Here is a 144,179-nt window from a genome sequence, read left to right as displayed (position 1 = left end):
CTAAGCAGTGAAAATTGTTTGTCATATTTGTTTTAGATTAATTTTGCTTAGTTGGCACCACTGGTACTCTCAACGCCAGACCAGTGAGTAGAAGAGTGGTGGGGAGGATGACGTAATAGGAAGTGCTCCGCAGCGATCTGCGCATATCGGGACTTAACTTGTCAGGCTATACGAGTAGTGATGAGGAAAATAGAGCAACGAGGAGAAGAGAGGAGGGAAAGAGATGAGAGGAGAGGAGGAGACGAGAAGAGGGGAGTTGAGAGTAGAGTAAAAGAGAGAACATGAGAAGAACGAAAAGAAGAGGAGAAAAGTGCAGTGGAGTCGGAAATCTAAGACAGGAGAGGAGATAAGAGGAGTGGAGAAGAATCGGATGGGGACAAGAGGCGAGAACAGGAAGGAAGGCGATATGACATATAAGCAGAGGAGAAGAGGGGGAGAGAAGAAGGACAGAAGAGAAAGGAGACGAGAGGAGAGATGAGGTACTTGTAGAATATATCGTCTCAGCGCCAAGAATTGATGCATTGATCAAATTATCGACATGAAACATTCAATAATATTTTAAAATGAATTGGAGAATGTATTAGATCGGTGCTAAATGCATTTTGGCTGAGTTCAGAGCGAGATAGAATCTGCCACGTAAGATTTTTTATTTTAACTGCGATTATACCACTAAAAACATGAATGTAATTTTCATATTTAAAGAATTATCCAATTTTTCTCCACTTCTCAGTTCGTTAAAATGGAGATTTTGTTATTTAAAATATCTCCCCACATCGTTAATTCCAAACAGAATCATTCCGTTTCACACTGCGTAGACAATGAACACAATGCGATACGCCTAAAACTTACGAAAATTTTCTGCCACCGGAAGGGTTTGAACCTACGACCATCAGGTTGACAATCTATAACGGTAACCACTATCCTGCAAACTTTCGTTCTTGAGAAGGGCTAGGATTAGCTGACCAGTGTGAAATGTAGATGCAACTCTCTTCCTACATGTAATGTGCAAAGAATACTTGTTTGAACCGTGAACTAAATGTGAAAAATCTCACAGCTATAACAAAATACAGTGGGGAGGTCGCAGGCCCGTAGCCAGGCAGGGGCCAGGGGGGCTCAGCCCGCCTGGAATTAGTGTTGCCCACGAGACGAGACATGTCTCGTCTCGTCTCGTGTCCCGTCTCGAAAACGAGACGAGACACGAGACGGGACAAGCGTTTTAAAATTCGAGACGAGACGAGACTGACCACCTGTCTCGTCTCGTTTTCAAGACGAGACGGCTCGTGAAAAGTCTCGTCTCGTCTCGAAAAAAATAAAAACAAAATAATTAATCAGTTGCGAATATTTATTTACTCGGAATAAAGGATATTCTTTGGAAACCCAAATCAGCGTCTATTACATTAAAAAGGCTATCATATTTAGTTTTTATACTCTTCCGAAATCCAGTATTACTTCAATTTTTCAATGTATTCAAGCTTAGTAATTTTAAGCTGTAATAGTACTCCAGGTAGAAGTACTTTCCTAAAATACCGATTCAGATATCTATCTGCATAAAAATATTGTGAGAGAGAAGTATTCTCGATAATTTCTTTGAATGGAAAATTTATGAAAAATATTGTAAACCTTACGAAAATTAACAAAATTACGGGCTTTGTTTGCTTTTCTATAGTAACGAAATTTATTATTTGTTTATCCTTAAAACAGCTTAAATATATTTAACGCCTTTAAAGTAAAAACTACTGCTATAACGCGCAGGGTGGTATTTGCAGGGGGGATGGGGATTTCCCTCCTCGGGGTACTTGTATCCCCCCTCTGCTTGATAAATTTTATCCATGTGGGGGAAATATTATATGGCATAAAGTCATTATCTCATGCTGTCCCTAAACAGTCAGTAGAATTTCCCCCCACTGGAAACTATGTGGAACTAGTGTGGAACTATGGATTCCACACTAATATCGGTTGTTTTACATTTCACCCCATTCCCACCCCCACCCCTAAGGGGTGCCAGAGGTGTCTTGGAGTTGAATGGCATTGGGAGTGTCCCTATTCATCTTATCGACCCCGAAAACTATGGATTCCACACTAATATCGGTCGTTTTCGATTATTTTTACATGTCACCCCCTTACCATCCCACCCCTAGGGGTGCCAGGGGTCTCTTGGAGTTGAATGGCATTGGGAGTGTCCCTATTCATCTTATCGACCCCGGAAACCATGGATTCCACAATAATATCGGTCGTTTTCGATTATTTTTACATGTCACCCCCTTACCATCCCACCCCTAGGGGTGCCAGGGGTCTCTTGGAGTTGAACGGCATTGGGAGTGTCCCTATTCATCTTATCGACCCCGGAAACCATGGATTCCACAATAATATCGGTCGTTTTCGATTATTTTTACATGTCACCCCCTTCATCCCACCCCTAGGGGTGCCAGGGGTCTCTTGGAGTTGAACGGCATTGGGAGTGTCACTATTCATCTTAGCGACCCCGAGAACTATGGATTCCACACTAATATCGGTCATTTTACATTTCACACCCTTCCCACCCCCACCCCTAGTGGTGCCAGAGGTGTCTTGGAGTTGAACGGCATTGGGACCCCGAAAACTGGACTCCACACTAATATCGGTCGTTTTACATTTCACCCCATTCCCACCCCCACCCCTAGGGGTGCCAGGGGTCTCTTGGAGTTGAACGGCATTGGGAGTGTCCCTATTCATCTTATCGACCCCGAAAACTATGGATTCCACACTAATATCGGTCGTTTTCGAATATTTTTACATGTCACCCCCTCCCCACCCCCTCCATGCTGTATTACCCCAACAGTATTTCTTTCGAGATTTCAAGTGATACGCGTACCAAGTTTGGTTGAAATCGCTCCAGGCGTTCGAGAGATATGCCGGAACAAACACACACACACAGTGACGTGCACTGAGGAGTAGCTAGTCTAGCAGAGATAGATCAATTAATCTCACGTCTCGAATTATATTCAAATCCCAATATTTATTGTCTTGTTAAAGCCACCACAGCTCATATGCAACACTTTCTTTTCCACGCGCTTCTCGTCCATCGGTGTTCTCCGCGGGCAAAGCTGGCTGGATACCCTAGCTCGCTCTTCTTCCGCCTGACCAGTTTCCAGGTAGAAACGACCGGCCGAAGGAAAAATGAAGATTTCTACCTCTACCTCCCTTGACCCCTCTCCCCGCTGCAATGATTGTAAGCCCGTGCTTTCAGGTCCCCCAGTCTATCTCTTATAGGACAGATAGGGGATTGGTTTCTCATAGATTTTTTTGTAAATCCTCTAAAGAACTCAGGGTAAAATTTTCTGCAGTTCTCCGTATTTACACAACATTTTACACGTTGTACAATATGTATGTATAATATGGGACGTAGTTTTATTATTTATGAAATGGGAACGTTATATGCAGACAATAATGTTATGCTTTCTTTCTTTTTTTTCGAGTATGGAATATATAATGATTAAATTACAAATATGTGCTCGGGCTCTCTCTCTCTCTCGTTTTAGTAGTGTTTTATTTAAATATACTACTCTTGTCCTCTAACAGTCATAAATACGTATGTATTTATTTGGTAAGAGAACGCGCGTTCATATTGTTGTTGGATTGGTTTATTTTACTTCGCTTTTCTGCCACATTTGGTTATTGCGAAAATGAGGATAAGTGATGATATGATGAAATTGATGAAGGGACCTCATATGAACAATCCAGGCCAGGATTCGAATACGTGATCAGTGCGCATTCTTATCCTATGTGTTGTACTCTGCAGTGAATAATGAAATAATTTGGAATGAAAAATGTATCTCAGAACTCAAAAAGCCAAATGAATATTATTGAAGAAACTACAAAAAAGTGTATTTTGTTTCCTGTTTTGTTTCTGTGCATAAAGTGGACTTAAAACACCAAATCAACCAACTGTGCGGGAGTGGTTATCACAGCGCGCTATGACGCCAGGAGTTCCGGGTTCGAACCCCGTCCTGGCATGGGTGTTCTTTGTGTTTGTACCTTCATTAATTTTATCGTATCATCTTCGCAATTAACCAAATGTGACAAAAAAGCGACGCTAAGTAACAAAAATGAAATCAAATCATTCATTGATTGCTCGATTTGGTTTATTTTACTTCGTTTTTCCGCTACTTTTGGCTAATCGCGAAGATGATACGATAAAATTGATGAAGGGACACATACAAAAAATACCCATGGCCAAGCTGAGATTCTAACCCAGGATCTCTGGCTTAGTAGTCAAATCAAATCGTTTTTTATTTTCGAATGTGGGTGGGGTTTACGTGTAATTTTTTAGTACTCATTCATCATTTTGTAATCTTTTCCTGTTATTGACATTCTTTTTTTTAGGGATACTGGGCCCTAAAGGGGGGAGGGGTGTGACCCACACCAACCCCAACCCCTCCCTTGAGCACGCCACTGCCTGCTACCCCAAGTGTCGACGTCACCGCACGTCACTGCACACACACACACACACACACACACACACACACACACACACACGTCCATTTTTATACATATATTAGATTAATGTCCCTATGGTTAACGAACCTTATTTATTCTCACTATACAGTGAACAAAATATTTTAAGGTTTTACCCACTTTCGGGATAAATATTTTGTGATGTCTTCCAGTTCTAACTTTTTTTGGCATAATATCCGGCATATCCGGAGTTCAATTGCTTCGGCCGGGGGTGGAATATACTGTAGGCACTGTAATTAACCTCCCTCCCAAATGTCAATATGAGAACAAATTTAAGTGTGCATTTGACTTATGTGTCCCCCTCCGATTTCCATGAAACTTGGCAGGTGTATAGTGGGGCCCAAAGGAAGAAATACGTGTTTTTTTTTTTGTTTCAGCTAAAAAACTGTTTTACAGGGCGAAATCCACTCAATTGTCAAGATGAGGACAAATTGAAGTGAGGATCTGACCCCTGTGTCCCTCCGATTTTCATAAAACTTGGCAGGTGTATAGTGGGACCCAATGGAGGAAATACGTGTTTTATTTTTTCAGCTAAAAAACGGTTTTAGGGAGCAAAACCCCTTCAATTGTCAAGATGAGGACAAATTGAAGTAAGAATCGGACCCCTGTGTCCCCCTCCGATTTCCATGATACATGGCAGGTGTGTGTATAAACGGGCCCAAATGAAGATACACGTGTTTTTTTTTATTTCAGCTAAAAAACTGTTTTAGGGAGCAACCCCCCCCCAAATGTCAATATGAGGACAAATGTAAGTGTGAGTAGTAGAGGAACGCGATAGTGGATGTTTGTGCCCTCGGGCGTTTAATATTCGCAATTAATTTGTATGTACTTATAACTAATTTGCACGGGTTTTAATTAATTTGCGCGTACTTAGAATTCATTTGCATGTACTTAGAATACTTTACATTTATGTATTTGCATGTTTATAACTTTTTATGAATATATATTTATTTATTTTATGAAAAATATGTATATAAAAGGTAATTAGAGGTACTAAACGCTATGCATATGGTTTTATATTCATTACTGCAAAGTATGTAATGTATAAAATGTTAATATTAATGTTTATAATATTGAAAATAAGTTTTCTATGGTTTATGAACCGCTATGATCGGTGGTAATGGGTGTAGGTACAGGTCCAATTACGATTGGGGACGGTTCTGGTACTCGAACCCGCGATATGTAATATTATTAATTAGTACTATGTAATAATTGCATTATATTATGAAACACGGTGGTGCAACACGCTAGACAGAATACTGTCTCAGAATCTGAACTCCGCGCAGGTAGAGGAGAAAGGAATTTTGGGGGAAGTGCGTTCAAGGTCAAATGACGTCGCAACGTCAGAACAAAGGAAGAACCTGATTGTCCAATCAGAGAACGCGTCGGTAGATTTTCAGAACCGGTTTTTTCAAGGTTAACCAGTACGCAATAACAGGGGAAAGCTATGCAATACTGTAGGGCAGGGGAGGGATTGAGCCAGACAACAAAGGATGTCTAGAATGCGCAGCAAGGGTCAAATCTCTGAAGCTATGCGGTTTCCGCCGCCAATTAATATTCCGCTCAGGTTTGCCTTCAAGGCACAGGACGCTCTAGCGCAGGGTTTTTTTATCTGTACTATGAAGAAGGGAGACCTATTAGGGACGGGGCCTACAGTTTTCACCATTTGCTTTTATCACGGGGTAACGAACCTAGGACCCTTTGATTATTGATTTAGGTAGTAAATGTATGTTACTGTGTGCTATTTAACTTAATTTTGAGTTTATTTTTTACCAAACTTTGACTTTATGTCAAATCTTTTACAAGTTTTTATGTATTTTTACCAAAATAACACTATTTATACTATTCAGGCAACATTTTTTATTAAATTCTGGACTCGCAAAGATATTTTTACAACTTTTTAACTTATTATTTTACAATTTTATGTTAATTTTTTACCAAAATAACACTATTTGTACTATTCAGGCAACATTTTTTATTAAATTTTGGACTCACAAAGACATTTTTTCAACTTTTAACTTATTATTTTACAACTTTATGTTAATTTTTTACCAAAATAACACTATTTGTACTATTCAGGCAACATTTTTTATTAAATTTTGTATTTACAAAGAGATTTTTTCAACTTTTAATTTATTATTTACAAGTTTATGCCTATTTTTTTACTCAAATAACACAATTCAATCTGTTCAGGAAAGACTTTTAGTTACATTTTCGACACACAAAGTGTGTGTTCTCAACTTCTATCTGTTTATTTCACAAGTTTAGGCTTATTATTACCAAAATAACACAATTCAATCTGTTCAGGAAAGACTTTTAGTCGCATTTTCGACACACAGAGTGTGTGTTCTCAACTTCTATCTGTTTATTTCACAAGTTTATACCTATTTTTAACCTAAATAACACTATTTACACTATTCAGGAAAGACTTTTAGTTACATTTTCGACACACAGAGTGTGTGATCTCAACTTCTATCTGTTTATTTCACAAGTTTAGGCTTATTTTTACCAAAATAACACTATTTATACTATTCAGGAAAGACTTTTAGTTATATTTTCGACACACAAAGTGTGTGATCTCAACTTCTATCTGTTTATTTCACAAGTTTAGGCTTATTATTACCAAAATAATACAATTCAATCTGTTCAGGAAAGACTTTTAGTTCTCAACTGCTATCTGTTTATTTCACAAGTCTAGGCTTATTATTACCAAAATAACACAATTCAGTCTGTTCAGGAAAGACTTGTAGTTACATTTTCGACACACTAAGTGTGTGTTCTCAACTTCTATTTGTTTATTTCACAAGTTTAGCCTAATATTACTCAAATAACACAATTTAATCCAGTCAGGAAGGATTGGTTATTATATTTTGGATGCACAAAGAGATGTTTTCAACTTTTTTGCTGATTTTTTGCAGGGTATGTATTAATTTTTATTTATTTTGTTTTGTATTATATATACATTTACAAATTTTTAACTTAGAGTTTATTATTTATTTAAATTTTTTCGAAAACACTAAAGAAAAAGTACTTTTAGCTAAAATGTAAGCCACAGAATATATATTATTATTATTAGTATTATTATTATTAGGGTTTACTGATTTTTACTATGCTATTTTTGGATCTGTATTTCTATATGTATTTATTTAGGTCAGGTTACGCCTGCTACGTAGGAAAGTTTGTTTATTTTAGAGTTTGCTGAGTATTTTGTTACTGTTGTACTAGGTAAAAGTTTTCTAAATATATCAGGTAGGGCTCCATTCATATACTTTTGTTTTTGCTATTTTGGAGATGAGGCGATCAGCATCACTCTCCATCTGCTTTTTATTTTATGTACCCAATATTATTTTGAGGCTTAGTGAATTCTAGAGCCTATTTATGCAGGAGAGAGGGCTTGAAAATTCTGATCTCAGATAACCCACAACTTTTTGTCAGAGTATTTTAAAGGATATTTTATATTTATTATGTGCCACTAGAATATCAAAGCTTGCTTAATTTTTATGTCTGTAACGCTGTTATTGTATTTCTAGCTAAGATTTACTGGATAAAGTACACGAAATGTTTAACATTTCGACTATTTGCCAAATTTTTAGTGTAACAAAAATTATTGTGTGTCTATGAGGTCTGAAACCCCTTTACCGAGGGGTCCACAACTGGACGCTTACCAACATTGTTTATTTTCTTTTTAAATATAACCATTTATAAATATATTGACAATTCACAGGACAAGACGAAGTTCACAGACGACTGACTATATGAACCATAGGTCCACTTGCTAAACTTTTTTTCTATGCTAGAAGAATAATTTAGCCTTATAGCCTTTTTCAAGGTATTTTTGAAGTATTTCTGGTTTTTTGGGTGCATCAACACTTGGGTTATTTCCATTTGGTTTATTATACGAGGCTACAATCACTATCTGAACACTGAAATCCTCTGATTGAAACTAAAAGCTTAGGCTGTAACTAGAGACTTAGTATGTATATCGACAATTTATAGGACAACACGAACCTTACAAAGGATTATAGGTGATGTAGGCCCACACGCCAGAGCCTTATTAACCTGCAAGAAGCATTTACAGCTAATGCTACGAGGAAATGAGGTTGATTTTTTACTGTTTCACAAAAGTGCTATCTGTTATACACCCAATATTTGCTTTTTCAAGTAACTACATGTACCAGAAGCACTTACAGGCCAACTCTAACTAGACTTCGACTTATTCTATATCAGGTGCTAAATTTATAGAGAACTATGATTGTGTATATTTCTGAGGAAGTACGCAAAAGCAGATTACCAGATTAAAGTATCTGAAAAACAGATTTTTCTATGCAAGTATATTTTTATTGACTGGATTATTTAACAGATCAAACAGGAAGACTGCAAAATTCATTAAATGTAGTTCTATAGTATAGGTGGTTTCAGAGATATAAAAAGAACAAATATAAGATTTCGCTTTTTTTTTTTTTGCTTCTGAGGCTAATCGCGACGCTAAGGGTAAATGGCCAGGAAATGTAACGGAGGAAAAACAATCCCAAAAGTTATGGGCTGCATGTAAGTTAATACCACAGAGATATTACAGCAGGTGTAGGTTCTTCCACCAGAACATTTCTATCATAATAATACTGGTTATGCTGTACTGTTAGCTAAAGATGCTGATATTTGAGAAACTTAAAAGCTTATTTGCAAAATTTTAGATAAATAATAATCTGTTAGACTGTAAACATATTTTATATCCATTCTGCAAAAGATCCGATGACAAAATTTAAAAATTGTTATCGCCCAGACAGGGACTCGAACCCTGGACAGATAGGTTAAAAGCCTAACGCTATACCAACTAAGCTATCTGGGCACAAGGTATTTTTTTTTTAAAAGTTAGTTATGTTAAGAAATATATTGAAACACTTGAGAACACTTTTGGTCTGGTTCGACAGACAAGGAGACAACATTTCTAAATTTTTACAGACTGGGTGAATTTTTCCACTATAGAGGTCTTCACTATATGTAATTCGAAACGCTAAAGTTCACCTAGCTTCCAAAATTGAGGTAAAGATTGTGTTTGGCGAGATTAACAAGTTACAATTATATCCAGTTACGGACAAATAAAGCTAAAACTCTTAGATTTACTGTACTAGCCAAGTTTTAGTAACATTTTCTTCACTTTAGTACAAATACCAAAGAAATAGGTATATTTTATTTATAATTTGACAAAATGTACTAGTATTTAATTTACAAAGTTAGGTAAAAAGCAGTATTTTTAAAAAATATTGTTACTGCCTTCAAATTTTATGTTATTTAGCCACTAACAACTGATTTACACTGTTTGGCATCCTTTAAATAGGAAAAGAAGGAATTATTTGTTTATTATTTTTACTTTATATTTATATTTATTTAAGAAAACAATTCTACAGTTTAACTTAATTTTAACAAATTGTTACTAATTTATATATCAAAGTTATGTTATTTAGAGTGTATCAAGTCGTATAAAGTTAATATTTGTACTTATCAGTTCAACTAACAATTATATTTTACACACAAAAGATGATGTTTACAGTTAAATTACTTGAATCAGAGAATAATATTTTACAGTAATTGATTCATTCAGCACTAGTCAGTACTTTTATGCTTCAGAAAGTTTTCTTAATTTTCTATTACGCATGCTATTTTGGGCTATTTTTAAAATGTATTTCTAAGGCAAACTGGTTTAATTTTCTGCTTATAATGCAAAGTTGACATAGTTTTCGCACAATGCATTGTACATTTGTTATATTCTCTACTTACAATTCAAATATTATGCTTATTTAATGTATAACTAACTAACTCTCTAGCCTTCTTAAACCCGAAGGTTCATGGCTGCATCAACACATGCCTTTCATCTGTTCCTGTCCTGACCAAGATCTATATACTCCTTTTCTTCCCTACCAATTTCCTTTAGGTCCATCTCTACATTATACCTCCATTTTGTTTTGGTCTGTCTATTGGTTTTTTTACCATCAGGTTTCTCAACAAGAATCCTGTATACTCTTCTTTCCTCTCCCATTTGTACCACAGGATCTACACACCTAAGTCTTTTTGATTTAATCATTCTAATAATATCTGGACATGAATACAAATTATGTACTTCCAAATTATGTATTCTTCTCCACTCATCTGCCTCGTCATCTGTTTTAGGTCCAAATATTTTCCTAAGGATTTTATTTCAAATACTCTCAATTTATGTTTCTAGCTTATACTGTAGTTATTATATCTTTTTCTATCAGCTTATTTTGAAATTAATATTATTAGGTATAGTCTTTGATTTATAACTATATTGCTTTTTTATCAATTTATCTAAGAGTACACGCAGACAAACACATGTGTTCACACTTTTATGTAAATAGATATGCCTTTTTTCAATATTTTAGTATGAAGATTGCACTTTAGCTATTTAAGCAAGGGTAGGAAAGGTAGGATTTCTGAGAATTTGTTGCAGGATTTTGTTGTCCAAGTATAGATGAGAACTGAGCTGGGAGACTGTTTTGAACCTTTTCATGAGAGTTTGCATGTGAACTGTATGCAAATTGAGCACTATTGACTGTGCATGCTTCTAAGTTTTGCTGTTATTTTACATCAAGTCTGTGAGACTGTAGTCAGTTTTCCCATTTCAAGTAGTTTTTATTGATTGTATTTGTATATGTTGTGGGGACTTAGCAGTTTTATGTTATGAGGCAGTTTGTTGTAGAATATTTTTACATGATTGTTTTGAGATATTGAGTGTCTGCTGTTTTACTTGTAATTATTTTCCTTCTTGTGTTGTGTATTTGACTATATTTTGTCCAAGTTCGTAGTATTTAGAATAATTGTTATTGACTTGTAGATGTAGGGAGTAATAATCCTTTGCAAGATACCCTATACTTTAGTCTGAATATTATTCTTAGTGTTCACTTTGAAGCCTTAGTATTCCGGTAGTATTATTAATGTAGAGGTAAATTAGGCTGAAACGTAGGCATTTTTTCTGATAAATTATACTCACTTAGTTGTTTCAGCACATAGAAGTTGCATGATGGTTTACTGCTGATGATGTTAATTTGTTCTTCTTATGTAGTACGTATGATGTAGCTTACTTGAGTAACTGGAATTTTCTACTGAAAAAAGGATTGCTTGTCTATTTTATTCCTATGTTGTTGAGTTTGTCCATAAGCAAGCCATGTTTTTTACTCTATCCTATGCCTTGGAAGAATCTAGATATATTGCGTTTGCAGTTTTATGTTTCTCTAAGGTTTCAGCTATGTAGTTTTTAAACTGTGCTATGGGTGTGACTATTGACTTCTCTTTCTGGATGCCATGTTGGTTTCTGTGTATTCCTCTTGCTGCTTGAATTTGACTTAGGTTGTTTGCTTGTTTTCTTAGATCTTTATTTGTTTATTTGTTCAGTATTTTTTATTTTTTTGAATTTTAATTATTTTAATTTTACATTAACTAACATATTTTACTTTAACAAAATAATTTACTCTAGTATAAAAACTTCTACTAACAAAAATGTACTATTATAACTTTTAATTTTAGAAAATTGTATTTTTAAAACTTTAACTTTGAAAAAATGATTTTTAATTACTTTAATTTTACATTAACTAACAAATTTTACATTAACAACAAAATAATTTGCCCTAGTATAAAAATTTCTACTAACAAAAATATACTATTATAACTTTTAATTTTAGAAAATTGTATTTTTAAAATTTTAACTTTGAAAAATTGAATTTTAACACACTTTGACTTTAACAATGTACTTTGAATTTTTTTATGTAAAAGAATATAAAAAAATAAAAAATACTGAACAAATAAACAAATAAAGATCTAAGAAAACAAGCAAACAACCTAAGTCAAATTCAAGCAGCAAGAGGAATACACAGAAACCAACATGGCATCCAGAAAGAGAAGTCAATAGTCACACCCATAGCACAGTTTAAAAACTACATAGCTGAAACCTTAGAGAAACATAAAACTGCAAACGCAATATATCTAGATTCTTCCAAGGCATAGGATAGAGTAAAAAACATGGCTTGCTTATGGACAAACTCAACAACATAGGAATAAAATAGACAAGCAATCCTTTTTTCAGTAGAAAATTCCAGTTACTCAAGTAAGCTACATCATACGTACTACATAAGAAGAACAAATTAACATCATCAGCAGTAAACCATCATGCAACTTCTATGTGCTGAAACAACTAAGTGAGTATAATTTATCAGAAAAAATGCCTACGTTTCAGCCTAATTTACCTCTACATTAATAATACTACCGGAATACTAAGGCTTCAAAGTGAACACTAAGAATAATATTCAGACTAAAGTATAGGGTATCTTGCAAAGGATTATTACTCCCTACATCTACAAGTCAATAACAATTATTCTAAATACTACGAACTTGGACAAAATATAGTCAAATACACAACACAAGAAGGAAAATAATTACAAGTAAAACAGCAGACACTCAATATCTCAAAACAATCATGTAAAAATATTCTACAACAAACTGCCTCATAACATAAAACTGCTAAGTCCCCACAACATATACAAATACAATCAATAAAAACTACTTGAAATGGGAAAACTGACTACAGTCTCACAGACTTGATGTAAAATAACAGCAAAACTTAGAAGCATGCACAGTCAATAGTGCTCAATTTGCATACAGTTCACATGCAAACTCTCATGAAAAGGTTCAAAACAGTCTCCCAGCTCAGTTCTCATCTATACTTGGACAACAAAATCCTGCAACAAATTCTCAGAAATCCTACCTTTCCTACCCTTGCTTAAATAGCTAAAGTGCAATCTTCATACTAAAATATTGAAAAAAGGCATATCTATTTACATAAAAGTGTGAACACATGTGTTTGTCTGCGTGTACTCTTAGATAAATTGATAAAAAAGCAATATAGTTATAAATCAAAGACTATACCTAATAATATTAATTTCAAAATAAGCTGATAGAAAAAGATATAATAACTACAGTATAAGCTAGAAACATAAATTGAGAGTATTTGAAATAAAATCCTTAGGAAAATATTTGGACCTAAAACAGATGACGAGGCAGATGAGTGGAGAAGAATACATAATTTGGAAGTACATAATTTGTATTCATGTCCAGATATTATTAGAATGATTAAATCAAAAAGACTTAGGTGTGTAGATCCTGTGGTACAAATGGGAGAGGAAAGAAGAGTATACAGGATTCTTGTTGAGAAACCTGATGGTAAAAAAACCAATAGACAGACCAAAACAAAATGGAGGTATAATGTAGAGATGGACCTAAAGGAAATTGGTAGGGAAGAAAAGGAGTATATAGATCTTGGTCAGGACAGGAACAGATGAAAGGCATGTGTTGATGCAGCCATGAACCTTCGGGTTTAAGAAGGCTAGAGAGTTAGTTAGTTATACATTAAATAAGCATAATATTTGAATTGTAAGTAGAGAATATAACAAATGTACAATGCATTGTGCGAAAACTATGTCAACTTTGCATTATAAGCAGAAAATTAAACCAGTTTGCCTTAGAAATACATTTTAAAAATAGCCCAAAATAGCATGCGTAATAGAAAATTAAGAAAACTTTCTGAAGCATAAAAGTACTGACTAGTGCTGAATGAATCAATTACTGTAAAATATTATTCTCTGATTCAAGTAATTTAACTGTAAACATCATCTTTTGTGTGTAAAATATAATTGTTAGTTGAACTGATAAGTACAAATATTAACTTTATACGACTTGATACACTCTAAATAACATAACTTTGATATATAAATTAGTAACAATTTGTTAAAATTAAGTTAAACTGTAGAATTGTTTTCTTAAATAAATATAAATATAAAGTAAAAATAATAAACAAATAATTCCTTCTTTTCCTATTTAAAGGATGCCAAACAGTGTAAATCAGTTGTTAGTGGCTAAATAACATAAAATTTGAAGGCAGTAACAATATTTTTTAAAAATACTGCTTTTTACCTAACTTTGTAAATTAAATACTAGTACATTTTGTCAAATTATAAATAAAATATACCTATTTCTTTGGTATTTGTACTAAAGTGAAGAAAATGTTACTAAAACTTGGCTAGTACAGTAAATCTAAGAGTTTTAGCTTTATTTGTCCGTAACTGGATATAATTGTAACTTGTTAATCTCGCCAAACACAATCTTTACCTCAATTTTGGAAGCTAGGTGAACTTTAGCGTTTCGAATTACATATAGTGAAGACCTCTATAGTGGAAAAATTCACCCAGTCTGTAAAAATTTAGAAATGTTGTCTCCTTGTCTGTCGAACCAGACCAAAAGTGTTCTCAAGTGTTTCAATATATTTCTTAACATAACTAACTTTTTAAAAAAAAATACCTTGTGCCCAGATAGCTTAGTTGGTATAGCGTTAGGCTTTTAACCTATCTGTCCAGGGTTCGAGTCCCTGTCTGGGCGATAACAATTTTTAAATTTTGTCATCGGATCTTTTGCAGAATGGATATAAAATATGTTTACAGTCTAACAGATTATTATTTATCTAAAATTTTGCAAATAAGCTTTTAAGTTTCTCAAATATCAGCATCTTTAGCTAACAGTACAGCATAACCAGTATTATTATGATAGAAATGTTCTGGTGGAAGAACCTACACCTGCTGTAATATCTCTGTGGTATTAACTTACATGCAGCCCATAACTTTTGGGATTGTTTTTCCTCCGTTACATTTCCTGGCCATTTACCCTTAGCGTCGCGATTAGCCTCAGAAGCAAAAAAAAAAAAAAGCGAAATCTTATATTTGTTCTTTTTATATCTCTGAAACCACCTATACTATAGAACTACATTTAATGAATTTTGCAGTCTTCCTGTTTGATCTGTTAAATAATCCAGTCAATAAAAATATACTTGCATAGAAAAATCTGTTTTTCAGATACTTTAATCTGGTAATCTGCTTTTGCGTACTTCCTCAGAAATATACACAATCATAGTTCTCTATAAATTTAGCACCTGATATAGAATAAGTCGAAGTCTAGTTAGAGTTGGCCTGTAAGTGCTTCTGGTACATGTAGTTACTTGAAAAAGCAAATATTGGGTGTATAACAGATAGCACTTTTGTGAAACAGTAAAAAATCAACCTCATTTCCTCGTAGCATTAGCTGTAAATGCTTCTTGCAGGTTAATAAGGCTCTGGCGTGTGGGCCTACATCACCTATAATCCTTTGTAAGGTTCGTGTTGTCCTATAAATTGTCGATATACATACTAAGTCTCTAGTTACAGCCTAAGCTTTTAGTTTCAATCAGAGGATTTCAGTGTTCAGATAGTGATTGTAGCCTCGTATAATAAACCAAATGGAAATAACCCAAGTGTTGATGCACCCAAAAAACCAGAAATACTTCAAAAATACCTTGAAAAAGGCTATAAGGCTAAATTATTCTTCTAGCATAGAAAAAAAGTTTAGCAAGTGGACCTATGGTTCATATAGTCAGTCGTCTGTGAACTTCGTCTTGTCCTGTGAATTGTCAATATATTTATAAATGGTTATATTTAAAAAGAAAATAAACAATGTTGGTAAGCGTCCAGTTGTGGACCCCTCGGTAAAGGGGTTTCAGACCTCATAGACACACAATAATTTTTGTTACACTAAAAATTTGGCAAATAGTCGAAATGTTAAACATTTCGTGTACTTTATCCAGTAAATCTTAGCTAGAAATACAATAACAGCGTTACAGACATAAAAATTAAGCAAGCTTTGATATTCTAGTGGCACATAATAAATATAAAATATCCTTTAAAATACTCTGACAAAAAGTTGTGGGTTATCTGAGATCAGAATTTTCAAGCCCTCTCTCCTGCATAAATAGGCTCTAGAATTCACTAAGCCTCAAAATAATATTGGGTACATAAAATAAAAAGCAGATGGAGAGTGATGCTGATCGCCTCATCTCCAAAATAGCAAAAACAAAAGTATATGAATGGAGCCCTACCTGATATATTTAGAAAACTTTTACCTAGTACAACAGTAACAAAATACTCAGCAAACTCTAAAATAAACAAACTTTCCTACGTAGCAGGCGTAACCTGACCTAAATAAATACATATAGAAATACAGATCCAAAAATAGCATAGTAAAAATCAGTAAACCCTAATAATAATAATACTAATAATAATAATATATATTCTGTGGCTTACATTTTAGCTAAAAGTACTTTTTCTTTAGTGTTTTCGAAAAAATTTAAATAAATAATAAACTCTAAGTTAAAAATTTGTAAATGTATATATAATACAAAACAAAATAAATAAAAATTAATACATACCCTGCAAAAAATCAGCAAAAAAGTTGAAAACATCTCTTTGTGCATCCAAAATATAATAACCAATCCTTCCTGACTGGATTAAATTGTGTTATTTGAGTAATATTAGGCTAAACTTGTGAAATAAACAAATAGAAGTTGAGAACACACACTTAGTGTGTCGAAAATGTAACTACAAGTCTTTCCTGAACAGACTGAATTGTGTTATTTTGGTAATAATAAGCCTAGACTTGTGAAATAAACAGATAGCAGTTGAGAACTAAAAGTCTTTCCTGAACAGATTGAATTGTATTATTTTGGTAATAATAAGCCTAAACTTGTGAAATAAACAGATAGAAGTTGAGATCACACACTTTGTGTGTCGAAAATATAACTAAAAGTCTTTCCTGAATAGTATAAATAGTGTTATTTTGGTAAAAATAAGCCTAAACTTGTGAAATAAACAGATAGAAGTTGAGATCACACACTCTGTGTGTCGAAAATGTAACTAAAAGTCTTTCCTGAATAGTGTAAATAGTGTTATTTAGGTTAAAAATAGGTATAAACTTGTGAAATAAACAGATAGAAGTTGAGAACACACACTCTGTGTGTCGAAAATGCGACTAAAAGTCTTTCCTGAACAGATTGAATTGTGTTATTTTGGTAATAATAAGCCTAAACTTGTGAAATAAACAGATAGAAGTTGAGAACACACACTTTGTGTGTCGAAAATGTAACTAAAAGTCTTTCCTGAACAGATTGAATTGTGTTATTTGAGTAAAAAAATAGGCATAAACTTGTAAATAATAAATTAAAAGTTGAAAAAATCTCTGTAAATACAAAATTTAATAAAAAATGTTGCCTGAATAGTACAAATAGTGTTATTTTGGTAAAAAATTAACATAAAGTTGTAAAATAATAAGTTAAAAGTTGAAAAAATGTCTTTGTGAGTCCAAAATTTAATAAAAAATGTTGCCTGAATAGTACAAATAGTGTTATTTTGGTAAAAAATTAACATAAAATTGTAAAATAATAAGTTAAAAAGTTGTAAAAATATCTTTGCGAGTCCAGAATTTAATAAAAAATGTTGCCTGAATAGTATAAATAGTGTTATTTTGGTAAAAATACATAAAAACTTGTAAAAGATTTGACATAAAGTCAAAGTTTGGTAAAAAATAAACTCAAAATTAAGTTAAATAGCACACAGTAACATACATTTACTACCTAAATCAATAATCAAAGGGTCCTAGGTTCGTTACCCCGTGATAAAAGCAAATGGTGAAAACTGTAGGCCCCGTCCCTAATAGGTCTCCCTTCTTCATAGTACAGATAAAAAAACCCTGCGCTAGAGCGTCCTGTGCCTTGAAGGCAAACCTGAGCGGAATATTAATTGGCGGCGGAAACCGCATAGCTTCAGAGATTTGACCCTTGCTGCGCATTCTAGACATCCTTTGTTGTCTGGCTCAATCCCTCCCCTGCCCTACAGTATTGCATAGCTTTCCCCTGTTATTGCGTACTGGTTAACCTTGAAAAAACCGGTTCTGAAAATCTACCGACGCGTTCTCTGATTGGACAATCAGGTTCTTCCTTTGTTCTGACGTTGTGACGTCATTTGACCTTGAACGCACTTCCCCCAAAATTCCTTTCTCCTCTACCTGCGCGGAGTTCAGATTCTGAGACAGTATTCTGTCTAGCGTGTTGCACCACCGTGTTTCATAATATAATGCAATTATTACATAGTACTAATTAATAATATTACATATCGCGGGTTCGAGTACCAGAACCGTCCCCAATCGTAATTGGACCTGTACCTACACCCATTACCACCGATCATAGCGGTTCATAAACCATAGAAAACTTATTTTCAATATTATAAACATTAATATTAACATTTTATACATTACATACTTTGCAGTAATGAATATAAAACCATATGCATAGCGTTTAGTACCTCTAATTACCTTTTATATACATATTTTTCATAAAATAAATAAATATATATTCATAAAAAGTTATAAACATGCAAATACATAAATGTAAAGTATTCTAAGTACATGCAAATGAATTCTAAGTACGCGCAAATTAATTAAAACCCGTGCAAATTAGTTATAAGTACATACAAATTAATTGCGAATATTAAACGCCCGAGGGCACAAACATCCACTATCGCGTTCCTCTACTACTAGTGTGCATTTGACTTATGTGTCTCCCTCCGATTTCCATGAAACTTGGCAGGTGTATAGTGGGGCACAAAGGAAGAAATACGTGTTTTTTTTTGTTTGTTTCAGCTAAGAAACGGTTTTACAGGGCGAAACCCACTCAATTGTCAAGATGAGGACAAATTGAAGTGGGGATCTGACCCCTGTGTTCCCCTCCGATTTCCATGAAACGTGGCAGGTGTATAGAGGGGCCCAAAGGAAGAAATACGTGTTTTTTTTTGTTTCAGCTAAAAAACGGTTTTACAGGGCGAAACCCACTCAATTGTCAAGATGAGGACAAATTGAAGTGGGGATCTGACCCCTGTGTTCCCCTCCGATTTCCATGAAACGTGGCAGGTGTATAGAGGGGCCCAAAGGAAGAAATACGTGTTTTTTTGTTTCAGCTAAAAACGGTTTTACAGGGCGAAACCCACTCAATTGTCAAGATGAGGACAAATTGAAGTGGGGATCTGACCCCTGTGTTCCCCTCCGATTTCCATGAAACGTGGCAGGTGTATAGAGGGGCCCAAAGGAAGAAATACGTGTTTTTTGTTTCAGCTAAAAACTGTTTTAGGGGGCAAAATTCCCTCAAATGTCAAGATGAGGACAAATTGAAGTAAGGATCTGACCCCTGTGTCCCCCTGCGATTTTCATGAAACTTGGCAGGTGTATAGAGGGGCCCAAAGGAAGAAATATGTGTTTTTTAGTTTCGGCTAAAAAACTGTTTTAGGGAGCAAAACCCGCCTCAAATGTCAAGATGATAAATTCCCGTGGGAATCATCTGACCCCTGTGTCCCCCTCCGATTTCCATGATATTTGGCAGGTGTATAGAGATGCCCTCTGCCCCCTGTTTCTTCCTATGCCATATTTACGTGGTTTCGGGGTCAGATCCCCACTTCAATTTCTCCTCATCTTGACATTTGAGGGGTGGGGCCTCTATACACCTGCCAAGTTTCATGGAAATCGGAGGGGGAGACTTAGACCTCCCTTGTAAATGTATTAATTAATTACAAATCGCGCACGCGCGCACACACACTATATATATGTGTCTGTATATTATATATATATATATATATATATATATATATATATATATATATATATATATATATATATATATATATATATATATATATATATATTAGCAGGTAACAATAGGCCTATGTTATAAGCACATTCTTACTTTCCAAGGAAGCGCATGTGGGATGGCAAAACGGATCTGGATCCGAAAATTCTGGATCCGGATCTGAAAATTCCGGATCCGAAAAATTTTAGGATCCGGAACCAACCGGATCCGGATTTCGGATCCGCCAGGATCCGGATCTGGCCATCCCTAGTATATACCGCTGAACTAACATTTTATTTACCGCTCTCCTCAGTTTTTATTTAACCATAAATTTGTCTCCCTAGCTATCCCCAATCACCAACGCTCCCCTCTAATAACCTCCCCTAAGACTGAAAGCCTAACCAATCACATCGTCGCTTATCCCAACACAACACTAACGAACACCCCCATCGGATGAACGAGTCCCTCGATCAAAATTTATCACTGGCAACAACTATTGCTCCCCCAAACACCGACAACTTGTACCAGCCCCCCCCCCCTCCCCCAGACGAACCACCCCAGACAAGGAGAAATGCAAAGGAGCCCAAACTACAGGACGACCATACGCCCCTGGACGAGAAAGAAAAACCCACTCCTGCCAACCAACGAGATTACACGAAGATCTAGGGACACTACGATATCAAGCTGCTGTCCCGGCAGATACTCCGAGGTTACCTCTTGGCTGTAAAGCTGAGGCAAGCACGATTCCCACGGTGGAGAAGGCTGCATCAGCAACGACCTTCGCCGGAGTGTGGAGTTTCAACCGTCAGATATCAACACCTTCAGAACTTCGCCGGTTAGGGAGAGACTTCCAAGTACAGTGTGTTTTGTAAATCTCATTCACTTTTAAAACTTGTAAACATTTTTTTTTTTTAAAAAAAAATAAAGACAAACGCGCTTATTACACATGCCATAGGACGCAACCATCATACAGCGACAATATTTTGCTTTTATTTCCGCTCCTGAAACCGTTAAAGTCATAATTTTGGTGTCTAAATATGTTTTGAAGGGTGAGGAATCGAATAAAATGGTTCCTGAAGTTGTCTGATTGTTATTTATTTCAGAAAATCTGTTAAAATGAACAAAAACTGACTACAATTATTTGAAAACTTATATATACACAACATAAAGGATTTGAAGAAAAATATAATAAAATAAAGCACACATTAAAAAAATTATATCTCAATAAAGCACACATGATAATTACGAAAACTCTGAACTTAAATGTTTTTTTTACAAGTTATTTCAACAATCTGCATAATAATATGATAATTTCTTATTTTTCTCCCACACTATCTATTACATTCTTCGTCGCATTTCCAATATTCATTGCATGGTAAATATTTCATACGACATTTACATCTCCTAGTAGCACATGCTTTACAAGTACACTTTATTAGTAGGCTACCTCATTAGGCATTTCATGAAGGCAGATATCAGGCTTTAGTACGCCATTTGCATCTTTGCACCATCCATAATCGGTTGGTTGCAGGGTTCTATCAGGAAAGTAGCTTCGTGAAAGTTTTAAGCATTCCTGTAGAACAGAAAAACTTCTTCTCAAATGTCCATTTCTTATTCAGAAAGATGAGGGTGGTAGCTCAGATATGTGCTTCTGTTTGTGTAATGAATAACGAAGCTCATCAAATGTCTTATACTTTGAGGATGGATGTAAAACTTGAACAAGATATTCCTCTGCTTTATCAGGTGCTTCTTCAGACAGAGTATTTTCTTCTGCAAATCCAATTAGTAATGTTTCTGGTGATACTTTCAGTGAAGATGGCTTTGTTCCTATCTTGCTTGTAACATCACTACCTGTAATGATGAGTGCCTTAATTAAAGTTCTGCAAAGCGTAACTCCCACTTTTCTCCCCAGCGTGTGTAGAGGCACATAACGCACTTTGTCACCCACTCCACTCCCACTTCCAATCCTTTCGTGAATAGTTCAAATAGATATCGAAGGACGAGAACAACTACATCAGTGTCATTAGATAATACTATGAGGTATGTTATGCCTGACTGAACAGCATGGAATATATGGAGTATCATTCTGGAATCTACTTCTTCAACAAAGGTCTGAAGCAGTAGCATAGCAAAGATTCCTGGGGACCCCCTGCAACTAAAATATTTGGGACCCCTGCAGAAAATTGAAGTATCTTGTCACACTATAGTTAAAAATATCTAAATTAATCTGAAACACGTAACAGGTGTGAACTATGTGGGAAATTTGTCTCAGTTCTTATTTGAATATGAAAAGGCATTGAAAATTTGGTGAGATGGGAAGTTACATTTTAAATACAACACATAAAACTAATATTAGTGGTATAAGTTTATAAATTACCAAGTTTTATTAGTTATTGTGTCGCAGTGGCGGCGATTGGGTTCCAAAACTTGGGGGGAAGGGCAGTTTATTCTTCCTTGGTAGATAAGTTTTAGCACAGTGCGGAGGCAAAAGTGGCAAAAAATGGGGGGCAACTGCCCCCCTAATCGCCGATACTCATTGTGCGGCAATAAGAAACAAACTGGTCGAGCAACTGATTCTTCCCACTGAATTCAAAACTGTAGATAATGTATACTCTAAAGATTACGACAAGCGGTATATCTATAAAGGTGGGAAATGAGGGATTTCTTTCCTATTTGAGGTGATCAGCAAGCATTTCTGAGGGCCCACAGGTTAAGTTGCCAGGGCTCCTCTGATTGAGCCAGTACGCGCCTGCTTTTTATCGCAGACATCGTCTTATGATATGTTACTGGGAACCCACTCGACCACATCCCCCATAAAAAAATAAAACAGCCTAAGTTTCTTGTCATGCCCATTGACTCGTACAATACAATAACTCTGTTGATACGTATTCTAAGTTCACCGACAAGAAAAAATAGATCGGGTGTTTATATTTAGTGCCCATATCAGTGAATTTTGAGTTCTAATTTTGTCATTGTTGATGTGCATTTTGTCTATTTCGTATTTCTTTTTTTTAAATAACCGACACTATCTGTTGGATTTGTGAAATTATATAAAACTTCAGGAGCTTAGAGAGACTAATGCGCCCCCCCCCCCCGCATCGCATCGGGGGGCCACTGGTCTGAAGGTCAGAGCAAGTTTGAAGTTCCTTGTTCATAACTATGAAGACATCTCTGGTATCATTGTCTCCTGTGATGGTTCCACTTATCACTGTAGTGAAGTTAGTCGTTTTTGCATGTTCAATAAAACCGGTAGCAGCGGACAATTGAAGCAACTGTTTGTTTTTACTTGAAGACCAGAATCTATCTGTCCATCTGTATAGGAATTAGTGAGTCCCATTCGATTGTCAAAATTTCAATTGGATCAGCAGGTCTCCGTCTTTCTCTTTCACCTTCGTTTAGTGACTGCTCGATGTAGCTGTCAAATACAAAATCCACTCGTTAGTTCCGTGGTATTGAGTTACATTAGTTCAGACTTTATCAAATATACTTGTAAAAGTTTCCATACATTTAGTTCTGAGTTGGCGAACTTGTGACATAAAATTAACTACGACAGCAGTATTCATGATTTCACATTCTTGAAAACAGTAATCGGTTGGATCTAGTTTTTTCTCCAGTTCAGACAACAGTAGATACTTTACAGGTTTGGTTGTGTAACCATTATCATCTAATAACATATTAGTTGGCAGCAGATCATATTTCAAAATATCTTTCATTGTTTCTCCTCGTGCTTTAGCTATGTGTATACTTCTATCAGATGCAGTAATATTATTCTTTTGGAAAGCAAGTGTTGTCTTCGATTTCGGAGTAGGCACTACTGTTTCACCCATCATTGTTGGGACTTTTACCTTCGTGATGACACCAGAAAGTTTTGTAGTTTTCTTAACGAAACGTTCACTTCTGAATAGTTCATAACTCTCTTCTCCATGCTCTCTCACTTTCATCAGGCAGATAGCATCCTCTGTAGGTACACATTGTTTACTGATAAAATTATGAAGTTGGGTCTGGCTGGATGTTTGATATGGATTGCCTCTACTGTTCATAAATTCAAATACTGCATTCACAAACATTAACATCTTGGAACTAAAGTTTCCTGATAATTCATGATGAAGAGTTACCTCACTGTAACTGGTATCATCAGCACCAAGTATTTCTCGGAAACAGTTGCTTATCCCTAGTACCTCGTGATATTTTCCAATAATGTGCCGGACGACCTTTGCGCAATGGAAGTTTTCAATCATTGGAATGATGTCAGGAAACTCAGAAGGGCTACTCACCATAATATCAGCAATGGAATACACCCTCACCTGAAAATACTGGTAAGACTGATTGTTTTAACTGTGAGCAAACATCTGCAAACTTTTCAACGATAAGAAAACTGTAGCATGTTCTGTAACTGGCCTGGGGATGAATGGAAGAAATTCCACATGCATGAGAGGTGGTGTAGCTGTTGATACCAAAGCACGACATCCAGCCCATGTTGGAACAATTAGATCATCAGTTGTATCTTCAGGAATCCCGTGTTTAATTAAAGTGATTGCAAATAGTTTCAGCATGTATCTTTTCAGTGCTCTCATTACAGAGCAGGTTTTCCTTAACTTTGAAACTTTCATGAAAACATGGTTTGCTGTCTGGTCTCTTGTAATATAGAACCCTTTGACATGGTAAATCCTTTCGTATGTAGTGACTTCGTTCATGCAGATTACTCTGAGATATCCTTGATTTGACTGGCAGTTTTGTTGGATCTGGACAAACAAATCGAAAAAAAAAAGATTTTCTGAAATAAATAACAATCAGACAACTTCAGGAACCATTTTATTCGATTCCTCACCCTTCAAAGCATATATTTAGACACCAAAATTATGACTTTAACGGTTTCAGGAGCGGAAATAAAAGCAAAATATTGTCGCTACCGGCCATTTTGGAAAATGGCATCTAAAACACCCAGTCCAGAATATGGTGATGTCTACCCAAGTTTTTCTGACTCTCCTACATGTATTCTACTACGTTCCATTGGTTAGACAAATCATAACTAAAATTTTTACGGGACTCTATTACAGGGACCGGATTATCAACCACTGCGCCATCGGGGCATCATGCATGCTGTACAGAGCTAGTAATGTATTTCATGATTTTTGAAGTTCACTCATTTCCCTCATCAATATATTGATGCGTTCAATGGTTTCAATTACTTAACTACGGGGATCGTGACTGTGAACGCTTTAGGGGTCAGATGGTAGAGTTAGGTTACGTTTATGGTCCCCATACAATCTCGCTGACAGGCTTCTGGCAGAGAGTGGAATGATTTCAAGGGATGATGCCGATGTACATCTTACCTCTCGGCCAAGCGGTTGAGTGTGGACGTCAGGCGACAGAGCACGGAGTCCTGAGTTCGACGGCCAACGGTCTTCTTGCCCGTGGCTGGCGACGAAGCACAAGCTGGTCTTGGAGAGGTAGCCCTCGAGAAGGCTATTCAAACGATGGTCTGACCTACGGCTGCGACTTACAAGCCGTGGTACCGAAGTTGGCCAACTCGCATCTGTGTTAGCGGTTGCCTTGGCGAAAGCTGCGGTTCGGTTTCCCGAGCCAGGTTTGAGATATCTGATAGACTGAATAGGTCTTCGCCTGGTAGCTGTTATCTTCTTTGAGCTTCTACTGAATTCTGAGGTGCGACTAACTCACGAATTCTAGTACTTCCTACTTCCTAGCTGCATGGTCAGCACTTCCGTATTTGCCAGCCGATGACGGGTTTGAACCCTCTCACCCGGCATTTCCCGTGAAGATCTGTTCGTGGGCGCCAAATCTCACTGGGAAACTTTACCTTCGTCGGGAGACCGAAATCCCCTTTCGAGGTGCCAAGCTAAACGGTTCGATTCCAGGGTACGTGTGGCCGGATCGGTTTTCACCCCCGGCGGATAGCCAGCTCGTGCATAAAGTGATGTTGAATAATTAATATTAATAATAACGACATAGATAATAATAATAATAATTGATGTTAGCCCTAAAGTCCACAGGAGATGCTTTGCTGACTTAACGTTGAACAAAATATTAATACCAACATTTATGAGGATATATTATGTATATAAACACAAATCATAGTCATTAGTAGGATAAGAAAAATGTATATTGTATAACACACAAAAATAGACACATTACACAGCCCCTCACTATCATCATAGAATAGTTCTATGCTATCACTCAAGCATTCACACTCTCACTCATACTGTAGGGGTAAAAAATACATTATATTCAATACATTGGCCTTTTTTAGATACCAAGCAATATTTAGGTTTTCTTATGAGCAGGGATGAATCTTCATATGTGCCTACAGACGTTAATTTATTTAGAATCCAAGATACTTAGCTTTCATCTGCGCACCATCATTAAATTCGGTAAGAATTTACAATATAGAGAAAGTCTCCAATTTCGTTAATTTTCGGTATACTAACTAATTTTGGCCTCCTAATCACGAATCTGTTGTAAAAAACCGGGGGTCACGTCTGGAAATTGTATATTTTGATGAAAAATTGTTTGTTAGCGCCAAAAACCATCCACGGATAGCCCCACAAACCATTGACGTTAGCCCCAAAAACCATCCATGGGTAGCCCCACAAACCATTGACGTTAGCCCCAAAAACCATCCACGGGTAGCCCCACGAACCATTCACACGAGGTTAGGTTAGGCCTGTTAAGTTAGGTTCCATTAGCACTCATTTCACCCCTAAATTCATCGAAAAAATAGGGATCATACTAGAATTGAACATCATAAATCATTTTCTTGTAAAACAACGGCGTGGTTAGACACAATGACAGGAGATTATATTTTTGTTCGTAAAACTACGCATATAAACATATATATATATATATATATATATATATATATATATATATATAAATCAATCGGCTTTTTTTTTTTCAAATTTTCAGACGTGGCCCCCGGTTTTTTTCAACAGATTCGTGATTAGGAGGTCAAAATTAGTTAGTATACCGAAAATTAACAAAATTGGAGACTTTCTCTATATTGTAAATTCGCTCCTTAAATTCTGCCAACGAGCATAACAACACGTGCCCGGTTCGCTCAACCATCTTTAAAACGTTCTTAACGAGTTGATAGTTAACGCATCACTAAAATCTTAGCAGCCTGTTAAACTTTTAATGTTCGCTCAAGCGATTTTACAGGCCCGTTAACTAACGACATGTTAGAGACGTTTTGCTTTGATGCCTTGCTAATACTTCGATAAGAGAAATGCAACGTTTTCATTGGTTGCACCGTGGACAGTAGACTGTGCGTAAGCGGATTTGGGCTTTTTTTTTTTGTATGAAATTCCAGGAACAAAAATAAATAAAGTAATGTGTAACACATAAATATATGTTTAAGAAATGAATGTTACTTAGGTTTTTACGTCCGCACACCGAAAATGTTATGTATTAGGATTAACAGTTACATTGTAATTTCGTAAGTTATATTTAAATGAGGGCCTACCGACTTCAAATACAAGATCATAAATACAGGGTGCTCGGAAATTCCCCTTACAAACTCCTAGGGCTAGTAGAGGGGACTGAGTAGACAATATTTGGAATAGGAACCCATGTCCGGAAATGTACCGTTTCCATGATACAACCATGCCAATGTGTCGGATGTGTCTGTGTTGGTATGCAACCGGGTAGGCAGTACTTGACGTCAGACGATCACCTGATGACCTAAAGTGTAATCATTTATTACAACCATGTCAAATGAGGTGTTACGTAAGGTACAGAAGTGAATGACGTATGACTCAGTCCATAATACAAACAAATTTATTTGGTAACAATGCCAAGGGAACAAAAAAGAAACTTACTATTCATTAATCAACACCTGTGTCGACAGTGGAACGCAATAATTTGTAGACGTCACGTGCCATCAGGTGATCTTCAGACGTCATGTACTGCCTACCAGGTTACATACCAACACAGGCACATCCGACATATTGTCATGGTTGTAGCACGGAAACAGTACGTTTCCGGACATGGGTTCCTATTCCTAATATTGTCTACTCAGTCCCCTCTACTAGCCCTAGGAGTTTGTAAGGGGAATTTCCGAGCACCCTGTATATAAATTAAAACTACTGTTCTAGGTTAGGGAAATCTGTTTGAAGTTTTATAAATTTAATTATATTAAAATGGCATTGCAAAAGAGGCCTAAAGGTGGAAATGAACGTGTGTTTGTTTAATAATTTTCCTCAACAAAAGAGAACATTTCACGAAATGTACACCATGCATAACTTAACTTACTGTCCATGGCAATTAAATAATATGTAAATATTGCAAGTCACTTCTATTGGCATTGATGTGAATGTGGCATTGCAAACAAGAAATCTACTGTTTCCAAATAATCACTGACAAAAAAAGAAGGCACGTAAAATGTTTACCAGTATGATTACCGTTCATGCATATGTACAAGGGACGTTTCTGAATGGTTGTGTTTTTGTTTCGTACAAATATTTTTCGAAGAAAATATATATATAATACAATACGATATTTTATATTTGATTTATCATAAATGGTAAAAAGGAAAAGTACACTGTTAGACAGTATCCTCACCACTTGTACGAACGTACCGTGCAAAAATAATTCCCGAATGCGTGGTAGTGTGTTTTACAAACAAATATGCATACTTTTACAATGTCCATGCACGAAACTACATTACCAGAAACAGCTTAGGATTAAGCTTTTTTCTTAATGAAACATACATGTGTAGTACGGTACTTTACATTATGTTTGGTTATTCATTATGTGATAAAATTGTAGTCATTCAGAAAATGTACCTTGTACATGGAACGGTTGATTAATGTGATATTTAAATTTGATTTATCATAACTGGTTAAAAAAAAACAAAAAAAAACAAGTGCACTGTTAGACAGTACCATTACCACTTGTACGTATGTACAAGGAAAAATTTCCGAATGGATGGTAGTGTGTTTTTCAAACAAATATGTATACTCTTACAATTTCCATGCACGAAACGACAACACCTTTAAACTGCTTAGGACCTGAAGCTTAACATACAGGTGTAGTACCACTATGGTAGTACGGTTCTTTACAATATGTTTGGTTTTTCATTATGTGATGAAATTGTAGTCATTCAGAAAATGTAGCTTGTACTTGGAACGGTTGATTAATATGATATTTTAAATTTGATTTATCATAACTGGTTTAAAAAAAAGTGCACTGTTAGACAGTACCATTACCACTTGTACGTATGTACCATGAAAAATTTCCGAATGGATGGCAGTGGGTTTTTCAAACAAATATGTATACTCTTGCAATTTCCATGCACGAAACGACAACACCTTTAAACTGCTTAGGACCTGAAGCTTAACATACATGTGTAGTACGGTTCTTTATGTTTGGTTTTTCATTATGTGATGAAATTGTAGTCATTCAGAAAATGTAGCTTGTACATGGAACGGTTGATTAATATGATATTTTACATTTAATTTATCATAACTGGTAAAAAATATAACAAGTGCACTCAGACAATATCATTACCACTTGTACGTATGTACAAGGAATATAATTTCCGAATGGATGGTAGTGTCCTTTATGTCACTGCACAATGTCCATGCACGAAACTATATACCTGAAACTGCTTAGGACCTCAATCTTTTTTTCTTAATGAAACAACATATGTAAGATATATTACGTGATGAGATGGTAGTCGTTCGTAAATGTACCTTGTGCATGTAATGGTTGATTATTTTTATCAATTTTTAAGTGCTCTTTCAGTTTGATATGAATACGATTTAATTTAAATTTGCACCGTTATATGTCAGCCCATTTTCAATATACTGCATAATAATTGTTTTGATTTTGTGATTATATTAAGACTCGTGTTATATTAAACAACATGTTTTATTCTACAGTATTTACGTACAGCTACGAGCTAAATAAGTAAATAGGTTAGGCAGGTTTTCTTTATTTCTGTACTTGGTTAGGTTAGGCAGGTCAGGTTTGGTGCTTCTCGTCGCTGCAAAATCATTTTTTTTCCATTATGTTAATTGCAGTAGGTGGATAATAATTTGAAAAGTTCGAAAGAACAATTCCCTACTACTTTGAAAGATTGCAGGCTACATTGTGTAATGTCACAGATTTATTTTACATTAAATGAGAGTACGGGACGGGTATTGCCTATTTGTAGGACAGTTGCTTCATTTTAATTTTATCTCTTACGTTTTCTGACATTTTTCAGTTGAAAAAACAACAAAAAATTGGAATGGTAGTTATAAGCAGACATAAGCATAAACACAAGAAACCACGACTGTCTCCATTTTCTATATGATACACTGGAAAACGGCGTGGACGACGACACCGAATATTTTGGTGAATAACTTTACCTTATACAAATTGAAATATGTAAAAGGAGGTTACATTATTTTAAAATGTCATGCGATATTTTGTATTTATGGTTACCAGGGTTGGCAAAATTCATGTTAGTAGTGTAAAATACAACATAACCAGGACCGGAAAGTATGAGCCCCCCTCAAGCAGATTTGGCTACACTTAAACCTAGCTCAACATGCCCATATGAGCTTTTTGCTCAAGTGTGGAACCCCGTCTAATCCAAGATTTTTGTAAAAATGCCCTCGGGAATTTCCTGAGAAAGTATGACCCCCCTCAGATTGATTTGCCTACACTTACAAAAGGCACTTCTGTGAGATTGTTGTCCATAATCCTGTCAAAAATATGCCCCTCTTGATATTTTTTTGGCTACACTTAAAACTAGGCCAAACGTATTAACACACACACACACATACACATTGACCTTGACCTTGACCTTGACCATGACCTTGACCATGACCTTGACCTTGACCGTGACCTTGACCACACCCACCCACATACACCCACACCCACCCACACACACACCCACACCCACACACATACACACCCACACACACCCACACCCACCCACACATATTTACTTCCGGTCCACTTGTGGCCTATTTCTGCTTTATTTCTGTTGCATTATGTTTTGCAACAAATTATTACCCAATATTATGCATTAGACACGTGTTGTTTTCTGATTGGTTGCTTATGACATAATGTGATGACGTGTTAAATTCTGATTGGCTTATTGTTTCAGATGTTTTCAATGCGGTCCGTGCTTAGGGTATATAAAGAGATTTTGCATTGCATATCAGCCAGTATTGAAAAAGTTGTTGAAGAGTACAGATGTGTTGTTGCAGTGCTGCTCATATTTTTTAAACACAAAAATATTGCAGATTTGTATAAATTGAATTACAAATCTATTTGATTTAATATACAGAATTTTTGACAACCTGTCATAGGTTTATTAAGTATAAAGTTTTGATTTGGACCCCAAGAAATTTTATATAAATACCAAAGCCAAAAATATTAACACACATACACACACACACACACTAAATATACAAAACACACTGCTGAACCCAACTGATATTTTTTTATTAAGCATAGAATTTTGATTTGAACCCCAGGAAATTGTATATAATAAACAACAACAAAAATGCCTAATCAAAAATATTGTAATCAATGCAATAAGAATTTATCCATCCCCAATTGGGTTAAGCACCAAATGAATTGTAATCCAGATAAAAGCAGAATTCTCACAAAAATATGCCCAAATTCCCATAAAGAATATAGCATGAAATATTTCTCTTATACTTGTTCTGAACAGTCATCAACATTTCCAAACAAAATTGATTGGAAATATTTGTGTAATTGCTCTCTATAATTTAGATTGCAAGGCCATATTTTGTAATTTTCTAGACCAGGAGCTAGACCCTATGCACCAGAAATAGGCCATAAAATGCCTCTCCACAAATTATGTGAGCATCATGGAGCACACAATACACTTTACAATTTTGAGAATCTCAATTTAAATTCAGGAACAAGAGATTTGGATTTGATGTATCTGGAAATATCAAAAATTATTTCATTCTTCACAAACAAATCTCATCTAACAATTCCATAACAGTTCCATGCTCAGCTCTGTGTCTGTGTGAGGCAAGCACAGCTCTGTTAGAGATAGGGATATTATATAAATTTAAAAATTATTTTATTCTTCACAAACAAATCTTATCTAACAATTCCATAACAGTTCCATGCTCAGCTCTGTGTCTGTGTGAAGCAAGCACAGCTCTGTTAGAGATAGGGATATTGAGTATTGAAACATCTAGAAATTATTTTATTCTTCTCAAGCTCAGCTCTGTGTCTGTGTGGGGATTTGTACCTAATAACATCAAAACAACACAGCTCTGTTAGAGACAGAATATTCAATTCCATATCTATAACATCTCTGTGTAATTCCATAACAGTTCCATGCTCAGCTCTGTGTCTATGTAGAGCAAAACAGCACAGCTCTGTTAGAGATAGGTATATTTTATAAATTTAAAAATTATTTCATTCTTCACAAACAAATCTCATCTAACAATTCCATAACAGTTCCATGCTCAGCTCTGTGTCTGTGTGAGGCAAGCACAGCTCTGTTAGAGATAGGGATATTATATAAATTTAAAAATTATTTCATTCTTCACAAACAAATCTCATCTAACAATTCCATAACAGTTCCATGCTCAGCTCTGTGTCTGTGTGGGATTTGTACAGCAACATAGCTTTGTTAGAGATTTATTTAATTTTTCACCTCCATATCCATAACAGCTCTGTGTTTATAATAGATAGGAATATTGAGTGCATCTAACAATTCCTGCCCATAACAGTTCCATGTTGTAGAAATATCAGCAAGGCTCTGTGTCTGTGAGATTTGAAACCTTGTTCCCAATCAGTTCCAAGCTGTACAGCTCTGTGTCTGTGAGATTTGAAACCTGTTCCTGTACAGCTCTGTGAGAATTTTCATAGTGCCTAATAATATCAGCACAGCTCAGTTAGGATCGCATCTAACAAATATCAAGGATTTGTACCTAATTACAGTAGCACAGGGATAGGGATAAAAAGTATAGACTATTGATATAGAAATTATTTTATTCATCAATCTTATTCATAACAGTTCTATGCTCCTATGTGTCTGAGCAACATCAGTACAGCACAGCTCTGTTAATTAATATCTATTGAAACATGTGTCTGTGCGGGGATTTGTACCTAAGTATAGCTATTATTGAGTATAGAATTATTATATCTAGATCCATTTTCTGTGTCTGTGCAGGGATTTGTACTTAATAACATCAGTACAGCATTGCTCTGTTAGAGTATAGATTTATATTATTATTGAAACATCTCTTCACAAACAATCTCATCTAACAATTCTATAACAGTTCCGCTCAGCTCTGTGTCTGTGCGGGGATAAACATCAGTACAGCACAGCTCTGTTGCTCATCTTTTCAGCTCTGTGTCTGTGCAGGGATTTGTACCTAATAACATCAGTACAGCACAGCTCTGTTAGAGTATAGATTTAATTATATTATTATTGAAACATCTAGAAATTATTCTTCAAACAAATATCATCTAACAATTCCATAACAATTCCATGCTCAGCTCTGTTGCTCATCTTTTCAGCTCTGTGTCTGTGCTGGGATTTGTACCTAATAACATCAGTACAGCACAGCTCTGTTAGAGTATAGATTTAATTATATTATTATTGAAACATCTAGAAATTATTCTTCCTAACAATTCCATAACAATTCCATGCTCAGCTCTGTGTCTGCGCTGGGATTTGTACCTAATAACATCAGTACAGCACAGCTCTGTTAGAGATAGGGATATTGAGTATAGATTTAATTATTGAAACATCTAGAAATTATTCTTCAAACAAATATCATCTAACAATTCCATAACCATTCCATGCTCAGCTCTGTGTCTGTGCGGGGATTTGTACCTAATCACATCAGTACAGCACAGCTCTGTTAGAGACATTTAATTCTTCACATTTATATCCATAACATCTCTGTGTCTGTGTGTCAGTACAGCACAGCTCTGTTAGAGATAGGGATATTGAGTATAGATTTAATTATATTATTATTGAAACATCTAGAAATTATTTAATTCTTCACAAACAAATCTCATCTAACAATTTCATGCTCAGCTCTGTGTCTGTGCGGGGATTTGTACCTAATAACATCAGTACAGCACAGCTCTGTTAGAGACATTTAATTCTTCACATTTATATCCATAACATCTCTGTGTCTGTGTGTCAGTACAGCACAGCTCTGTTAGAGATAGGGATATTGAGTATAGATTTAATTATATTATTATTGAAACATCTAGAAATTATTTAATTCTTCACAAACAAATCTCATGTAACAATTTCATGCTCAGCTCTGTGTCTGTGCGGGGATTTGTACCTAATAACATCAGTACAGCATAGCTCTGTTAGAGACATTTAATTCTTCACATTTATATCCATAACAGCTCTGTGTCTGTGTGAGGCAAGCACAGCTCTGTTAGAGATAGGGATATTGAGTATTGAAACATCTAGAAATTATTTCATTCTTCACAAACAAATCTCACCTAACAATTCCATGCTCAGCTCTGTGTCTGTGTGGGGATTTGTACCTAATAACATCAAAACAACACAGCTCTGTTAGAGACAGAATATTCAATTCTTCACAATCTCATAACAGTTCCATGCTCAGCTCTGTGTCTATGTAGAGCAAAACAGCACAGCTCTGTTAGAGATAGGGATATTAAGTATAAATTTAAAAATTATTTCATTCTTCACAAACAAATCTCATCTAACAATTCCATAACAGTTCCATGCTCAGCTCTGTGTCTGTGTGAGGCAAGCACAGCTCTGTTAAAGATCTTCACAAACAAATCTCTTCTATTAATTCCATAACAGTTTTATGCTCAGCTCTGTGTTTGTGTGGGGATTTGTACCTAATAACATCAAAACAACACAGCTCTGTTAGAGACAGAATATTCAATTCTTCACATCCATATCCATAACATCTCTGTGTAATTCCATAACAGTTCCATGCTCAGCTCTGTGTCTGTGTGAGGCAAGCACAGCTCTGTTAAAGATCTTCACAAACAAATCTCATCTAACAATTCCATAACAGTTCCATGCTCAGCTCTGTGTCTGTGTGGGGATTTGTACCTAATAACATCAAAACAACACAGCTCTGTTAGAGACAGAATATTCAATTCTTCACATCCATATCCATAACATCTCTGTGTAATTCCATAACAGTTCCATGCTCAGCTCTGTGTCTATGTAGAGCAAAACTGTTAGAGATAGGGATATTAAGTATAAATTTAAAAATTATTTCATTCTTCACAAACAAATCTCATCTAACAGTTCCATAACAGTTCCATGCTCAGCTCTGTGTCTGTGTGAGGCAAGCACAGCTCTGTTACATGATAGGAATATTAAGTATAGATTTAAATTTCATTCTTCACAAACAAATCTCATCTAACAATTCCATAACAGTTCCATGCTCAGCTCTGTGTCTGTGTGAGGCAAGCACAGCTCTGTTAAATATAGGAATATTAAGTATAGATTTAAATTTTATTCTTCACAAACAAATCTCATCTAACAATTCCATAACAGTTCCATGCTCAGCTCTGTGTCTGTGTGGGATTTGTACAGCAACATAGCTTTGTTAGAGACAGAGTAGATGTACGTTTCAATGTACGTTTAACGTACGTTGAAACGTTTATATAGAAACAATAGGCATTGATTGCCACTTTTCAGACAAGTTTTAAATTCCATACAAATACAGAGTTGAAACTGTCATGGCATAGGGATGAAATAACATCTAGACACTCAATAGATGTGAAGAATTAATTATACCCTAACTGTTAGTCCCTATCTCAGAGCTGTGCTCTGTACAAATCCCACACAGACACAGGAACTGTTATGAAGGAATAAAATATTAATATCCCTATCTACACAGACACAGAGCCTTGCTGAGCATGAAACTGTTATGGGAATTGTTAGATGTGAAGAATAAATTTCACAGAGCTGTTATGGATATGGAGGTGAATAATTGAATGAAATAATATTTATACCCATCTACTCTGTCTCTAACAAAGCTATGTTGCTGTACAAATCCCACACAGACACACAGCTGAGCATGGAACTGTTATGGAATTGTTAGATGTGAAGAATAAATTTCACAGAGCTGTTATGGATATGGAGGTGAAGAATTGAAAGAAATAATATTTATACCCATCTACTCTGTCTCTAACAAAGCTATGTTGCTGTACAAATCCCACACAGACACAGAGCTGAGCATGGAACTGTTATGGAATTGTTAGATGAGATTTGTTTGTGAAGAATAAAATTTAAATCTATACTTAATATTCCTATATTTAACAGAGCTGTGCTTGCCTCACACAGACACAGAGCTGAGCATGGAACTGTTATGGAATTGTTAGATGAGATTTGTTTGTGAAGAATGAAATTTAAATCTATACTTAATATTCCTATCATGTAACAGAGCTGTGCTTGCCTCACACAGACACAGAGCTGAGCATGGAACTGTTATGGAACTGTTAGATGAGATTTGTTTGTGAAGAATGAAATAATTTTTAAATTTATACTTAATATCCCTATCTCTAACAGAGCTGTGCTGTTTTGCTCTACATAGACACAGAGCTGAGCATGGAACTGTTATGGAATTACACAGAGATGTTATGGATATGGATGTGAAGAATTGAATATTCTGTCTCTAACAGAGCTGTGTTGTTTTGATGTTATTAGGTACAAATCCCCACACAAACACAGAGCTGAGCATAAAACTGTTATGGAATTAATAGAAGAGATTTGTTTGTGAAGATCTTTAACAGAGCTGTGCTTGCCTCACACAGACACAGAGCTGAGCATGGAACTGTTATGGAATTGTTAGATGAGATTTGTTTGTGAACAATGAAATAATTTTTAAAATTTATACTTAATATCCCTATCTCTAACAGAGCTGTGCTGTTTTGCTCTACATAGACACAGAGCTGAGCATGGAACTGTTATGGAATTGTGAAGAATTGAATATTCTGTCTCTAACAGAGCTGTGTTGTTTTGATGTTATTAGGTACAAATCCCCACACAGACACAGAGCTGAGCATGGAATTGTTAGATGAGATTTGTTTGTGAAGAATGAAATAATTTCTAGATGTTTCAATACTCAATATCCCTATCTCTAACAGAGCTGTGCTTGCCTCACACAGACACAGAGCTGTTATGGATATAAATGTGAAGAATTAAATGTCTCTAACAGAGCTATGCTGTACTGATGTTATTAGGTACAAATCCCCGCACAGACACAGAGCTGAGCATGAAATTGTTAGATGAGATTTGTTTGTGAAGAATTAAATAATTTCTAGATGTTTCAATAATAATATAATTAAATCTATACTCAATATCCCTATCTCTAACAGAGCTGTGCTGTACTGACACACAGACACAGAGATGTTATGGATATAAATGTGAAGAATTAAATGTCTCTAACAGAGCTGTGCTGTACTGATGTTATTAGGTACAAATCCCCGCACAGACACAGAGCTGAGCATGGAATTGTTATGGAATTGTTAGATGATATTTGTTTGAAGAATAATTTCTAGATGTTTCAATAATTAAATCTATACTCAATATCCCTATCTCTAACAGAGCTGTGCTGTACTGATGTTATTAGGTACAAATCCCAGCACAGACACAGAGCTGAGCATGGAATTGTTATGGAATTGTTAGGAAGAATAATTTCTAGATGTTTCAATAATAATATAATTAAATCTATACTCTAACAGAGCTGTGCTGTACTGATGTTATTAGGTACAAATCCCTGCACAGACACAGAGCTGAAAAGATGAGCAACAGAGCTGTCCTGTACTGATGTTTATCCCCGCACATACACAGAGCTGAGCGGAACTGTTATAGAATTATTAGATGAGATTGTTTGTGAAGAGATGTTTCAATAATAATATAAATCTATACTCTAACAGAGCAATGCTGTACTGATGTTATTAAGTACAAATCCCTGCACAGACACAGAAAATGGATCTAGATATAATAATTCTATACTCAATAATAGCTATACTGAGGTACAAATCCCCGCACAGACACATGTTTCAATAGATATTAATTAACAGAGCTGTGCTGTACTGATGTTGCTCAGACACATAGGAGCATAGAACTGTTATGAATAAGATTGATGAATAAAATAATTTCTATATCAATAGTCTATACTTTTTATCCCTATCCCTGTGCTACTGTAATTAGGTACAAATCCTTGATATTTGTTAGATGCGATCCTAACTGAGCTGTGCTGATATTATTAGGCACTATGAAAATTCTCACAGAGCTGTACAGGAACAGGTTTCAAATCTCACAGACACAGAGCTGTACAGCTTGGAACTGATTGGGAACAAGGTTTCAAATCTCACAGACACAGAGCCTTGCTGATATTTCTACAACATGGAACTGTTATGGGCAGGAATTGTTAGATGCACTCAATATTCCTATCTATTATAAACACAGAGCTGTTATGGATATGGAGGTGAAAAATTAAATAAATCTCTAACAAAGCTATGTTGCTGTACAAATCCCACACAGACACAGAGCTGAGCATGGAACTGTTATGGAATTGTTAGATGAGATTTGTTTGTGAAGAATGAAATAATTTTTAAATTTATATAATATCCCTATCTCTAACAGAGCTGTGCTTGCCTCACACAGACACAGAGCTGAGCATGGAACTGTTATGGAATTGTTAGATGAGATTTGTTTGTGAAGAATGAAATAATTTTTAAATTTATAAAATATACCTATCTCTAACAGAGCTGTGCTGTTTTGCTCTACATAGACACAGAGCTGAGCATGGAACTGTTATGGAATTACACAGAGATGTTATAGATATGGAATTGAATATTCTGTCTCTAACAGAGCTGTGTTGTTTTGATGTTATTAGGTACAAATCCCCACACAGACACAGAGCTGAGCTTGAGAAGAATAAAATAATTTCTAGATGTTTCAATACTCAATATCCCTATCTCTAACAGAGCTGTGCTTGCTTCACACAGACACAGAGCTGAGCATGGAACTGTTATGGAATTGTTAGATAAGATTTGTTTGTGAAGAATAAAATAATTTTTAAATTTATATAATATCCCTATCTCTAACAGAGCTGTGCTTGCCTCACACAGACACAGAGCTGAGCATGGAACTGTTATGGAATTGTTAGATGAGATTTGTTTGTGAAGAATGAAATAATTTTTGATATTTCCAGATACATCAAATCCAAATCTCTTGTTCCTGAATTTAAATTGAGATTCTCAAAATTGTAAAGTGTATTGTGTGCTCCATGATGCTCACATAATTTGTGGAGAGGCATTTTATGGCCTATTTCTGGTGCATAGGGTCTAGCTCCTGGTCTAGAAAATTACAAAATATGGCCTTGCAATCTAAATTATAGAGAGCAATTACACAAATATTTCCAATCAATTTTGTTTGGAAATGTTGATGACTGTTCAGAACAAGTATAAGAGAAATATTTCATGCTATATTCTTTATGGGAATTTGGGCATATTTTTGTGAGAATTCTGCTTTTATCTGGATTACAATTCATTTGGTGCTTAACCCAATTGGGGATGGATATATTCTTATTGCATTGATTACAATATTTTTGATTAGGCATTTTTGTTGTTGTTTATTATATACAATTTCCTGGGGTTCAAATCAAAATTCTATGCTTAATAAAAAAATATCAGTTGGGTTCAGCAGTGTGTTTTGTATATTTAGTGTGTGTGTGTGTGTATGTGTGTTAATATTTTTGGCTTTGGTATTTATATAAAATTTCTTGGGGTCCAAATCAAAACTTTATACTTAATAAACCTATGACAGGTTGTCAAAAATTCTGTATATTAAATCAAATAGATTTGTAATTCAATTTATACAAATCTGCAATATTTTTGTGTTTAAAAAATATGAGCAGCACTGCAACAACACATCTGTACTCTTCAACAACTTTTTCAATACTGGCTGATATGCAATGCAAAATCTCTTTATATACCCTAAGCACGGACCGCATTGAAAACATCTGAAACAATAAGCCAATCAGAATTTAACACGTCATCACATTATGTCATAAGCAACCAATCAGAAAACAACACGTGTCTAATGCATAATATTGGGTAATAATTTGTTGCAAAACATAATGCAACAGAAATAAAGCAGAAATAGGCCACAAGTGGACCGGAAGTAAATATGTGTGGGTGGGTGTGGGTGTGTGTGGGTGTGTGTGTGGGTGGGTGTGGGTGTATGTGGGTGGGTGTGGGTGTATGTGGGTGGGTGTGGGTGTGTATGTAGGTGGGTGTGGTCAAGGTCAAGGTCAAGGTCAAGGTCATGGTCATGGTCAAGGTCAGGGTCAAGGTCATGGTCAAGGTCAAGGTCAATGTGTATGTGTGTGTGTGTGTTAATACGTTTGGCCTAGTTTTAAGTGTAGCCAAAAAAATATCAAGAGGGGCATATTTTTGACAGGATTATGGACAACAATCTCACAGAAGTGCCTTTTGTAAGTGTAGGCAAATCAATCTGAGGGGGGTCATACTTTCTCAGGAAATTCCCGAGGGCATTTTTACAAAAATCTTGGATTAGACGGGGTTCCACACTTGAGAAAAAAGCTCATATGGGCATGTTGAGCTAGGTTTAAGTGTAGCCAAATCTGCTTGAGGGGGGCTCATACTTTCCGGTCCTGGTTATATTGTATTTTACACTACTCATGTTTTTTTTAAAAAAGAACAAAACAAACTGTTTTATTTGTTTAAAACATGTTTTTTTTTGTTTTAAACTTAGTTTTAAACATGAGTTAAAAAAACATGTTTTAAACAAGTTTTAAATATGTTTTAAACAAAAGAAAGTCAACCTTTTCCCAGTAAATTATAGTTAAAGTCGTTATAGAAAAAATACTCATTTTTATGAGTACAGTGACGGCAAGGACAGTTTATTTACCTTTGGAGATAAGCTTTACCACACTGCAGGGTAGCGGTGTGCGGGACATAATTTTTTGGGTCGAGACGGGAAATTCTTTAAATCCCGATATTCGGGACGGGGAAAATTCTCAATTTCCCGAAAAAGTCGAGAAATTTTCGGGACGGGGTATGTTCGAAATTTCCCAAAGCTCTTCAAATCTCGAATTCTACACGTAATTTCCACCTTAAGTGCTTGTTTTTGCACTTCTGGTACAAAAACTAACGATTTTTGATAAGTACCAAACATTTACAATGCAGAAAACGTCGAGAATTGACGACTTTTTAAAATGACCATTCGGTATTTCCCGACTGCTTGGGATCCCGAAAAGTCGGGAAGTCATTTTCCGAAGTCGGGATCGGGACGGGAATTCCCCCCCCCCGATCCCGGTTCCGACTTTTTGGGATCCTGCACACCTCTATTGCAGGAACAAAAGTTGGGGGTAATAGCCCCCTTTTTTCCCCCACTGCTGAAGTAGGTTAGGATTCATATTCATCTAAATTTCAATAAACTAAATATTATATAATTACTATCCTCGTTGTGGAAAAATCAGGGTGAAATATTTCCTGCTGCCTGAACAGTTTATAAAGCAGAAAACAACCTGCAGTGCCATAATAGATTCTCCAGATCAATTTATCTTTCCAAGTAAAAAATTAGGTAGTGTCTGCTGCCAATTTCTTTTTGTGCTGGAACCTCAAAAAAGATGCGCGTGGCAGCAGACTCGTGCCCGGTTCGCTCAACGCGCGTTAAATTTTAAAGAAGCGTTAAATCAAGTTAACGCTACATTAGCACATTGAGGCATTTCTCCAACCTTCGTTAAGGCTAACAGACCTCTAATGTCGTCGTTAATCTAAAGGCACTCTTTTGCTTCATTAAAGTGCTTAACAGCGCGTTGTGTTGTGTCGGAAATGAAATGGCGAAATTGCGTATGCCAGCTGTTGTGTTGAAAGGTTATCCCAAACCGATTTGCACACATTATTTGCATACCATCGCAAAACATACACTAGTTCGATTTCTTTCTACAGCAAAAATAATTCTCCCCATTTCGTATTTCATATTATAAATTCGTACTGCAAATCAGAAATCACATGTAAGTTAAATGAGAAATATTGTATCAATGTCAATGTCAATAATGGCATCGTGATCATCACACATTATTCAAATTTTATTAATTTTGCCTGTCGAGCCAAAAATATATGTTTATAGTTAATTATACGAACTTGATGTTTTTAAAATGCATATTGGGCTTCCACCCTCAATGCACTGTAACCATAAACACAAAATATCGCATGACTTTTTAAAATAATGTAACCACCTTTTACATATTTCAATTTGTATGAGGTGAAGTTATTCGCCAAAATATTCGGTGTCGTCGTCCACGCCGTTTTCCAGTGGATCACATAGAAACTGGAGAAAGTCGTGGTTTCTTGTGTTTATTCTTATGTCTGCTTATAACTACCATTCCAATTTTATGTTGCTTTTTATACTGAAAAATGTCAGAAAACGTAAGAGATAAAATTAAAATGAAGCAACTTTCCTAGAAATAGGCAATACACCTCCTATACTCTCATTTAATGTAAAATAAATTTGTGACATTACACAATGTAGCCTGCAATATTTCAAAGTAGTAGGGAATTGTTCTTTCGAACTTTTCAAATTATTATCCACCTAGTCCAATTAACATAATGGAAAAAAATGATTTTGCAGTGACGAGAATGCTCGACACAAATGTTCATCATTCTATATTCTGAATCACAAGCGGCTAGGGACAGCTGTAGCAAACTGGAGATGCTAAAAGCACGAAACCTGACCTGCCTAACCTAACCAAGTACAGAAATAAAGAAAACCTGCCTAACCTATTTACTTATTTAGCTCGTAGCTGTACGTAAGTACTGTAGAATAAAACATGTTGTTTAATATAACGTGAGTCTTAATATAATCACAAAATCAAAACAATTATTATGCAGTATATTGAAAATGGGCTGACATATAACGGTGCAAATGGAAATTAAATCGTATTCATAACAAACTGAAAGAGCACTTAAAAATTGAAAGAAATAATCATCCGTTACATGTACAAGGTACATTTACGGACGACTACCATCTCATCACGTAATATAGATTACATATGTTGTTTCATTAAGGAAAAAAACTTGAGGTCCTAAGCAGTTTCAGGTATATAGTTTCGTGCATGGACATTGTAACATTTTGACATTGTGCAGTGACATAAAACACACTACCATGCATTCGAAAATTATTCCTTGTACATACGTACAAGTGGTAATGATATTGTCTGAGTGCACATTTTTTTTTTTACCAGTTACGATAAATTTAATGTAAAATATCATGTTAATCAACCGTTCCACGTACAAGGTACATTTTCTGAATGACTACAATTTCATCACATAATGAATAACCAAACATATTGTAAAGAACCGTACTACACATGTATGTTTCATTAAGGAAAAAAGCTTCAGGTCCTAAGCAGTTTAAAGGTGTTGTCGTTTCGTGCATGGAAATTGTAAGAGTATACATATTTGTTTGAAAAACACACTAACATCCATTCTGAAATTTTTCCTTGTACATACGTACAAGTGGTAATGGTACTGTCTAACAGTGCACTTGGTTTTTTTTTTTTTACCAGTTATGATAAATCAAATGTAAAATATCATATTAATCAACCGTTCCATGTACAAGGTACATTTTCTGAATGACTACAATTTCATCACATAATGAATAACCAAGCATAATGTAAAGTATCGTACTACACATGTATGTTTCATTAAGAAAAAAGCTTAATCCTAATCTGTTTCTGGTAATGTAGTTTCGTGCATGGACATTGTAAAATTTTGCAGGTTTGTTTGTAAAATACACTTCCACGCATTCGGAAATTATTCTTTGCACGGTACGGTCGTACTAGTGGTGAGGATACTGTCTAACAACGTACTTGTCCTTTTTACCATTTATGATAAATCAAATATAAAATATCGTATTGTATTATATATATTTTTTTTCTTTGAAAAATATTTGTACGAAACAAAAACACAACCATTCAGAAACGTCCCTTGTACATATGCATGAACGGTAACATATTGGTCAACATTTTACGTGCCTTCTTTTTTTGTCAGTGATTATTTGGAAACAGTAGATTTCTTGTTTGCAATGCCACATTCACATCAATGCCAATAGAAGTGACTTGCAATATTTACATATTTAATTGCCATGGCACAGTAAGTTAAGTTATGCATGGTGTACATTTCGTGAAATGTTCTCTTTTGTTGAGGAAAATTATTATAGCAAACACACGTTCATTTCCACCTTTAGGCATCTTTTGCAATGCCATTGTAATATAATTAAATTTATCAAACTTCAAACAGATTACCCTAACCTAGGACAGTAGTTTTTATTATATATTTTATTGGCAGTCGGTAGGCACTCATTTAAATCTAACTTACGAAATTACAGTGTAACTGTTAATCCTAATACATAACATTTTCGGTGTGCGGACGTAAATACCTAACTAACATTCATTTCTTAAGCATATATTTATGTGTTACATATTACTTTATTTATTTTGTTCCTGGGATTTCATACAAAAAACAATCCGCTTACGCACAGTCTACTCTCCACGGTGCAACCAATGAAAACGTTGCATTTCTCGTATCAAAGTATGAGAATAGCAAGGCATCAAAGCAAAACGTCTCTAACATGTCGTTAGTTAACGGGCCTATAAAATCGCTTGAGCGAACATTAAAAGTTTAACAGGCTGCTAAGATTTTAGTGATGCGTTAACTATCAACTCGTTAAGAACGTTTTAAAGATGGTTGAGCGAACCGGGCATCGGTCTTTGTCTTATCGTGATTTCATCATTCTATGTATGCTATTACGTCTGTAACACATACTGTGAAGTTGTAGCGATTACTTTTACAAAAATGTTTTAATAAGATTATGTCCCTTAGCATTCTTCTAATAATAAACCTAAATGCTTTCGTAGTTAGGTTAGGTTCTGTTAGCATTAAAATAATATCGCTAAATGCTTTCTAAAGAAAAAGGTTCTAAATTACCTGTACATTAATTATCACTAATCATAAACTTGCATGTCTCTCATCTCAATCTGTTCTCAAGATTTGTAACATCCTCTTAGCAGACGAATTACGTGGCAGGAGCAAATTTGAAGCTTATTCTTACTGCTGACACGTGCGTGGCAGCAGACTCCGCCAAAAAAGTATGTTACCAAAAGTAAGCATCTGCGCTTCATTCAGTTATACAAACCAATGAATCGTATCTAAAGAGAAAAAAAAATCACTTCATGATCAAAATCACGCATTGTGTATTCAGTAGTTTCCAGCTTCCACCAGTGTCAAACTTACAGGACGGTAGGAAACGAAGAACTGAGAAGTTTCGATTTCTATAGTAAAGCACGGGTCCTTCTTGTCGCACAACAGTTTTGCTACCTTGTGCATACATAGCTAGCCTGCCTAACCTAACAACGTAGGCATTTAGCCTAAAATTAAAAAGCTTTCTCCCATGACGTCAGTACATAAAGTTGCTCAAGTGTTGTGCGATAAGCGAGACACGTAAAGCACAAATTAATTTATATTTCGCAATTTATTAAAACATTAAATAATGATTGTAGAATTTTCAAAAATGCGCCTTGGAACTTCAATAACATTAGGCAGGGCACGCAACCCGTCGCGCCGTCTCTGTATGGTAGTTTCGAGTCGGAGGTGTGTAGAGGAGTCAACCACCATGTGAGACTGGCTTTTGTCTTTGGCTAGAGATAGCAAAAATGCACGTTGTGAGCCAATCTGGAAGCGCAATTTGCTATCAAAGAGAATAATAGGATGAGAGCTGGCACTCAGCCCCTAATGTGGAAATCGTGCGTCGTCTGCTAGGAGGGGAAATGAGGGGAGGTAGGGGACTTGAGCTACACTAGCGGCTCGCACATGAAGATACATATACAGAAAGTTCGTGAATGATTGTAAGAATCGCCTTTAGATGGTGTATGCTGAAATAATTAAGTTCCCGTCCCATTTTTTACGTGTAATTTTCAGGAAAAAATCTAATTTGTTTAAATTTCTACTTAGAAAATTACAATACTCTGTAAAGAAAAAACAAACTAGCAGAAACCTGAATTCCTAAATACATTTGTTTAAATTGTAAATGTTTTTCCCTTCGAAAGTTTACTACGTTGGTAATAATTTTCAGCAGTCAGGCAGCTTAATTTAGAGAGTCCATATTTCGCCATGGAATTTTTCGAAATATAGACGTGTGTTGCGACGTAAAAATGTAATAGCGTCTACGCAAAGCGCCTTGCTCCCGGCGTTGCTATGGTAACCGCAGTAGTTCGGGGGACTTGCGTGTGGCGGCAGCATAATCTCTGCTTGTTCCTGATTGGCCGGTCTCGTTTAAATTTCTCATTCCGGATTGGCTGTCTTGTAAGTCGGCTGCTGAAAAGTTTCCATTGCGGGTATAGGAACTCTCTTCTCTCTTTACATCCCCATTCTCTTTGTTTGCTATCTTCCCTAACTGATGTACGATTAGGGGAATTCTGAAAATATGTAATGGCGGCGAAGAGAAATTGTTGTTGTATTACAGTCTTGGTGTGTGTAAAAACAATGAAGTTTCTGACATAAAGACTTCGTATACTTGTAAACTTTTGTTCAGGCACTGCACTGTGGATAATAAATGTTAATAAATCTGATATGTAATGCAGTGTAATCGTAAGTTACGTGAAAAGGAACAATGAGCTGTCCAAAGTTTGAACAACTGTGTCGTTTATGTGCTGGAGAACGAGGAAACAAATTGGGAATATTTGAACCCGTTGGAGAATCTAAGCAGTTATCCCATAAAATTCGTACATGCCTTCCAATAAAGGTAAGTTGTGAGTAGAGAATGTTCATGGTTGAAGGTAGGATTATTTTAAATAGGTCTATCGATTTTAGATAGTATTATTATAATTTAACAATACAGGGAATTTCTCCAATTTGTTTGAAATTTCGGATAATTACTAATTTGGGTCTCCTAATCACGAATCTGTACTTAAAATTTGGCGCTCACGTATAGAAATGCCTGAATTATGGCTAGCCCCACGAACCATTGGCGCGTGGTTAGGTTAAGTTAGGAAACATAGTATAAAAAATTTAGGGTCGTAGTAATATCAGGAATATATATATTTCGTTTTTTAAGTATTCGAAACGGAAAATCTTGCGATAAATAATGAGCAATTGTGCATTGTCGGTTGCGATGACTGACCCTCTTATTTTGCAAGTTTGACACGTGAGCGCCAAATTTTAACTTCAGATTCGTGATTAGGAGCCCTAATTTAGTGAGTATGCCAAATTTCAAACAAAATGGAGAAATTCCCGGTATTGTAAAATCGCTCCGCGCCAATGGTTCGTGGTGCTAGCGTCAATGATTCGTGGGTCTAGCGCCAATGGTTCGTGGGTCTAGTGCCAATGGTTCGTGGGGCTAGCATCAATGGTTCGCAATTATTTCCAATTTCTAGATCCTGATACTAACACACCACCAAATTTTAACTATGTTTACCTAACCACGCACCAATGGTTCGTGGGGCTAACAAAACACAATCACGACGCGTCATGTTGCAGTCACGATGTGTGATGGTGTACGAAGGTGTATGCGCCAAACTCTATTTTCCGTCGGAGAATTAATTTTCAACGAACAACATGAATTTCAGCTATGAAACATTCCTACATCACACAAAACATCTTCCCGATGTTCGACAATGCTACAGGAACTTATTACAGTAAGTAGTTTCGGTACTACTTTACTATACCTGAGACACCTGGGAATCATTTCTTTCGCAGTTTTTTTACATTGCTAACGTACTATTCTGCATTCCGGAACACTTATTTAGGTGAAATAATTGAATTTGTTAGGAAAGTAATGTATATTTCTTACATTTACGAGTACTTACTATTCTTGTTTATTTCCACACACAACATGGCGAGAGCTTACCGTTGATCGTTCCTTGAGCCAGAAAACCCATTGACGTTAGCCCAAAAATTCACGATAGCCCCACAAACCATCACGGGGACGAGGTATGCCTACTAGGTTAGGTTAGGCCTGTTAGGTTTGGTTCCATTAGCACTCCTTTCGTTCAATTTAGCATATACGGACAATAAGAGAGCGTATTGTGCTCTCATGCAGGAAGCAAATGGCGGCATCAGCAATAGCGCGTCGGAAATAGATTTTCGTACAAAACCACATGCATTTGCATTAAAATGAATCATAATTACATTCTGTAACCTGATAACCCTGGTAACTACCGGCCTATATCCCTTGTTCCAGTGTTTTCTAAAATTATAGAGTACTGTGTAAAAAAGCAATTGACCCCTTATTTTGAACAGAATTCACTTATTAATGTAGCCCGCTTTGGATTCAGATCGGGGCTATCTACTATTAATGCGGTAGAGACGGTCGTAAATGAGATAATTAATGGTTTCGAGTCTGGCTCATATACATGTACTACTTTGATAGATTTAAGTAAGGCCTTTGATACAGTTGCGCATGAAATCTTGCTTAAAAAACTACAGTATTATGGAATAAAGGGTATTGAACTATCCCTTCTTAAGTCTTATCTCACTAATCGGCGACAGATAGTAAAATTTAATAATAAGAAATCTGATGAGCTAGACGTTTTGTCCGGTGTCCCCCAAGGATCAGTATTAGGTCCATTTTTGTTTTCAGTTTATATGAATGACCTACCTAATTGCCTACCGTATAAAACAGCTATCTATGCTGATGACACTACCTTTATTACAAATGATCATAGTATTCTTAACCTTAGTATCAAAAATAAAGAAATGTTAAATGCTTCTTCTTTTGGTTTAAAACAAAAAGCTTGGTGTTAAATACGACAAAAACAGAAACTCACTTTTTCTACTTAAATAACCCACCATGCACCTTAAATAATCAGGATTATGTAAAATTGCTTGGCATATATTTATATACAAAATTAAACTGGTCAATTCATACCCAAGAACTATTAAGAAACTTGCCCATGTCTTATATGTATTGCGGAAATTAAAAAGGTCTGTAAGTGAGGAAATGATGATCTCTGTGTACTACACTCTTTTCCATTCACACCTACTGTATGGAAATTTACTATGGGGAAACTCTACAGCTTTAAATGTCTTTAAATGGCAAAAGAAGGCTATACGTTGTATTAAAGGAGTACAGGATATGGAGTCATGTAGGGAATTCTTTAAGGAATACCATATTATGACAGTACCCTCTATAAATATTTATCATAGTTTAATGTACATAAAGGAAAACGTCCCCAGTTTTAGGTTGCGATCTAACGTACATGACTATAATACAAGGCACAATCTGAATATAGAAATGCCATATGCTAGACTATGCAAGACTCAACAAAATTTTAAACATAATGAAATGAGATTATTCAATTTGCTACCAGCTTCTATATGTAATTTAGAAAACAAGCAGTTTGCTAAACACATTAATAGTATGTTAGTACGATATTGTATATATAGTGTCACGAAATTTGAAGAACACTTCCGTCAGGGCCTGTAAATTGTAAATGTCTACTCATAATGCATCACAGGGCTGTAAAATGGGTTTTTGTACATGACTTGTATTGTAATCAAAAGAGAGTACTATTTTCCAATTGCTTTCGCTGTAATAAAACATATAGTTGCAAACTGTATTGTTGAATGTGTAATATTTTAATATGTATTTTTAATTTTCTTTTTTATTTTGTAATTTTTTATATTAGTATTTATATACTTATTATGACGAAGTCTATTGCAATCATGTTGTCTAATGACTAATAAAGTATTCTATTCTAAAAAAAAAAAAAATAGGTCTATCAATTTTAGATCCCCGTTTCGGAGTAGTTTATCACATCGCGCTACGATGCCAGAGATCCCAGTCTGGGCATGGATGTTTGTGAATGTCCATTCATCAATTTCATCACTCATCCCCATCCTCCAAAAGCATAAATAAAACAGTGCTCATTGCTTTAAGGAAGGTTTAAATTTCGTGTGACAATTATTTCCATAATTCTACGATAATTAGTCTTTGTGCTAGGAGAAATCATAAAACATTGAGAACCGTTTCCGTTCGTAACAATTCCGATTGTTTTATGATTATTTTTTTTTTTCAAATTCTCCTGGCCGAAATACTGGTAAATATGCGATAATGCCCGGACACCTTTCACTCATTTATTTCCTTAATTTTACCACTGGTACTTACCTATTTTGCCTTGCGGAACATTCTTTAAGGTGAAGTTATGCCTTTTTCCATAAAATACTGTCAACTTTTCATATTACGATTGATTATTTGTCTTACTTGTTCCGCTTCTGTAATCAGGGTGGCGACAGACCTGGAAAACCTGGAAAACCGGGAAAAGTCAGGGAATTTGAGGTGTCAAAAAAAGTCAGGGAAATGTCAGGGAATTTCGTCTTCATTGACATTTTTATATTATTTATTTATTTAAATATATCGTTATGGAACTCTGCAGGGGAACAGAAAAGCTCGTTCGTAAATTTCGGTCCCAACTTTTAGGTCCCTATTATGCGCAACTCAACCACGGCGCCAGAAACCAGTGATGGCAGGAGAGAGAGAGAGAGAGAGAGAAATTTCTCTCGCCCGGGCTTCGCGGCGGGAATTTTAAATTCGAACACACTTTGGAGGAAAATTGTTATAACTCGGGCACTATGGGAGCAATCTACTTCGGATAACTTTTGTTTTGTAGCTAAAACATCAGCGCATGCAACCGTCTACAATTCAGAACACCGGACCGAGGAAGAGGGCTGGGGGAGGGGGCACGTCCCCCGAATTTCAATGGAAAAACTATAAAAATCTGGAGTTTGCCCCCTCTTCTCCCGATATTTTGGGAAGAAGTCGCAAACCTTAGTATTCTCTTCAAAGAATGGACGTTTCTAAAGAGAGTGAAACATGTTTAATGTTCCTGGGTGCCATAAAAGTTGAATAATGCATCGCCACTTATGGTTATTATGCACCCTTCAGTATATAAGGGGAAAATTCCATTATCTAAAATCCTTACCTTAAAATTAAAAAAGGGGTATGGAAAATAACTTTCAATATATCGAACTCTTACGAAGAGGCGTAAGCCATGTGACTTACAATTTGAAACAGTAGTTTAAAAACACCTTGAAGGTATAATTTCAGATATTTGCCAGAAAATGCGCTAAAATGAAAATGTGAATTTTTGGGAAAAATAACACCGTATAGTAAAAAATAAGAAAATACACCAATTTGAAAAAAATAAAATATTAAGGTCCCTACCGATTAGGCATAAATAAATGAAACAAGAATATTAGTTGTAATTTATTGCATTAGTAACAGTGAGTCCTAACCTAATTTTCGGCATAATCACCACCATTGTTCTGGCATTTGTCGTAGCATGGCACTAAATTTTGTATGCCCATGGTATATGTGTCTGACAGCAAAGACTGGAACTATCTCTACCGCAGTGTAGCTGTCAAATCCTTGCCCTACCAGAAACCTCTTCAGTTAAACAAAGAGATGAAAGTCTGTACATTCAAGGCCAAGGCTATACAGGGAGTGGTCCAAGATCTCTCACCTGAAGTGATGCAAAGGGCCCGTGTGAACTCAGCTGTATGGGGTTGTGAACATTCGATTGGCCTTCCGTGAATTGTCTGCACCATCGTCTGACCATACTATCACTCACGACGTCCGGTCTGCACACCTCACACGATTGCTGGTGGCTCTGTGCCAAATTCTGAGCGTGCAATGTAGGCTACATCGCAGTCGGTGGGAGACTGTATGAGAGCTGCAATCTTTAACCTAGAACTGTCCTAAAACGGCTGCATTGCAACTGAACCAGATTACAGCTACAATCAACTTCTTCCTGCCTGCATTTGTGTGTGTCGCTCTCCGACCACTATTGCTGCGTATAGGCACCATTGGAGCTTTTTTCAGGATGCCCCTCGTATATGAACTCTCAGAAGCTTTTATTATTATAGTGTTCCGGTTTTAATGTGTGGTTAGCTAATTCAGGTACCTATACAATGCACTTATATAAATTCCTTGCGTTTAATTTCTAATACCTACGTACCCTTTTCGTCAGCATTAATGTTATAACTGTACTTCACTTGGATATACTGTACTGAAGCAGAAATCCCATTGATAATGTGAGGAAACTTTATTTTGTTCGATTCAATTGTTTCACTTATATGCAAGAGTTAAGTTGTTTGATTTACAGAGAAAGAATTAGCTTTATGCATTGGAAAATGAGTCCGCACTCATGGTCCTTGCAAGCAGAGGGTTCCAAACCTCAGTGGAAATATCAACATATAATACCGAGAATGTATAAGGAGACTGATAAATTACAAATTGTATTTCTTAATCATTCACTCTTCACTCTTATCTCATTTAGTCGTAACTTTAAAAATAATCAAGTATTTTATTTTAAACTTACTGCATATGACAAAATTCCGTAATCCTTCCCTAGCTTGCGAATTGTAATAATTTTCCAAATTCACTTTTTTGCTGTTTGAATTCAAATCATAGAGAATAGAGAAATTAAGTCAATTTCATAGAAGATAATATTGGTACCTAACAAAACCATACGTGGATCTGTATAAGTTTATTATTTCTATTTGCAAAAACATCGATTTAGTTTAGTTTGTAATTGTCAGGGAAAAATGTAAATTTTGTCCTGGAAAACCTGGAAATGTCAGGGAATTTCATTTCTGCTTGTTTGTAGCCACCCTGGTAATAGACCAGGTGGCATGCACTCGTACTGGATCATTCCGCGTCATGACGCGCCAGCTTGTGTTTTGTCGATTTTCAGTGCCCAAGTAGTGTTTCAAACTTTCATGACAGAAAATTACGTACTATTTCGATTTTTTTTCCATGTTTACCTACACAAACCATGCACGTTAGCCCCAAAAACCATCCACGGGTAGCCCCACAAACCATTGACATTAGCCCCAAAATCCATCCATGGGTAGCCCCACAAACCATTCACACAAGGTTAGGTTAGGCCTGTTAGGTTAGCACTCATTTCACCCCTAAATTCATCGAAAAAAAAAAGCGTGGCAAACATAGTTAAAAATAGAAATTTTCGGAAAAAGAAGGCACGTTTGGATACACTGCAGAGATCGCGTGACTTTCAATGCTCTCGCCATCTGCACTCACACAATGGAAACAACGGCATAATGTGGCAGGCAATGCCAATTTCTTACGTAAAAAGTGATTAATTCTTGTTTGGCTCATTAAACTACGAAGTTTTCACTTTCCGTGAAAGAATATACCTTCAAGAATGTCCAGAATGCTAAAGAAACTCATTTCAGTAAGTACTTTCTCCTGTAAATTTGAAGAAATCCGTCCGGGCGATATTGCATATTTACCAAAATACTAAATAGCATAGAATTTTGGCAATTGTTGTCACACGAAATTCGAACTTTCCTTAAAGAAATGAACACTGTTTTGATTTCGAAAAAAAAAGTTATTTATGTTGGAGAAAAAATAATTAAAAATTACCTTATGCAAGCATGTGCACTTTCCATGGATCATTCTCCATTGATAGAAATTACAGTAAGTATCGTAATAGTGGGAATGAATGTAGAAGTAATTTGGAACCTTCCTGACACTTATCAGCACAGTTTTCATTTCGAAAAAGTCCAAATTATTGGTAAAATAAGATGTTAGAGGTACCTTGTGGGCCACAAATAGTGTTAAAAAGAATTCATGGATGTTATTTTATTGTTAGGAGAAGTAAACCTGACCCACCTAACCTAACTATGAAAGCATTTAGTAAAATGCTAAGGGAACTAAACATGACCTGCCTAACCTAACTACGAAAGCATATATTGAACAAAAACTTCAAACATTTTGGTAACGAACGAATGGCTGTTGGCAAGAGAGATTTATATATTGGTATATCGATGTGAAAAATCAGTGTTAAGGAAACATGCAGTAAATAATCGTTAAAACTCCGCAGTATGTGTTAACAGTCGTAAATCGAACCATGTAAAAATTTCATATGTAGCATGATGAAATTGCAATGAAACAAGTAACTTGGGCCACAGACACATTTGATCCCAAAGTATGGCCCGCGTAAGTAAAAACCTGCCATTTAGGAGTATTTTGCTGCTTTTCATTATAAATATATTAATAACTTACGTTTTGCGAGTATCTATTTTGCTCCTACGACGTTTTGCGACACAACTGCTCCCTTCTTCAGGCTGTTCACGTTTAGGTTATATATAATTCATAACCACGTCGAATTATGAATTATATATAACCTAAACGTGAACAGCCTGAGGAAGGGAGCAGTTGTGTCCCAAAACGTCGCAGGAGCAACATAGATACTCGCAAAACGTAAGTTATTAATACGAGGGTGGATTGAAAAGTTCATGGCCTGGCCTAGAAAATGTGAAGATATTTGGATATGTTATGTTTTATTTTTCCACGTAATCCCCCTCGAGGGAGATACTTTTACGCCACCTCTCCGGTAACGCTGCTATACCACTTTTAAAAAATGATTCCTCAAGGTCTGCAAAATACCCCAGTACAGCACTTTTCACCTCATCATCCGAAGAAAATCGCTGACCCCCCAAACACTTTTTCAGGTTTCCAAACAGGTGAAAGTCCGAGGGGGCCAGATCAGGCGAATAGGATGGGTGCGGCAACAGTTCGAACCCACAAGAATGAATTTCTGCCATGGATGCAAGGGACGTGTGAACGCGCGCATTATCCTGGTGAAACAACACCTTTCTTCGCAGCATTCCTGGCCTCTTAATTTTAATTTCCTCGCGTAAACGTCGCAGCAGGGTGCAGTAGTATTCAGAATTGATAGTCTTTCCTTTTTCCAAGAAATCGATTAAGATAACACCCCTAGCATCCCAGAATATTGAGGCCATAACCTTGTTTGCCGACAAAACCTGTTTGGCTTTCTTTGGGGTAGGAGATCCTTGTCGTTTCCATTGCTTTGATTGTTGTTTTGATTCCGGTGTATGATGGTGCACCCATGTCTCGTCCGTAGTCACAAATCTGCCAATAAACTTCTCCGGATCACTTTCAAACAGTTCCAAACAATCACGGGAAAGGGTGAGTCGAGTGCGTTTGTGTTCAACTGAAAGCAACTTGGGTACCCATCTCGCAGACACCTTAGAAAACCCTAAATCGTTCACGATAATGTTTTGTGCTCGCTCATAGGAAATACCCACAGTCTCAGCTATCTCATGGAATTTGATTCTGCGGTCACTCAAAATCAGGTCACAAATTTTATTGACATTTTCTGTTGTGGTCGACGTTGCAGGACTGCCACTGCGGGGGTCATCTTCAATGCTGTTTCTTCCACGCTTAAATTCAGCCACCCATTTTTTCACCATGGAATACGAGGGCGCGGAGTCTCCAAGCGTCTCTACCATGTCCGTATGAATTTGCTGTGGTGTTAAGCCCTTTTTATGCAGGTACTTAATGACAGCGCAATGCTCTATTTTCTCCATGTCACAAATTTCCGTCACTTCTGCCCACTAAAAGTCCTCACCTGAAACGATAGAGCAATGAAATGAAATGAATTTTACACAGTGACTACCAAAGGATATAGCTATGCAACTAATGTATGAAACTTAAAATTAAAAGCTTCCTTCCTACTCAGGCCACGAACTTTTCAATCCACCCTCGTATATTTATATTAAATTTGTGAGTAATTTGTACAACTTTCATCATGAATGCTTTTCATTAGTAAAAACCTGTTGTATGCAGACTAAAATAGCAAAAGAACGTGTCGAAAATAACCATCAGTCTCAAACCTTACAATCCTAATCGTAAATTTATAGCTGCTGTTGTGCAATGTCATGTTGGGTGCTGTATTCACTTGTGCAAAAGTTTCATGATAAGTTAACACGTTAAGGTAACAGATGTAATTTACTTCACAATAACACATTTCTGTGAGCTAGATATAACTGAAAACATTCATAAACCATGCAAAATATTTCACTTATTGAGTGTTTAAGGAGGGTCGAGGGTACCAATGTTTTCATGGTTAGGTGGGCCAGGTGTAGGGCTCCTAGTCTTTCATTATGTTCATGCTGGTATCAAGCACAACACCCCTTTGAGCCTTGTGTCAGCAGTTGTTTGTGGAATGCCTTGTCGATGGGAAGTGGGGATATTTGCGTAAGGTACATTTTACAAGGATGTATAGTCGTGACTAAGTTGCCATTTTCAAGAATGTATTTGAAAAATGCACCAAAATTCATACAGCTTGTACTGTATCCTAAAAACTAACCTTGCATTTCTATTTTTTACCATCATCTGGCATTTCCGTCAGAAAAGGAATACAAATAATAGGACTTTTCATATAATTAAATGATTCCATAGCAATTTTCGTGCTGCAAGTTTCGATTGTTTAATTCCGAACTAATCATGGCACACACACACATATTTTTACATGGTTTAATTTCTACAGAGCATTCCCTGACATTCGCTACGAGACTCGGCGGTAAGCGGCCCTGAATCAGTGCTTGACTTTCCCGGTGAACGGGTCCGCGACAGTCACCAGAGTCAGCTATTAAAATTACAGTTTTCATATTGTGTACTAACCTTGACTACAGAAGGTGTTGAAAATGGTGTCCCCCTGCTGCAACACATTCCTGACTTCTCCCAAGGAAATTGGCATTTACATGTGCAAGTTCGTTTGCTGTAATTCTCCCGATTTCTCGTACAATACTCTCTTTTAACTCATGGATGGTGTGCGGATTGTCTTTGTATACTTTATTTTTTAATTTCCCCATTTTTCTTTCCACTTTTATTCAGAACTGACCCTGTTACTATAACTTTTTTTACGAGCTTTAATATACCTAGTGGTTCTATGTGGTTTTTCTTGTATGTACGCATTGCTTGCATTATAGAATTATTTTCCTGTAGTTTACGGTTATTACAAGCATAAGAAAACAGTTTTTCTTTGTGACGTTTCAGGAGAACACACCCTCCTTTCATCAGACATCTATTTTCATTTTGACTAAAGATACAGCTATAACAATGGTTAGTAATTTTTTAAACAAAAAGAATCCATTATATAATGGATGTTGTCAATGTTACATTGTTGTAATATAGCAACTTAACTGTGAAAAAAGCAGTCTGTTTTATTTTTATTTCAGATTTTTTTAAAATTATGAATCCCAAATATCATCAGGTAATTCAAATTCATCATTTCTTTCACAAAGTCTCTTGATGTTTTCTGTTACATTAAATTTTATAGATGGTGGCGTACTCCATTTGTGAAAAAGAAAACTCCATATTGAAACCGCACAAATATATAATATAAGTTGTTCATGTTCAAAGGATTATGTGGGACAAACAGCAAGGAAAATGGCAGTAAGATGGCACGAACACGATTTGGACATTATAAATTTAAACCCAAGAACAGGTTTGTCAACTCATATCATCGAAGAGAAGCATTTGATTAAAAAGAGAAGGGTTTTAAAAAGATTAACGGGAAACACAGAGTTGAATGTCTGGGAAGCTTCGTTCATTGCAGAAGAACACTGGAATAAATTAAATAATGAAAATGGTAACATACATCCAGTATGGAGTTTTCTTTTTCACATCTATAAAATTTAATGTAACAGAAAACATGAAGAGACTTTGTGAAAACAATGATGAATTTGAATTACCTGATGATATTTGAGATTCATAATTTTTAAAAAATCTGAAATAAAAATAAAACAGACTGCTTTTTTCACAGTTAAGTTGCTATATTACAACAATGTAACATTGACAACATCCATTATATAACAGATTATTTTTGTTTAAAAAATTACTAACCATTGTTATAACTGTATCTTTAGTCAATATGAAAATAAATGTCTGATGAAAGGAGCGTGTGTTCTCCTGAAACGTCACAAAGAAAAACTGTTTTGTTATGCTTGTAATAACCGTAAACTACAGGAAAATAATAAATAGTTCTATGTGGAATGGGAACACCAGGAAATTTCATTGCAAAACGTCGTCGCACTTCTCCACAATTCCTCTTTCCGAAGTAACACTCTACAAGATAAATCCTTTGTTGTAATGTAAACTTTTGTGGTGCCATATTAAGCCACAATCTTCAACACACTGACACAACATAACACAACTTCCAAGGGAGGATTATACTGGTGTCAGTCTGCAACGTCAACAGAAAGGGAAAGAGATCGAAGGCAGGGAGAGTGAAAAAAACAGACTGTCGCGGACCCCGTTCACCGGGAAAGACAATCGCTGGCGCCGGCCCGCTTGCCGCAGAGTCTCGTAGCGAATGTCAGGGAATGCTCTGTATTTATGTCTGTTAACACATTCATGATAAGATAAAATACTTGTAGTAATTGTAGGCTGTTGAGTAATTAATCATGTTTAGTTGCCGCAAACACAGTTTTCGTTGTTCGTTCAAGTGTGGGTTGATAAGAGGTAATTTTTTGAACTGCAGAAGGCTGAAGATCTGTGTTGATGTAATGATTTTGGAGGACAAAGGATGATATATATATATATATATATATATATATATATATATATATATAAACATTTTGAAAACACATGTTCTATGTTTTGTAGGTTTTGACATCACATTTAAATTTTGGCTCTTATCTTAAGCACTTTAGTAATCATCACTACTAAAGCATTACTTGTTGTACTATAATATAATTTGCTGTTGCAGGTGTATTCAAACGACCTTCTCCCAAAGAAAGTGTGTACGGTGTGTGTCCAGATGTTGGATACATTTTACGAGTTCAGTGTCACCAGCCTCAATGTTGATACGATGCTGAAAAACTGTCTCCCTAATTTCGGAGCAGAGAATGCTAATGCAAAGGAGGTGAGTAGCTGTTAAAATTCCCTCTCCCCCTGCAACTTAAGTGTCTATTTTATATGTATAATTGGACCATTATTTGTGTGTGTGTGTGTGTGTGTTCCATGGAATTGTAAAATTTTACATTTAGTGTCATCATAGTTTTGATTCATATATTGTTTGAGAATTAGTAGAGTGGGAGACAAAAGTATTATCAAGCAAATTATCCATAAGAATGTTTTTTTTCTTTTTTCTGTTTGATGCAATAAGAGCTACAACAATGGAAACAAAATGCCAAATAAGCTGGTGACAACCTTTTGCACCTGTATACGTAAAAATCCATTCCTTGAAAACACTAGTTTGTAACAGAAGATTTAATTAAAATTGTGATGGGCAGTTTCCCCACCAGAGTGGCGACTCTAGGACCATAATAAAATTCATGTATAATCCCAGTTTCCAAGGCAAACTTTCCAAAAATTCAAGGGTATAAGCAGATGTTTCCTCAATTTCAAACTTACGTTTTACCACCTCTGTCTACCCACACACATACACACACACAAATATATTAACAATATAAAGGGTCTGTGCGATGATTGCAATGTATCCAATTCAATTCAATTAAACGGTATATATATTTAAAATATTTAATTTAAGGTGAGGAGTTTACATTTTGCCGTTTCACATACTAAGACTTCAAATACATCTACAAACACAAGTCACAACATAAGTTACGGGTTATAGAAATCTACGAAAAAAATGTTAAATGTATAAGAATTTTAAACTTAAATTTACCTAATGAATTTCGGGCCTCCCCGATGGCATAGTGGTAACATCATTGCCTTGTAATCAAGGGGTCCTGGGTTCGATACCCGGTGGAGGCACATGGCACAGTGGTTCGGATCCCACTTTAAACTGTAGGTCCATTCCTGATTAGCCTTCCTGTGCATAAAGTGGACTTAAAACAACAAATCAATCAATCAACCTAATGAAGTTCAAGATATCTTGCTATAATATTCCGTCTCTCGGATAGATAGTTCTGGAGAGGATACTCGCAAAGGGAATTCTGTTTTATTTTCTACGCAAGTTTCTTTATTCTGTTTTATTTTATACACAAGTTTCTTTTCCTTCCTTGAGAAAAATATAATCTAAATTGTGAAAAACTTGCTTCAGGGCATTAATAAATATGTATAAATTCAAAGGGATTTGAATTAATAAAAGTTGCAATTAGAAGTCTATGGAGAAAAAGTCTAGCAGAATTCACGCATAATTCCTGGAATTCAAGGAATTCCCGGTGAGTAGCCACCCCACCCAGCAATACTTGTGTATCTCATTGTACTTCTTTTGTCCCACCTTAAACGATAGGATTCAGTTATGTGTACATGATATGGACTTAGAGTATAACAATTTTTATGGCAACATGTGTATTTCGCTTGCTTGTCAAGAGTTGTTGAAAATGCTAACTTCATTTCTAACAGGTAGCTCCAAATAAATCGAATGGTGGAAACAAACAAGATGGCAACACTGTGGGGCTAGATGGATGCAGGGATATGACCGGAGTTGACAGGATCCAAATTCTTGAAGTGACCGGGAACAGTAACGAAACGTGGGATAACGGTAATGCTGAAAGACAACCTGATGCTGTTGTTCCAGCACCAACAAGTGTCATTGTTGAGGATGATGTTACGATTGTTGAAAGCGGGGGAGAAGTTGGTGCGAGGGCTGTACCTGATTCGAGTTCACACTGTAATGAAGAGGACATTCAGGTTGTCGAGGTGGTGACTAAACCGCAAACTAGCAGAAAGAGACGCAGCACCCAGTCCAATGCATCCCCAGATACTAGTACGATTGACCAGAACTTACAGAACGTGAACATAAGGCTTACTTCAATCATTGAGAAGGTCTTGGATACACCCGTGAATTCAAGAAGAAAGTCAACTGAATTTCCATCTTGCAATAGACAATCTGCATCAGAGATAGGGTAAGGAAACGTTTATTATTTGCTGTAAGAAAAGTAGAAAAGGTAGTTACGAGTAGTTCTTGTTCTGAAACTACAATGTTCTCACTCATTTTTCGTGGCCTTGTCTCTGGTTTCTCCAAGGGGTTTGATACTTGAAGACGTATCAGATGGGGTAAAAGGTGAAATGTGTAGAACGGTTATGACAGTGTTGTTAAAAGTTCAGGAACCCACAAATTCTAATGGGTTCCGCAACAGGATCGGAACCTTTTTTCTAGCACAAATTAAATTTCGCCCAAGTTGCATATTGTTTCATTTCAATACAGAATTTGGACCGTATTAGAATTGATCCAGAAAAAAAAGGGTTCCTGGACCATAGTTAAATTCATCCTGAGAAAAGGTTCCTGGACCGAATTGAAATACTGGGCTCGAAAAATCCCGGTCGCCATGGCGACTAAAAATTTCAGCCTGGCGACTGTGATCTTATGCTGTAGTATGTACGAAATTTTGATGATTCTAAGTTCAAATTGCAGTATAGCATAAGTTAGCAAATTATTTTTTTTAAATCAACGTTGTGAACATTCCAGAGAGTGAGTAATAATTTCTTACTCTTTGTCCCCCAAAACCCATTTCCTGTTTTCTCGAATGATTTAGCGATGTTTTGAATACCGTGATGCTCAGCCTCTTATACAGAGTGTTTCAAAAGTTGCACAACCCAAACTTTGAAAATGTATATAATGAAAACCGTAAGAGATATTTACACCAGGTTTTCTGCATTATAATGTCTCATCCATTGAGATATTTTTCAATGCTTAAAATTATCAGTTTTCTCCATACAGAAAATTTAGATAAATTAATAACTGGCGGAAGACAGCGTTAACATTTTTCCAGAAATGCACTTTTGAAAGAAAAATACGTAAGAAATTATCGAAGGGTCATAATTAGATGTCTGATGCCATGTCAATCTGTCATTTGCGACCAATATTGGTCATGTGCAACATTTGATGGATTTTTTATTGACAATTTTATGGGTTGAGTGAACAAGTGCCATTTTTGGGACACATATGGCAATGCTAGCAGGTCGAAATATTGTCAACAGACGCATGCCACATGTGCAGAAGTATTGGCTATACATTTACGTGAAAAATCATAAACCAAGATTTTGTGCCGAAATTGGAATCCTAGTCTGCCCCTGGTTACACTGAATTCTCTTCGCTCACTTTTGACGCTACTATGCCTGTTTTTTTAATTGATTCAGCATGGCATATTCTTTGGAGCAGCGCGTGTTCATTGCTGAAGAGTATTTTACTACTCATTCTTACACTCATGTACAAGAGGTTTTCCAAGAAAAATCCCCTGCTTCTGCTGTACCTCACAAAGCAACGGTTTTACAACCAGTCAAACACCAACAAATGATCCCACAAATTGTTAAGAGTTGCTATTATTATTGAAGATTAGGCACACACAGAAGATGTACTACGTAGAAATATTCAGCGAAAAATGCAGGCTCGACCAGGACTCGAACCTCCACACAGGTAAAACGGCGACAGCGAAAAATCAGGCTAGGCCAGGCCAGCTCAGTAGCTCAGTGGTTAGTCGGCCTCGGTGGCGGAGTGGTTACCACAGCGCGCTACAATGCCAAGGGTTCCGGGTAAGACATGGGTATTTGTGTTTGTCCATATGAAGGTAAAACTGAGAATACTGCAACAATTGATAAGTGTAAAAAGTTTAGAAAGTGTGAATGACGGGGAATACCACCGCGTAGGGATATTCTTTTATAAAATAAAATTTTAAAAAAAGTGGTTAGAGCAATGGCACGGTATATCAGATACCCGTGTTCGAGTCCTGGTCGAACCTGCATTTTTCGCTGAAAATTTCTACGTTGGAATATATTGTTGAAAATCAATTCTCAGATGTTTTCAGCAAATTAACAATATTTTTAAAATAATGTAATTGCTTTTATTTGGATACATACTAACATACATTTATTAACCCAGTGATAGCGTACATGATTAGTTTAGTACAGAAAACCTGGTGTAAATACCTCTTACGATTTTCATGATATACATTTCCAAAGTTTGGGTTGTGCGACTTTTGAAACACTCTGTAGTATGCACAATTGCTAGTAGGTAGTTTCCTGGTGCCTAGCTTTGAAGAAAATTTTTTGAGCACTGATATATATCTATCTATATATATATATGTTTTTTTGGTATGATAACTTATTGACTGTCCAGATGTCATCATTTATTTGAAGTAGAGGCATAAGCACAAATTTTATCTTTAAAATTTACACCATACCCAATGTAATGTAAACAGACACAAGTTACCGAGCCAACCCTAGTTTCATTTCATTATTTGCTGCTGCTGTTTTAACTGTGTGGAATTGTCTCTGTCACAGTATCTCCACACTGAAAAAACCTAGGCATTGTTGATGTCATCAGTGTTTCAAAAGCCACAGATCCTGTTGCAGTATCACTAAAAGACAATTAAACACAGGTAAAACAGCAAGAGAAAAAAGTCTGGTGAAACCACAGCTTGCTTGGTAGCTCATTGTGCCAGAGAGACACAGGTTCGAGTCCTGGTCGAGCCTGCATTTTTCGCTGAAATTTCAATGTAGTACATTTAATAACCCATGATGCAACAGCCCACTGAGGTCCAGTGCCTACCTACCACCTCACTCCCTCAAGAGGTGGGAGATCATCCATCATAACCATTTTACAGGGTGACATGTGGTCAGCATGACGAACCCCCAATCATTTTAGGTTTTCATGATCAGGTTATGCTACTCATTTGTAGCTCCCAATTTCCTCACAATGGTGGGTGACCACCGGTCCTATGCACAGGTCAAAATCGAAGAAGAAAAGTTGTTGCTCTTCTCCCCTGGAGACTCGAACCTGCGTGCATCCCGTAGCCAAAGCAAAAAGCATGACACCTTAGACTGCATGGCCACAATACGTGGCAGTACATTTCATATGTGTGTGCCATTTTTTAAAGATGAAAACCTTTGTCATATCAGATGAAAGTTTCTAAATTCACCATTTTCTCACTTGTGGTGCCTAATCCCAATTCATCAGATGTAACACAGTGCACATTTTCAAACTGCACTGTTGCCTCTATGTTTAATAAGGAACAATATGGAGGTCCACACACTTTCTATTCCACGAGTGTGTGATTTGAAATTTGTGGGTCCTTCAGCACTTAAGGGTATTTCCAATTGTGAAAATATTCAAGGGCATTCACTAATCTAACATTTGCAAATGAACACCCATGTCCAAGTCAGAACTAACTCTGAACTTGCATGAAGTGATGATACATAGGGATCGAATTTAGGGCTTTTTGCATCCCATGTCTATTCCCCACTAGGTTGCAGCACACGTTTCACATATCTTTTCAGTATATTTATGTGTACTTTGTATAAAGATGCAATTTTACTGTAACATGTCTACTTTTCTTTCCAGGACTTCTGATACTGATGGAAAATCAAAGAAGCAGAGACGTGGTCCGAAAGAAAATTCACATGGAAATAATTCGCCAGGTTACGTATTAGAAGCTGTGAATGAACATTTTGAGAAAAGCATCGCTCAACTCATGCAAAAGCAGTCGGCAAAGTCTCCGCAAGATGGAAATAATTCGCCAGGTTACGTATTTGAAGCTGTGAATGAACGCTTTGAGAAAAGCATCGCTCAACTCATGCAAAAGCAGTCGGCAAAGTCTCCACAAGATATTTGTACTGCTGACTCTTCCAATGTGGATAACGTTAGAAGTCAAATCGTGCCACCGCAGGTTACAGGAAGCAATCCAGTCCTGAGCCTAAGGGTTAGGCAGGATATTCAGGTTGAGAGTGCTACCAAAACAACCACGCAGAGCGGTAACCAACCAGATGTTAACGGTGCGAGTTTAGAAAGTGGTGAAGAGTCACGGAACACAAGTAACGGTTCTGTTCAGTCTCCGCAAACTAGTCCATCTTTTCCTAGAATCCGGTTGGTACCTCAGGACAAGTTAATGAATCCATCGACTAAATCCACTGGCGATTTCACCTCTATGCCAGGCAGTAGCACTGCCGAATCAGCCACATCGCAAAGCCCGTCATCTCTTGCAGCACTGCAAGACTTTTCTCAAAGGTTCCATTATCTCCCAACACAACCGCACGTAACGGACTTAAGTGCATCCCAAACTGTTCAAAATAGGCAGAGTTTCAGTAACGTGCCGTGGACCAGCATCCAATGCCAAGAATGTTACCGACAACTCCCGTGCCTGTTTTCGTACGTGAACCATCTAGGCCGGATGCATCCGAACAGAAACGGTTACAAATGTATAGTGTGCGGAAACACATTCGCTCAGTATGACGATTTGGTATTTCACACGTACCAGCATCCGTGGAAGGAGTGCGGGTGCAGCGAATGCCACTACTTCAAGTACATTGCGTTGGTGGGCAACAGCCAGACGTGTTTGGTGTGCCATCGCAAGTTCTCGTCCATTTCTTTATACATAGACCATGCCAAGAAGTGCTGGACGACCGTCAACGATACGGGTTGCAACTTGTGTGGCATGAAATTTCAAGAAACTGTAGAGGCGATCGTGCACAAGCAGCAAGTGCATGCGGGTAAAGGTATTTGTACGTGCCTGGATTGTGGGGTGTTGTTCAACGATGGTGTTAGCCTTCAGGGGCATGTAGTTTTGTATCATGGTATGAACGCTCGTTCACCCACCACCAGTTCATACAGAGTTCCTACACCTAATAATCCCCCTTCGTATGCAACTAATTCTCCGCTTGTTTGCACAATATGCAAGAAAGTCTTCAGGCATGAATATCAACTCAGAATCCATGCCAAAATGCACAGTCAATAAAGTTCCTACGTTGCCCTTGAGACACTGAAAAACAGCTTTAAGACTTGGTGGGACCTTTGGTCAATGCCAGCGTAGCAGTCTCCTTACGAAAAACACTACAATATTCCATGGGCTTGCTTAAAATTACTTCTAGAGCAGTCATGTGAAATATTGCTTTGTTGGCTTTCGCTGCCTATATATTCGTAATAGTTTTCTGGCTACATCATGCTATTAAATTATTGCAAATATCTAGAGAACAGCCAAATCAAACCACATGAAATTTGAGGCTGAAGGATAGTGATAAGAAATATAAAGCAAGTTGCAGCATGCTCAAGGAATGGGTCACAAGAGTTATGAAAGTATCATCTTTACAACATCTGTTGGTAGTTTTACATAAAAGAGAGCTGTTGTGAAGATGAAAGTGTGATTATATGCTGTGTTTTTTGCCCTTATTTTTGACTTGTGATTGTGTCCCTTTATTTCATCTTGGCCACTGGCAACCCTGACTGTGAAAGGGCAGAGCTTTAAGTTACCATAATGTTGACATACAAGGGTGTATCTTATCAGAAGTGATAGCACAAACTGACACGGTGAAAGTGCACGATAGTAGAAGCAAATAAGTCTCGGTAAATATTGTTACAACTGACTGCCTGTTATGTCTTCCATCCTGTACAGGACGTATGGTTTGTTTACAACGCCCCCTTTTGACAGTGTTCAGTTTAAAACAAAAAAAAACCCTCTTGAATGCACAAGGAGACAAGCGCACAATGTGTACAAACAATCGAGTCAGTGGCAGATCATAACCATACATTTGCAATTATCTCACAAATGGTTCTCTTGCAACCCCCCTGTTTAATGAGACTTTTTTGCTTCTACTATTGCGTACTTTTCACTGTTTCCGTTTGCGCTATCACTTATGATACACCCTGTATTCACTATGTACCTGTTTTTGACCTACATATTAAAGTCCTATTATATTTCATGAGAACATTTCATGGTATACAAAACCTATCATAAGAAAACCAAAATAAGCAACTGATTTACTCCAATAATGGTTGGATTGTTATTTTCCCCTTATTGTTGTAGCCACAAATTCAATGCCTTATTGATGCATACAGAAAGTATTTTTTCTTTGCCCCCCCCCCCCCAACCACACACAAAAACTGATGGTAATTGAAACTTTGCTATTTTTGTATTTCAAAGTAAGCTGTTGTCTTTAATGGCTGTCTATGGTGCTACAAGTGCACAATTTTTACATGCCTTTTTTTCAGTAAGTTATAATTACTTTTGATTCATTCTTTACAATTAAATGGTTTATGTTTAGGAGGCAAATGCCATTTGTGTCCGAAGATTAAATTTTGTATTAGTGAAAATGAACTTTTTCCTGGCATTTCAAATAAGTTAACTTTCGTATTCACCACATGTGCTAGGATGCAGAGGTCCTGAGTTTGAATCTCAGTCTGGGTATTGGTGTTCCCTGTGAGTGTCCCTTAGTGTTTGGCAATATATTCTCCAGACGATATATCGCAATATTGAAAAAATATCATCCAGGTGATATTTTGGCAATATGTAACGATATTTTAGCGATATATATTTTGTCAGCGATATATCATCACAATATTTGGTGATATATATCATGAAGACGATATATCCCCGTTATCATATGGAAAAAATATCGTATCGTCTGTGATGATATTTTCTTGATATATCGTGATATGAAATTTCTGATATCATCACTCATCTTCATCTTCGCAATTAGCCCAAAAGTGACAGAAAAGTGATTCTAAATAACAAAAATCAAGCAAAAAAATCTTAATTGTTTTAAAAATTTGTTTTTCTTAGCACCATCGATTGTCGTGGAATTTTTGCTATAAAGCAACACTGTCGCCATAAGCCCCACACTGTGCTCTTAACTGTGGATCACCAATAGCCCAAAATTACACACACGTGCACAAAATAAAGGTTTTGAATGAATTTGTGGTTCTTTTATATGAAGAATATCTATCTTCCATAAACAAGAAAATTATGTCGGTTGGTCCTGTAAAATTCAGTGATCTATAATTAATGATGTATGATCTCAATTAATTATAACGTTTGTTTTAGATTGATTCATCCTGTCTGTATTCAGGAAATATGATTTGTTGTTTTGTATATGTTTATGTAAGTTTGATACAATTTTTAAATGCTTTATATGTATAAGGAACGTCTGAGATGTCTTTTTATCTGAAAATGATTGTGTTCAAAATGTTTTTAAAGTAAAAGACAAAGGCTTGCAACACTGTTTTGAATCCATCAAGTGTTTACTGTCTGTTCTCTGAGATCTGTATTTATATAGTGTTAAATATACAGTATGCACCAAAACAAACAGTACTGAAAGTGAATATTAAGCTTATGTAATAAGTGGGGGGGTTGACCCTACACATTCGTGATCCTGACCATTGTGGAGGTGATGTGATCAGTACCATGCTCCATCCACCCCCTTACCCATTTATCAGAGGCTGGGTGAACCCCAGAGCTACTTTATATAGAATTATTGCAGGTTAGGTTTTTGTACAATAAATGTCATTTTTTTCCATCTAGCTATTGATTGAATCACATTGTCAGATGTCAGGCACACTTGGTACTGGCCTCGGACATCATCAGTGTTGCCAGTACACCTCATAATTTCGAAAATAATGTACTTTTTGTACATATGCCATAAGCAGGGAACTGATTTATATGCAGTAAAAATGTGCATACATATTTAGTTATTTTCACCAAAATATGGAGTTACAATAAAATTGTAAAAATGTACCTTTTTAATAATATAAGACAGTACACAAGCTACATAAAATACAGTAGGCTTACATTGATATTAATTGTAAAACACCACAAAATGTGTTTTTATTTTCCATTTCCAAAACAATGGATATTTTTTTTATTGTAAATGTTTGAACGTGAATTTTCTTCTGTTGTCTCTTAAGTTGAATTAAATGACTAAACGTGTGTTTAATATCACAAGAAATAATGGGAGCGAATTTCAAATTTGTCAGTTATTTGCAAGAAATTTACCCAATTATTTTGGTCACAAGGGGGAACATATATTTATTGCTCAAATATCGAGTATATCTTGAGAAATGTCCTGAAATTTGGAAATAATATGTAAAAATAACCAAGATATGAGGCAAAACCTAATACATGTAAAAGTATTGGAAAATAAAAACAACTTTTCAAGTCTACGTGCTGTGATGCGCAAACATAATACAAAATATAACTGATTTCAGCTTCATACATAAATATGTATTCACATATAAATCTGTTCCCTGGCCATAAAATTGTCTGGAATGCATAAAATGTGCATTTTTTTAATCATCTGTTTGATAAATACCCACACAGACCATTGATACACTGAACGTTCATCTAGAGCATGATTTTCTTGTTCAATATTTCTTAAGATATCCACATAGACAAAGTTAATACCCAGTGTACGTTTAATGTCTCTATCGCTTTATGTGCAAAAGTTGTGTGTGTTAAAAATCTTGGTTGCGTGACTTTTTGGACACCCTGTACTATGCACTCTATCTACAATAACTAGCAATCAAATGAAACCCTGGCTGTGTGTTCTGGTGCATACCGTGCCTGCAGTCAGGGAATTTGCATGTACATAATATGAAGTTAGGTTTGGCAAGATGGTATACGGTAAGTGCCATAATTAAGATATTATACAAATTGTAAGTACAAATCTTCTTTAATTTTCCATATTTTTGTATTCTAGAAAATGACTATTTTTTTTGTAACAATATTTTCAAAACAAATGTAGTAGCTACACTGTGTGCGTAGTTCTAAATGATTTTTGTAATAAAGATTCGTTATGTGGGAACGCAAAAGTTTTATTAATATATTTTTATGGTTTGATTTGGGAAGAATAACATACACATGAAAAAATGAATGCATAAATACGAGGGCTGCTAGAAAAGTTTCTGCAATCAATATGAAAAAAGACGTGAAATTCTGGGAATGGCTTTATTGTTTTTCAAAGTATTCACCCTCAAGATCGATACACTTTTGCATACGCTCAAACAAATTTTGAAAGCATTTTTTTCTCTGAAGCTTATACCTTAGAAACTGATGTTCAGAATGTGTCATCAGCTGCTTCAGGCGAAACAAATCGCTCACCACGCATCTTATTTTTCATGTGTGGGAACAAAAAGAAGTCATTTGGTGATAAATCAGGTGAGTACGAACAATGAATCTTTAATTAGACATTTTTACTGGACAAAAAATCAACAGTTTGGTGTGCTGAGTGGTAACGGCGTTGTCATGGTGAAGAATAATGCGACGATTTGGGTTTGTTTTACACAATTCATTGATGACATCTTGCAAACAAATTGTTGTATACCACTCAGCATTTACAGTCCTTCGATCTTCTAAAGCTATTGTTGCCATATGTCCGGTATAACCGAAGAAACAAGCCATCATTTGCTTGGCAGCACTCCTCGAACGAACAACTTTTGTTGGTTTCGGCTCACTTTGAAACACCCAAACAGTGGATTGCTGTTTAGTTTCGGGTTCCTATGAATAGATCCAAGTTTCGTCCCCTGTAATGACGTAGTACACCAAATTTGACTTGCCTCGGTTGAATTTTTTGAGCATTTCTTTACACCAATTTACACGAGTGTGTTTTTGAGCTTCGGTTAAGTTGTGTGGGATCCAACGGCTTGAAAGTTTCCGTACGTTCAGATGACCATGCAAAATCGTATGTAATGATTTCATGTCAACGTTCAAGGATGCCTGAATCTTATGTCACATGCCGATCTCTCTCAATCATTTCATGCACAGCATCAACATTACTGGCAACAACGGACGTGGATGGACAACATTCACGAAATTCATCACTGAGAAATGTGCGACAATGCACATTCGGAAAACCAATTGTACACAGTCCTATTGGATGGTGCTTCATCCCCAAAAGCCAAATGAAGTCACTCGGTGCATTGTTTCGGTATTAAACTACATTTGAAATTATAAAAAATCATTGCCCGAAAGTGTTAAAGAGAAATTTCCATTTCTCACACGAAACTACTACTTCAAACTGCGGTGAAAAATAAACGAATAGGCTTAAACAAACAATCAAAGATAATTTGAACATAAAAAAGGTATATTCTTCCGATTTTTATAATAGCAGAACACTAGTGCCACTGCTGGTGGTAGTTTGCAGAAACTTTTCCAGCAACCCTCGTACCTCCACATCCTCTGTGTCTTCCAGCATGGGGAAGATCATTTACTTTTTTCACCTTTACATACAGGGTGCGGCAATGAATGGGGTGATATAGCTTCTTGTTCAGTCAGAAGTAACACGCAACTGCCGCTATCTTGAAGCTCCTGCTTTATCATTCAGTTATAATGGAGTCATGGCTCGAATTCTCTGAAAAACAGTATTACAAAAACAGGGAATGCGAGCTGTGTTCCATTACACGACTCCATAACTGAATGGTAAAATAGTGGCTTCAAGATAGCAGTAGTTAGATGTTACTTTGAACAACAACTAACAACAAAATATAATAACAACCCATGATGCAACAGCCCATGAGGATCAGGGTCTACCTGACTGTCAGCTTCATTCCAACCACAGGTGAGATGTCATCCAACCAGTTACAGGGTAATGTGTGATCAGGACGGATAAATCCCCATCCTTGTAGAATTCCATGACCAGATTACCCTACTCATTCGTACCTTCCCGATTTCCTCATGTTGGTGGGTGGCCACCAATCCACTACATAGGCCGAAATATCAGGAGAAAGTTGTTACGCTTCCCTCAGGAGACTCAAACCTGCCGGAGTCCAAAGCTTGACACATCAGACCGCATGGCCACGAAAATAGACTGATTCATTCCGCACCTTGTATTAGTATTCTTTAGAGTTTAATTAATTGATTTTTGGCAAAATATACTATGCTAAGAAAGGCTTTCTGTGAGACACAACGTTTATTGTATCATTTCTCTTATAATGAAAGTGAAGCAAGTCTGGCAGAAGGATACAAATCAGTATATAAGCTTGTTTCGGCGAGTAGGCTCTGTTCTTGATACCGTTGCCTTAGTGAACTTCCATGTTAGTAGGTGGTGGTTGTTGTTGAGACTTCTGGAGAGTCGATGCTGAAACTTATGCTATTCTCAGCCATTTCGTTCTTGTAATCTTCACTGATGGAGTCTACTATTAACCTGTTCTTTTCAGTTAGGGACCGAGGAGTCACGTGAACAGTATGAAAATCTGAAAGTAACACCATGAAGTAAGAGTTATTTCAATTTGTATTAAAACAAACGTTTGTTGGTCACACACAATTAAAATCACTTGATCTGAAGCAGGCTTAGAGCACAACTGGTGTAACATTATTCAAGACAGTTTTGAGAAAAATGCATTTAAATAACTTAGTACTATGTTTAGCTGTTGCATTACATAGTGGTGCCATTATGAGCAAGAATTTGAAACTTGGGAGATACTTACTTCTAGCATTGAAATGTTGATACTTCACAGTTCTGAGTTATACGCATAACTCAATTTTCACGAAAAGTGGAGTTACGCCACTTGTGCTCTGAACACCTTGCATTATAAATTCACAACAAGTCTAATATAATAATTTCTCAGAAATTTAAATGACATCACTCGTAGCATATTAGTTAACAGTAACACGTATTCAAGGGTTATATTAATACGTTCCCCGTCAGGGAGAGTTCGCAAATTTATTCCTCCTGCACCAAAGTAGTTATTGGACTTTTGTGTGTACTAGACTCCCTATGCTTTGTCGGTCATGCCTTTGCTCGTCATTGTTACACTCACGATTGACGGCATGCTAGAGATACAAAGTGCAAGCCACATGACCAACATGGCGTGATTCGTTTACGCCAGTTTTGGCCATTATGATCGATGTGGCAGAGAACGTGTTGACAGGGACACATTTCTATGATTCTGATGTACAGTGGGATCCATGAGTATTACCCTGCAAATTGTCCATGACTATTTTTATTAATTGCACTTCCAGTGTGTGTCCAGGGAACATCAAATTGAATCACGGTTCTTAAACACTAAAGAGGTCCCCCCCCCCAAAAAAAACACTTTTTATTACCTTTAAATTCTGTTAAACAATTGAGCAAAAATTATTAATCTAGGGATTTTATCCTGTCTGTTACCATGATTGTCTTTCTGTAGAGTACTATCAACATGTTATTTGACAGAAAAACAAATTAAAAAAACTTTGTGGCAACAATGAATCTTAGTGCATGGCTGCATACAAACGTAGTGTAGGCACCAACTACCAAAGAAGTTATCAAGAAAAGGTCATTGGCTTGATTACATTTGATACGTATAAACAATATGTAGTAATAGCTGCCTCAGCGATCGAGTACGTTATGTGATCTGTTTGGATCTTGCTTTCTTTGTAAGTGTCTTGTCTTCACTTTCATCCTCATTGTCATGATTAACCAAAAGTGGCAGAAAAGCGATCTCAAAAATACAAGTATCTAATAATTATATGGTGGTAATAACTAAGTTTAAGCAGAATTATTTTGAGTACTTGAAGCTGTCTATATTTTCACTTCCAAATACAAGGGCATCGCGAATATAGTTCATGCGCAGCCTCACATTTTGTAACAGCAGCCCTGTTACTATTAAGTGTCTAGGTACAGAAGTAGAACAAACAATTTTTACCAAAATAGTTGCAAAATTTTACCAAAACTTGAGAAGGGTTGATGGGATAGGAGGGCAAATCACACACAGAGGCAAGATATTAACTTTTTTTTGGCCTCCCTGATGGCATAGTGGTAATGTCATTGCCTTGTAATCAGGGGTCCCGGGTTCGATACCCAGTGGAGGCACATTGCAGAGTGGTTCAGGTTCCAGTTAAAGCTGTAGGTCCAGTCTCGATTAGCCTATCTGTGCACAAAGTGGACTTAAAAAACAACTCAATTCAAAGATATTAACTTTTTATGTATGTAATCTTTGATTGCATGTAAAATATATCATTTTATGGTACATATACAAATCACAGTTCAACAAATAATTCTGTGGTAATACAAGAATTGCAAAGAATTTTAATGAACCTTTACTTGCAGAACGAATGTAATTCCCTCCCCCAAAAAGAACGACAACATTGGCATGTCTTATTTGGCAAATTGTTTATACTTCCGCAAACTTTTAAACATAATATACCCTAACATTCAGTTATCCAAGTAATTCAAGAAACTATGTAAAACTCACCAATTTTGTGCTCCATTTGTAGTTGGCATATTTTTCTAACAGTTTCCATATCTCTTAACACACCTTCAAAATGCAGATTGGATAAATGGCTACATTGATTTAGTAACTCTATTAGCAGATCATCCATCAACTCTTTGTTGTTCTTCAGTCGAAGGTGAACTTCCTCTGCAACAAGAGCCACATGGTTCATTCAGTATAGTGACATTTTGAGGCAGGAAACAGCGCTCCCTTTGTAGAACGTTTGATTTCCCACTCCCACATTCTAAAGTTTAAAGTTGGCAACTCTGCCAGGTTAGGTTGTTGAGTAGTTGCATTGAAAGCAACCAAAACACTGTATTTCTAATAGTTGTTTAGATATTGATTTTACTGTTTACGGGGTTACACTTGTTTTTCTTATTTACTTACCTAGTGTTTGCGTGTAATAATCTAGCAGCAACAGAAGTGTTTGGCGGAAATTCCTGCTACGACTCTGATCCCAGACAGATCCACTGTAGAAGCGAAAACTTCGTATTGGCATGCTTGGTAGTAGAAATCCCGCTAAATCTTCATGATGGGAAATGTTGGCTACAATAATAAGGTTTCAAAATATGTAAGTTCAATATGCATTCTGGTAATATTTTTGATTGCCGGTTTCTACTCTTATAAAAGTAGTACATCTTGCATTCTAAAATTCTACATGTGTTACAGTTTTTTAAGCACATAGTGGTTCGGTTAGCACTTTAATCTGCAGGTCCAGTCCCGATTAGCCTATCTGTGCATAAAGTGGAGTAAACTCAAACAATGTGTTAAAAATTGTGATTTGAATTTTGCAAATGAAGTAAATACATAAAGTGTAGCCCTGCGGTTCCAAATTTGGATCAAGTTAAGGTTTGCTTCATTTATGAGATACTGAACCTTACCAGAATTCAGAAACTGTAATGGATAATTGTGTAAGGTAAAGATAAAGTTCTTTGTGCATATAGCACTGTGCCATGAAGGCACATTTAGGAGATGTGAGGGTAGGGTCCCACATTTCTTGAGGTTGGTTGAGCCCCAGAGCCACTTTATGCAGGGACAAGGCAGGAAAAATTCCAACTTTATATCACCCACCCCAGGAAACAAACCCGGGTCTCTTGCATGGCAGTCAGATGCCTTCATTCTGTGTCACTTGAAGATTTTTTGCTAGTTTTAGATGTCTCGAGCAAGGTGATTGCTTTCTTTAACTCACTTCTGAGCAAGATGCACACATGCAAATAAATAAAGTTTTTGAACATGTGAGATGCATGTTAAGTCTCGTGTGTGAAATCTTGTGGTGAAAGATAAATAACTTTATAATTCCTTTAACTTACCTACAGTCAAATTAACCCGTAGTGCAGGACAAGCTGCTATCAAGGCACGCCACGATGCATCCGAAACTTCATGATGGCGGTTTTCACTACCACGAACTAACAACCACAGCACTGATAGAATTCCATTGGCTGTCTTGGCAAGTGTAGTAAGGACTGAATCGGAGAGTGCAGGGTAGTTCAAGTGCAGTTCGTGCAATGCAGTAAGTCGTGAAAGGAATTCGATGTAGCGTGGGTGCTGATGTGGTACCTGCCATTCTTTGAAGCTGCTTCGTAGATTGAGGTATTCCATGCTGTGTCCACTGTTGTAAGTCAGTGCATTTAACAGACCCAACCCTTCGCCTAAACCAAGATGTGCATTCTGTAAGCTTACTTTCTGCAGGTTCTTCTGTGAACTGCAACATTTTTTTAAAAATTAGAAAACTTAAATATGATAAGCATTACGAACTTGTGAAAATAGAAGGTGAACAATCACAAGACTCATCTATGCTTTATTGTGAACTTGATTGCTAAGTCTCTGGCTAAGGCTTCACAGTGCAACATGTCAATACTTGTAACTGCCAACTTGGGAGAATATTTTTTAATCTTGACATTTAGATGAGAAATTTTACTAGACACTTGGTAAATTTCTATCAGAGCAGCTGTTTTGAGAATAGTATTAATCATTATCTTGCTAAATTACTTTCCAAAGTTGGAATATTTATGATTTCTCTAGAATAAAGGTGCAAGTCAGCTCTTCTAACAAAGGTTCGTCAAGCAGCGGACGAACTAATATTTTTGTTTGTTATGGATTTTTTTAGTATGCTATTTCCAGCAGAGGCATCTCGTGAATGCATGGTGCGCATGCGTCAATTGTGGGGAAAAATGACAGCTTGTTCTGCGAAACGACATTCATGAACATTTCTACATTCTAATTTCTTCATATAGGAGAAGTATTTATTTTACACTGTGACTGTCTTCTACATTCACAAATAACCAATATTTACTTTATTTCGATTGCGTACAAGTTTATAAAATTAACAAGGAACTATTGAGATTAAGAACGCTGTATCAATGTCGATATTTGTTTTAAGTTGTTGATTCCGATTCGTTTTTGTTATATATATGTAAGAAGATTGAATTAAAAATGTCTTGTGTTAAAAATCGAAAAATGAGTTTATATCAAATGTTATAAAGTGAAATAATATTTTGGAAGTTGAGCGCTGAGGACTTGCAATTTAATTCTAAAATTGTGTTAGTCTGCTCATCCTTCGCGTACAATATATATTCAGTGTGAAGTATTGTTGCAAGAAATTGGTGGCCAGTGTGCGGGAATTTGGTTACACTGAAGAATTATAAATTTTAGACTTATTAGTGTCCCTTCCTTTGTGTACTTCATATTTTCGTTCTGTTGTCGTGAATACAAATTAGTGCAATGACAACGAAGAATGTTCCTATCGTGCCATTACCTACGGGTACTTCAGATTTTAATGCTCCATTATTGGTCATGTTTCGGGAATTGAAGGAATCGAATGACAGCGTAAGGCAAAATCTTGAAAAATCTCAGAAAGAGCAGTTGTCATCTCAGAAAGAGCAGTTGTCAGAGCTCGAGAAATCTCAGAGAGAGCAGTTGTCAGAGCTGGAGAAATCTCAGAGAGAGCAAATGTCAGAGCATGAGAAATCTCAGAGAGAGCAATTGTCAGAGCATGAGAAATCTCAGAAAGAGCAGTTTGCAGAACTTGAAGACAGAACGGTGAAGTGTATGGAAAATATGAACAACACTGTTAAGGAGTTGGGCAACTCACTCCGGATGGAGATTGGGCAGGTTGCTGAAGCTTGCAAAACAGCAAATGATCAAATAAAGGGACACGTTAAAGTGTTGGATGAAAATTTCCAACAGTTGAATATATCTGGTGAAGCGAATACCAACAGCATTCGTAAGTTAGAAGATAGTGTTGCTGGATTGGGTTTGCAGGTAAACGAGCCGTGGAATGTTATCAGCCAGATTAGGGAAAATAATAATGAAGGTTTAATTCAACGTGTTGAGATCTGTGAAGCACGATTAAGTGATGTAACAGCTAAACTGCTGATGACTAATGCTTCAACAATCCATAGAGCTGCTGGGAACAATGGCAACATTACTGAAATTTCACGTAATCCAGAGCATCCTGTATCTTTATCCTTGTCATCTTCCGGTGCTCCAGAAGATGAATCTTTTCCATTGCATATGTCAGGAAAACGTAAATCTACAGGAAATCCTAAATCTAATTTGTCAGCTACTACTTCACCAGTTAATTCTCGATTAAAGAAGCCTCATAAAACTTCACATGTTAGTTATGTTGATCCAGCAAATAATGCTTCACAATCTAGCAATATAGACTCTGATATGTCTGAAATAAACAAAACTAGATATAATTCGCAAGCAACTTCTGGCAAACGATTTAAACCTAATTATAACACGAAGCACCATAGGCACGCTACTATCATTGATTCTGATACAAATAAACCATCTACTTCTAAGGAACAACCACGAAAGTACCTACGGTTGAATGACTTGAATATGTTGCCTAAATTTTCTGGAAATCCAGAGAAATCTAGCCCAAAGAAGTTTATAAAAACCTTAACTTCACATTTGGATTTGCTTCAGATTCCAAACGTTCAGAGATTGGAATGTATTCGGAATTGTTTTCAAGGGCCAGCCGAGGGATGGTACAATACGCACGTGGATTCCTTTATGACATACAAACATTTTGTACATGAGTTTCTGAACCAGTACACTTCATACTCATTGACGCAGGCTCAGTTGTCCGAATTGAGGAACAGAAAGTATGATCAAAATAGCGGTATGAGCGTCCTAAAGATGCAGAAGTCATAGACATTTTGATTAATCAGTTTCCATCGATTACGGCACAGACGATATTAGGTGCTGGCCTAACGAAGGTTGACGACGTTATTAATTTATTGAAGAGACTGGATTTGATAAAGACCAGATCTGGTAAGAAGTGTGATTTGCCTAGTGATTTTGAAGTGAGAACATCCAGGTTTACTAAGGATTCAAATGCGTCAGATTTCAGAGATAAACAAAGGTACAAAGTTCAGACAGTTAACACGCAACCAAGAAACAGAGAGCAAAATCCTAATCAAAGGAATAATGGACAGTTCTCTCGCAACAATAGAGATTCTAATTCTGGTTCTACATCCGGTGGTAACTCGTATAATAGAGGGCAAAATGTAAATGACAATTCTGATCGGCGTCAGGACTTTACATTCAGAAGAAGGAATCAAAATAATTATGGCAATCGACAGTTCTTTAGAAGAAACTTAAATGCAAATAACAGAAGTTATAACAATACCCAATTTCGACGAGACAGTGCGAGACCACAGAATGATAGACGTTCTAATACAAGGCAAGGTTATCTACAAACGAGGTCCAATTCAGATCCTAATGTGGCTTGTTTGCCTTATTCCCTGAACAATAGTCAAGGTTTAATCAGTGAAGTAAATTTATGTTGTAATTGTCGTCAACCCTGTGAACAATCATTCACTTGTCTAAACAGTAATGCTATTTCAGGTAGCCGATTGAATGAAAACGCTGTTTCATTTGATCCCAGAGAAACACAAGTTAAAGAATTAATACAACCAGCGATGGAGTCACAGTCAAACGAACGCCGTGGGTAAATGTAGCCCGATTTACTCACAGTGAGAATACAGAGGGCTGTGTTGCAAGTTTTAACACAGAATATGGTTCACAAAATGTTCAGTCACAAATTACAAATATTTTTCCTGTATATGATAATTTTAAAGACAATGACCAGCTAGCAGTGTTTTTCCAATTGGAATGGTACGAAGAGGAACCCACTTGGACCATGGATGATAGTGGTGTACCATTTCCTATTACCGACCAACCTGTTATTTTTGGATCCATTTGTAATTTAACAATTCGATGTATTATTGACAGTGGAAGTCAATGTAATCTAATGAGTTACGAATTATGGTGCAGTATCAAGTCCATTGTACAAAGTGCGAGATTGGAATCCATGGATCAGGTAAAATTATTACCATTTGCTGGACAACAAAAATTTCGAGTTGTTGGTAGGAAAATCCTTCACCTTTTAATACAGTCGGAGACTTTTCCATTGGAAATGTTTGTGTTAAAACAATTACATGCAGATATAATCTTAGGTATACCATTCCTTAGGCAATATAAAGCTATACTGAATTTTAGACAGGAAGAAGTTACATTGGTATCTCCTGCAAAACAAGAGGTGACACAGTCTTTGTTACGACTGAAGCCTAACGATCAGCATGTTGATAAAAGGGTTGAGTGCATTTCGGCAGAAAATTTGCTGATGAACACAAATTCCGAAGAAATCTACATAGTAACTGAAGAGAAAATTGTATCAACAGTACAAAATTGTAGTAAACTCTCCTCACGTCAGCAAGCGCTGTTACGTGAGTTGCTATTAAAATATAGAACACAGTTTTCGAATAAGCCTAGACCCGCTAATGTTGAACCATACAAGATAATGTTGGATACTGATTTACCAATTCGTGCTCCAATTTATCCGGTTCCTTTTGCTAAAAGAACAGCTTTGGAGAGTGAATTGAATAAGTGGAAGAACTGGATCATTATAAAGGAAATGTCGTCCCCTTACCTCAATCCATTGCACATAGTTCCAAAGGCAAATGGAGAATGGCATCCAGTGGTAGACTTCCGTCGTTTGAATCAGCATGTGATTTCCCTCTCACTCAAGTCGAACCCATAACTGAACTTCTGCAACACTTTCATGGTGCTACATTCTTTAGTTCGATTGATTTATCATGTGGATATTTCCAGATACCGCTAACTCCAGACTCCTATCCATATACGGCTTTTTCATACAGAGGGCGCCAGCACGTGTTCTGTTATTTACCTTTTGGTATTAAATCAGCGGTGTCTGTTTTTATGGATCGCATGAACAACCTTTTTGGACCGGAAACCAGTTCTTTTGTGTTGGTATATATTGACGATATTCTTATTTTTAGTTCGAATGCTAGTGAATATTTCAAACATTTGGAGTATACATTGCAGGTTCTTCGAAAGGCAAATATGTCCATTAAGTTTGCAAAGTGCAAGTTTTTCCAGGACGAAATTCTGTTTCTTGGACATGTAATATCTGGTACAAAAATTAAAGGGGATCATTCTAAGGATGCAGCATTGTTGCAATTTCCAGTCCCAAACAGTAAGAAATCACTGAGAAAATTCATTGGATTGGCGAACTGGAGAAGCCGATTTATTCCTAACTACTCGCATATAGTCACACCATTATACAGCCTGTTACGTAAGGATACTATTTATGAATGGACTCCGATACATCAAGAAGCTTTTGTTAAATTAAAGAATGCATTAGTAGCTGCCCCAGCCCTACGACAGCCAGATTTCAGTTTGGAATTTTCTATATCCGTCCATGCTAGTCAGAAAGGATTAGGAAGTGTACTGTGGCAAGAAGCAAGTGATGGAACACGTGTCATTCAATATGCCAGTCGTACACTTCGTGGTACAGAGGCGACTTACAGTACTCATGAACTAGAGTGTTTAGCTATTCTTTTTGCAGTAGAAAAATTTTCGATATACCTTAAGGGAAGGCATTTCCACATATACTCTGATCATAAGTCACTTTCCTGGTTGGAAACTGCGAAGTCATTGAACCCTCGTTTAACGAGATGGGCACTGAAATTACAGTCCTATGATTTTACCTTTCATCATGTGTCAGGTTCCTCTAATTTTATAGCAGACACTTTGAGCAGGTTCCCAGTGAGTGAATATAATAAAATATCTGGAGAATATTTGTATATAAATCAAGTGATACTAGATTTTAAACAGGAGGAAGTCTCAAATATGTGGTGCTCTGCACAAAGGTCAGATGAGACCTGTAATCGTATTATAAATTCACTTAAGGATGACTCCTTGCATAGAATTTCAAGTAAATATTTTCTTCATGAAGATATTCTGTTCTATAAAGCAAAGCCTGAGGAAAGATGTAAAATTTTTGTTCCTGAGGAACTTATTCCCTTAGTGCTGCATAAAGTCCATGATTTAAAAGGCCACTTTGGTTATGATAAAGTTTTAGCACAGTGCCAGAAAGTTTACTATTGGCCACGCATGAGAAGGAGTATTCGACGTTATCTTAAGAGATTGCTTGGAATGTGCAAAATCTAAATCAATAAGCCAGCCAATATTTCGGGACGAATATCATATATTATCTACTCAGCCTCACAAATTTCTATCAGTAGATCTTATTGGAAAACTTCCCAAATCTAAATGTTACGAATATTTGTTGACTATTGTGGATATTATGTCAAAATACATTATGATTTATCCTCTGAGAAAAGCCACTACCAGAGAGATTGTTAATCGTTTTGAGGATGGTTATTTCAAGCATTATCCTGTGTGCAAAATCCTTCTGTCCGATTGTGGTAGCCAGTTTACTTCCAAAGAATGGAAGTTGTATCTGATTTCAAAAGGAATAATTCATTTAACAACAACATCTTACAATCCCAAAGCTAATCCCATAGAAAGGTATAATAAGGAAATTGTAAGATTTCTAAGATTATTTTGTCATCGTGATCACACCACATGGTCACTTAAGATCGATAAGGTTATAAAATTAGTAAATAACTCCTGTTCGAGCATAACCGGTTTTACACCTAATGAATTATTTTTGCACGAGGAAGTCCGAGACTCCATAACATCTGAACTCAATTGGCCCGAGGAAATGCGGAAGTTGCCATGGAAGGAAAAATTATATTTGGCAGAGATAAATTCAAAGAGGAAGAAGAATAAATCAAAAATAAGGAATGCTCCCAATGCAGTTAAACTGAAACCAGGACAATTAGTGTTGGCAAGAAATCGACAAATGAGTTCTAAACTGGATAAACAAATTCATAAGTTATTTCAATTATATATTGGACCATTTTTGGTAAAAGAAGTTAAAGGAAATTTCGCATCTTTGTACACTTTACATGGTGATAATTATGGAAAGGTAAATTTCTCTAATTTGAAAATGTTCAACTGTTCCGAGGAGAAGAAAAATCAGTTATTGGGAAGCAATTGTAACGAAGTTAATTGAATTTAATAATTGTATTGTTCTATTTAAGCATAAATTTATCTCATTGTGATTGTAGAATGATATGTGGAAGTCAGTCATTATAGTTGTGAAATGTGCTACTTTGAGGAGAACGTTTATTAGTAAACTTGTCGCATATTGTTGTATGTCTAAATATTATGCAAGGATCAGGCATGTTTTAACCAAATGTCTTGTATATATATAGGGAACAAATAATGATAATCTGAGGCAAGTTGTTTATTGCATGAGTAATGTTTCAATAATCAATGTACTGAAGAGTTTTATAATGACTCAGTATTTTGTATATTATTTATATTAATTAGTTTAGCCAACAAGGAGAGTGGGTTCTGCAAGGCTACTACTAAGTATTGTTTCACGTGTGTGTGAATTATATATGCCTCATAATTTGACCCATAATTTTTGTCTTGAGAAAACTCCTTGTGATCTGCACATTTTGGATAACATACAGGGTGATCATAAAATGTTTGATCCCTCGAGTAGTTTTCTATACAGAGTGGGGGGACTATGTGACTGTCTTCTACATTCACAAATAACCAATATTTACTTTATTTCGATTGCGTACAAGTTTATAAAATTAACAGGGAACTATTGAGATTAAGAACGCTGCATCATTGTCGATATTTGTTTTAAGTTGTTGATTCCGATTCGTTTTTGTTATATATATGTAAGAAGATTGAATTAAAAATGTCTTGTGTTAAAAATCGAAAAATGAGTTTATATCAAATGTTATAAAGTGAAATAATATTTTGGAAGTTGAGTTGTGTTGCTTAATTCTTGCAATGTAAGTATAACAACATTATGAAACCAAGTTGAGAGCTGAGGACTTGCAATTTAATTCTAAAATTGTGTTAGTCTGCTCATCCTTCGCGTACAATATATATTCAGTGTGAAGTATCGTCAGGCCCGTTGCACCGGCAGCAAAAAGCCGAACAAGGTAAATTTCAGAATTCGTTTGTCTGTGCATGAACGAAGTCGCCACCAGTCGGCGCGACCATCGATGCTAAATCCTAAATTTCTCATTGAAAATATAGTTTAAGTCTCTATTAATCAATAATAATCAATTGTACGTGATTTTATATTTTATTAATCGTCTTTCGCTTCTTAAACATGTATAATAAAAATCGTATTTTGTAGTCACTGTTTATTTATACATGACGTGACGAAACTTCATTCCATCATGGACGTCACATACGAATGTGATGTTGATTGATAAATCGACGAACTTGAAATCAAAAGCTTCAAGAATTACTCGAAATAAAAAGTACAACTAAAATGTGCTATACTGTGTGTCGTTCTAATCCAAGAAGGGGAATCCAGAGCTGATCTTTATAAAGGAAATCTTGAAAGGTTAGTTAGTTATGAATTGTGCTCACTCTTATGTGGGACATGTGTATTTACAGTGTAAAAATGATTTTGTTTATGGGGAAAAGTTGTCAAAGAGAATAATTCGGTTTTAGTATTGTTTCATTTAAGTAGAATGACATATGGGATCATATCATATGTTGATTATTAGTGTATATGTGAACGGGTAATGGTGCAGATTGTGTAATGTATTGATATTTACAAGTTTCACAGGAGAACGAAGGCATTGTAAATACTGGAAATCACCATTGAAATAATTTGAAAGTTCAGAAAAACAATTTGTCCGTGTTAAAGATGCAGAAAATTGTAATGTGTGAGTACTAATGATGTATTGAAACGTATGTTGTTCGATTACTCGTGCTCCTAATCGCTGCTTACGATTTTTTGTTTCCACATTGAAAACATTATAATCTTTAACAGATCATGGAAAGTTTCTAAATACTTAGGCGATGAAACCTACCAATATTTAGACGATGAAACCTATCACACTTAAAACGTACGGATTGTTACAACATAATCACATAGGAGCATTATTATAATGCTAAAATCCCTCAAACCTACACCTAGCATAAACATATGCATTAGAGTGATGGAAATACAGTTATCTACATAAAAGTTAATCAATGTGTACTTATATACCTACATGAATAGAATTCGATTCAGCTTTAGTTCAAACGTACAGTTCCCTTATTTCCTTCAGATTCATGTTGCATCTTACTATATTTAACTCTTTGGTGTAGAACCCAAGTTACATTAGCCCCGCTGCAGACACCAAATGTACTACAGGCTAAAAATAGCTGTTGTTAAACCATTACTGAAGAAAAATGACCCAAAGGATTTATCAAATTACAGGCCCATTTCCCAACTCTCAGTCTTCTCAAAAATTATTGAACATGCAATAATGATGAGAGTAGAAAATTTCTGTAGTAAACACTCAATCTTAAGTTTGTCGCAGCATGGTTTTAGGTCCGAACGAAGCACGAAAACAGCGTTAGCAGACTTAGTAGAATGTGTCACACAATCTCTGAATAATTGTAATCACACGGTAGGAGTCTTTTGTGACCTATCAAAAGCTTTCGATTCTGTAAATCACGAGATATTGCTGTGGAAACTTCAAAAACTTGGTATTCGTGGACTACCACAAAAGTGGTTTCAATCTTATCTTACCAATAGAAAGCAAATTGTAGAAATCGCTCACACCACAGCAAAAGGATACGTAACACATCAACACTCCACCATGAAAAGTGTAACATGTGGGGTGCCTCAGGGAAGTATTCTTGGTCCTCTTTTGTTTCTTATGTACATAAATGATTTACCAAATGTTATACCTGAGGCAAATGCAATATTATATGCTGATGATACAAATATTATAGTAACAGACACTTCCAAAGATGCTCTACAATCTAAGGCTAATAACGTATTAAACAAATTAGATGACTGGTTTTTAAATAATAATCTACTCCTCAACAGCAAAAAAACAAATTACATTACATTTTCTACAATCCAAACCAGAAACCAAATAAGCCTCAATCTAATATCTGGGAATACACAACTAGAGCCTAACAAAAATTCAAAATTTCTGGGTATCATTCTGGATGAACACCTTAGCTATACAGAACACATAAACACGCTACAATCAAAATTAAGTAGTGTGTGCTATGCCCTTCGAGAAATGGTAGACATCTCAAGCACCCAAACTGTAAAGTGCCTTTATATGGCAAACTTTGATGCTTTACTAAGATACGGTATTATGGTTTGGGGTAACAAGGGCCACTCCAATGTCCTTTTTATGCTTCAAAAAAGAGCTATAAGAATCATAGCTGGAGTAAAGAAAACTTATTCATGTAGAACTCTTTTCCGTAAACTTAATGTGTTAACTCTCCCCTGCATATACATTTATGAATGCTTAATTTATGTTAAGCAAAATATTTCCAACTTTGCCACAAATGAGGAAATACATGGCCTAAACACAAGAAATAAAGACAAACTTCACATAAAACACTGCCGCCTCAACTTATGTAAGAAAGGTCCCTTAAACTCTTCCATAGATCTCTACAATAAACTACCAAAAGATGTGAGGAAAGAACCAAACTTGATGATATTCAAGCACAAGATAAAATCAATGCTTCTGAAGCATGTTTTTTATTCTATAGCTGAATACATGGAAGCGGCTTTTACATAAGATAAATGTACATAATGTAGTATAATCACATATTATTCTTGTAAAATTAAATGTCAAATGAAAGTGGGTAATTAGTATATCTTCTCATGTTATATTTTTTTGTGATTTTGATATAATAGCAGAGTAAGACCCAATTTTTTACAATTTTTGGCTATATATTTTGTATTTGTAAAATCTATTAATGTACCTGTATTGTAATGTAAGTATTGACATGTCCTATATTACCATGTACTGTAATTTGTACACACCGGTAGTCCTTGGACGCAAATAAACTAAACTAAACTAAACTAAACTACTTGGCACCAAATCGACGAAGTACACGAGTTGGTGTTGCACCGTATAACTAACTAGATGGTTTAGTGCAAGGAGAATGAAAAAGTGCAGCGAACTAGACAGGGTTATTGTAAGCCAAAGTTGTTTCTTTTTTGGCACCAGTTAGGTTAGGTAGTAAGGTTCAGTGGGACATAACTGTTGAGTAGGTTCGGAAATTTAGTTCAATGTCCCTCTTCTACAATAACAGTAATTTTTGTATTTGCATTGTCCCACACTTTATGGTTACAAGCAAAGAATGTAACTGACAATGAGAAATAATGTAAAAATTTAGTAAATATGAAAAAATTAAACATATTACATTAAACAAAATATTTACAAGCAGGTAACATTTCCCCCCAATATAATGGACCTTCTTTCATTTTATACATGGCTATTCTTGTATGGTCTCAATTCAACAGAAACTAACAATGATCCAGTAAATGGATGTTCCTTTAAGTATATTTTCTTTGTGATGGCAAGCTTTTTCCTCAGATCACAAACGACTATGCACCATGGAAAATATCTCTTTTGAATGACAAAAAAATGGAAAATATGTAAATCTTGTTGCATTATGTTGTATTATTACATGTTTCTAAAATAATTTATTTTCTCTTACAGCTCTGATATGCATGGAAAGAAATATGGCAACAAGATATTATTCACAAAACTTAAAGAATAAAGAGTATGTGGAGTGCAAGAAACAAGTTCGTGTATGATGCATTCCCAGATGTAGAACCAAGTAAGTACATTGCAATGTGGATTGTGAATGTCGTCAATGCTGTCTTCGCTTTGCTCACTTGCTTCACCAACATTTGCCCCCGTGGGATGCCGCTAGCATATACTGTTTTCTTCTAAATTCTCAAAAGAGGTACTAGTGATATGATCTAAATCATTCAATCTTACAATTTTGGACGTTATTTCAATGCTTTTCATGTGTGAAAAATTTCGTAGGAACAAGTTAAGGGTGGGACTAATGAATGAGGAAAATATTTTAAAATTTCACGATGAACTATCACTTGTTAACTGGAAAATTATGTATCGTTCTGTAAATAATATAAATGGCAAAGTAAAATTTTTAATGTGAAATGTCTAATTCAGCTGAAAGGGCATTTCCTCTAAAGTATGTTGTAGGCAAACTTACTAAACCCAAACCTACAAGGGTTAGAAGTAAAGAAATTGACAAACTTAAAGGAGAATGTGAACGTTTTTATGACTATTATATTAGTACTGGTTCAAATGGCATGAAGAATCTGTATATAAATAGTAAGAAGAAATTATATAGATTAGTTAGGGAAACTAGGATTAAGGTTAATGATAATTTTATAAACAACTCTAGTAATAAGTCAAAAGCAATGTGGGATATTGTAAAAAAAGAGAGTAATTCCATACATGTGACCAGAAAAGATTTTAATAACCAACTTAGCGCGTCTGAACTCAACAATTTTTTTATTAATAAAGTTGAAGAAATCCTGAACAAAGTTTCATCTTGCCCAAGTAAAAATGATTCAAGTTTTTATTTAAATGGATTATTAAAACCTACAACTACTTTTAATTTTCATCTTGTTGAAGTAAAAGACATTGAAAGAGCAATCATTAAAATGAGTAGTAGTAGATGTGAGGATATTTATAACTTAAGCTCTATCATATTGAAATATGGAGTAAATTTTATAAAGGAACCTTTAACTCATGTTATAAATTCATGTATTATTGGGTGTGTTTTCCCTGAAGATTTCAAGCTTGTAAAAGTGATACCCATATTTAAAAAGGGTAATAAGTCTTTTCCTGATAGTTACAGACCTATTTCGTTGGTTCCAGTCATATCAAAAGTTTTTGAGATTGTCCTAAATAATCAGATTGTTGATTATTTTGAACAAAATAAGTTATTTAGTAATTCTCAATTTGGTTATAGAACTGGGTTAGGTACTGTTAAGGCTGCTGTCTCATTCTTGAAAAATTGTATATTAGGGTTAGACAGTAAGAAATTTGTTAATGTGAAACTATATGATCTGTCCAAAGCATTCGATACTGTATCTCACTCTCTTCTGCTAAAAAAGTTAAGATTTTATGGTTTTGAGGATGGAGCGCTGTCACTTTTGCAATCATATTTAAGTGGGAGATCTCAGAGAGTAGTTTTTGAAGAAATGGAGTCAAACTTGTTACCTGTTAAACACGGAGTACCTCAAGGATTTATTCTGGGTCCTATTCTTTTTATTATTTACATAAATGATTTGCCATATAACATTTCAACACCCATGGTCAGTAGTTACCTATTTGCTGATGATATCAATATCTGTTTGAACTCTGATTCTAATAATCTTTTAAGGTCCTCATTAAAATCTACTTCCGATATTGTACAGGACTGGTGTACTGCTAACTTGCTTTGTATAAACACTGATAAGATCCAAAACCTGGAACTTACATATAATAGTAATAATCATAATACAGGGCATGAAAAGAATTCTGTCACCTTTTTGGGATTCTTAATAGATCATCATTTGGAATGGGAGGATCATATCAGTAGAGTTGAATCCAGAGTTAGCAAAGGGGTTTATTTAATGCGTAGGTTAAGATTGTGTGTAAGCTTGAAGGTTCTAAAAACTGTTTATTATGCACAGATACACAGTCACTTAAGCTATGGTACCTTACTTTGGGGTCATCAGCCTTCAATAAAAAGGTTATTAAAATTGCAAAAAATATGTGTAAGATTAATGTGTGGTCTTCCAAGCCGTGGCCACTGTAAGTTAAGTTTTGTTAGACTAGGTATTATGACAGCTCCTGCTATCTTTGTATTCCAATGCCTACTCTATATGAAAGAGAACATTCACAGTTATGAGGAGTTAGGGTGTTCACATACCTATCAAACCAGAAATAGGGATTGTTTAGGATTGTTTAGATGTAATTACAACAAGACACAAAAAACTTTCTACTACATGTCAGTTAAGTTTCACAATGCTCTCCCTCTGTCTTTAAGGCAACTGCCCTTTTTAGAATTCAAAAGAAAAGTACAAAAAATATTAACCGAAAACTGTATATATAGAGTAGAAGAATTCTTTGAAATTAATTGTATTAGGTAAAATAGTTATGATTGTAAAACAATAATGTTAACTACTAAATTTATGTAAGTGGTGTTACATTTCTAAAATGCTTTTTGGATGTTTTTTTTTTTTTGTAAGATCTATAGATACTTTATATGTATATTTCTGACGATTGTAATACATGTGATGTTCTCACATGTTTCTACAATAAAAATTATTATTATTATTATTATTATTAAATGGGACGCTGGAAATTACTTTTAGATTATTTAAAATATGATTTTAAAATTTTACTGTTCTATTTAAAGTCTTATATTTTTATAAAGAAGTCTGGATGACTTCAATGCATTGTCATATGTTAAGCAAAGAATATTAATTGCCAATGTTTCAATAAATACATGTACCTGTATAACAATGTGTTTGTTTATTATCCCTTTCATTTGTTATTAGCAATAATATATTATGTTTTACTTTTCTACGGAATCATTAATAACTCATAAAGTGTAGTGCATTTACTGTGAAATTGTTATTATCTGAGTGTTTCTGAGAATTCCACGAGAAATAGAACATGTCACCATAGTGAGTTAGTTGTAAATTGTTTATTTGATGGACTTTCATTAACAGTATTACGGTAGCATTGAATACAGTGGAAATTAATTGATCTAGGATTTTTAAGACTTATTTCAGTCTTTTATTCTAGATTCCATGTATATTTAATGTTAACAATATAATTTACATAATGGCACTGAACTAGTTTCCATGTTGTATTTTCCAAAATATTATTTCATCTACAGAACACTGAATGTAAGTTATGATAGAAATTAACTGTAGTGTAAAATATTTACTTTTATGTACAGCATAACATAACCCATGATTCTACAGCATCGTTTCTCAACCTATAGGGTGCGACCCACTCCTGGGTTCTGAGGGGACATTTGGTGGGTCGGGAAGTTGGGCTCGAAACTTTGTTATATATATTACATTAAATTACTTAGACATATTGTTTTAACAATTTAAATTCAGGCCGTGTTGTTGTAAAAGAGGACTTCGATGTTAGCAAATATGTGATTATAAACTGGGTGCACACCCCTACAAAGTAATTCCGCTGGTGCCCATCTTATGGGTCCCATGAAGTGTAATATCCCTCAAGGTGGGTCCCCGACTGAGAAAGGTTGAGATCAACTGCTCTACAGCACTGGAAGGAGGACCTTGGCCTATCTCCTGACTGCCAGTCTGCCTCCCACAACCCTATCTAGAGGTGTGGAGATCTTCAACCAGTAATGGGATGACGTGGGGTCAGCACACCGAACCCTCAGCTGTTATAGGAGATTTCCCAGACTGGGCTACGCTACTCACTTGTATGTCCCCAATTTTCTCAGGATGGTGGGTTGCCACCAGTCCTATACACAGGCTGAAAACCCAGAGACTGAACCCAGGTGGACTCAAGCCCATAAGAAAAAACTGTGCGATGAAAGTCCTGTTAATATATTACATCACATTTTAAGTTTGGAAAACAAGTACTGGCTATATGTAGACTATATATCTTTTATTCCAGTATATTTCATACCTACAAGCTACCAGCCGATTTGTAATGGTTTCGTTAGATGAATAGCGCTAATGTTCCATTAGTAGTTCTTAATAATACGTTTTATGTTTTATTCTTATTTCCCGAGACAAAACCTTCCAATCCTGTATTTTGTTTCCTTGGCATTTTCAGCATGAAATGGGTACTTCACTGATATCAATTGCAGAGAAAGTGGATGCATTTGTCTTTCGTTTTATGAGTCCATAGACACATGAATGGAATTTTCTATGTTGGTAAATCACAAATGTCTACATCTTGCGATTGAATATGGTACACAAGGGAGAAAATTACAGCCGATCAACCTATAATACTAGACATTCAGTGACGGCACCAAAAACAGTTGCTGATATTAAGTGTGCTGTATCCTGCAGTCTGCCGCCCACGTTAAACTGTGCAGCAATTGTTATGAAGAGAAAGAGATAATTTGAGAAATATTGCAAGATGGCTCGAGCGCCCTTTAGAACATCTTGGGTATCGCAATGATCCGCTCACCCCACCCTTCATTCCTGCTTTTATTTTCTGCTAATAATTCAGATATATCTCGTAAGGTCGTATTATTTATTTTATTTAAGTGCATAAAAATGTTCTACAAGGATAAATACCATTGTTCAGTTAATGCAGGGGTCCTGGGTTCGAATCCCTGTTAGAGCTTTCTTTGTCATCAATGTTTCATAGCATCGTCGCGATTAGCCTAAAATTGAAAAAATGCGACGCAAAATAAACAACGACGAGGGAGGGGTAAAACGCATTGACCTACGAACAAAGTAATCGCCGTAGAATTTACACAAGATAAAATTACGATTTGCCCAAAATGTCAGAAAAGCAACGCATAATAGGGAGAATACGAAATAAAAATACTTATTGCCACGGATAATACACGGACCATTTTTCATGCACAACGGAATTATTTACGTGCTGGAATTTCAGGAACTTGAAATTATATTCCTATGTTGTGTTTCTGGGCTACTTATTCTGTATATCTTGTAACTTAGATGTAGAAATCATTCAAACGTAACATGCATTAACTGAACAACGGTATTTATCCTTGTAGAACATTTTTATGCACTTAAATGAAATAAATAATACGACCTTACGAGATATATCCGAATTATTAGCAGAAAATAAAAGCAGGAATGGAAGGGTGAGGTGAGCGGATCATTGCGCTGAGACGCATTCAACTGTCACTGCCAAGAGTAAGACGTGATTGGCGGAGAGGTTGCTATGACAACGCTTTAAGTTTCGAAGGCGCCGTAGGGTGGCTCCACATGCCATTTTTGGTATACGCACAGATTACAAAGGAGAGATAGGAAGTAAGCGATCTTGTTAATCTGTGGTATCGTTGCAACACGAGAGCGCTCAACTAAGCTTATATAACATTTCTTAAATCTGAAGTGAAAGAAAGTAATAATTATTTTCCCACAATTGACGCATGCGTCACTTCAGATCCAAGAAATGTAATATAAGCTTAGTTCAGCGATCTCATGTAAAATAAATACTTCTCCTATATGAAGGAATTAGAATGTAGAAACGCTCATGATTGTGGTTGCAGAGCAAGCTGTCCTTTTTCCCACAATTGACGCATGCAGCGCATGCGTTCACGAGATGCCTCTGATTTCCAGTGACTAAAATGCCTATACTAGGCGAATATATACAGGTAAGCCAATTAGGCAAGTTTCAATTAGGTGTCATTGCTGATTTTGAATGTCTTTGCTTCCAAGACTTTATGGTGTTTCGTGTACACCTCTGAAAACAAGCAAATAAAAATTAATATAGAATGAAATTTAACATATTCAAACATTAATCAACTTGGGTAGCCTGTTGTGCAGCTAGTATTCAATAATGCTAACAGATGCAGTGGTAAGACACTGAGCCTCTCCTGGTGTGCTCAATATTTCAGTGTTATGTTAATCGGCAGAAGCATCATTTTGAACTGAAAACTACTGTAATTGTGAGATGGAAGACTTGCTGTTTATTTATGAAATTGATTAAAGAACCCCTGTTCTCATCAATCTGAGAGATTGTGCATAGAGTGTAACACTTGCCATTCTTATCTGACAAAGTCAGCTGATTGTGAAAGGAGTACATGCTACGGTTCTGGAGTCTGTTGCTCTATATGCAGGTAAATGTGGACAATGATCTATACTATTGTACCTCTAATGCAGGAATTTGTGAAATTCATTGGTGATGAGGGGGGACTATGCTAAACCTTATCTATACCGCGTTTGTTACAACCTGTCCCGGTTCCCGCGCTAGCTGGTCGCTCCCTTTTCTCCGTGCTGGGGAAAGTCAAAGCCAGGCAGCCAATTAAAATACGCAACGTCGCAACAGCGTCTACGTAAGCGCCTCTCTTCTGGCTTTCATTCGCTCCTCGCTGCCCTGCAGACGCTTTTTTCCTCGTTTCTCATTGGCACCGAAACTCTCGAGCGCTCCCTAGCGCGGGAAAGGGGACAGGTTCTACCAAACGCGGTATACAAAGGGAAATAAACTGTCTTTCCCCCAGTTTTGGCACCTTGCCTCCACCCCCTTCTGTTTTTTGGAACCCAAAGGAATACTAGGATCATTTACAGTGTGTCACAATTCCTCTTCAACAAATGCCTGTTCACTATCAGTGAATGATTCATATGTATGTATAGTTCTTGGAAATATACTACTGTTAACCACTGAAATACACATATGGACTTGAGAACTAACTTGAGGAGTTGTACCAGTGCAAGGACTATCTTCTTCCTGCTGGGAATATCAACCCATTTGCTGCTGAAGAACCATTCTGCTAGAATCAGCTCACTCAGTTGCAAGTTCAACTCTTTCAGCAGGTAGAGATAATCAGCAATGGCCCTGGCGCAAGCTCTGGTGTTCTGGATTGGTGGACTCCCAGATGTGAGACTAAGCCGCTTCATAAACTGTCCGTAACTCCTTGCGAAGGCCATGTACAGAGGTTCTGGGCGTGCTGTGAAGAAGTCATTGTCGAAGAAGACACTGATGCGATGCCACAGCGATGGAGACTGCAGAGCCTGTGACCACGTGAGGCACACCCGGGCAGCACCCAGTCTTTCCTGTAAGCTGAGGTAGGAGAAGATGTGGATGAGAGCGAGTTGTGGAAGACTCTCCCATCCCGGCTTCTTGTAAGTCTCGCCAGGGTCCATAATACACCCTTTTACTACTCGCCAGGCCCTCAAAGCCCGAGAGTTACTTGGCAACAAAGCATTTATATGCACCTTTGTTGTACTGACCCTTGTTGCAGAATCTGCTCATTCTTGTACTCAAGTCATAACGAAACAGAAGAATCGAACCAAGAATAACTGGCCTCATGAAGGTGGTGAAACCAGTTATTTGACAGACTTATGAAATGCATTAGGCTAAAGCATCAGTGTGCGTTGTTTGCTTTTGTATATCGAAAGTTTCCATATGGGGTTCAGCGAAAAGCATATCCTTTTGGCAGAAATAAACAACACTATTGCAGATGTTGGCTCATTTTAGTAACAAGGCCCAATAATCTTCTTCATATTGCTCCATATCGCTCTTTGTTCGAAGTAAATTGTATTGTCCGAACTTGTGTAGTTTTGAATCCATCATGCAACTACCAGACTATTTTCACTGAACAAACCAGCCTCCAGCTCCTCACGTTCTGTGCAAAGACGAACTTTACGATCCCACGATGATTGACTAAAGGACCATCATAACGAACTTCACGGCAGAATTTATGGAATGGCCATAACCTGGAACATTTCTCCCTCGAAAGAATGTTGGATTTGCATTTCTAGTACTGACTAGGGGTGTGCGGGACTTTTTTCTGTCGGGACGGGAAAAAACGCAATTTCCTGACAAGGTCGTGAAATGTTTCGAATTTTCCGAAGCTCTGACAATCTCGAGTTCTACACATCATTTTCACCTCAAGTGATTGCTTTTGCATTTCTGGTACAACATTTTACTATTTCAAATAAGTTCCAGCCATTCATAGTGCAGAAAACGTCCAGAATTAACGACTTTTTAAAATTACCATTCGGTATTTCCCGACTGCTCGGGATCCCGCAAAGTAGGGGAAGTCGGAATCGGGTTATGATGAACGATTTTAGGGGCGGTCTTGAGTAGTGTATATTGGCCGGTTCAAAATAATACTTTGTAGGTATCGTCTTTTAGCCTCTTTTTTTATCAATTGAATATCAGTTTTTGACATATTTTGACAATTTTTTGTCGATGTTTTAGCGTTTAGCGATGTTTTAGTAAAATTTCCCTTTTTTCCCCACTCATGCTTGGTAGGTATATCACGATCTTACGTGATATAACTTAACCTATCTTTTTTTTCTTACGATTTTTTAATTTTTTTACGATCCTAAGTGATATAACTTAACCTATCATTTTTTTTTATTTACGCACCGAACTAACCTACAAGGGACTCTGTTTGTTTTAATATTTCAGTCGAGAACATGAAGACGATACCTGAGGAAATAGTTCTAGTGTTTGCTACTAGATGTCGCCACCGGCGATGTGGACGCAGTGTTGCCACACTATGAGGGCCTTCCCGAGGGGCAAAATTTCCCTTTTTGGACCATTTTTTCCCTTCACCTAAGCAAATGACATAATAGAATAATAATTAGTTGTGGTAGTAAAAGCAGCATTATTAGCGGTGGTGCAGTTGCGGTATTGTGGTATTTTTAATCGAAATTTCCTTTTTGGCTAAAAATCTCGGCATGTGGCAACACTGCGTGGATGCATAAAAGAACAATTATACACAACCTTTTTCGGTTCTCCTCTGTAGCCGTGCTTGTTAAGGCGTTCACTCGTTCTTGTCATTGTTCGTTCTACGTGTGGCCTATACTATAGGTTCGAACCCGGTCGTGGTCGAAAGTTTTTCAGCGTGTCTAGGAGTCTTGAACAGTGTGTATATTTACTTCTCAAGTGTTGAATCTACGGATTCTGATCGGGGTTGTGTAATGTATATGTTGTTCTTGATATATATATATATATATATATCATCCTAAAAGGGATGAGGAGACAGGTGAGTGGAGAAGGTTACATAATTTAGAACTACATAATTTGTATTCATGTCCAGACATTATTAGAATAATTAAATCAAGAAGACTTAGGTGGGCAGGCCATGTGGCACGAATGGGAGAGGAAAGAGGAGTTTACAGGATTCTTGTTGGGAAACCTGATGGTAAGAGACCAGTAGGAAGGCCAAGACGAAGATGGAGGGACAACGTCGAGATGGACCTAAGGGAAATCGGTAGGGATGGAAAAGAGTATATAGATCTTGCTCAAGATAGGGACAGATGGAAGGCCTGTGTTGCTGCAGCCATGAACCTTCGGGTTTAAGAAGGCTAGAGAGTTAGTTAGTTAGTTATATATGGTATTCATGTATGTATCCAAAGCACATTGGAAACAATATTCGATCATTAGCTGCGTTCAACCACTGCTGCGGAGGAGTGACCACCCCCTGTCCCCGGGGATCCCCCCTGTCCCTGGACCCCTGTCCCCGGGGTCCTATTCCTGTCCCTGGGCTCGTGTTCCCGGGAGTCCCCTTCCCCTTGTCTCTGGACCCCTGTCCCCGGGGTCCTATCCCTGTCCCCGGGCTCGTGTTCCCGGTTAAGTTAGGTTAAGTTGTCTAATGTCTATGTCTATGTGTAATGTCTATGTCTATATGTAATGTCTATGTCTCTGTCTTTGTAGGTTGTCCTAAGATTTTTTTTTAACGCTGGACTTAGAAAATTTTCGATTGATGAAAAAAATTGGTTCCATGACGACCTATGTTTATTTTGGTATGGGTGGACAGAGGACACCGAGACTCGACCGACGCACTAAACCCGACCTCTCTACGACTATTCGTTCAAAAGTTACGAGTGATCAGTTTTTGGGAGGTGGTGGGCTAACTTCTTACCCCTTGACCCCAGGACCACCAAAACTTGGTATACATATTCTACACCTCCAAAATCGACAGGTGGCATCTAACGATGCCGTATGGGGGTGTTTTTCGATATATTTTTTCGATAACTCTTACCATTTTCGAGATATTTGCAATTTAAGATTTTTTTAACGCTGGACTTAGAAAATTTTCGGAATATTTTTTTTTGTTCCATGACGACCTATGTTTATTTTGGTATGGGAGGACAGAGGACACCTAGACGATGCTAACGCAAGAAATCCCAGCTCACTATGATCATCCTTTCGAAAGTTACGAGCGATGAAAAAAAATATTTTGGCAATTGGCCCACTCTTGACCCAGGACCTCTAAAAACTTTGTACACGTACTCTGCATCACCAATATCGACAAAAGGGTCAACGGGGAGGATTTTTGCGCTATCTCTCTCTTACTGTTTTTCGAGACATTTGCAATTTAACGCAGGACTTGGAAAAAATTTTCGATTGATGAAAAAAATTGGTTCCATGACGACCTATGTTTATTTTGGTATGGGTGGACAGAGGACATCGAGACTCGACCAACGCACTAAACCCGACCTCTCTACGACTATTCGTTCAAAAGTTACGAGTGATCAAAGTTTTTGGGAGGTGGTGGGCTAACTTCTTACCCCTTGACCCCAGGACCACCAAAACTTGGTATACGTATTCTACACCTCCAAAATCGACAGGGGCATCTAACGATGCCGTATGGGGGTGTTTTTCGATATATTTTTTCGATAACTCTTACCATTTTCGAGATATTTGCAATTTAAGATTTTTTTAACGCTGGACTTAGAAAATTTTCGGAATATTTTTTTTTGTTCCATGACGACCTATGTTTATTTTGGTATGGGAGGACAGAGGACACCTAGACGATGCTAACGCAAGAAATCCCAGCTCACTATGATCATCCTTTCGAAAGTTACGAGCGATGAAAAAAAATATTTTGGCAATTGGCCCACTCTTGACCCAGGACCTCTAAAAACTTTGTACACGTACTCTGCATCACCAATATCGACAAAAGGGTCAACGGGGAGGATTTTTGCGCTATCTCTCTCTTACTGTTTTTCGAGACATTTGCAATTTAACGCAGGACTTGGAAAAAATTTTCGATTGATGAAAAAAATTGGTTCCATGACGACCTATGTTTATTTTGGTATGGGTGGACAGAGGACACCGAGACTCGACCGACGCACTAAACCCGACCTCTCTACGACTATTCGTTCAAAAGTTACGAGTGATCAGTTTTTGGGAGGTGGTGGGCTAACTTCTTACCCCTTGACCCCAGGACCACCAAAACTTGGTATACATATTCTACACCTCCAAAATCGACAGGTGGCATCTAACGATGCCGTATGGGGGTGTTTTTCGATATATTTTTTCGATAACTCTTACCATTTTCGAGATATTTGCAATTTAAGATTTTTTTAACGCTGGACTTAGAAAATTTTCGGAATATTTTTTTTTGTTCCATGACGACCTATGTTTATTTTGGTATGGGAGGACAGAGGACACCTAGACGATGCTAACGCAAGAAATCCCAGCTCACTATGATCATCCTTTCGAAAGTTACGAGCGATGAAAAAAAATATTTTGGCAATTGGCCCACTCTTGACCCAGGACCTCTAAAAACTTTGTACACGTACTCTGCATCACCAATATCGACAAAAGGGTCAACGGGGAGGATTTTTGCGCTATCTCTCTCTTACTGTTTTTCGAGACATTTGCAATTTAACGCAGGACTTGGAAAAAATTTTCGATTGATGAAAAAAATTGGTTCCATGACGACCTATGTTTATTTTGGTATGGGTGGACAGAGGACATCGAGACTCGACCAACGCACTAAACCCGACCTCTCTACGACTATTCGTTCAAAAGTTACGAGTGATCAAAGTTTTTGGGAGGTGGTGGGCTAACTTCTTACCCCTTGACCCCAGGACCACCAAAACTTGGTATACGTATTCTACACCTCCAAAATCGACAGGTGGCATCTAACGATGCCGTATGGGGGTGTTTTTCGATATATTTTTTCGATAACTCTTACCATTTTCGAGGTATTTGCAAATTTAAGATTTTTTAACACAGGACTTGGAAAATTTTCGATTGATGAAAAATTGGTTCCATGACAACCTATGTTTATTTTGGTATGGGAGGACAGAGGACACCGAGACTTGACCGACACACTAAACCCGACCTCTCTACGCGTACTCTACGTCACCAAAAAAATCTCCAAGTTTTGTGAACTAAGTGATGCTTTGTTTGTGTGTAAAAAAATGCAATGCTTTTTGCACTTGGTTATCATGACCTAACATGTTATTAATTGTTTTTTTAAATCAATTACAACTGAAAACTAATAATTAATATTATCTAAAATTACTAATTAATAGTATACAAGTAATTGATATAATTTTTTTGTTCTTGTTGCTAGTGTTGGGTAATTATAGTTGTTGCAAAATATTAGCTCTCGCGTATGACAGTTTCTGAGTTTTGTTGGGTATATATAGACGAATCGAAATTTTACTTGTTATGTTAAATTGTATGTTAGGGTACATGGTAGGAGAAATCATTGTATATTAGAGCGCTCTTTTAATGATTTGCCTATAACTGCATACAGGCAGCCGTAAATTTAGCATAAAATATCCTGATCCTGTTTCTTCTAGCATGTGCGACGTTTGTTGTGGTGGGATCATTGGGGGAAATGTGATTCTCCCAGTATGTCATCTGACTTACTAGCATATGCGATACGAAGAACAGGTGTGTATGTGGCTTACTAGGATTAGGCTCATGGTAATGAGGTCCTAGTAGCTGAAACGTTGTCGGGGTATTTTGCAAAAAATTTCCTTAAACAGTTAACAAATATAATATATCTTTTTTAAATTCAGACATTAGATGGAATTTACAAATATATTTTAAAAAAATAGGTTAGGTAATTGTGGCTTCTACAGCTCGCCAAGCATGGTGCTCTTGCATAAGCTCTTATCAGTCTGTAAGTCAGCAACAAGCAACCTGCGCTAGAGGTAGATGCTCTTGACATTATGAAAAATGAAAGCTTGAGTAACTTTTTTTTTGTGTTTTCTGATTAGTTAAAAAATACGTAATGTGATGACTCATATCTTCTGATTGCGCGACAAATTATTACATAACATTGTGATGACTCATATCTAATGCCCTTCGTTGTATTAACTATAAGGGAGTAAACTATTACACAACATATTCCAACAAGTTATGACGTAATGTGATGAGTCATATCTAACGTGGCGTCTTCTGATTGGTTAATTATTACAGGTGTTTTCAATACGGTCCGCGCTTTTATTATATATAGACGGCATACACTGCAGATCAGTCAGTCTCGTGAGAGCAGCCGAAGAGTACGGACGTCCTGTCGCAGCGCTCCTCGTTTTTTGTAAAAAAATAGGTATTTAACTTTCTTTGCAGCTACATACCATCTATTATTTCAAGTTCAAAGGTGTTTCACGTGGTTTTTCATAGTAATTTCAACCAGATTGAATTTTGACGTGATCGTGCGTTTTCTATTTCACCCCAAGAAATTCTATATAAATAACATACCTGAAAATTGTATCGCTATATACTAGACTTTTTGATTTCTGTGATTTTGGAGAAAGCAATGGCATCCACCACCAGTTTCAATCGTAAAAATGATAAAACTGAATGTGTTACTTGTGGGAAGCTAATCTCAAGGAACAATTTATCGGTACACAGGGCAAGATGTAGCGAAACAGGTTCGAGAATTAATCGTTCGTTACCTTCTAAGTCTTGTGCTCGATGCGGAAAGATGATCAGCATTGCACATTTAAGTAAACACCTCAAAATTTGCAAACCATCGACCGAACAAGGAACATTGAAAAGGAAAATCGATGATTCAGAAACGGAAGCTTCCACTTCCAAGCAAATTAAATTATCTAATGAACGCAAACCAATTAGATCTGCATTCAACGACCAACTCCAGGATTTTTCAATTAAGTCAGAACCAGGCCGTGACATCCTTAGTTTCTTGGATGAAACGAAAACATCTGTACTAAATATTTTAAAAGATAAACTTGAAAACAACTCTATAAAAGTATACGTTGTTCTGTTTTCTGAATACGATAAAGTTGATGGCACAACGAGTATTTTTTATCATCGTACAAAAAACCAGACTCTTCATTTGGCGGACGTCGAAAATTTAGACAACTTCTATTATAAAGTTACCAATGAGCTGGTTAAGAAACATGACGATTTCGAGGCTAAAGGGTCGGGATGGTCTCTGTGTGGAAGTCCTCATACGTTAACCGTTTACGTGAACCGATTCTCGCCTCTTCGCGCTTCCAGCTACGTTCCTCTTCCACCGAACATTCAACACAAGAGGGCTGTGTTAAATATACAGAACAGCGATAACAAGTGTTTTCTTTGGTGTGTGTTGGCGGAACTTCACCCGATTCATTGGTCAAATAATCCAGAACGGGTTTATCATTACAAGCAATACGAGTCCGAGTTTGAAAGTGTAATGTCTGGCATCGAATACCCGGTGACATTGTCGGATATAAAAAAGTTTGAAAATCGTGCAGGAAAACGCATCGCTATTAATGTATATTCCTTCACGTCAGATAAATATCTCGTGCATCCCGTCAGGATAAGCGATATCGACGATGACGATGCTTGTGTAATAAATCTCCTTCTCATTTCCAACGAAGATGTCTATCATTACACGCTAATTCGTTCAATGTCTCGATTACTAGGAAGCCAAACAACCAAGCATGAACATTGCATCGAAGTTTGCCCGAGATGCCTAACCACGTTCGACGATCGTGACCGACGTGATCATCAAAATCTTCATAGTCGTCAGATTGCTATCGAGAAACTTGCCGAACATAAAATTTATTGCGGTGACAACAGACCGACTCGCATGTTGATGCCGAAATCAAAAGAGGTCGAAGAATTTAGGATGCATAAGGCATTGTTAGAGCATCCCGCAATCATTATTGCTGATTTTGAGTCTTTTCTCAAACCGTTGTCGTACTGCGAACCAGACCCCGAACTTTCTTCCACAGCACCGTATCAGTTGCACGAAGCCTCGAGTTTCGGATATGTTGTTGTGCGACAGGATAGGATAGATGAACCGTATGTTTACCGAGGACCAGACGTAATCAAACATTTTTTTGAAAAGATGGTTGAAGAGGTTGAGACCATTGGCAGCCTCTTACGCGAATCGAAACCAATGCTTCCATTATCCAGCGATGAACTTCAATCTCACAATAACATTGAAACGTGTCCGGTGTGCGATCAATGTTTCACCGACGAGAATCGGAAAGTATTTCACCATAATCACTTCACCGGAAACTACATCGGTGGAATCTGTAACACGTGTAATCTAAAGATCCAAAAACCTACGTTTGTCCCCATATACCTTCATAATGGCAGCGGTTACGACTTTCATCTCTTAATTCGGAATCTTGGATATGATAGACAAAAAAAATAAATATTCTAGCAGAGAATGAAGAAAGGTACATCAGTGTCAGCAAGCGAGTATTGATTCCGGGAACAAATGAAACTGTGGAGATGAGATTTTTAGATTCTTACAGATTTTTATCTGCCAGCCTGGACGCTCTTGCCAGCAAACTTTCGGCTGAACAATTTAGAATAACGAGAGCTAGTTTTCCCAACGTAGACATAGAAATGATTAGACGTAAAGGGATTTATCCTTACGAATATGTTAGTGATAATTCTAAATTTAACGACGACACTCTTCCACCTCAAAAAGAATTTTACAGTCGACTCAGAGAGAAAGGAATCACGGATGATGAATACGAACACGCGCAACGGATGTGGGACAAATTAGGATGTAGGACACTCGGCGATTATCACGATGCCTACTTAAAACTGGACGTGACGATACTCGCGGATGTTTTTCAAGCATTCAGGAAAACGTCGGCGAATATTTACAAATTAGATCCTGCATATTTTTACGGTCTCTCGGGCTTAGCGTGGTCTGCCATGTTATTACAGACAAAAATAAAACTCGAATTGATACCGGACGTGGACACGTTATATTTTATCGAGAGGGGGATACGAGGTGGAATGGTGCAATGCGTACAGAGACATGCAAAAGCAAATAACGTTCACATGACAGAAGAATACGATCCTAATGAACAATCGAAATACATATTTTATGTGGATGCAAATAATTTATATGGACGTGCTATGATACAAAAACTTCCTTACAGCGGGTTCGAATGGGTGGATACCACATCCATTAACATTAATAATTTCAACGACTGTGAATTTGGCTTGTTTATAGAGGTGGACCTCGAATTCCCCGACCATCTACACGATTACTTCAAAGATCTACCTCCTGCGCCCGAACTAAAATGTTCGCCTGATTCAAATCAACGTAAGCTTCTGTTAACATTGGATAGGAAAGAGAGATACGTTCTCCATTACAAAAATCTTCAATTCTTAATTGAGAAGGGAGTTCAAGTAATAAATGTGAGAAGAATAATGAAATTCAAACATTCCGAGTGGTTAAAACCTTACATTGAAAAAAATACGTATCATAGAACACGCGCCACGTCAGATTTAGATAAAGATTTCTTTAAACTCATGAATAATGCTGTTTACGGAAAAACAATGGAGAATGTCAGGAAGCACGTGGACGTGAGATTAGTTCCCGATTCAAATAAATGTAGAAAATTGATAGCATCGCCGACATTCAAATCACGAAATATATATGATGAAAACCTGGCCCTGTTTGTGATGGATAAAAAAATAATCAAGTTCAACAAACCAATCTACGTGGGGGCGACGGTTTTGGATTTATCTAAACTGCATATGTTTGAATTTCATTATAATGTCATGAAACCCTTCTATAATGAAAATATAACACTTTTGTACACGGACACGGATAGTTTTATTTATTCCGTACAAACATCTGACCTCTACAACAATTTGAAACAACCGAAAATGATTGATCATTTCGACACATCTTCCTTCCCTCAACCAAACAGATTTGATCTCCCTTCTCGCAATAAAAAAAGTGCTTGGTAAAATGAAGGATGAATGCAACGGAGAAATCATTCTGGAGTTCGCCGGCTTACGTTCCAAAATGTATGTGGTGAAAACAGAAACCAGCATCACCAAAAAAGCCAAAGGTGTTGGTAAAAATACTGTGAAAAACAAGCTTGTGTTCGAGGATTACATCAATTGCCTCTATTCACAGTCGAGGATTCTACGTTTGGAGACAAGGATACAAAGCGTAGACCACGTGATTACAACAAACAAAGATAGGAAAGTAGCATTAGATCCGCATGACGATAAAAGATGTATTTTGTCTTGTGGAATCCACACGTTGCCTTGGGGGCACTATCGTTTAGAAATTAGTAAAAATTGTAGGCAATGCAAATGAAAAAAAATAAACTTAAATAACTATAACTAAAATAAAAAAACTTTAACTGACTCAAATTATCACATACACAATAAATAACTAGCAAGGACAATAAATCTTTTTGGTTTCCGAAAGCAAACAATGGAGACTGTACACCGCACGACAGATCATGAATTTCTACCTTCCATGTTATCTAAACTCAACGGCCTGTTGATCAATCAATTCCGAAAAGAGACATTAGACAACTTAACCTAACTTAACCGGGAACACGAGCCCGGGGACAGGGGTCCAGAGACAAGGGGAAGGGGACTCCCGGGAACACGAGCCCAGGGACAGGAATAGGACCCCGGGGACAGGGGTCCAGGGACAGGGGGGATCCCCGGGGACAGGGGGTGGTCACTCCTCCGCAGCAGTGGTTGAACGCAGCTAATGATCGAATATTGTTTCCAATGTGCTTTGGATACATACATGAACACCATATATATATATACATATATATATATATATATATATCATGATATATATAACAAGAACAACATATACATTACACAACCCCGATCAGAATCCGTAGATTCAACACTTGAGAAGTAAATATACACACTGTTCAAGACTCCTAGACACGCTGAAAAACTTTCGACCACGACCGGGTTCGAACCTATAGTATAGGCCACACGTAGAACGAACAATGACAAGAACGAGTGAACGCCTTAACAAGCACGGCTACAGAGGAGAACCGAAAAAGGTTGTGTATAATTGTTCTTTTATGCATCCACGCAGTGTTGCCACATGCCGAGATTTTTAGCCAAAAAGGAAATTTCGATTAAAAATACCACAATACCGCAACTGCACCACCGCTAATAATGCTGCTTTTACTACCACAACTAATTATTATTCTATTATGTCATTTGCTTAGGTGAAGGGAAAAAATGGTCCAAAAAGGGAAATTTTGCCGCTCGGGAAGGCCCTCATAGTGTGGCAACACTGCGTCCACATCGCCGGTGGCGACATCTAGTAGCAAACACTAGAACTATTTCCTCAGGTATCGTCTTCATGTTCTCGACTGAAATATTAAAACAAACAGAGTCCCTTGTAGGTTAGTTCGGTGCGTAAATAAAAAAAAATGATAGGTTAAGTTATATCACTTAGGATCGTAAAAAAATTAAAAAATCGTAAGAAAAAAAAGATAGGTTAAGTTATATCACGTAAGATCGTGATATACCTACCAAGCATGAGTGGGGAAAAAAGGGAAATTTTACTAAAACATCGCTAAACGCTAAAACATCGACAAAAAATTGTCAAAATATGTCAAAAACTGATATTCAATTGATAAAAAAAGAGGCTAAAAGACGATACCTACAAAGTATTATTTTGAACCGGCCAATATACACTACTGTCTTGTGATGGGTCGGACACCCCTGTTTAGGGAGGAGGGGCAGATCAAGTGTAGTGTTCAGTAAAGTTTAATCGGAGAAAGAAAAACCTCATTTCATATTACTGTTTTATTGTATTGATGGGTACGAAACAAGGCCATGCATAGAGTGTGTCCGGACTAATCGACAGTCTATATCTAAATAATTCCAATTTCCGTTGCACAAATGTTATTTCCCCTTCTTTATTTCCCCTCAGCAATTATGGCCGCCTGGCTGACTGCTTTGGAGGAATAGGACATGTTCTAATTGCTACTTGCTTTCCTCGACTGAATTCTGTGGAACAGCCAATCAGAGCAAAGTTTCGCCATGTGAAGATAATCTGTGAGTGTGCAAAGGAGCGCTTTGTCTTTGGTTTCCGAGTGTAACTCCAGCAATGTATAACGTATACAGAATGAAAGGCGCATTCATTAGGCCGTGTCCGGATTGGCAAGCGCTCCGTCCCGTTCTCTCCCGTGCCGTCGAAGTCACGTCCAAGTCGTCCGAATCTACATGTCCCCTTGTAGTACGGTTGTCACTTTTCGCGCCAGGTGTCAGCCCGAACTTCAACCACCGCGCCCTGGGGCGCAGGCGCATCGCATGGAAGCAGAAGGCAGACGCCAAACAAACAAGACAATGATTTCCACCTATTTACTACTCATATTAAAAATGTAACACGCTATTTCGTCATTTACAATTTTTCTACATTCAGTATTATCGATAAAATGTTAAAGTATAACTGAGTTTTACATCCTCCAATCAGTAAATGTTGTATGTACAAAGTGAAAGTTAGAATATGGCTGCCAAGCGCAGCGTCACAGCGAGTTCAAGCGTGCATAAGTCGCGCCTCTCTGCTCTCCCCTCCGACTCCACGTCTGCCGCGAATTCGGACAACGGAGGTTGGCTGAGTTCCCGGATGGAACGGTGCTCTAGGTGACATCTGCTGCCGATTCGGACGCGGCCTTACACCATCTATGCTGAGTGCACGGTGTTTACATTTGAAACAACTAAAGTATTCTTTCATACGTGTACAGTAAACGTTGTAAAGTATGTATTTAAACAACGCCGTTGTTTTGTACCTAATAAGGTTTTACACGAAACGTTATTCCTCTCGGTTGATTAGTTATCGGCTTGTGAAGTGATACATTGGGTGCGTTCCGAAAGTCTTAACGAAACGAACGCATTCAACGAAAACAACTGGGCTCGTGAATCTGGTGAAACCAGTTATTTTACGGACTTATGGGACACTCTAGGCGAAAGCGCAGGCGCAGCGTTTTGTTTAGAGAAAGTTTCCGCATGGCGTCAGCGGAAGGAATGTCCTTATGGCAAAAATAAACTCCATTATGGCCACTGTTACTCATTTTAATCACATTCTAAGAACGGTCAAGGCATACTTATCTTGTGCATGTTGCTTCATATCGCTATCTGTTAAAATTATAATACATTTTCCGAAGTAGTGCAGTTTGAATCCATCAGCACGCGCTTTGTCTGGAAGGAGCAGACCATTTTCGCGGAACAAACCAGCATCCTGGCCCGTGCGTTTGGTGAATCTCGTTCTTGCACGAAACGCACGGAATGCGACTTTTGGGACAGCATAATGAAACTCACGAAACGCACGGAAGCACTTATGGAACGGCCAGTTACCATAACTCGTTTAACGCGTTAAACTCGTGCGACTTTCGGAACGGGCCCATTGTTTACTTCTCACCATAGACATCTTCTCACGCGGCTGCCATTACAAGTTCCCTCGTATGGGAACAAAAGTCTATCGACAAGTACGCTGATAAGTATCGTGTGAGGCGAAAACTAGCAAATTGATAGAAAGTCCAGTGCCAACTAGGGCATACCTACTGGAAATCCAGTTCCGTGTGATGCGGGCTTAAATAATGCGCAGCGTTTTGTTTAGAGAAAGTTTCCGCATGGCGTCAGCGGAAGGAATGTCCTTATGGCAAAAATAAACTCTACTGTGGACACTGTTACTCATTTTAAGTACATTCTAATAACGGTCAAGCCATACTCATCTTGTGCATGTTGCTTCATATCGGTCTCTGTTAAAATTATAATACATTTTCCGAAATAGTGCAGTTTGAATCCATCAGCACGCGCTTTTTCTACAATGAGCAGACGATTGATTCTACTGAACAAACCAGCCTCCTGGCCCCTGCGTTTGGTGAACCTCGTTCTTGCACGAAACGCACGGAATGCGAATTTTGGGACAGCATGATGAAACGCACGGAAGCACTTATGGGACAGCCAGTTACCATAACTCGTTTAACGCGTTAAACTCGTGCGACTTTCGGAACGGGCACAATATAGCAAAAATTAGCCCGAATTGCTCATTAATGACATTTTGGCAGCTTAGGCCCCCTACAAGGCATAGTTGTGCTATCGTTGTACACGAACTGTTTGGCTGATAGCTGTACCTGGCGTTATCGTGATGGCCACCTTTGTAAATCGGCTGCTACAACGAGGATGGAATCAATTAAAGAGCAAAGAATTTCGCGATTATTTAATGAGGTAAGCAACGTTAGTTTACGATAGAAAAGAACAAATTATGTCTAGCATATCCGTGACTACTCAGTCGCCTATTTTTATTTTACGTAACAAGCAGAAATCAACTTACGAAATCACGCAGTACACATGTGAATGGAGAAGAAAAACAGTACACAAGTAAATACAAAAATGTTACTTGCACCTAGCAAAGTAAGTAATACGATACATTTGTAACTAAGTAACTTGACGTCAGTTCGTTACTGTAGCATTAAAAATTTGCACTGTTAACATATGACAATATGTAGTAAATTGTGTATGGATATTTTAATAGTCAAGGTCGCTGAGTATTTTGAATACTAAGTAGGATCTACCTGGCTGCTGTAGTAAAACATGTTTACCTTCAAACTAGGATATGTTGCATAAATGGCGTCGCAGCAAGAGAATATTTGCTTGTCTAAGGAAGAAAAAAAAAATCGAATTTATGGCACGACTTTTCGTTGTTGAAGAGTGGGTGTGTAGTAGTAGTTTTTCTGAAAGTTGTGAATGCAGAAACTTGTACTTGCCTAGTTATGGGAAATGAGGTAACTAATTCTGAGAACGAAGTATGATATTTTCCATTTTATGTATGAAAATAATTCGGTAGAATATTTTCACTAGTTTTGTATCATGAATTACAATAAAGGGTAAGAGTCTAGTTTACGTCCATTTCCTAAGGAATACGTGTCATATATCGTTGGAAAGGTCATTGTGTAAGGAATTCAACAAAGTAAATCCCAAGCGTAGGAAAAAAATTCCTGGAGGAGAAAATCGAGAAAAACCGATGTTGTCCGGATATGCGTGATTGAACATACTGAGGACATTTTTTGATGATGAAGCACATATTTTGGGGTGAAATGAGTGCTAATGGAACCTAACCTAACCTCGTAGGCATACCTCGTTCCTGTGAATGGTTAGTGGGGCTATCGTGAACAGAAAGTGTAAAAATAAAAACTTATTTACCCTAAGAGATGCCGGCTGTCTGCTAGCATGGTTTTGAACGATGCACTGAATTATCACTGGGGATAAACGTATTTTACACTATCTAGAAGTTTTTGGAACCTGTTCTTCTTTAACACGCATTCACAACGCGGACACAAAGACTAGCATGCAGTGTTGTTAACTCCCATTGGTTACCACCAAAAGGCAAGAAGGATGTAAACTAGATTCTAGCCCAGAAATTATGTTGACTTTGTAAATTGTATTTCCCTTAAAATGTTTTGGTAACAGTTCCGTATATCGGAAACGCATTTCTTCATTTTTACAGAAGAAAATACTTACGGAAATGAGTTTCTGCAAGCTTTCCAACGTTCGTCGAGGTATTTTCTTTCATCATGGAATCTATTTGCCCGGGAAATAATGTATTTTTCAAGAGAAATAACTCATCAACGCACAATTGCCATTGCTTTCGCTACGTGAACTGCATGCTGCGTACGTTTGGTGATGTAAGCCCCTGTCAGTGTTTCCAACCCCCTTTTTTTTTCACTATGCCTGCCTAACCTTATCGGAAATGGTTCGTGGGGCTATCCATCAGTTACCCGTGCATAATGTACAATTTCCACTGTTGACTAACACGATAGTAGGTATTTTTCGGTGAAGAGGGTTGGAAACACTGCATAACCACAACATGACTCAAGATGTGGCCGCCATATTGTATGTTAAGGAAGCGAAGAAAGGAATAAAAAAAATCACTGTATGTGAGAAATTGTGTTTGTTTTTGTGTAAAAAGCATAATGGCACCTTGAACTATGTTCCGCAATACACAATTGGTAAGTACGAACCATGCGAAAGAAATATCCAATTTTGACGTGTTTCCGATATACGGAACTGTTACCAATGTTTTTTAAGGTAAATTTATAAATCCCCCCCCCCCCCAAATAGGCGTTCAGTTCATCTAATGACTTCTAACAAACACTTCGTAATTTTACAAACTAGAAAATACCATATTTAGTCGAGAATTAAGACACTCAACTCACAATTATTCTCATAAAATGTTTTGTGGTTTTTCTGCAAAACTTCTACATCTTATTTTTCAAAAATAGATTTATTATGAAAACCGGACGTTGATGGGGAACACCGTTCCCAAGATATATATCACATCAAAAAATATCCAATATGGCAGATTATTTTCAAGATGGTGGCCGTTGGAGCGCAGATATCGATTGGCTACTTGACTGAGAATATCTTTAATGATAGAACAATCCTAACAAGTCTCTTGCTTTTATCAAAAAGTCAATGATTCGGGACTTAGCTGCCGGCCTGTGATAAACATGCACTTTTTTGGAACTATCCTTTATTTTGGGTCATATTTTATATCATATTTTTCAATCAAATGCATTAAGTCTTATATTGTTGTAATGGTTATTAATTGGGCTAGCACTTTTATTCAAAACTATTTTCTGTAATTTGATTTATTCAAAAGTTACAAGGGAAAACTTCAAAAAGTGCTAGAAAAATTACATACTTTATGGATTATTTTTTAAATTACGTTAAACTATTGACATTAGAGAAAAACTGAACAGAATCTATTGCGTAGTCCATCTAATGATGATCAAGACTATTTTCCTTTTACGACCATTGGTTAATGAGATATAGGTCATTAACTGGAAAGTGCGCCATATTGAATTACTCAAATTGCTCAAGGATGACAGAATGGCATCAGTCGGATCTGAAATGTACATAACAAGCTTTCAAAAACAGTCAAAACATTTTATTCATACCTCAAGTCAAGCTTTCACATTTGGCACGTGGACTACAACGAGGCAAGGGAGGAAACTTGTAAATATTGCAACAAGGGTAGAAAACAAATGACTCTTCACTTTGGTTCCCAAGTTTAGCAGAGTTCATCTCATCTTGGTCCCCTGATAAATCAGTTTAAAAATAAAGCACTAAATTACCTTGAACGATTCTTGTGTACTAACTTTTGTAGCATACAAGTTAGTCCTCCTCCGTGGCTGTGCAGCCTAAGGTGCTGTGCTTTGGGCTCCGACTCCGGGACGTCAAGTCTGCGTGGGTTTTCGGCCTGTGTATAAGACCGGTGGTCACCCACCATCGTGAGGAAAATGATGAGCCCAGCCATGCTGACTCCACGTCACCCCATTACAGGTTGAAGATCTTCACACCTCTACCTAGGATTCTGGGAGGGAGACTGGCAGTCGAGACATCTGCCTAGAACCTTCAAGGGCTGTCAAGCCGCTGGTTATTTTATTATTATTAGCATACAAGTTGGCAAACTAAAAATGGGCATGCATATTTCTATGATTTTACTAATTTCTTTCCAGTACCCATTTCTGGGGTCCGGTGGCTAATTGGGGAATTCCACTGGCGGCAATATCAGACATTAGGAAGGATCCCAAGTTCATCAGTGGAAAAATGACCTCAGGTAATTTGGGAATACCCATTCTATACTTTTTTTAAATTAACAACAAAAAACTTGTTGCACATATGTGTCAGTTCAAATTCTGATTTGTGCCTGCTGCATTTATCATAACGTGTGTTTCATGAATTGCATAAATTTGCCTCATGTTTAAATGCACATAATACAAAGATGTGATGAATTTGTACTACATCTTTCTTGCAGGATGATTTTTCTATTTCCATGTTGTTGTTTCACAATGTGGCTGCAGTGGCTCAGTCAGTAATGCATCTGACTACCATGCTAAAGGTCCCGGGTTCGATCCCCGGCCGGTTCAAATCCGGGAACTTTTCTAACGATGGAAGCGGCCCCGGTGCCCACCCAGCGACGAATAACATGGGTACCTGGGGGGTAAAGGCGGTCAGGGCATGTTGCTGATCACATCACCCCCACTCACGACTGGATCAAGAAAGTGTGGGGCATTACCCCCTATACGCCTTCATGGCGTGGTGCTATGCAAAGGGGAGCACTTTACTTTTTTAGTTTCACAATGACAGCCAATTGTTGACTGTTGCGTAAGAAGTTGACTACTGCTGCCATCTGCAAAACATTTTGAATCTGTGCAATTGTTCCCACAATTAAAGCAGCTAAAATGTATGAGTGCAATAATTTTCTCAGCCCACTTTCTTGTGTGTAAAATTGCTGGTTCTAAAAACCTTCATCGATTCCAAGATTTCAAACATTTTCATCATACTCCTGCATATCTTGCAAAAGTTATCAAGCATACCAAGTAAGATCTGCACTGTGAAATGATTTATAGATCCAAGATTAAAATAATCTAGTTACAGTACTCTTAACAGACACCTATTTTTTGTGTTAAAGAAAAACTTCTACATGTTCAAATATCCAAACATGATATTGGTCTAACCTGCATTAGTTCATGTAAGATATGGAAGTTGATTCAAATAAACACAGTTTGGCTCGGCAAAATTATTATGCAATGGTGGTATTACAAGAAAAGTGATCCTATTCCACGCAAGAAAACAAAAATGAACCAAGCTGAAAATTATTATTGTTTTTAATTGCATTAAAGTTTAAATGTTCGTGAATGCATATAATTTTTATATTTCACCAACAAAAATTATTAACATCTGTAGCCTATATGCTTCACAAAAAAATGAAAAACTTTGCTACAGTTTTAAAGTGTCACACATGTAACACATCTTCATTAATGATTCTCATGAATCCCCCCCCCCCCCCCCTTTTCGTTTGTTAGCAGACACCACAAAGTACTTCATAAATTTATGAATTGTAAACCAATTGCATGTCTAGAACCTTGAATTTATGTCTGAATGTCAGACACTTAACGCTTGAATTCTCAATTACTTGTAAATATTAACTAGACATTGTTCCTACTGTGAACTGTTTTAACCCTGTGTTTCTCTCATGTTAAGGTGAACAAATTTATGTTTGTCAGTTATTTATTACAAATCTGGTGACATAGGTTCGATCTCCCACCAGTTATATCGTATTTACTCATGTATAATGCACACTTTTTTCCAAAATTTTTGTTCTCAAAAACTATGGTGCGTATTATACACAGAATAATTTGGACAGCCAACATGAAACCATACATAGGGCCTCCCCCATGGTGCAGTGGTTGCGTCTTTGCCTTGTAATCAAGGTGTCCCGGGTTCGATACCCAGTGGAGACACAAGTGGTTCAGATCCCACTTTAAACTGTAGATCCAGTCCCGATTAGCCTTACTGTGCATAAAGTGGACTTAAAACAGCAACTCAAACCAAACCAATGAAACCATACAGGGCCATTACATGATTTTGTGACACTTGCATTGATTTTTCATGTTTACGGAACCCTATCATGTTATATATCGTAAAGCTTCAATTATGCAGTTTCTGAATATGGCAATAGTATTCCATTCAAGATGGTGACATTAATGTGCAATGCGATTGAAATAAGCTCATAGCAAAATGAAGGAACTTTCTGATTTTTATGGTACTTTGGATGAAAGAAAAGATATGGAAAAAGAAAATAATAATTAAAATTTATTACTGGCCAAATAATAATATGTATGTGGAGTGTATAAATGCATTAAAAGAAATCTTGTGCTGCTAGTTTGAGGGTCCTGAATGTTGCCACTTATAAATGTTACGTTAGTCATGGAAAATATATACATTTTGAAGTTTTTTTTAGAAAACTGTAACGAGGGAATGGGTAAAACCACGTAGAAAATTTAAATGCCATTTCCAACGATATTTCACTTTGTGATGTAATGTTCTGCAACACCAAGAAAACCAGTGCCTTTCTGGCGGAATTCAAGCGTGCACCTTCTGTTACATGGGATGCCTATCGCCGGTATTTGTTGGGAATAGAAAATAACTTCCTGAGCACTGCAAATCCATAATGTAATGTTGATCTTGCTTTCTACTATTACTGTATAAATAAGGTAGTTAAAAGAGTGAAAGCTTTGAATGCTAATCACAGTGGAGGGAGAGCAGGGGAAGTGGTGTGAGTTGGTGACTTCTTGTTTATACAAGAGGATATTCTCCTCGTGGTCCACATAGCAACCGGTGACTAATTGAATAGGTAGGATGGCATGTCATTCACTTTTGATCGGGGGTAGCAGCAGCTTTATGACGTACAACTAAGAAAGCCATTTCTTGAACCTGAATTATACTGCTCATTAAATAAGAGATATAATTTTTGTCACTTTTCCCAATCAGAAACCACGGTGCGCATTATACACACACGCGCAAATACTATCTCCATATATTTGAAACTAACTAGGAGAGGCTTCAGCATGGAAAATTGAGTTTGGGTACCTTATAGGAATTGATAAGCCAAGATGCTGGTGTTCACTTCAAAGTTTAGAAGCTTTCCAACCACACCTCATGAGGAGGAAAAATATTGTCAGACTGCCAAGTGGCATAGTTGCCTGGTGGTAGTGTATCAATTTCACATGCCGAAGGTTCCAGGTTCGTTTCCTGTTAGATTGGCAAACTTTTTTTTTTGTTACCTCTAGCAACTATTTATTACATTATATTTAATACTTGATTGAAATAAAGACAATATCTTCATGTCGTGAGGTGTGCTTCGAAAGCTTCTAATCTTTGTAGTTTTTCTTCAGAAATGACTGGCTAGTGCATGGTAGCATCTTGGCACCTCCCACAAGAAGTCTCATCCCAAACTCAATTTCTGAACCAGTAGCCTCTCCTTGTAAGCGTTCAGTTTCAAGAGGTAGAGTAATTTTTTTGTTTTTGTTTGCTTTGCTTTCAGCCCTGTGCTTGTATTCATTAATATTCATGAGGTTTGCTTGGAAAGTCCAACCACAAAATATGCTGCTGTTCGCTTGCCACTTCACCAACGAATGTGCTCAAGTAACACAAGGGGTTCGCTTCGTCAACTACCAATATTTGGGTGGTAAAGATAAGGAAGAAGCCATTGAATCTTTAGGTTCCGAAAAGGACACAGCAGGAAGAAGGCAATAGTGTCAACTGATAGTAGAATCTGTACAGTGTTGATAGTTTTTTCAGTAGTAAGGTGCCATGAGGGGGAATCATGTTTCACTTAGACTGAGAGCAATATAGTTAACGTAATCAAAATATCCCCAGAAGTCATGTAAACCATGACATTGAGCATGTGTTGTTGGGATTTATTGTGAAGGAAAGAAGTTTCTTAGTATATTTTTGTGCATTTGTTATTATTTTTCCAGAGCCGTTATTGAAAAATTACTTTTTTTAAATTGGACAAGAATTTCTGTTCAATCGGCGTCATATGAGGTACAAAAATGATTGTTAGTACATTCACTCAGTACTTGTTCTTTGATATTATGGTAAATAATAGGAAGGATTAAAGAACATATTCAATTCTTATACTGAAAAGTGTACAGTTCTGCCATATTGGTAGTGTTGTAAATAAAAAAAGGCATGATATTATATCGGTCCAGCGTCGGTACAACTCTTTCAGTATACTTCAGACCAGGTGCGAATGACCAGTTTCTGGTCGCGCAAGTATCAGACCTGCACTGCTTGTTAGATAAAAGTTATGTACAGTGTTTATTTTTGTGTATAAGCTGATTGTTATTGTACAGTGTGTGCATTTTAAATACGTAAAGATGAAACAAATTGAAAATATTTTTTCTACAAGTAAAACTGTTATAGACATATGTATGTGATACCTTGAATGTTACATCTTTTAATTTTGCATCAAGTTAATGTTGCTGCATAACATGCACTTTTTTGAAATATTTTGTACTTTGCTAAAGTATTAATTTCAGGAAGTAACTGATTTTTTAATATTTATTTAAGTACCATAGCGAAACTGCTAAGAAAGTATGTTGCATTTAGATTAAAAGAAATAAGAAAAGGTTGATTTTGAGTTCTATATAATCTCTAGCTCATTCCACAAGACCAAGAGAAACTATAGTGTATTCAATCCATTGTCTTCTCAATTTTTTAAGCTGTTTCAATACTGTACCATGAATTTCATTGGAGGGGGAAAGAAAAAGTGTAATATTAAAAAACAAAAATTATAACAAGAAATTTTATTATTATCAAGATTTGGTAGTAAATTTTTAATGTTATCAAGGGTTGCAACAAAATATTTAAAGTAATTAATTTTGGTAGTATTAAAATGATACGCTAATGATGTGAAATTCTGCTTTCTTTCCATTAATATCAGTTATAACAATAATTTATTTGATTACACAATCGTTAACTTTTTGCAATATTAACAGGCTTCATTGAATTAGTGCTTTTCGATGTTAGGTGTATCATCAATTGATTATTGTACTTTATTAATCGGAGATTACTGTTATCTATATGTAAACCTATTGAAATGATGAAATCTATTTGTAAATGTTATTCAAATTATACTTTCATTACAAAATGGTATTTATGTTGATGTTTTTATTTTCCAATAGGTAACAAAAATACAATTTATTCTATTTTAACATCGAAATGATTGAGTACTGCATACTATAGCTCGACCTCAAGGAAAAAATCCCTTCCGTCCAAAGCGTTCGCGCAACTTCCCTGCCATTATCGGTGTTCGGGGCAGTGTTGCCAGGTCAGATTTGAAAAATTCGGGAGATTGTTCCTTGGGAAACCAGAAGATCTGCTATAAAATCCGATGATCTAATAGTAGCAGATGAACGACGTTCTTGGGGGCGTAGGAGCGGCATAGGAGTGTGCACTGGGGGGGCAAGGGGAATGGCACGCATTGTTTACGGTGTAAACGTCACAGATACTTTTGTAACAATGGTGCTAAACCCAGCACCCTGTGTTTGGCAAAAATAAACCGATCTCCATTTCAGGAGTGGACATGTTTCAAACGAAAGAAATAAACTGCCCGAGGAAACCGACCAACATCTTTCATCTCTTCCGCATTTTCCGGTTAGAGGGTGCGTGGAAAACACCCTCAAATTTGCCCTTTCTCAGCACCGACACAAGGGGTTTGCGATGCCTCTATTATCGCGAGGAATTTTTATGACAGGAAATGGTAGAAAGTTGTGTTCACAGATGAAGCTAACGTGCCGCCTTTCATTGTCAGCGATTTTCCACAATCTTTCAAGTCGAATGCTAACAATAACAAATCAATTTGCCTTCTGCTGGTGTTCGGTGTACAGGTATCGTTAGGGGGTGTGAATGCATCCTGCACCATAATGAGAAAATGCATTACGTATGTGAAATATATTTGGTGAATTAGACAGCATGTCTTCCTCAATAATTCAAGATAGCAACGCTTATGCTAGGGTGCCACCCATCCTCCCCATCTGCTAGAAATACACACACACACCCACAAACACATACATGTATAACATAATTTGCCCACGCTACGAAGTCAGTGTTTCTACCTAGTAAGGCAAGGACGTTTCACTGTGTTTGTGTCACTTCATCCATTTCATCAGTTTTTCATTCATCCATATTGTTGTACTTACCCGTAGAGGCACAAAAGCAACGTAAAATAACTAAAATAGAAATAGAGTTTAGGGTGGAATAAAATACAGCCATCTAAAAATAGTAATGTAGTAAAAGTAATAAAATAATGTTCTAGCACAATTGAGTAGCGTTTGACATAATTTCACAATTCAAACAGCACTTTTCATGGCTGAGTGGAGTTCCAGTCCACATCTCCCCTCCATGTTCAAGTAAGATGAGCAGGAAACGTGTTTTTAAGCTGGCCGTTGGAGGTTCCATAGCAATAGTTTATTAAGGAATTCTCCCGAGAAATCAATAGGCCTGGCAATGCTGACGTGAGCCAGCGCGAATGTTGCTTCCCCCTGCCCTTTCCCGCACCCGCCGGCACGATGTGCTTCTGCACAGGTTTTTTTGCTTGTGGTTCCACTATAATTGTTTTTCCACTCTATGCAGTTTACTATAAAGTAGGTTGCAAGCTAAACAGAAACATAGTTTTAGTTAATGCAGAGCATGCCATTATTTGTTAATTTTTATTTCTTTATGCTGTATTTATTTTACATTGCTTTTCTACCTATTTAGATTAATGGACATTTGCACTATGACATGAAAAGCATTTTAAATCCATTCACTTTATGGATAATGACACAAAAATGAGATGTGCAAAATACCGTGGTGATATTTGTTTTGGTTCTCGAGAAACATGTCTTCAAACACTGCTGAAATTCGTCGTACGTCATCACTTAGAAATGCATGCACGCAGGGCTTCTGCTCATCCCGTCAGCTTGGGTCGTGAAAGTGACAGCAAAAAGTTAATTATTACTGTGTAAAACACAAGTAACTTTTAACTTCCAGTGCAAAATCGTATGATCAATTTCTTTCAGATTAATTATATCCTGATGATAGCAGTATTCAGTCTCTTAGTCTTTCCATTAGATTGACAAAGAATACGTATACTGGTAACACATGATCAACTTTTTTCATTGCCAACACCAATACATAGGTTCTGACTGGCAAGAAATTATTGTTACAAGAATGGCTTTTCTGGAATTACAATTATTTTTGTCATAATATTTTCTTCACAAATTTTAAAATAATACGTAGATGCACATATTTTTGGTAAATAAACATATCCCTTCTAATAGCACATTAAATCATTACCAGAATATTAAGTTAATTCCTGTATAAAGAACAACGGTTTTCGGACATTGCCGACATCCAACGCAATGTGAACGCTGAACTCAACCAGCAAGACCTCTACACGCGTTCCCAGAAGTGCATTACCATTGGAGGCGATTGTTTTGAAGGACAATAAGCTGTATTCTTGCATACATGTACCGCCTTTCCTGCAAATAAATCATGAAATCATTCATTCAATCTTTCACCGCATTTATTGAACACAGGTTGTAGTTTAAAAAACTAGTACCAAAATCATAATTTTAGACATGTAAATCATAACTAGATAAAGTAATACAAACATAGAGAGAGGTACATAGAGCTTTCAGCGAAAATGTCCAGCTTAATTTCATGAAACAGAGAGAGGTGTATTGATTTTAATAATATCCTTTGAACATAAACCTCCACACATACTGAATCATCAACTGGTAGGAACCCTCATAACATTTATAACTTTTGCCTTCATTAAACCCTTACTAAAACACACTAGAAAAAAATTGAAGTCTACTAAGATATTAAGTAAACAAATTTTTCTTACCCCATGGTTTGGTGCATGTTTAAACCCCAAGTCACTTAAGTACAAGGTGGTTATAATTAAAGTGACGGTGTTCAGAGTGGTACAGCACAGGCTGTAATGAGAGTAGCAGTCTGAAACTTCGTAGATATGCTAATGAAGCAATGCGCTCGCGAATTATGCAAAAAAAAAAAAAAAAAGTTCCAATTCTTGCCACCAGGGTAAAAAATGGCGCTGTAAGCAGTCAAAACGTGGTATAGTTACAGGAAAAAGGCAGGAAAGATCAAACACATGAGAACAATGGCTCTGGCATGTTTATTAGGAACTATGGTTACAAGAACTGTTCAATATGGCCTCCCAATTCAGCAACATGCTGCATTCGTAACACGGCATGGTCGACGGTTGCTCGCAGCATGTCTGGTGAAATCTGAGCGACATGTCGTTGTATGCTAGCCTTCAGATCAGGCAGAGACCGGACATGTCCCTGATAGACACGATCTTTTAAATATCCCCACAGCCAGAAGTCACATGGATTAAGGTCGGGGGATCTGGAAGGCCAATCATCTGGAAACTGCCTAGAGATGATGCGGTCATTAGTGAAGGTTTCTCGCAGCAAATCTTTCACGTGGCGAGCGACATGTGGTGTTGCCCCATCTTGCATGAAAATGGTGGTGTGTTCACAGTTCCGTTCTTGCAAAGCTGGAATCACGTGTTGCACAAGGAGGTCCCTATAACGTGCAGATGTCACTATACACCTAACAGGCCCTCGAGGTGTCATCTCCTCAAAGAAAAACGGACCAAGAATGAAGGAGCTAGTGAACCCACACCATGCAGTCACGTAAACTGAGTGCAATGGTTGTTCCTGCACAACATGTGGACGAGTGGAACCCCATATGCGACAGTTCTGAGTATTCACTGTACCGACCAGAGTAAAATGCGCCTCGTCAGTCCACAGAATATTCCCCGGCCACATGTCATCCACTTCCATGCGTGCCAAAAACCGATGGGCAAACTCACGGCGTTGTGGAATATCTTGGGGTTTCAATTGGTGCACAATTTGAATCTTGTAGGGATACCAGTGTAAAATGCACCGCAATACCTTGCGAACTGTTGACCAGGGGAGTGACAATTCACGTGCCACAGCTCTAGCAATGGTCGCAGAAGTTGAGGCATGTGCTGCACGGTCAGCTACAGCTACAGCAACTTCGTCCACAACTTCCACGGGGATGGGCCGCCTTCCTCTCCCTGGTGCAACACCCAATTCACCTGTTTCCTCGAATTTCTTCATCATCTTCTTCAGCCCATTAATTGACATGGGCCCTCTTCTCAGCCCTTTCTGTTGGTGATATTTCCGCAGTGCAGCGTTACTATTGCTCCCATTCTGGTAAAACAACTTCACTAGCAGTGCACGGTCTTTCTTCGCAATAGCCATTGCTTTTTACACGGGAAAAATCAAACTTTTAATGTTCGGCGAACATTCACATCACTAAAGGAAAAAAAAAGCAACAAGCGTCACCAACAACAACCAGGGAGCTCACACAATGGTTAGGCAATGTCACCGACTTTGACGTCAGAGTTACGGAAAATTCCACGTTTTGACTGCTTACAGCACCATTTTTTACCCTGGTGGCGAGAATTGGAACTATTTTTTTTTGCATAATTCGCGAGCGCATTGCTTCATTATCATATCTACGAAGTTTCAGACTGCTACTCTCATTACAGCCCGTGCTGTACCACTCTGAACACCGTCACTTTAATTATAACCACCTGGTATAACTTAAGTGTGTGTGTGTGTGTGTGTGTGTATGTGTATGTGTGTGTATATATAAAGAAAAGGACAGAAAAAAGGGGGTTTCACAATGTACAGTGGGATGCATAAGTATTACCATGTAAATTGTCCATCATGATGTCAATGCACTTTATTTTACTCCACGAGTGTCAAGAATTGAAACAAAACACCAAGGCCCGATTGTATAAAACAGTTGATCCTCGATTAGCCAGTAAAATTGATCTGCAGTTACGCTGAACTCTGATTTTGTGTTGTATAAAAGTTGAACTGAGATTCAGTCCCTGCGATCTGCGATCAAAGTTGATCCGCGATTTTTCTCCGATCAGCAGACATTGACCGTAGTTCAGCTGTTGTAACATGGCTGTACTAACGAATATTTGCTTGTAAAATGTGTTGCAAGTGAACGTATGCGGCAAGACGGGAGAATCAATTCGTAAAATCCTGTTTCCATAATAATAAAGAAGAAGCATGCACAACGAGGTGAACAATGATAAATATTTCTTTATTTTTTATTTCTTTCCATATATCGTGTGTCATTGTTATTTACTGTTTGAAATACCATGTATTTTTTCCTTGAAATTTGCCTTCAATGACTGCAAGAGCATATTCTAACATTGTTTAATTGCACGATCAGAGAAAAGTAACTTGAGAACAATCGAGTGTTGATACAAACCGAAAATAGACCCGCTACATTTTCTTGTTGATATGATATCATTGTAAAACTTGCGTTGGGATGAAGAGGGAGAATAAAAATATCACCATTTCGCTTTACTGCATCCAGCCAAGTGTTATTGCAATTGAATGTTGTCCGCAGAATGGAACAGATCATGTAACTTTGGTTGTAGTGTATATATCTACTGCTTTATGAACCGAGCACGTTGCATTTTAGTTGGTAAAGCTTTCTCTCCTCCCGATATATAAATTACACATATTTTATTTTGAATATTATTTATTTTGTGCATAATTTACATCCGAGAGGACAAGCGACACTGTTGTTTCAACATTTCTTTCCATTCGGGAAAACGCAAACACATTTTACATTTCACAACGTAGGCTATTCAAGTGCAAGGAAAATTCCGTATATTACTTACAGGAACTAATGGTCCACCTGTAACATGTTGTGTAATAACAAAATAAATATAATAAACATCTCCTTACATGAACAATAGCTCCAAATCCGAGTATAAGAAAGTTGTTATATCTCTTTTTAGCATTAAAAAGAAATTCAGATTTCTTTACAAAATTCTATTTATGCAAGCATATTCTTCTCCCCTTTGCAACCGAGAACCCATAGCTGGTTTCGTTGTCAATGACAAATCATCCACGTGGAACTCGCACAAGCAATAAATGGCAGTTTAGTATCTAATTTAAGTGATATTACTAAATTTGCAACATGTTCGAATATTTAGTACGTCCAGCACCTCAGATTTATTCTTTATTCAAATATTAAATACATGCATTTTCCGAAACCGACTTTAAAATGTTTACTGTTCAGTGTTGGACAATTGGCAACATCACACGCACACTAGCGACATGTCTGGATTTGCCACGTTGCCAAACGTATTTCTTTGACCCAAGATCAGGATTTGATCTAAGATCGACAAATCGACAGTTAGCTTTATACAACATGATAGAAGCTTGAACTTAGTTCACTACCGGATCGTAGATCAAATCTGATCTCCAGTTAGCGATGTTTATACAACCGGCCCCAAACAAGCTGCTGACAACCTCTACATCAACATAAGTAAAAATCTGTTCCTTAAAATCATAGGATGCAAGAGAAAAATTAATGAAAGTAGCCATGGATAATTTACTGAGCAATACTTATGCATTCAACTGTACATGATTACTTTTATCACTATCTTATTCATACACTTTCTGGTAAACTACAGTGCGTTCAATTTAAAAGCGGTACGTAAGGTATATTTGAGTCTTGTTTTTGTTGTTGTCGTCCGTTATGTTCCGTCCGTTCCGTTATGCCCATTGCTACAGGAAAAGTTTATTGTAGCGGAAGAGAGGGAAGGGGAGGTGAGGAGGGAGGGGACGCAAATGTTAAGTAGGATCAGCCCATACAGCAGTGAGGAAAATATTGAAATTATATCCATATCGAATTCAAGTTTTTCAAGAATTAAAACAAATTGACTACCCTAATCGTGTGCACTACTGTCAATGGTTGAAGGACTTCATTGGGAATGACATCACTGTGTTGGACTACATGTTCTTTTCCGATGAAGCATGGTTTCACCTGGATGGTCTTCGCAAAATTATCGAACATGGAGCTCTGAAAATCCCCATCTTTTCATGGAGTCCCCCTTCCACCCTCAGAAAGTTGGTGTCTGGTGTGCCATATCCAGGCGGCGAGTGGTAGGCCCATTTTTTTTTAAAACACAATAGGTAGTGAAACCAAAACATTATAATGCAGTTTGTTGCAATGTTGGAATAAGAGGAACGTCGGTGCTGGTTTCAGCAGGACGGCGCAACTCAGCATACTTCCAATGAGACTATGGCTATGTTAAGAGATTTCTTTGGACACAAGATTATTTCAAAGGGACTGTGGCCCGCCAGATCCCCAGATCTTTCAAGTCCGGACTACTACTTGTGGGGGGTTTTGAAGCAAAAAATATACAGGCAGAATCCACGCACCTTAGAAGAAATTAGGAGTATAACTGTAGATGTCCTTCATAATGTTGCAAGAAATATGGGAAAAATGTGTTACCATGTGTATTCAAGAACAAGGTCACCATTTTCAACATTTGCTTTAAGAATCTTACTTGTATATTTGTGCTCCATACCGCACAAGGTGCAAGGTGTCCTTTTTTTTTTTTTTTTTTTTTTTACAAGAACATTTTCAGCAATACCACTCTTACTGAAGAAATATGCTGCAGGTTTCAAATTTCAATATCACATACCTATTTCTCTAGAGGAGTTTAGTTTCTACCAATGCACAATCTTATTTTTTTTGTCATAGTTTATGTACAGGGTGTACCAAATGTCCCATTACCCCCCCCCCCCCTCCCTTGAATTGTAGACAAACCTGCAAAATGTTATTTTAACAGCATGTGTATGATGGGAGGATGGTATACCATTAAATCAAACTAATGACCACCATTTACTCCAGAGGATCTGTGTGCGCACCACCATTTTCAGGGCACAGTATTATTCGCCTCCAGGTGCGATATGAAATCCTCCGTAACATAGGATGTCAGATCTGGATTTCAGGTGGCCATTTTAAGAGAATACCTCAATGGTGTGTTCAGAGACAAATGGATTGGACGAGGATCGCCAAATTTACCAGCACCTCTAAAATGGCCACCCCAAAGTCCAAATCTGATATCTTGTGATAAATGCGCTACGGGGGCACATCAAACAGAAATTCGCCCATATGCAGACAGAGAAAAACAGTGCAGAACAGATGTTAGCAACACTGACATAACTCCTGATGGTCATGTATTCAAAAGAAGAAGTTTTAATAGAGGCAACATGGATTTGCCGTTGCAGTCACGTGTGTGTGTGTGTGTACACTGCATCTGTCGGCCACGTTATATGGCAAGGTGTATAATAATATAGTCTATATCAAATATACAGGATTTTTATTTTATTTAACAGTATGCCAAATACAGTATATCTTCATTTTACACTGGACTGTAATAAGCATTGAAGTATGAAAAACAAAAAGTATTACAAATCAGGTGATTATGCAATATTTCCTTCCTTTACAACAAATAATTTTGTTTCTAGTAGCTTTTTAAAAATATAAATACAGATCTCCAATTTGGTTTCTTGGTTCAAAGAAAGTAAGGCAATGATAATTTAATGCTCATTTTTGCAAGAACAGATTTGCTTCTAATTACAAGTTCTTCACATACAACAAAGTAAATTCATGTATTTTTAATGAACTATTTTCAAAAACTCGTATAAGAATCATAATTGTAGACATGTCAATCATAAGTAGATAAAGTAATACATACACAGAGAGAAATGTATTGATTTTAATAATATCCTTTGAACATGAACCTCCCCAAACTGAATCATCAATTGATGGGAGTCCTCATAACATTTGTAACTTATTCTTCCATTAAACCATGTCTACTAAGAAATTAAATGACAATCTCATTTTACCCCATTGTAGGGTGCATGTCTAAACCAAAGTTACTTGAAAGAATTTAGTATAAAACTTATGTATATACAGGGTGGGCACAAAGTCTCTTTCCCCAATAAACGAAGAAATCAAGTTTTGGGGGAAGCAACTTTGTGCCCACCCAGTATATAAGAAAAGGATAAAGAAAAATGTTTCACAATGTACATTTCACATTTGATTGCTAACTTAATCATACACTGTCTACATGCACAGCCATGTAAATAGTCGGGCTGAATTGCGCTGGTTCCATATGTGGGAAAAGCGAAACGAGAAGGAGGCAGAAGTCGCTTTTCTGCACATTGTGTGGCAATGTCAACCGAGCTGCGTTGTCTACTTTGAGCACCAGACTTAACTCTCTCTGGGTCATACATTTGTCATTCCTGACCTTTCGAGAAAATACTGTCAGTTTGATTCACATGGATTACAAAGACCAACTCTACAATTAGATCTTTCATTCTCTTAAACCTCCGAACAGACGGGGTTGTGCTCCGACGTGGCAACAGCGTGAACTTCTGCAATCTGCCTAATTTCATGGGTGTGCATTTAGTAAGAAACTATAAGCAATAGCTTTTTCTCATTAAATTAACGAAAGGCTTTGAACATTTTCAACAATACCACTGTTACTGAACAAACATGCTAGAGGTTTGAAATTCCATGATATTAAATACCTATTTCTCTAGAGGTAGAATTTCATTTCGCAGTTTCTACCAATGCACAATTTTGTTCTTTTCTCTGTCATAATTTATGTATAATACAGATTACATGTAAAAATAACATGCAAAATGATTATCAAACACATATTGAGCATTGAAGGGAGTTGCCATATGGTCTGCGAGGCATGATGTGGGGTTTTAACGTGTTAATGTGATGAATTTTTATGGTTTATTTTTAGTTTCAAAGTTCTTGCAAGGGGAATATGAAGTTTGATGTGTACAGGGGCCGGTTTTTACAAAATACCTTTTTATCCATAATTTTTATCATTACCTTACTCCTTGTCTTTTATTCTAATTGACGTGGCCTTGAAGTGATTCCACTCGCCAAGATTGTGAACCTGATGTAGGGACCAGTTGTGTCTTGAAACGTTTTTTATAAAACGTATACTCACAAATCGTACGTAGTGCATTTTATAGTATTTTTTATGTACTTTTATTATATCATCGTGAGTAAGTCGCACACGCCTCAAATATGAGAAGAGGTTGAATGTACAGTCCTTTCTCTCTCTTACGTATCATGACTTCTCCTGTGTAAAGTAAGATTATGAGATTGGGTGAAGCTCTTGTCGCATACATTGCAAGTATAACGCTTAACACCAGCATGAATGAACTGATGCTGCTTATGTATCACGTTTGTGCGAGAGCATTTACCACATATTTCACAAACATAAGGCTTCTCCCCAGTGTGGATTCTATTGTGCTCATAGAGCGACTGACGACTTCGAACAATTTTCCCACAGGTTGCACAAGTGAATTTTGGATCTTCAATATGCTTTAAAATGTGGACGGACAACTGCTGCTTCCAAACAAATTTTTTGCCACATATTTCACAGGAAAATTGGTCTCTATCGTGCATTTTTCTATGACTGCGTAAACTAATTTGTGAAGCATACTGTGCATTACAGATCTCGCAAATATACAACTTTTCTCTTGTATGCATGTTTTCGTGACTTTCTAAGTGGCACTTGAAATAAAATTCTTTATGGCAGTATTGGCACTTAAAAGGGGCCTCGCTGTTATGTGTCCTCATACGAATATTGAAGGTTGATTTAGTTGGGAATGATTTTTGACACACACCGCAAGTAAATCTAACCTCTTGGTTATGAAGCTTAATGTGATTTTTCAAAGTTTCACAAGTTTTTAATAGTTTAGTGCAAATTGGACATGGATATCTCCTGGTGTTGTGCCTTCTTTTATGCTTAGTTAACAATCTATTACCACGGAAAACTTTTCCACATGTTTCACAGAGAAAGGATCCCACGTGACTTTCACTTTCTACACTAGAGTCTCCATCAGTGCTTCCTTCCAATAGTTCCGGGTCATTCTCAATTGTGGTACTATTTGCAACAATAGTCACAGCAGGCATCCTGGAAAAAAGTACACAGGAAATTAAAGAATTGTGCACATTTCTTGCCGACTTTAAAAGATATGAAATTACATTAATGTAAGCAGTGTAATTACTGTCATTTTCAAGCATACAAAGTTTTGAATAAACAAGTTGTTGCACAATTTGTCATGGAATATGAACAAGAGGGGAAAATTGCTGTAACACAAATTTAATAAATGTTGCAAAAATTACTACGTTGGTGTCTGAGTTTACCTCATGTTTCTCTATATAGACTTCCTACTTCTGTTCAAATCTCAACTTTAAAACACCTTCTTATCTCTCCTTTTTTTATCTTTTCAATCCATTTCATAGAAACGACGCAAGCTGTCTTACTGAGATTTAATGTGCGTGTGTTCATAAAAAGTGCTGTAATGTATGTGTCAACTGTAATGAACATTCACATTTACTTAGCATAACGTAAGAGAAATAAAGAAATAGCAAAACTGACATGTGTTGTCAAGAATAACGTCTCATGGAGTTCTCTCTTTATGTACAGTGTTATTTACATATACCTCCCCTACTCCCTATATACATCTTTCCATTACATATCCAATAACCCATATTCTAAGTTGCCTTTTGTCCCAACATACAGAGAAATGCACTTATCAAGACCACTCTACGAGCGCACTATTTAGCATAGTGCTAAGCCACCCCTGCAGTTTATCACACAGAGGTCGCTACACATACGGCACTTACTCTGTCTGCGGCACTTACTCTGTCTGTATCTCGATGCATCCATAGAAAAACTGTCTTAATCCATTGAGGGGCCGCCACTTTCTGATCTGAGAGCCTGAGAATGTGCGTCTGAGGATATGAGAGACCGTAACAAGTCGGAACCCAGTATTTATACCTCCAACAAATGACCCACCCCCAACCATCGGTGCAATGTTCATTGTTACCTTTCAAACAGGAAAGCCGTTGAGGAAAGCAACCGCTGGCTTCCCTGGCTACTGGGCAAAAGCAACCTAGGCCAGAGCATTTACAAATATCCAAACTTTTACACATATACTTTCCATTTTGCATCTGTGTGCATAAAAACCACACAGCACGTGATAATCAGTTGTATTTAAGAGACAGGAGGTTAGCTATTGGTTTTGATCCCCCAACTGCAAAATGTTAGAGAATAAAGAGCTGTTAGGGTCCCACGGTTTAATCCCAGCCTGCGTATCAGTCCCTTCATCATATGACCACTTATCTTCATAACCAGCCAAAAGTGGCAGAAAAGCCAAGTAAAAAAAACAACCAAATCAACCAATAAAAATCCATTATCAGTTGTTGACTCACAAATCTAAAAACTCCTATGTAGTCAATGAGTTTGTATGTAGGAAAAAAATTGATAGTATTTTTTTTTTAAAAAAAACAACCACCCTTAACCATAGGAAGCACAAAGGTGATTTAAGTAGGTGCTTCACTATGTTGAACTCTACACCCCCTCCCACAATTTTGTCTCAATAAAAGAAATAAAGTTACAAAGAGATATGGTTAGATTTCTGGTGGGGATCAGGGCCGGCGCTAGTCATTTTGCCACCCTGGGTGTGCCGCTCCCTTTCGAACGCCCCCCCCCCCCCCCAATCATTACACAGCAACGGGAAATTGAAAATCAATGTATTCCTACATAAAACATCAAGCAATAAAATAAATAATGAGACTTGTTATGCTACTTCAATACTATTAAGCACAAAAAAGGATATCTTGTTCGACCACAGTTAAACTTTAAAAAATGCGAAACTAATTTTATATTAGGTCTGTGATATATGATTGGATTTTGAAAATAATTATATATAATATTCCCGGATGTCCCGCGTGGGTGATCTAAGTTCTGAATTCTTTCCTGCGTTGTCCCCCGCATAAAGCGGCTCTGGGGTTCACCCAGCCTCAAATTAATTTGTACCTGGGGGCAACCCTAGGAGATTAAATGGCCAGAGAGTGGTGCTGAACACATCACCTCAAATGGCTGAGATCAAGAATGTGTGTGGCGCTACCCCCACATCCCCTAAATGTGTCTTCATGACATGGTGCTACATGCACAGGAAACTTGACCTTTGCATGTAATATTCTCTTTCGTATAATGCTATCTTGCATAAAATGGAAACTAGCATGTTTTATACATGATTGACCGAAGATAGTATTTTTATTAGACTTAATTTTTGTAAGAAAAAAATTGTGCGCCACTTGCCATGGTTACCGACAAAGTTAATAAATTCTAAGTTCTACCCTCACATTAGTTGCAAAATCATGACTCTTTATCAGTTTAAGGTCTCCTTTGGTATAATTGTTTCATTAGAGCCGAAAGCACTTTTAGTTCATATTTTAATTTAGTAGCCTTCATGTGTTAACATTCCGGCAAGTTTTCTACACTTTTCAGACAAAAGATCAGATGGCATGTCTTTATGCTTACTAATATCATAAAAGAAATTGAAAAATCACTATGATGTTTAAGCTGCTCAAATCTTTCTCTTAGAGTTAAAATAATCGTCTAGGATCTGGTGATAAAAATCAACTTTGTACCGTTTTTGTGAATCTTCAACAGTTTCATCATACTGAAACTTCTTTCGATTTCGGACATGTACAGTGTTGCCTATCTTTGGATCATCATTATCAAAATTCGATGCCAATTCTTTCTCATTAACCAGGATTCATAGGTCGCTGCCCCCCGATGCCTCCAGGAGTGGAGGGAGGGAGGCCCTGCTAGGCTCCCAAGTGGGGTCTAAGAACCTTTGAAATTTTTCATCACTCCTACTTTTTCCAAAGTGCTGATATGTTTGCAAAAAATCATCTAACAGCATCTAACACATTGTAGATTAATGTTTTGAAGACATTTGCTCATTACATTACGTGGAGTAAAAAGTCATACCACATAACTAGTGAGCAAAGGAATGTAAAACCAGACAACTGGTTTGCAATACACTGAGCTCTTATGCGACCATTCGGACAGTTCTATTGTCGCCAATTATTTGAAGGAGAGCATCATAGATCTCTTCCACTTGATATCCCAACGGAGTTAAGGCATCAAATCTGCTTTCCCACCTTGTGGCACTCAGTGGTTTTAAGTGAGACTACTGATATGTTCCTTCAAAATGGTGGGTTGGCATATATTAACTTCCAAGTTATATAATATAATATAATATTATAACTTTCAAGTTTTCAATAGGCTTATTTATTTCTTCTCTTCAAATTTTGTCGCCCTGAAAATTTGCCGTTCTGGGCGGTGGCACAGTTTGCCCCCGCCTCCTTCCACCGGCCCTGGTGGGGATGAACATGAGCAAACTGGTGGCCCAGTCCTGATTAGCCTCTTTTCTTTAATTACCATTGAAACATTTTTTTAAAGCAATCACAAACTATTTCTTTCTGTTTTAGTTAGCCTCCTGCTAGCTTCACACACAAGTTTCTCGATAAATAAAAAAGAAGTGACAAAGAATTAACATTGATACGTAAACTTTATTGAAAATAAATATGCAAACATGCATACAAACAATACATGTTTATTGTTAAGAATTCATACCACCTTATGTGGTATACATCTGTGAAGAGTTTCAACCACTCCATATACCCTGCCTAGGGGTGGATGATCAGCTAGTGAGTCAAGCACCATGCCACCATATTCCTGCAAATAGCAGTAAATTCTAATTATAAGTTATGTACAGTGGGATCCATGAGTATTGTCATGCAAATTGTCCATAACCATGTTTGTGCATTTTATTTGACCCAATAGGAACTTCAAGAATTAAAAGACAACTCAAAACAAGCTGTTGACAACTTCTGCACCAGCATACATAAAAATCCATCGCTTAAAAACACATAGGACGTAAGCAAAAAATAATGGAAAATAGTCCTGGACAATTTGCACGGTAATACTCATGAATCCCACTGTATAGTTACCCTAATAAGAATAGGACACCTAGATCCTGAAATACTCGCTTCCCTGGAAGGTGTTGTGTGTGTTGCCTAACTTTATGGCAATAAGTGGATTTTGGCAGTAAATTCTTAATGGCAACTTCTACCAGCCCCATAGAGTTAAGCAATACACACAATGCCTTAGAGCAATGGTTGCACTGGGGCACCATGGCTGGCTTACAGGGGCTGAAAATACACCTATTCCAAATGTGTGCTTATTTAGTACTTTTTTACATATAAAATGTTTCTGAATTTGAAATATGTGTTTATTAGGCAAGCAACCTAACCAGACTGAGCATTGCAAGTGTTAGATAGGCCTACATTCTCATTTGGGTCCCCGTGGAAATACAGGGTGAGACATACAAAACTAACACATTTCTTTGCTGTTTTATTGAAACAAGAATACCTCGCAATTCTCCAAGTTAGTTTTAAATGATGCACGAAATCTGGGAGATTCATACATCCTCAAGAGAGTACGCAGCTGTGCAGCATTTGGTAGCTTTCGTCGCTGAAACTGGCTTAGTCATTGCAAGGATACAGTACGTGCTACATATTTTCATGGTGTTTGTTGAGCAACTGAATGACACAGAGCTACGTAAAGGTTATTTTCAGCAGGTTGACACCTTGTGCCATATATCAAATGAGTCTGCGATGCTGATCAGGACGGATAATATTCTGGAATTTTGCCCACCGAGAGTACCCAATTTGACACCCCAGACTTCTTTCTGTGGTGGTACCTCAAGGGAAAACTGCACGCTGCATGCCCTTGGACAATGGATAAATTGGAGGCCAGTAATGACAACAGCATACTCCAATGAAAGGGCAGAAACATGAAACGACATGTACAGAGGAGGGGGAGGGAGTTACAGCGTGTAGTGTAAAGGTTATTAAACTCCCATATCTATGCTACATTTCAGATGTAATAACTTGTTGCTAGCTTTATTTTTGTTCACGCTTTGATAATAAAATGTGTCAGTTTTATATGAATCACCCTGTATCTTGAAACACTAAGAGTGCCGCGAAACGAAAACGTTTGGGAACCCTTGCCTTAGAGGATAGTGACTATTTCAGGATCTAGGTGTTCTATTTTTAATGCAGGTGAGTGTACATGCAAAACTAGGGAATGAATGGAAGTGGGTCTACTTTGTAGGGCATCTGAATGCCACATGGGGGACCTGGGTGGGAGATCTGTCAGAATTTTTTCAGCCTTGTCCCCGCATAAAGTGGCTCTGGGGCTCACCCATATACAAATCAATGGGTACCTGGGGGCAACTTTTGGGGTAAAGGCAGCCGGAGCATGAGAATGTGTGGCAACCTACCCCCACATCCCCTAAATGTGCCTCCATGGCACGGTGCTACATGCACGAGGAACTTTACCTTATGGTTGCCTTCTAGCTTCTGCTATTCCACTGTGTCACTGAATGCAGGAACTCCAATGCTGATATGACCTAAAAGTATGGTTAAAAATAGTTACCTTTCCAAGAAATGTTTGGCACTCGATTGATTCATTGAGTTGGTGTTTTAAGTCCACTTTATGCACAGGCAGACTAATTAGGACTGGACCTACAGTTTAAAGTGGGATCCGAACCACTATGTGCCTCCACCGGGTATGAAACCCGGGATCCCTTAATTACAAGGCAACGACTCTACCACTGCGCCATCGAGGAGGCCCTGTTTGGCAGTTGATGCTATTTGAAAATTCAACATAGTGAACAGATTAGGCAGCTATTTATTCAAAAGGCCTACAACCTTCATCACTTGTAACCAAACTTCATGAGTAGAGCCCGGAAGTTCAGGCATTTATTTTTGTTAAAATAGGTAGGCAAAAAGGCATTTATGTGGTAAATAGGCACTAAAAATGAAAAAAGGCACATTTAGAAGTCGCTTACTTTTATCTATAATTTCTGGCAAAATGTTAAAATCTAAATTGGGAAGAGCATTTCAATTTTCTCCGTCTTGATTGCACATAACTACAAGGTGCTTTTTAAGTTCTAAACATTCATTGATAGTCGTCTGTCAGAGAGAATGTTTTTCATAATAGAAAATGATCTTTCTACTTCGACAGAAGTTATTGGAGCATACATATAACAAGCTAATGTAGCTGGACTCATTTTGGTAACAGCATTTTCACCTTTTAGAATATCACAAATTGTTTTCAATTGTTTCAAGTCCTCATTTGCACTCACTACCCGTTAGCACTTTTCCGCAACAGCTCACCCCTTTTCTCCTGGCACTTCCATCATCTGCTGCATAGATTCCTCGAAGATTTTCATGGATGCTATAATTGTAATTATCTCTGGCAATGCACCATAATGTGCAAAAGTAAACTTGAATAGCACGGGAGTTTTTTCACTTCACGAATTGAAGCCGCTTCATTTTCTGGAAGAGCATCGATCACCTCACTGATTTTTTGAAGGTTGTTAGCATAATATATAGCTGCTGATATCCAGGTTCCCTATCTCGTCAAGACTGGTTGCTGAGTTAAACTAAGCTCAATCGAAACTTCCTGAAATTTTCGGGTTCGAGAGGGAGATTTCAGAAATATTTTCTTTGTGTTCGAAATCAACCTGTCCACTTCAGCAGTCAATCATGCACAAGAAATGTTAACCGAAAGGCAATATCCTGACTCAGCATGAAATACTTTTTTCTCACACTTTTCTCCTTCAGCAATGTTGAAACATGCGTGAGTTCAATGTTACTTAAATAAGGCGAAAATTATTCACATAATAAACGGAAGAAAAATAAATGCCAAAAACGTTTTTTGGGAGAAAAATAATTTATATACACATTTTTTTTAAAAAAAATGTCAAATTTCATTGAAAAAGGCAAAACAAGGCATTATAATTAAAAATAGGCAGTGGGGTCCCAAATAGGCAAAATGAAAAGGCTTCCAAAACATTCGAAACAACATAAGAAACGTATATCCGGAAAATTTTTATCAATATATGCAGTAGATAAAAAGGCATTTTGCCAAACTTCCGGACTCTATTCATGAGCAATCCTTCCATTATTGTTTTTTCTGTAGATGTCTGTTTTGATATATTGGTGAAAAGTAGTAGACTTTCAACCTCATTGAAGTTCTCATGTTTGAATACCAGCATGGCCATTGGTATTCTATGGGGGTGTCCCTTCATCTCTTCAGCAATTTCATCTAATTGTCCTCATCATCGTGGTTAGCCAAATGTAGCAGAAATACAAAATAAGAAAATGGCATGTGAGAACCAGAGGGACGTGGCTCCAATTTATGAAATTTACAGGAGAGAGGAAATAGTGCATTCTTAGGAATATGTCTGACTCTTAAAAAGAGTCAGAATTACATGACTCCACCTTACTGTTGAAGATTACAAGTATATCTGACTCCAAATAGAGATTTTCAGAGGAGACTCATAAAAAAACAATAAAAAAAACAACACTTTTTTTAGTTACGTTCCTCCAGTTCTCATACAACGAAATAAGACGTTGGCAGTAGCGGTAGTATGTGTATGATGTCACTGAATTATTTGGAAAAATTTGATTAGTAGTGTAAAGAAGAGGTGATTCGGGAACTGTAAGCAAAGGCACACTTTCATCTTCTACAGAAGACATTGAATTATCATCAAATAATTACTAACCTTACAGCAGTAACTGAGGTATAACTAAGGTAAGAATAATACTAAAACACTTTGCTTCCTATATTTACTCTCACCATTAAAGTTATCTGGTTGATGTTACATTCCCTGGCTCTAGGGAGCCTGGTTTTGCTTTTTTTAAGTTTAATATTTTAAGTAAATATATTTTGCTCGATTGTAGATACATATATGTGGTAATAATGCAATTTGTTTTCATCTCTGTTTGATAACTAAAGGGAAAAGTATGAGACGGCCAAATTTCACCCAAATTGTATTTCCTTAAAAAATTCCAATGGGAGTAATATGTCAAAAAGTGATATTTTTTGTTAATTTCTTGAAAAAATCAAGTACTTACCTTACATGGGCTAAATGGTAGAACCAACTTTTTGGAATCCTCTTTCTGCGAGTGGCTACTCTGCTTCTTAGTATTGCACAATACATTTCCATCAAATAATGAATCTGCATGGCTGTAAGTAATGGCCGAATAATCTTGGAATTTTTCTGTTCACTTTGGTTTATTGTGGGGGACATAGTAACTTGCGATAGGATAAATTTTGTGTGAATTTTCTTCATTTCCTTCTTCTAAATGTGCTTATAGGAAGGGGGTTGCAAAATTTCACCTTGTATGAGAACCTTATTCTTTAAAAGGTAAAGGTAAAGTGCTCCCCTGTGCTTAGCACCACGCAATGAAGGCGTATAGGGGGTGTGGGGGTAATGCCCCACACTTTCTTGATCCGGTCATGAGTGGGGGTGATGTGATCAGCATCACGCCCCTGACTGCCTTTACCCCCCAGGGTTTCCCCCAGGTACCCATGTCATTCGACGCTGGGTGGGTGCCGGGACCGCTTCCGTTAGAAAAGTTCCCGGATTTGAACCGGCCGGAGATCGAACCCGGGACCTTGAGCATGGTAGTCAGACGCGTTACCGACTGAGCCACCGCGGCCACTTATCCTCTAAAAGGAAACAAATAAAACAACCCACAGGTTCGATTCCCATGATAGGTAATCTCAGATGGGAAATTTTCTGCCAATGTATCTGCAGAGAGCAGCTGTGGGGCTCACCCAGCTTCTAATCACTAGGTACCTGGGGGCAACATTGCAGGTAAAAGTAGTTGGAGCTTGATGATGGTCACATCACCTCCTATAGCCTAAATGGCATAGTGTAATACACTGCTGACAGCATTACTTTTTTAAATGCTAAACAGTTCTTTTCTTATGATGATTTTTCGCATAATTTTTCTTGTATGTATGCATTGCTTGCATTGGATCCATTGTATACATCCATTCAGTTATACAATGGAGTTTTAAACTCTCTCATTAATTTTGGCTTTATAGTTAAGAATATAATTTTGAACTGCAATTTCAAGGTGATACATTGTATGATGCATTGTATAACTGATTCTATTTTGTTGAAAATTTTCAACCATTTGATATAACTGTATCTTTAATCAATGGATCCATTATACAGGGTGTCATTTTAATGGTGCCCATGGACCACAGATTCGTATAGAGGACATCAAAAGAAACAACTTTTCTCAGTAACATTTTTCTCGTTGGTGCGTCGATTCGACGCTACAGCCATTCAAAAAAGACCGTTTTGCCGCCTGGATGCTGGCAACCCAACCCAACATTTGATCGTATATGTGACGTCATTTCCTGCGGCGAAACAGCACACGGCAGGGTTGCAAGTAACATGCAAATTTTGTGAAAAACGACAAACTACCAACCACATTATTAGCTGTAAAACGAAGCGAGAAACGCGTCCAGTAGACCGAACATCAAAACCTACCAGCCAGAAGATCAGCAGTCATCTCCGGTGAAGGGGGAAGTGAACTAACGATATGAGAATGGTAAAAATACGTATTCAAAATGAAGTGTCAATATCGGATTTTATCTCAGCCTACATATCAAATATCAACGACAATAAATTTTCTTGGAATACAGCTTACATACATGTGGCTGTTTACGCCCAGTTACATGTCAAATATTTGCAAATCTCGTTGCAAGGTTGATATCTACAGGTTTGTGTCCAGATGCCATGTGGTACTTTTGTGCTGATAAGGGAAGTATCCGAGGTTCACGTTGTTACATTACGGCTAAAACACGTACAACCACAGTAACAATCTAATGATGAATCAGTAGCGAATATACTGTTCCAAACTATTACATGTGTATCCGGTGCATAGATAAACACAGTCGTCGGAGAGCTTGTATTACTACTACTTATATCCCTATATTTTCAATCATTTTTGCCACTTGCCTCATAATGCCCTGAATATACATTATATTAACCTATGTGTTGCTTACCTTTGGAATTTTGAGTTCTTTCATTTTTATTTTGTCATCTGTTCAGTGTGTCACAGACAACTAGTATCAGAAGGACAAAGTGGATAAGACTAAATTGTAGATGCTAACTTGGTAACTAAATTTGCAAATATTTGACATGTAAGCTGAGACTAAATTTGATATGACCACTTCCACTTGAATTCGATTTTCATTCTACCATTTTTCGTATCGTTTGTTTACTTCCTGTTAGGTTACAGAACGTGTTTTCTTGTTTTGTTTTACGGTACATAATGTGGCTGATTGTAGCTATGTCATTTTTCACAGAATATGTGTGTTCCTGGCAACCCTGGAATGCATCGCTTCACGATGGGATATGACATCACCAATGCAATCAAATGATGTTTGTGGTTGCCAGCATTCAGGTGGCAAAACAAGCTTTTTTGAACGACTGTAGCGCCGAAACGATGCACCAACGAGAAAAATGTTACTGAGAAAAGTTGTTTGTTTTGATGTCCTCTACACGTTTCCGTGGTCCGTGGGCGCCATTAAAATGACACCCTGTATAACTGATTTCTTTTTCATAATTGGGAAAAGAGAGTCGCGGTAGTATATAAATATGAAGAAACTAGTACTCACTTATCTGCGAAAAGATGCATGCCAAGCAACAGTACAGCAAGTCCCAAAGAGGATGGTGACAGTGGCCACTGAAATTGATAGAACAAAGGGGGGGGGGGAAACAGTTTCGTGGATAAGTGAGTACTAGTTTCTCCATATTTATGATTCCTTTTTGTTTCAAATTTTTAACCATTGTTGTAACTGTATCTTTACTCAAACTATAAATAAATGTCTGATGAAGGGAGCGTGTGTTCTCCTCAAACGTCGCAACGAAAAACTGCATTTTATGCTTGTAATAACCGTAGTAGACTACAAGAGAAATATTTTTTTCCATGTTTGTTCATTTGAAAAGTATGTGCTTTATAACCTCACATGGGCTAAAAGGTTAATGCAAAATAATATTTGTAAATTTTAATTGTAAGCAATTTATTAAGTGCTGTTAGTGATACAACATACTTTTAATCAACCACATAAAAAAATGAAATATATTGGCATGGTTTACAACTACAAATCAAAAACAAAAATATAATATATGTGAATTTGGAAGGTTCTCTAGTTTAACAGTAATATGCAATAATACTCTAGAAATTAGTTGATATAATGTTCTGTTATTTTCTAAGATATGCTTGAAAACAAAGACAGACTTAATACAGAAACATAACACCTATGTCACAAGGGGCTCATATCTAGTGGTTGCATGATCTTGTGGTGGGGCTTGCGTGCTCTGAAGATATGCTACGCTATACTGATGGTTGGGCCTCCCAAGCTGGCAGAAAAAGATGGTCAACTCAAAGCTGGAAGAGGGTGACCAGCCTAGAGGAGTGTTCAGACATATGGAAGAATGACAAAATGCCAGAAGATTGGAAAAGATATCTCTTAATTAAAATTCCAAAGAAAGGGTACATGACAAATTGTAGTAACTGGAGAGGAATCATGGTTATACCAAATCATACACAAGATAAAACAGAAGTCAAGGTTAGGAGAGAACAAGGAGAATTACATTCAAGCAGATCATGTACAGAGCAATGTATGGAATGCAATACTAGGCCACATGCCATCATTGCTTCTATAGCATGAAAAAGAATGTGGAAAATATTACAGCAATAAAAAATTGCAAATAAGGATAATTGAGGAATCATATTGACAATGTAAAAGCCAAATTATTTATGAAGAAGTTACATAACCATTTGAAACAGAAACTGGAGTAAGACAGGGATGTATCATGCTACCTCCTTCTTCTGGTAATATAGTAATGAGGAAAACAGTAAAAGGAAAAAAGAAGAAGAGTGGATAGATTGCAAGGTCTAGATTTTGCTGATGATGTGAATCTGTTGTCAGAACAGCCAGGGTACAGCAAAGTCAGATGTGGCAATGAAGGAGTCCATCAACATTGCAAAGATAATTGGTAATAGAGAACCAATGGGTTGTTGTGAAAAAGGATCTTGCTAAGGTAGAATCAGTCCTATTACCAGGATTGGGTGGGCAGGTAACCTGCAAACAATAAACTCCATTATTGAAACCAGAGGAAACAAACCAAATTACAAGTTTTCGTTAATAGATGTCCCAGAAGAATATTAAACGTACAATGGCCAGAAATAATCACAAAGAACTATGGACATGGCATCAGGAAACAAGATAAAAAGAAGAAAGTACAAGAGCATGGGACAACACTGAGGAAAGCAGACAATGCAATCGATAAACAAGCCCTTGAGTGGAATCCCTAAGGCACTAGGAAAAGGCGAAGGCCCAAACACTCATGTAAGCACACCATTGAAGAGGGAGGAAAACAACAGGAAAAAAGGAGAAGATAGCATGTATAACAGCTTCATGGCTGCCCTACATTCCTGTAGGAACCGAAGGAATCAAGCGAAGCAAGTAAGTCACGACAAGCACTGCTCCTGTACAATGACCTTAACACTAGATCAAACCACAGATGGTCAATTCTTGATCTTTATTTGCATCATGAATGATGGCTCCTTCTGTGGATCTTTAGATTATGAGCCTGAGTGAATTTTTTGTCGCAAAGGTTGCAGGCATACGGCTTTTCTCCAGTATGTGTTCTACAGTGTTCTCGGTGCAAGTTGCTTGAACGGGATTGTTTTCCACATATCTCGCACGTGAACGGCATTTCTCCCGTGTGGATTCTGTTGTGATCCCTAAGGGATTCACGGCTCCCCAGACTTTTCCCACACTGTTCACATGTAAATTTTTCTCTAATTTTCGTGTGCCTTAACACGTGTGCAGCCAATCCTCTTGCCGTAGTGAAACATTTTCCACACAATTCGCACAAGTGGTTGCCGGTATTGTGCGTCATCTTGTGGGCATAGAAACTGGAGTAAGATGTGTAATGTGCACTGCAAACCTCGCAAACGTGCAAATGTTCTGCAGTGTGCTGGTTTTCGTGATCTTTCCATTGGAATTTTGTATAAAATCCCTTACTGCAGTATCTGCAAGTGAAGGGAGCATCTTCCTTATGTTTTGTTGCATGTACACGTAGTCGTGCTTTTGTTATGAACGACATGTCGCAGCTCTTGCAAGCATATTTTTCTGTTTCGTTATGAATTTGCATGTGCTGCCTTAGGCATTGGGGCGTTTTGAATACCTTAGAACACACTTTACACATATGAGTTTCATCCTTATGAGTTTTCTTGTGGTAACAAAAACCGCTCCACTCTTTATAAACCTTTCCACACAGCTTACACTTTAAAGTTTTTGTATTTCTTCTTCTTTTATTGCTTAGTGTTTTATGTGGATCTTTCATACGTCGTCTTCTACTAAGTTCCGAATCATCATTCTTCATTCTTGCCCTAGAAGTTACATCACTATGAATCGTTTCCCTTGCTGTGTCGCATAATGGATGCGTCAATGATCTGTTATCAATTATGAATTTTTCAAGACGTCCGTCAGCAATGGTCCATGCTACAACTTCCCTAAAAAAGAGAAATAATGTTTCTATTAATTTCATGAAAAAACAATATTTCATTTTATTTGTATGAAACACCCAAAAAGTTTTTGTGAAACTGTCACTACAATTTCTAATTTCATAAATGACTAAGTATAATCTCAGTAAGTGTCTTGAACTAGTTCAGAAACTGCTAAATTTTAAATAGGATTAAGATTATTGAGACTCCATTGGTGTTGGCTGATAATAGTATATCAGTAAAAATGACGAAAATTTTATGAATCAAATGAATAGAAAAAATGAAGTGCCGGGAGAGTGCACAAAGTGACACACTGTCTGAAGCTCATGTTGTTGCTCCTTTATCAGTATAATTTTATGAAGAAATACCAAATAATAAGGAAAGTTCAAGTGTAAGATCTGTTGATCTTTTGTGACAATGGAGCTTGGTCCATTTCCTTACTATCTGATAACTTCCAGTTATCTTTCCTTATCACACACATTGTATGTGGCAATATACAGGGCCGGTACAAAAGACCTGCCCAATTTGATTTCCAAGTTGCATACACAACATGAGATTCACTGTAATAGAACCTACAGCAAAGAGTAACTCATCACGTTGTGAAGAGAAATACATTGACTGGAGAGGGCAACGAGACAGCAGCTACAAGCCATTTAGCCATTAGCGTGTACTGCTTTGGTCTGCCCACTCACTTTCTCCCCTTCTCTATCATTGTGTGTGGAATTGCTCCAGACTTGTGGGACAGACTGTAAGCACAGTGTTTTCAAAGCCCTGAAATTGGACCAATATTTAATTTCTACATTGGATTTCTAATCAACGCTATAGTTTTTAAAGAAACATCCAAAGCCTGGCCATGCAGGTTAGAGTCTTATGTGGGGGAGATTTCTGCCTGTGTATGGGAAAGGTGGCCCACCCACCATCTTGAGGGAATATGGGAGCTACGGATGAGTAGCGTAACCGTTCATGAAAAGTCTACAATGACGACTGGGGGTTTGACATGCTGACCACACGTCACCCCATAACTGGTTAAATGAGCACCCACCTCGGCAGGTGGGAGTGAAGCTGATAGTCGGTAGATAGGTCCTGGCCCTCATGGGCTGTTGCACCAGGGAAGAGGGTGGGGTAATTTTAAGCCTACATTTTGGAGCTTTTGTCACAGGTAGGCACCAGTTCTCTTCATTTGTCAGGCAATTTTTTTATTTATATGATTTCAAATTTATCTAATCAACTTCAAAATATCTTATTTTGCAATAATCTTCAGTCTGTCAGATAGATTGTTCTGCAAATGGCACAAACAAAACAAACGGATTGAGAGAATTCCATTTTATTTTCCACGCACCTTTTTCTTTTCTTTTCCTTCCTCAATAAAAATAAAAGCTAAACTGTGAAACACTTGCCTGAAGGTATTTGTAAGTATGTATACATTCACTGCCGTTAGAATTAATAAAAGTTGCAATTTTTCACATCTACAGAGAAAAATGCAAGCAGAATTCATGCACAATTCCCAGTGAGTAGCCACCCTGTTATTGCAAATGCACGAGGCCAACTTATGTCTCACATCTGCAAGTTAGCTTAGTCTCAGGTATCAAAAATTAATTTTGAAAAGTCCATGTAGCACAAGGTGAAATAACACAGTCCTGTAAATGTTAAAACATGATTGATTATAATTGATACTCCATTTGAACCTGCGACTCTTGGTATCGTAACTTGTTATAAATTGGAATAAGATGATATGATCCATATTTTTGTGACGTCACAACTTTAAAATATGTCACTGATATATTGTTTTTTTTATGAAAGGACACGTATATGTAAATTGCACCTTGTTTACAATGTATATCTTTTGTTAAATATTTATTGTATTTTATTAGTAATTCAATGTATCTTTATGTTTGAGAGAGTGCACTATGTGAATTTGTATTTCTAAACATGTATAGATGTCAGTTTTTGTAGATAGTGAGTGATTCATCTGTACTTGAATCTGTGTTCTTGAAATAGTATAAAAGCGAGAATATCACATAACAAATAACACACATTCGCCGTAGAATGTCGATAGAATTTAAACTTAAAAGAACTGCTCGGTGTTTGTGCATACATCTTGGTATGGTAGTTCGAGGTGCAAGTTAGGCCTATGCAACCATAGGTACGCCGATAGCCATGCATTGATGATATGTAAAGTGGGATCCATGAGTATTACCGTGCAAATTGTCCACGACTATTTTCATTAACTTTTTCCTTACATCCCATGTGTTTTTAAGCGATGGATTTTTATGTATGCTGGTGCAGAAGTTGTCAACAGCTTGTTTTGAGTTTTCTTTTAATTCTTGAAGCTCTTGGCGGGTCAAATAAAGTGCACGAACATGGTGATGGACAATTTGCACAATAATAATAATGGATCCCACTGTACAGTGGGATCCATGAGTATTACCGTGCAAATTGTCCACCACCATGTTCGTGCACTTTATATGACCCAATAAGAACTTCAAGAGTTAAAAGAAATCTCAAAACAAGCTGTTCACAACTTCTGCATCAGCATACATAAAAATCCATTGCTTAAAAACATACAGAATATAAGAGAAAACTTAATGAAAATAGTCATGGACAATTTGCACGATAATACTCATGGATCCCACTGTACAATACTACAACCATTCTATGTTTGTTAATAAAGTCAGCCCAAAGACTAATTCTAAATAAATTGTTACGAGCAGATATTGGCTCAGTTATATTTACATACCTCTTGGTGTGGTAGTTCGGGGTGCAAGCTAGGTCTATGCGACCATAGGTACGCCGATAGGCACGCATTGAGGTTATGTGTTATAGTTGAGTCAAAACACAGTTGAAGCGAAATCCTCACCTTCGTCTCAAGTATATTTGCATTATAATTGCAATAAATAAAGAATAAAACCTTTCAGTTTATCTACTGCAGTAATGTGGTTTTATTTCTCTGTGCTGTAAAGAATTATCTTTGCCTAACACTATCCCTGTACCTGAGAGGAGTCTGTGTGCTTCACCGAGTCTCATCGTTCACCGCTGAGTATTATTAACTTATTACTAATAGTATAATAATACAACGTGCATTATATAAACGTATCAAAGACGTACAGTACATGTATAATAGAACACAGTAGATGTATCAATGTTGGCTGATAATGCTATTGGAAAGCACTGACTTGATCACTAAAACAAGCTATGTTTCCATGGCAAAACAAATTGATCAACACATCCATGGAGTTCAAATGGCCTGGAAAGTATGAACAATCACAATTCAAAACTAATCTGAACGCCAAATCACGTAGTCAAAGTGGATTATTGGATCATACGTTCAAAATGGTACATATTTGTAATTTTCTTAGTTTAACGCCCCAGTGCCAATTTGGTATCAGATGAAGGGTACTCACAAAGGAACACACATGCCAAAATAAGGACTCAAACCTAAAACCTTCAGTGTCAAGATTGTGAGTCAATCACAGACAGCTGAAAATGATACATACTATAATATTACTATCATAGTTACTTCATATCTAGGGTGTTTGGCCCTTAAGTCACAATCTGTGATTTCCTATTGATTTCATTTAAGTCACACTGAATCAATTACAGAAAATATTATAATTTTATACTGGGCTAAAGACTCTGAGTAATGGTCCAACATGTATATATCATGTTTGTAAGGTTCGCTATTAAGGGAAGAAACATAAACAGTCTTCTGTAGAACTGCATTTTTTAACTTAACTGCTTTTTCCTAAACAGCCAATATTTTAGAACAAAACTCTGTCAGATTGATTTAATGGAATATCCATACTTTGACATACATAATATTCTGGACAACTATTAATGACCAAAAAGGCTGTGATGCTCAAGTACTGGTCCTGGTGGAAATCAATAAGAGTATCAATATTACTGTCAATTCACAGTAATACAGATTCAGGTTCCACTCTATATGCATGACATCACATTTTGAGAGGT

General features: G+C 36.9%; 3 protein-coding genes across 3 annotated transcripts; 2 read left to right on the top strand and 1 right to left on the bottom strand.

The window, feature by feature from the left end:
* Positions 1–46,528: 46,528 nt before the first annotated feature.
* LOC146003660 (uncharacterized) lies at positions 46,529–65,633 on the top strand. The gene is made up of 4 exons (XM_083142014.1): positions 46,529–46,832; positions 58,630–58,785; positions 60,234–60,736; positions 64,171–65,633. Exons 1-4 carry the CDS (start codon positions 46,701–46,703, stop codon positions 65,558–65,560), a joined length of 2,181 nt encoding a protein of 726 aa, XP_082998140.1. The 5' UTR covers positions 46,529–46,700; the 3' UTR covers positions 65,561–65,633.
* A 5,859-nt stretch (positions 65,634–71,492) lies between these two features.
* LOC146003657 (F-box only protein 39-like) lies at positions 71,493–93,858 on the bottom strand. Its single transcript, XM_083142011.1, has 5 exons — positions 93,366–93,858; positions 75,096–75,487; positions 74,173–74,331; positions 73,768–73,932; positions 71,493–71,784 (listed from the first exon to the last, which is right to left on the bottom strand). The coding sequence occupies exons 1-5, from the start codon at positions 93,815–93,817 to the stop codon at positions 71,627–71,629; spliced, it is 1,326 nt and encodes a 441-aa protein (XP_082998137.1). The 5' UTR covers positions 93,818–93,858; the 3' UTR covers positions 71,493–71,626.
* A 13,742-nt stretch (positions 93,859–107,600) lies between these two features.
* Mpc1 (mitochondrial pyruvate carrier) lies at positions 107,601–116,147 on the top strand. The gene is made up of 3 exons (XM_083141799.1): positions 107,601–107,870; positions 111,164–111,264; positions 114,535–116,147. Exons 1-3 carry the CDS (start codon positions 107,791–107,793, stop codon positions 114,744–114,746), a joined length of 393 nt encoding a protein of 130 aa, XP_082997925.1. The 5' UTR covers positions 107,601–107,790; the 3' UTR covers positions 114,747–116,147.
* The last annotated feature ends 28,032 nt before the right edge of the window (positions 116,148–144,179 follow it).

The sequence above is a fragment of the Lepisma saccharinum genome, chromosome 20 (assembly GCF_977018435.1).
Source record: "Lepisma saccharinum chromosome 20, izLepSacc3.1, whole genome shotgun sequence".
NCBI classification, from domain to species: domain Eukaryota; kingdom Metazoa; phylum Arthropoda; class Insecta; order Zygentoma; family Lepismatidae; genus Lepisma; species Lepisma saccharinum.
Note: the sequence above shows the minus strand (reverse complement) of the source record. Positions and strands in the feature narration are given on the sequence as shown.

What these genes read in the sequence shown, in the direction of transcription:
- LOC146003657 (XM_083142011.1), bottom strand. Translation starts at nt 93,817, where the DNA reads ATGGACCCTGGCGAGACTTACAAGAAGCCGGGATGGGAGAGTCTTCCA. An exon ending in TTATTACACGCAAACACTAG is followed by an intron (nt 73,933 to 74,172) that starts GTAAGTAAATAA and finishes CTCTTGTTGCAG; the next exon opens with AGGAAGTTCACCTTCGACTG. An exon ending in ACAAATGGAGCACAAAATTG is followed by an intron (nt 71,785 to 73,767) that starts GTGAGTTTTACA and finishes TGTTACTTTCAG; the next exon opens with ATTTTCATACTGTTCACGTG.
- Mpc1 (XM_083141799.1), top strand. Translation starts at nt 107,791, where the DNA reads ATGGCCACCTTTGTAAATCGGCTGCTACAACGAGGATGGAATCAATTA. An exon ending in TTTCGCGATTATTTAATGAG is followed by an intron (nt 107,871 to 111,163) that starts GTAAGCAACGTT and finishes ATTTCTTTCCAG; the next exon opens with TACCCATTTCTGGGGTCCGG. An exon ending in CAGTGGAAAAATGACCTCAG is followed by an intron (nt 111,265 to 114,534) that starts GTAATTTGGGAA and finishes CTTTGCTTTCAG; the next exon opens with CCCTGTGCTTGTATTCATTA.
- LOC146003660 (XM_083142014.1), top strand. Translation starts at nt 46,701, where the DNA reads ATGAGCTGTCCAAAGTTTGAACAACTGTGTCGTTTATGTGCTGGAGAA. An exon ending in GTACATGCCTTCCAATAAAG is followed by an intron (nt 46,833 to 58,629) that starts GTAAGTTGTGAG and finishes TTGCTGTTGCAG; the next exon opens with GTGTATTCAAACGACCTTCT. An exon ending in CAATCTGCATCAGAGATAGG is followed by an intron (nt 60,737 to 64,170) that starts GTAAGGAAACGT and finishes TTTTCTTTCCAG; the next exon opens with GACTTCTGATACTGATGGAA.